Genomic DNA, 144,179 nt, shown 5'->3' with positions numbered 1-144,179 from the left:
TACATTCTTACATTAACTAGAACTAGACATCCTAAATCTTATTCTCATTTTATACCATCATAATGTAGTTACCAATTTGTCCATTATACATCCATATTCAAGGCAACATTACTCATTTCCATTTAATTCATGATCCACTGGCTCGCATTTAACTTACCTGATGTATTACCAATCATGCATAACAAACAAAGCTAACTATATCATCACATCAAAACATAGGACATGGCATGATTAATTAAACTTACAAACCATAATGGATAAGGACCACATCTCATGATCATATACGACAAATCAATGTAGACCGATACGTATGGTCAAAGTCATAATAATAATACATATCACAAACCAACTTCCTATACATGCCACTCACTTGATATTTCTAATATTTGAATTAATTCTCCCAAAAATGATAGCTTAATAGTGTGATTTTTCCTCCGACGATCTCCAACCCCGAGCCGACCTGCCAAAACTGAAGAATTAGAGAGGAGGGGTAAGCTTTACGCTTAGTAAGTCCATATGAAGTTAATAAGCAATTACCCACATGTTTTTTTTAAGGTAAAACATCATAATTGTACAATTTACTCTTGTTCAGGTTAAGTTGTTTTACCAAGTTATAGTTACTAATTCATTTATATCTGGAGCTATGAGACACCAAATTAAGTTTCGTTAATTTTACTTGAAACTAGACTCATATACCTTTCTCCCATAAAATTTCCAGAATTTTTTGTTTAGCAAATTAGCATAGTTTATTCATTAAAGTTTCCCCCATTTTGCTGTCCAACAATTCTAACCTCTCTTCACTAAAAATTAATTTTCTCATAGTACAGAATTTGGATAATGCTCTTATCTATCTTTCTAGATAATAATCTCATTGAGGATTTTAATAATATAAATTACAACCAATAATTATTTTTATACAATTTTAATGATTTTCTCACATCGAAATTGGGGATTACGAATTCATTCAGACTCTATCTCACAACAATTTAAATATTTCATAATATAAATTTCGATTGCATATATCGTTTCTTCTATGTGAAACTAGACTCATTGGGCTTTAACATCATATTTTATTAGCCCTTAATTCAATTTCCACAATTTATGGTGAATTTCCAAAGTTGCACCACTACAGTAACCCAAAACTGCCAAGGCTAAATTTACTCATTCATTACTATTATTCACCAAATCCATACAATATCATTTCATTCATAATGGTAAGAACACATAATTATGCTTCATAAACATAAATCCTTAATCTCAATGTCATCAAGTATCAAGGACTTATTCCAAATCATGTCATTTTCATAATATTCACCAAATAATATATACATCATAGATAATCACATGTCAAGGCATCACACATAAGTTTAGTGTACATACCTGTACAACTTGTAACATAACTCAAAGACATATTCACCAATGTCTTATCTCATTGGGATCATCAATGAATTCTTCAGCAAATTACCTGTTCAACACTCGGAATATAATCGGATACACAGAATCCATGCACATAAGTGCCATGCCCACAGCTAGACAAACTCAATAGCCTTCGGAATATATGTGTAGCCAAGCTACCATGTAACCCACCCATAAGTGAACTCGGACTCAACTCAATGAGCTTGGTTGTGCGCATCCATAAGTGAACTCGGACTCAACTCAACGAGTTTGGTTGCCTAGTTACATCTCACGAACTCGGGCTCAACTCAATGAGTTCGGAACTCAAATATCCTATTGACCTGTCACTTGTATCCTAAACTATTTCTAAGGTTCAAACGGGATTTTCCTCGACCACACATCTTTGTCATCTTCCACAGAATGTTGGAATCGATACTTGGTAGCATTTCATATTTATCAAGTAGCTCACATAATTTGCATATTACTCAATAATAACCACAAAGCATAATAGTTCATGATAATAATCATCATATCATATAAATAACATTAAATTACTTAAAATAATAATTATGTTACCACATTTACACATGAACTTACATCTCATCTAATATCAAGGAAATAACATTAAATTACACATTACATTATTAAAAATCATATGAACGTACCTCGTATGCGAAAATGGCCATTTTTACCATTTTGTCCACAACCTGATATTTTCCGATTTTAGCCCGAATTTTGATTTTTCCTTCATCTATCATTTCAAATATAGCCTAATTAGGACTCACATTTTTCAAATTAACCCAAAATCATATTTTGTCAAAATTATATTTTTCCCCTAGGCTCATAAATTAAACTTCATCCTATTTCCTTATGTTTTATGACATGCTGATCATTTTTCCCTTCTATAGCAACCTCAAATTCGCACTCTAACATGTACTTATGAACATTAGGTATTTTTACCGATTATGCCATTTTACTCGTTTTCACATAAAACCGCTTAGTAAAAGTTGTTTAATACAATTTCAAGCTTTACATTCTACCATAAAACATCAAAATAAACACATTTCACCTATGGGTATTTTTCCAAATATAAACCTTAGGTTAAATTATTGCTAGAATAAGCTTAACCAAGTTATTGGGATTTCAAAAATATAAAGAAATTTAAAAACGGGGCTAGGGAGCACTTACAATCGAGCTTGGGAGTTTGAACAAACCTTAACCATGGATGCTGCTGGTAGAAACAGTTGAATGAAGAAGATGATAGCTAATTTGGCTTATTTCCCTTTTTAATTCTTTTAATTATTAGTTTACCAAAATACCCCTAACTTAAAAATATTTTATTACACCCATTTCATGTCTATTTTTGTCCAGCAATTAACCAATAGTCTAATTACGATTTAAGGACCCTCAATTTAAAATTTCATAACAATTGGACACCTCTAGTATGTAGAACTCAACTTTTGCACTTTTTAGATTTAGTCCTTTTGACTAAATTAAGTGCCCGAATGTCAAAATTTTTGAACGAAATTTTTACAAAATTATTCCATGAAATTGTAGACCATAAAAATATAATAAAAAAAAAATTTTCATCGTCGAATTTGTGGTCCCGAAACCACTATTCTGACTAGGCCCAAAATCAGGCTGTTACACCCATGAAAACGGTCATGGCCATCACATCGACCCCACAGCCATGTTTTGTTACACGGCCTACCACATGGGTGGCCCCACACCCGTGTGGTGTTGACAATCCACTTTTTGGCTTTTCGGCTTTTCAGCTTTTGCCGTTCCACATCTAATGGTAGTGTTACAGACCTTTTGTGAAGTCGTAGCCGAACCACTTCTGAGATCAAGAACTTATGGTCAACCACAACCCCTTATTAGACTAAATCCATCGTTAATCCAAACTACAATATTGAAAAGGATTCGATCGATTCACTGACACTTACCAATCCAACAATCGCAGAACCCCACTGACTTAACACCCACGTACTGCTCCAAAACTTTGACCTTCATAAGAAACATTTGATCGACTGATAAGTATTTAAAATCCAATATGAAATACATCGCACTTAAAGCACTTACCCTAAAAGTGGATAGACCACTTGCAATGAGAAGAGTAATCGACCTAAGCTTCCACAATAGAATCCACACTCCTAGCATGATTTGGCAGATCATAAGTTGTTAGATGAAAAACATACATTTGGACCCAAAGAGAAAGAAAAGGGAAAGTCAAAACTTGATAGAAGAGCCAAAAGAGATTCGACTAGGAAAAGAAATAATAAAGCGATTGTAACACACACTTACCAATAAATCAAATGAATTTTGGCAATAGTCAATCAAGGAGATTTGGCCAAAGTAAGAAGAACAAAAGGATTTGAGAGAGGGAGAGTATGGGTATTCGGTCCAGTAGAGAAAGGAAGAACGAAATCAGAAAATAAGTTTTCGGCTTCAGAGAAGAGGAGAAGAAGAAGAAGGAGGTACTCAATCGGACCAATCGGCCTTCACTAATGTTAGATAATCGGTTTGAAGAAAAGAAAGGATGAAGAGAAAAGGTCACTAAGGTATTCTACCAAAAAGAGAAACCAAGAGATTGAGAACAGTTTACAGGAGTATTTGACTAAAGCAAATAAAACAAAAGAAATGAAGCTGCCAACCCAAGATATTGAGAACGAAGTTGACACTCAGTTAGCTAATACACAAATCGACACCCAAAGCAGAACCAATTTCGGCACCTATTTACTATAGCTGAATTTTTGACCAAACAAACTTATCAAATTTGGTCAACCTTCAACACACTAAACACCTCCCCAGAATTCCTACACAACCGAAACACTAAGTGCCAGAGTTCAAACCTGGCATGAATCTCCTTCAAATTTGAACTTGCTCGATTTTCTTCTTAATTTCCTCCCATCCATCTCCTCAGATTTGGCTAACAACAACTCCATTCAAATCTGCTCAAACTCTTGGTGTTTCGGTCAAACACAACTTCCTCCCATGGCCACTAGTAAAAATAATCTCCATTTGCACAAGAAGGGATTCGAACCTCAAACCACTAGCACACTCCACACGCCACTATCCACTAGACCAGCAGGCCCATTCTGTCATTTTTTTCCAAAATAAACTTATAACCCTACTGGCCAAAGATAGGGGTTTTATCCTTAAAAAGCAAAATTTTTGTGAAAGCCAAGGCTTGAACCCATGACTTCCCAGGCACTTCCAGAGCACACAACCACTAAGCCAGACATATTTTCACATCACAAACTCACAGAAAAAAATTTTATCAAGGATTTAGGGATTTGGGGCGTTACATGTCTGCTGTAACTTAGTTAAACAAGTCAGTGTGTTACATAGCTTAGACATACGGGCGTGTCTACTAGCCGTGTGTGACACATGGGTTGGCACATGGGAGTGTGGTCGGCCGTGTGACCCAAGTCAGTATACCCTCCAGATTTCACACGGCCGTGGCACACGGGCGTATCTCTGATCATGTGATGTAAGTCAATATGTATGCCCTGTTTCCACATGGCTTCTGACACGGGCGTGTCTGGTGACCATGTGAGGCACACGACCTGTTCACATGGGCGTGTGATTCCTGTATGCATGAAAATTTTATAAGTTTCCCATTATTTTCAAATGTTATCGGTTTAGTCCCAAACCTCCTTCAAGCTTGTTTTAAGGTCTCATAGTGCCTTATAAGGGATAATATAATTAATGTTTGATTGATATTTAAGTGATAGTGGATTTATGTTTAAGAAATGTATGTCGTATGTTGTGATTTTATCGATAATGCCTCGTAGCCCTATCCCGGTGACGGATAGGGTTAAAAGCCATTACCTATCAAATCACAACATACAGCATACATTTTTCATCCAAGGATTCATTAATACATAAATGTCAATCCAGTATAGTCATATTGTCCCTTATAAGAATCTACGACACCTTAAAACATGATTGGAAGAGGTTCAGGACTAAATCGGTAACATTTGAAAACTTTGGGAAACTTATAAAATTTTCATGCATACAGGGATCCATGCCCGTGTGACCAGGCCGTGTGCTTCACACAGCCACCAGGCATGCCAGTGTCACAAGCCGTGTGGAAACAGGGCATACATACTGACTTGCATCACACGGCCCGAGACACACCCGTGTGCCACGACCATGTGAAATCAGGAGGGTATACAGACTTGGGTTACACGACTGACTACATGCCCATGTGCCATCCCGTGTGTCACACATGATCGGTAGACATGCTCGTGTGTCTAAGCCGTGTAACTCATTGACTTGTTTAACTAAGTTACAGCAGACACACAGTCGAGTCATACGCCCCTGTGCTCAATTGTGTCGGCCGAAATTAGGCTTGGTTTAAGCCACATTTCTCACCCTCCTCAAGCAAACCAAAACCACATCATTTCATACCATTTCAATACATTTATAGGCAACTAAAACATGATATTTTACATACAATTCATACCATTTAAAATCCATCTATTTCACAACTCAAATCATAATCCAAAACATACTAAAAAAATATGCCATTACCAACAATTTCACCTATCTTCTCTATGCATTTTTCTCATCATCTTATCATCTATTTTAAACCTCAAATCATACCAATTAATCATCACAAAATCCATGACAAACATGCCAAAACCCAAGGCCATTTATATACATCATATTTCATTTACCAAACTCATAAATTAAGCCAACCTAAATGGCCAAATACACACTAACATTGACATCATTTATGAGCCAAATCTCAAGGCTAATATCATATCTCAAAACACATCATCATATCACTAGCCTATACATGCCATTTACCATATTTACAAAGCACCAAAAATACCAACAGGTTAATCGATAGTGTGACGGTGCTCCTGATGATCCCTGAGTCTGAGCTTGCTTCGATTATCTATAAAACAGGGAAAGAACACACAAAGTAAGCTTTAAAAGCTTAGTAAGCCATATACAAATAAAATTACCATATGTATCAACATCATTTCCATCAATAGACAAACTATAAGTATGAACATATAAGTTCACAAACCTTTCCCATTGTACACATATTCAATATCATAAGTGAATTCATCAAATACTTTCCTTTTCAATACTCGTATGAATCTCATACGTACCTGAGCCACTTAACTCATTCACACATTCTTTCTTGACTTGACTTTGCCCGTTGAACCTTTTGGAATTGTTAAGGATACTCGGAAATCACATATAGCTTGTATAATGCCATATCCCATACATGGTCTTACATGTTATCACATATCGATAACGATAGCCCAACTATGGTCTTACACAAAATTAATTAACGATGCCAATGTCCCATACATGGTCTTACACATAATCACATAATGATGCCAATGTCCCAGACATGGTCTTACACATAATCACATCTCATTAATCCTAATGTCATGACATTCGTATCCTATACTATTCTTAAGGTTTGTACGGGACTTTTGGATATTGTAACCCTGTCGATTCTTGCTCGTATTTGATCATTCAACATTCATAGCAGTTTAATGAGAATTAAAAATATATAATTCTTGCCTCGCTCTCAATGCAAACGATAGTAAGGGAGTCCGCGCGGGGGGGGGAGGGGTCATATTGATCCGGCTATATCCACTAGCATTCTTGTCCCGTGGCATGAGGTATGATTGCTCTATTCTCGCCCGCAATCCTGACTATTTCGTAGCCTCTTTCTGTGCCGCGTCGTTCGACTACTTCTCCTATTTAGATTCAACCTCTTCAAATCGCCTTAGCTTAGTAAAAGCGAAGGGTCCAGGAAAGAATGCACCGAGAGGTAGAAGACTCACTATCTGTTGTTTACGTCCTGCGATAATTAAACATCGCCTCTCATAGACATTCGCGTTTGTTAAAGACATTTATTTGCATATGAACTTACCTTGTATCCGGGATAAACGGACCAGATCGACTATTCGATAACCTTTAATTTTCCTCGATCTAAATCTGATTTCTTTCTTTCTTGATCGTATACATTCAAAATTCACTCATTTATTCATCAAATCATTCAATTCAGTCCACAAACACATATTTTGGCATTTTACACTTAGCCCCTAAAGTTCCATATTTTTACAATTTAGTCCTTATTTCACAAATACATAAAATTCATGAAATTTCATTAAACCCAAGCCTAGCCCAATTTCATATAGGTCCCTAGCAGCCCAATACTTTCATTTATTTCACATTTCAACCCCTCAAAATACACTTTTTCACAATTAAACCCCTAATAGGCATTTTTACTCAAAATCACTTAACAAAACTTGTATAACTATCAACAAATATTCATTTTTCATCATAAACTTTCAAAATCTCAAGAATTCATCAATGGAACATCACAAAATCATTAACAACTTCAAAAATTAAGACACGAGATAGCTAGAATACAAAGCAACGATCTCAAAAACATAGAAATCATCAAAAACGGATAAAAAGTCGTACCTTAATTGCTTGAATATGCCTAGCCGAATGAAGCACCCTAGTTTTTCTTCTAAATTTGATTAAAAAGATAATAATGAAGCATGAATTTTACTTTGTTTTATTAATATATCATTTAAATACAAAATACTAATTTTAACCTTAATAAACATTAATAATAACACCAATTGCCATGCCATTATCATCCATTAACTATCAAATGGTTTAAAATCATCATAAGGACCTTTGGTTTAATAAATCATAGCAATTAAACACCTTTAATAAATAAAATGCAACTTTTGCATTTTACGCGATTAAGTCCTTTTTCTCAAATTGACTATTAAATGATAAAATTAGCTCACGAAATTTTCACAGATGCATACAATCATGCTGTAAACACATAAAATAATATTAAAATAATTTTTTTGACCTTAAATTTTTAGTTCTGAAACCACTGTTTCAATTTTGCTAAAATCGAGCTATTACACATAGTAGTGACGTTGAATGACCATACCATGTAAGACCGTAACTTGTGGGTTATGACATCATATGGAAGGAAGCCCATATCATGTAATACCGTAATTGGTGGGTTATTACATCATATGGAAAGAAGACCATATTGTGTAAGAACATAACTGGTGGGTTATTGCATCATATGAAAAGAAGACCATGTCGTGTAAGATTGTAACTAGTGGATTATGGCATCATGTGGGAAAAAAATTAAGGAAGGGTATTATCTAATATGGTTATCTATGTGTCCTAGAATGATTGGGGCAAACTTCACTAACTGTGAGTCTAGGAAAATCCCTATTGCCTAAATCACTAGTAAAAGAAAAGCCTTTGTGGCAATCTTTGTTTAATGACACCTTTGTGGCAAAACTTTGGAAAGGTAAGCCTTTGTGGAAAAGCTATGAAAGGCCAAACTTTGTGCCAAAACTCTAGAAAGGTAAGCCTTTGTGGCGAACTTTTTAAAGAACGCCTTTATGGAAAATCTCTAAAAGGAAAGCCTCTGTGGCAAACTCTAGGCAGGAAAACCTTTGTGGTAATATCCATAAAGGAAGCCTTCGTGACTATATCCAAAAAGGAATACCTAGTGGCACAACCTAAAGACAAGATACCTTGGTGGCAACTCTGTTAAGGAAAACCCTTGTGGTGAATACAAAGGAAGCCTTTGTGGCTATTTAAATGAAAGAATGCATTCATGAAAAATTTTGAATGAAATGCATGTAAGGAATTAGGATAGAATGGCAAGAATGGTCCTCTAAAGGTAAAGTAAATATATGACTCTAAAGGTATGGTAAGTGTAAGAAATAATGTATGGGTCAATTAGAAAGAACTAAGTATAAGTGTAAGAAATAATGTATGGGTCAATTAGAAAGAACTAAGTATCCAACAAACTCTGAAAGAAAGACACCGTGTGTAAATGAATTGGTGAACCCCACATAGTAACAAGAAATGAATAGTGAAGCTAAAGCGTGCCAGAATAGGTGGCGAATCTAGGATATGTGTTATAGGCATGTATAGGTAGTACCCTGAAGTAAGCAACATCTGGGTGAACTTTGTGTATTGTAATGGGTGTAGTCTACCTCGCCCAAAGTGTAACCCCTCAAACCGGGCCTAGACGTTATGACAAAATCTGAGCAATTACATGGGCTATGAAGATGGCCAAAACGTTTTCATAAGAAAAGTCCATTTGTCCTTGAAACATGCCATCTTGAAAATATTATGTTCTTTCAATAAAATTTATTTGTTCCTTTTTATTAAAATACTTGTATTATAACTTAGTTCTGAAAAAACATTTGCATCAGATACTAATCCTTAAAAATGTTTAATGATCATTTAAAATTGAAATCCAACATAAGCAATCCTTGCAATAATTCCAAAATATTTGAAAGGAAAATCCCCATGCAACAATCCATAATTTAAAATAAAGTCCCAAAAAAGTTATTAAAATAAACCCAAATCAAAGTCCATAAAAATCCATAAAATGATATAAACTCCATAATTTATTAAAAAGTTCACATCCGAGAGTATCATTGAAAATCTGCATCTGAGTTCTAATTACGAAGATTACCTGAAACATACACATAAGATGGGTAAGCTTACAAGCCTAGTGTGAGATCATCAAAATATTGTAACATACATAAAAACACATCAATTAAACACATCCATTTCAATATATATATATATCATATGCGTAGAAATCTCAGATCATCACATATACACATACATGACTATATCGAGGCATGCTTATGTAACAATGCACATTATGAAGAATTTCCTTGTGACAGCCTTAAAGTGACCCTAGTCGGAAAGTGGTTTCGGGACCGCTAAACCGAGTGACCAAATTATTTGAATATGATAATTATTGTCTAAAATATGTGAATATGAATGTGTGAAAGTTTTAAGCTTCGATTTAGTTAATTGCATGTGAATTTAGTTAATAGGACTTATGTGTGACACTTTTGAAATGTGATAGGTTAATCTATAAGGATCTATTAGTGCATGTAATCAAAAGGGTGGACTTGCATGTCAATTTCCCCACTTAATTAGTAGTGGCCGGCCATGACAAGGAGGGTGGACAAAATGTGATGGGTAAAACATGTCATAAACATGTTGTGTTAATGCTTTATGTTAGAAATGATAAAATAAGGAGCATGGTAATAAAATAATGAAAAGGAAAATGATGAAGAAAAAAAAAGGAAAAAGTTCTCATGTTGTTGAACTTGGCCGAATAGAAGAAAGAAAAAGAAGGGAAAGAGCTTGGAGAAAATGGGCTATGGTGGTTCACTAGACTAAGGTATGTTGATGTTGTTCAATGAGATTCATGCATATTTTTAGTTGTTAGCTTGAGTTCTACCTAGCCCATGGTTTAAATCTTTGCTATGAGATGGAGATGATATTCGGCCATGGGTGTTGTCTTCTTGGTTGGTGTTTGATGTTGTGGTGATGAGGCATGAAGATGAGCTAAGTTTCGGCTAACGTAGACTTGTGTTGATGTCATTTGCATGCCAAGTGTGAAGCTTTGTAGTGATACATGTGATGGTGATTGATGACTCTTGGATTTTCTTTTTAGCATTTTTGAGTTAGACATTAAGTTCTTTGTTTAACCCATGACCAAAATTGAAATGGTATGGTGTCTTGATGCATTCGGCCATGGTAGGAAGTAGATGAGAATTGGTAGTAAGGTGAAGTGCAAATGTTAGTATTTGATTACTAGTGTATATATGTGTATTAGCCGAGTTTTGAACTTGAAACAAAATGGTAAGTAGTCAATACAAGTAACCATATTTGTAAGAAGTATTAAGCATATAATCGGCCTCAACATAGACATGCATATTCGGCCACATGAGGTAGATTAGTGTTGCATGCATTCGGTTAGAGGCAAGCATATTGATGCTTTTATCTTGGCTTAGATAATTGGCTAAAAGAGAGTGTGGGCTAATATGTTGAGTTGATTCATGATTTCATATATATGTGACTCTAATGTCTAATGTATATATGGGTTAAGTACCTTGAGTTTCTCTTTTGATGTTCAAATGATTAAATCAATTTATTTGTTAAATTAAGCTCAAGAGCAAAGGGGAACTAAATCCGATAAAGGGAAGGAAAAAGTGATCGAATAGCCGTCGAAATCGTTCGACAACATTCGAGGTAAGTTTTCAAGTAATGAAACTTAGTTTACAATTTGATTAAGTCATGACGTATAATCATAACAAATATACGGTGATATAATGACTCTACTTGAATTATATGTTGAGTTAATTAGTCTATACGTATGATGGGTAGCTGTATGTGCATAGAGATCATGTCATAAAGCAAACCAAATCATGCTGTTTGTATGTGACTATTGAGCCGAAAACGGGAATGCTTAATAATTGACTTGTGTTTGAATTCTAGTTATGAAAATGAAATAAAGATGTGGCATGATTTACTGATATGTGCATGAATATTCGGATGATAACCGGGCTAAGTCCCGAAGGCATTTGTGCTAGTGACTAATCCCGGGCTAAGTCCCGAAGGCATTTGTGCGAGTTACTAATTTCGATCTAAGTCCCGAAGGCATTTGTGCGAGTTACTATATCCGGGCTAAGTCCCGAAGGCATTTGTGCGAACTACTATATCCGGGCTAGGTCCCGAAGGCATTTGAGCGAGTAGCTATATCCGGTTAAATCCCGAAGGTACTTGGTTTGGGAATGAGCGATCTTGCTGTAATAATTTCAATTAATATGCTCGTAAAATCCCAACGATGAGGTACGTTTCGTATATGCATTGGATTAGTTGATTCCTTTTAAATAGTATTCGCTCAGTCATTTAATGAGCTTCCGACTTTTGGTTAAGTTGATCTCTTATGTATGAGTATAAGGGTTGGTAATGTGAAGTAGGTATGATTTTGAGAATGTGTGTATATGAAATTATCCGTTTAGTCATATGAATGCTATACTTTGGAAATTCACTATACATTAACCAGAGATAATTAGAGGTCATTCCATATATGTATAGATTCCTTTTTGAGTCTAGTTTCGTTAGAAACAAACAGCATAAGTAATGAAGCCCTGTACAGGAAGATATATAAGTCGTAATGCATGAAGGTCAGAGCAGTCGAACCCTGAAATAGGGGAGACTTTAACTAATAAACTGTACTAATTTGCTCGACCAAAAATTCTAGGAAAACATTTGTAGATGGATATATGAGTCTAGTTCAGGTAAAATTTACGAAACTGGTTTTCGAGTTTTGGAACTCAAGATATGATTTTTAAGGTAACAGTGACGCATTTAGCCAGCTTGTCTGGAAATTTTTAAAATGGACTGTGAAAATAAATGAAATAAGTCCGTAAATACCTCATGTTCGACTCCGGCAACGGTCTCGGGTACGGGGTGTTACAATTTTATTGGTATCAGAGCTACGGTTTAGTCGATTCTAGGACTACCGTAATACGTTTGGGTCTAGCTATACATGCCATTATGCGATTATTTGATAGTGTGGTGATTTCTGACAATCGAAAATGTGTTTATTTATAGTAATGGATCCCGATCCCAACCGAGCGGTAGCTGATGATCTTGAGAGTGTAGCGTCTGCTCCCGCGCAAGGGACAGCACCGGCGGACTCTCAACCTATTGCTAGTAATCCGAACGATGAAGCTAGACAAGCTTTTTATAGCGTGATGAATGATTGGTTCAACCAATACATTCGAACTAATACGGCTGTTCCACAACCTCCATTCCCGACTAATACCACCCCCGCACCTACAATACCTCCGGAAACTGACCAAATAAGGTCAAATAAGCCCCCAGTTGATAGAATCTGAAAACACGGGGCTACTAAATTTAAAGCTACGGACATCGATGATGCCGAGCAAGCTGAATTTTGGTTGGACAACACTATTCGGGTACTCGATGAGCTATCTTGCACACCCGATGAGTGCCTAAAGTGTACTATCTCTTTTCTACGTGATTCTGCCTACTATTGGTGGAATACGTTAACTTCTGTTGTGCCCAGAGAGCAAGTAACTTGGGAGTTTTTCCAAACCGAGTTTCAGAAAAAGTATATCAGTTAGAGATTCATGGATCAAAAACGGAAGGAATTTCTTGAACTTAAACAAGGTTCTATGTCAGTTACCGACTATGAACGAAAGTTTGTAAGGCTTAGCCGGTACGCTCGAGAATGTATTTCTTCAGAAGCCGTGATGTGTAAACGTTTCGAGGATGGGCTGAATGATGATATAAAGCTGTATGTTGGCATTTTGGAAATTCGAGAATTTGTGGTACTTGTCGAGCGAGCTTGCAAAGCCGAGGAGCTCAGTATGGGGAAAAGAAAAGCTGAGGTGGGAGCAAAGGAGTTTCATAAGAGGTCTTCGGGGAAGCCCTTCCAACAGTCATCGAAGAAATTTAGAGATGACTTAGGCCAGTCTAGAGACACTTCGGGTTTTTCTAGACGAGATCGCGATCGACCCCCTGTGAGTGCACGAGTCACTTCGGTCGCCAGTGTTGGAAATGATCGTCGAGACAGAACGGAGTGTCAGTATTGTGGTAAATGGCATTCGGGGAGTTGTAGATTCCATGACCGCTCCTGTTACAAGTGTGGATCAGCTGACCACTTTATTAAAGATTGCCCGAGATTGTCTGAACAAAATGTAAATCAGAGATTGGAAATCTGGTACTACTACTACTCAGGGTAGACCATCTAGGAATACGGGCAATGCTAGTGGCGGTCAGAGAGGATCTAGAGATGCTACAACCAGATCTGAGGTTCGTGCTCCTGCTAGAGCTTACGCTATACGCGCACGCGAGGATGCTTCCTCGCCAGATGTTATTACCGGTACTTTTACTCTCTTTGATACTAATGTGATTGCTTTGATTGACCCTGGTTCTACTCATTCTTATATATGTGAAACCTTAGCATCCAGTAAGACTCTACCTGTTGAGTCTACTGAGTTTGTAATTCGGGTGTCAAATCCCTTGGGTCGTTACGTGCTTGTCGATAAAGTGTGCAAGAAATGTCCCCTAGTAATTCGAGGTTCCTGTTTTTCGGCCGATTTGATGCTTTTACCGTTTGACGAATTTGATGTTATCCTCGGTATGAATTGGTTGACCGTACATGATGCAATTGTAAATTGCAAAAGAAAAACCATCGATTTAAGGTGTGTAAATAACGAGAAAATCCGAGTTGAGTCTACTGACTTGAATAGGTTGCCAGCCGTAATATCATCGATGTTGGCTCAGAAATATGTAAGAAAGGGGTGTGAAGCATACCTCGCGTATGTACTTGATGACAAAGAGTTAGAAAAGAAGCCTGAATCTGTGCCAATGGTTTGTGAATACCCGGATGTTTTTTCAGAAGAATTATCGGGTTTACCACCTGTTCGGGAGGTAGAGTTTGGTATTGAGCTTGTACCTGGGACTACACCGATTTCGATAGCTCTGTATCGTATGGCACCAACCGAGTTAAAAGAGTTGAAAGCTCAGTTGTAAGAGTTGATGAATAGGGGTTTTGCTCGACCAAGTTTCTCACCTTGGGGTGCACCAGTATTGTTTGTGAAAAAGAAGGACGGAACCATGAGGTTGTGCATCAACTATCGTCAGCTGAATAAAGTGACAATAAAGAATAAATATCCGTTACCGCGTATTGATTGTGACAGCCCTAAAGTGACCCTAGTCGAAAAGCGATTTCGGGACCGCTAAACCGAGTCACCAAATTATTTGAATATGATATTTATTGTCCAAAATATGTGAATATGAATGTGTGAAAGTTTTAAGCTTTGATTTAGTAAATTGCATGTGAATTTAGTCAATAGGACTTATGTGTGACACTTTTGAAATGTGATAGGTTAATCTATAAGGATCTATTAGTGCATGTAATCAAAAAAGTGGATTTGCATGTCAATTTTCCCCCCTAATTAGTAGTGGCCGGCCATGAGCATGAGGGTGGACAAAATGTTATGGCTAAAAAACATGTCCTGAACATGTTGGGTTAATGCTTTATGTTAGGAAAAATAAAATAAGGAGTATGGGCAATAAAATAATAATGGGAAGGTAAATGATGATGAAAAAAAAAAGAAAGAAAAAAAGCTCTCATGTTGTTCTTGGCCGAATAGAAGAAAGAAAAAGAAAGAAAAAAAGCTCTGATGTTGTTCTTGGCCGAATAGAAGAAAGAAAAAGAAGGAAAAAGAGCTTTGAGGAAATCGGCTATGGTGGTTTGCTAGACTAAGGTATGTTTGATGATGTTGCATGAGATGCATGCATGTTTTAGTTGTTAGCTTGAGTTCTACCTAGCCCATGGTCTAAATCTTGCTATGTGATGGAGATGACACTCGGCCATGGATGTATCATTCTTGCTTGGTGTTGATGTTGTGTTGATGAGATATCAAGTTATTTTTGTGACCCAAGTTGAGATTTGGATTTTGGAATGAGTAAGGTTTTCGGCTATGGTAATTATAAGGGTGATGGATGTTGTTTCATGCTAAATCTAGATGAACAATGTTAGTGCTTATATCTCGATATTTATGAATTTCTTTCTTGGTTTTACCTCAAACCCATGAAGTATTTTTAATTGGTGTTGTTAGAGGTTTCGGTCATGGGATTATAAGCTTGTTAGTTTTGATGGTGAAATTTATGCCTTGTAAAGGTAAATGGTTCAAAGGAACATTCGGCCATGATGTAAAAATTATGGTGAAGTGCTGTTAAATGCTTTGAATATTGAATATATATATATTGTTATAAGTTGAATTTAAGGTTTGCTAAATTGTCTTTGTCATTGCCGAATGTGTGTATAGTTAAAGAGAATTTGTTTAAGTGCTTAGTTAATTGATATTGAGTTAATGATATGTGTATTCGGTCATAAAGTTGCACATGAGGAAATGTTAGATTAATGGTATTAAATTGCTTAATGTGATTAAAAATGCGTATGACCATTTTGTATTTGAGCTAAAGGTGGCCATATGACCTATCAAATTCATTGTCATATTCGGCCATAAGCTAGCATAATGAGACTTTAATAAGTTAAATTTGTTTGAATTAGCTCAAGAGCTTAGAGGACCAAAGCTGGATAAGGGAAAGGAAAAAGTGATCGAATAGCCGTCGAAATCGTTCAACAACATCCGAGGTAAGTTTCGAGTAATGAAACTTAGATTATGATTCGATTAGATTATGTTATAAGCAAATCAAAATCATGCCCTTTGTATGTAGCTATTGAGCCGAAAATGATAATGCTTGATAAGTGAATTGTGTTTGAATTCTAGTTATGAAAATGAAATATTGATGTGTCATGATTTATTGATATGTGCATGGATATTCGGATTGATAACCGGGCTAAGTCCCGAAGGCATTTGTGCTAGTGACTAATTTCGGGCTAAGTCCAAAGGCATTTGTGCGAGTTACTATATCCGGGCTAAGTCCCGAAGGCATTTGTGCGAGTTACTTTATCCGGGCTAAGTCTCGAAGGCATTTGTGCGAGTTACTATAACCGGGCTAAGTCCCGAAGGCATTTGTGCGAGTTACTATAACCGGGCTAAGTCCCGAAGGCATTTGAGCTAGTAGCTATATCCGGCTAAACTCCGAAGGTACTTGGTTTGGGAATGAGCGATCTTGCTGTAAATTTCAAATTAATACGCTCATAAAATCCAAATGATGAGGTATGTTTCGTATATGCATCAGAAAAGTCGATTCGTTTTAAATAGTATTCGTTCAATTGATTAACGAACTTTCGGCCTTTAGTTAGGTTTGATACCTTGTGAATGAATATATTGATTGAAGCGTGAAGTAAGTATGTTTATGAGAATGTGCATATATGAAGTTATCCATTTCGCCATATGAATGTTATACCTTAGCCGAAACTAATTTCATTATTCAAAACTTACTAAGCATTAAATGCTTACTCCGTTTCTTTGATTCTCTGTTTTATAGATTTTGGTTCGTCAGTTATCGGACTCGGGATTGTCGAAGTCGAAGTCATCCACACTATCAAAGCCCCCTTGGTACACTTTTGATTGAACCCTGAAATGGCATGTATAGGACTACCCTTTTTGTTGTTGGTCATGTACCCTTTGGTTTTGTATAAATTTGGATAGCCATGCAAAAATGGCTTATATACACTTTGAGCATAGCATTATAATCGTCTTGTATGTTGTTTATTGAGAGGTATGGAAATGTTTGGTTACGATTAGCCATTAGGAATGGTTAATTATGATTATTTTGATGCTATGTATGACAAACTCTAGTTGATTCATGGAAAACCATGAAATAGGTAAGGTTTACCTAAAAAAATAGATGCTGATAGCAGCAGTGGTGTGGATTTGAAAAATCACTAAAAATAGTAAAAATGGAATTAAATAGTGAATAAATTATGTAATCGAACCTTGATGAATATACTTTTATATGGAAGAAACGAAACGGTCATATGAGTCGTATTTTAAGAGATATTTAAGTTTTCGTGGGACAGGGTCAGAGCAATTTCTGGATCCCCTGATCTGAGTTTGGAAATTCTTTATAAATTAACCAGAGATAATTAGAAGTCATGCGATATATGTATAGATTCCTTTTTGAGTCTAGTTTCATTAGAAACAAACGGAATAAGTATTGAATCCCTTTACAGGGAGATATATAAGTCGTAATGCATGAAGGTCATAGCAGTCGAACCCTGTAATAGGGGAGACTTTAACTAATAAACTGTACTAATTGGCCCGACCAAAATTCTAGAAAAAAACTTTCAGATTGATATATGAGTCTAGTTACAGGAAAAGTTTACGAAACTGATTTTCGAGTTTTGGAACTCAAGATATGATTTTTAAGGTGATAGTGACGCAGTTAGCAAGCAAGTCTGGAAATTTTTGAAATGGACTGTAAAAATAAGGGAATTAAGTCTGTTAACCCCTCGTGTCCGATTCCTGCAACGGTCTCGGGTACAGGGTGTTACAATTTTATTGGTATCAGAGCTACGGTTTAGTCGATTCTAGGACTCCCGTAATACGTTTGTGTCTAGCCATACATGCCATTTTGTGATTATTTGATAGTGTGGTGATTTCTGACATTTGCAAATGTGTTTATTTATAGTAATGGATCCCGATCCCGACCGACCGGTAGCTGATGATCTTGAGAGTGTAGCGCCTGCTCCCGCACAAGGGACAGCACCGGCGGACTCTCAACCTATTGCTAGCAATCCGAATGATGAGGCTAGGCATGCTTTTTATAGCGTGATGAATGATTGGTTTAACCAATACATTAGAACTAATATGGCTGTTCCACAACCTCCATTCCCGACTAATGCCACCCCCGCACCTACAATACCTTCGGAATCCGACCAAATAAGGTCAAATAAGCCCCTAGTTGACAGAATTTGAAAACACGGGGCTACTGAATTTAAAGTTACGGACAGCGATGATGCCGAGCAAGCTGAATTTTGGTTGGACAACACTATTCGGGTACTCGATGAGCTATCTTGCACACCCGATGAGTGCCTAAAGTGTACTACCTCCTTGCTACGTGATTCTGCCTACTATTGGTGGAATACATTGACTTCTGTTGTGCCCAAAGATCAAGTAACTTGGGAGTTATTCCAAATCGAGTTTCGAAAAAAGTATATCAGTCAGAGATTCATGGATCAAAAATGGAAGGAATTTCTTGAACTTAAACAAGGTTCCATGACGGTTACCGACTATGAACGAAAGTTTGTAAGGCTTAGCCGGTACGCTCGAGAATGCATTTCTTCAGAAGCCGTAATGTGTAAACGTTTCGAGGATGGACTGAATGATGATATAAAGCTGTATGTTGGCATTTTGGAAATCCGAGAATTTGTGGTACTTGTCGAGCGAGCTTGCAAAGCCGAGGAGCTCAGTATGGAGAAAAGAAAAGCTGATATGGGAGAAAAGAAAAGCAAAGGAGTTTCGTAAGAGGTCTTCAGGGAGGCCCTTTCAACAGTCATCGAAGAAATTTAGAGATGATTTGGGCCGATATAGAGACACTTCGGGTTTTTCTAGACGAGATCGTGATCGACCCCCTATGAGTGCACGAGTCACTTCGGTCGCCAGTGTTGGAAATGATCGTCGAAACAGAACGGAGTGTCCGTATTATGGTAAATGGCATTCAGGGAGTTGTAGATTCCATGACCGCTCCTGTTACAAGTGCGGATTAGTTGACCACTTTATTAAGGATTGCCCGAGGTTGTCTGAACAGGATGTAAATCAGAGTGGGAAACCTGGTGCTACTACTGCTCGGGGTAGACCATCTAGGAATACGGGCAATGCTAGTGGCGGTCAGAGAGAATCTAGAGATGCTACAACTAGATCTGAGGCTCGTGCTCCTGCTAGAGCTTATGCTATACGTGCACGCGAGGATGCTTCTTCGCCTGATGTTATTACCGCTACTTTCACTCTCTTTGATACTAATGTGATTGCTTTGACTGACCCTGGTTCTACTCATTCTTATATATGTAAAACCTTAGCAACCAGTAAGACTTTACCAATTGAGTCTACCGACTTGAATGGGTCGCCAGCTGTAATGTCATCGATGTTGGCTCAGAAATATGTAAGAAAGGGGTGCGAAGCATACCTTGCGTATGTACTTGATGACAAAGAGTTAGAAAAGAAGCCTGAATCTGTGCCAGTGGTTTGTGAATACCCGGATGTTTTTCCCGAAGAATTACCGGGTTTACCACCTGTTCGGGAGGTAGAGTTTGGCATCGAGCTTGTACCTGGGACTACACCGATTTCGATAGCTCCGTATCGTATGGCACCAACCGAGTTAAAAGAGTTGAAAGCTCAGTTGCAAGAGTTGACGGATAGAGGTTTCGCTCGACCAAGTTTCTCACCTTGGGGTGCACCAGTATTGTTTGTGAAAAAGAAGGACGGAACCATGAGGTTGTGCATCGATTATCGTCAGCTGAATAAGGTGACAATAAAGAATAAATATCTGATACCGCGTATTGATGATTTTTTTGATCAACTAAAGGGAGCCCCAATGTTTTCAAAGATAGATTTGAGATCGGGTTATTATCAGTTGCGAATTCGAGATTCGGATATACCCAAAACTGCTTTCAGAACGAGATACGGTCACTAAAAATTCTTAGTGATGCCGTTTGGGCTTACTAATGCCCCCGCGGTATTTATGGATTTGATGAATCGGATTTTCAGACCGTATTTGGATCAGTTTGTAGTTGTGTTTATTGATGATATTTTGGTCTATTCGAGAAATGAAACCGATCATGCTGAACACCTGGGATTAGTGTTGCAAATTTTATGGGATAAGCAGTTATATGCTAAGTTCAGTAAATGTGAGTTCTGGTTAAGAGAGGTTAGCTTCTTGGGTCATGTGGTATCTGCATCGGGTATTCGAGTTGATACGAACAAAATTTCGGCCATACTTAACTGGAAGCCTCCGAGAAATATTACTGAGGTTCAGAGCTTTTTGGGACTTGCCGGTTACTACCGACGGTTTGTAAAAGGTTTCTCGATGATAGCCACACCAATAACGAAGCTACTTCAAAAAGATGTTAAGTTCGAATGGACGGAAAAATGTCAGAAAAGTTTTGATCAACTGAAAACTTATTTGACTGAAGCTCCAATTCTAGTGCAGCCCGAATCAGGCAAAGAGTTTGTCATCTATAGTGATGCCTCCCTACTTGGGTTGGGTTGCGTATTGATGCAAGAAGGTCAAGTTGTGGCCTATGCGTCGAGACAATTAAAGCCACATGAGAAAAATTACCCGACCCATGATCTTGAACTAGCTGCCATTGTGTTCGCCTTGAAAATATGGCGACATTACTTATTTGGTGAGAAGTGCCATGTATATTCGGATCACAAAAGTCTCAAATATTTGATGACTCAAAGAGACTTAAATCTGCGACAAAGACGTTGGCTCGAGTTGTTGAAAGATTATGAGCTTGTCATTGACTATCACCCGGGAAAGGCTAATGTGGTTGCGGATGCCTTAAGTCGTAAATCACTGTTTGCTTTACGAGCGATGAATGTACACTAGTCCGTTCTATCCGACAATGTGTTAGTGGCAGAATTAAAGGCCAAACCATTGTTGATCCATCAAATTCGTGAAGCTCAGAAAGTCGATGATGAATTGGTTGCAAAACGGGCTGAATGTGTTCTGAATACGGAATCAGAGTTTCAAATTGATGATGACGATTGTTTGAGGTTCAGAAGTCGTTTGTGTGTTCCAAGAAATTCAGAACTCATTTCGATGATTCTGAACGAAGCTCATTGTAGCCGAATGTCAATTCACCCGGGGAGTACGAAAATGTACAACAATCTGAGACGTCAGTTTTGGTGGCATGGTATGAAATGAGACATTTCCGATTTTGTTTCGAAGGGTTTAATATGTCAGCAAGTGAAGGCGGAACATCAAGTGCCTACGGGTTTACTCCAGCCGATCATGGTACCTGAATGGAAATGGGATCGAGTCACGATGGATTTTGTGTCTGGGTTGCCATTGTCGACAAGTAAGAAAGATGCGATTTGGGTTGTTGTTGATAGACTGACTAAGTCGGCTCATTTTATTCCCGTACGTACGGATTTTTCATTGGATAAACTAGCTGAATTGTATGTTTCTCAGATTGTGAGATTACACGGGGTGCCCATTTCTATTGTGTCGGATAGAGATCCGAGATTCACCTTGCGATATTGGAAGTAATTGCAAGAAGCTTTGGGTACCAAGTTGCATTTTAGCACCGCTTTTCATCCCCAATCCGATGGTCAATCCGAGCGGATAATTCAAATACTCGAGGATATGTTGAGATGCTGCATCCTTGAGTTTAGTGGTTCATGGGAACGGTATCTACCTTTGATTGAGTTCGCTTACAACAATAGTTTTCAGTCAAGCATTAAGATGGCGCCTTACGAGGCTTTGTACAGTCGAAAATGCCGTACACCATTGTTTTGGACCGAGCTCGGTGAAAGAAAAATTTTTGGAGTTGACTTGATTAAAGATGCGGAGCAGAAAGTAAAAATAATTTGTGAAAGTCTGAAGGCAGCATCAGATCGTCAGAAGTCATACGCGGATTTGAAACGAAAGGACATTGAGTATCAGGTGGGAGATAAAGTGTTTCTTAAAGTTTCACCCTGGAAAAAAATACTCAGATTTGGGCGTAAGGGCAAGTTGAGTCCGAGATTCATTGGGCCGTATGAAATCTCCGAACGAGTTGGTCCAGTTGCATATAGGTTGCTTTTACCCCCTGAACTTGAAAGGATCCACAACGTTTTTCATGTTTTGATGCTTCGATGTTACAGATCTGATCCTTCGCACATAATAAGTCCCTCCGAGGTTGAAATTCAAACCGATATGAGTTATGAAGAAGAACCAATTCGTATCCTAGCTCGTGAAGTGAGAGAGTTGCGAAACAAAAAGGTTCCTTTAGTAAAAGTGTTATGGCTCAAACACGGGATGGAAGAAGCTACTTGGGAACCCGAGAACTCTATTAAAGAACGATACCCAAACTTATTTACCGGTAAGATTTTCGGGGACGAAAATTTCTTAAGTGGGGGAGAGTTGTGACAGCCCTAAAGTGACCCTAGTCGGAAAGCGGTTTCGGGACCGCTAAACCGAGTCACCAAATTATTTGAATATGATATTTATTGTCCAAAATATGTGAATATGAATGTGTGAAAGTTTTAAGCTTCGATTTAGCAAATTGCATGTGAATTTAGTCAATAGGACTTATGTGTGACACTTTTGAAATCTGATAGGTTAATCTATAAGGATCTATTAGTGCATGTAATCAAAATGGTGGACTTGCATGTCAATTTTCCCCCCTAATTAGTAGTGGCCGGCCATGAGCATGAGGGTGGACAAAATGTTATGGCTAAAAAACATGTCCTGAACATGTTGGGTTAATGCTTTATGTTAGGAAAAATAAAATAAGGGGTATGGGCAATAAAATAATAATGGGAAGGTAAATGATGATGAAAAAAAAGAAAGAAAGAAAAAAAGCTCTCATGTTGTTCTTGGCCGAATAGAAGAAAGAAAAAGAAAGAAAAAAAGCTCTGATGTTGTTCTTGGCCGAATAGAAGAAAGAAAAAGAAGGAAAAAGAGCTTTGAGGAAATCAGCTATGGTGGTTTGCTAGACTAAGGTATGTTTGATGATGTTCCATGAGATGCATGCATGTTTTAGTTGTTAGCTTGAGTTCTACCTAGCCCATGGTCTAAATCTTGCTATGTGATGGAGATGACACTCGGCCATGGATGTATCATTCTTGCTTGGTGTTGATGTTGTGTTGATGAGATATCAAGTTATTTTTGTGACCCAAGTTGAGATTTGGATTTTGGAATGAGTAAGGTTTTCGGCTATGGTAATTATAAGGGTGATGGATGTTGTTTCATGCTAAATCTAGATGAACAATGTTAGTGCTTATATCTCGATATTTATGAATTTCTTTCTTGGTTTTACCTCAAACCCATGAAGTATTTTTAATTGGTGTTGTTAGAGGTTTCGGTCATGGGATTATAAGCTTGTTAGTTTTGATGGTGAAATTTATGCCTTGTAAAGGTAAATGGTTCAAAGGAACATTCGACCATGATGTAAAAATTATGGTGAAGTGCTGTTAAATGCTTTGAATATTGAATATATATATATTGTTATAAGTTGAATTTAAGGTTTGCTAAATTGTCTTTGTCATTGCCGAATGTGTGTATAGTTAAAGAGAATTTGTTTAAGTGCTTAGTTAATTGATATTGAGTTAATGATATGTGTATTCGGTCATAAAGTTGCACATGAGGAAATGTTAGATTAATGGTATTAAATTGCTTAATGTGATTAAAAATGCGTATGACCATTTTGTATTTGAGCTAAAGGTGGCCATATGACCAATCAAATTCATTGTCATATTCGGCCATAAGCTAGCATAATGAGACTTTAATAAGTTAAATTTGTTTGAATTATCTCAAGAGCTTAGAGGACCAAAGTTGGATAAGGGAAAGGAAAAAGTGATCAAATAGCCGTCGAAATCGTTCGACAACATCCGAGGTAAGTTTTCGAGTAATGAAACTTAGATTATGATTCGATTAGATTATGTTATAAGCAAATCAAAATCAAGCCCTTTGTATGTAGCTATTGAGCCGAAAATGATAATGCTTGATAAGTGAATTGTGTTTGAATTCTAGTTATGAAAATGAAATATTGATGTGTCATGATTTATTGATATGTGCATGGATATTCGGATTGATAACCGGGCTAAGTCCCGAAGGCATTTGTGCTAGTGACTAATTCCGGGCTAAGCCCGAAGGCATTTGTGCAAGTTACTATATCCGGGCTAAGTCCCGAAGGCATTTGTGCGAGTTACTTTATCCGGGCTAAGTTCCGAAGGCATTTGTGCGAGTTACTATAACCGGGCTAAGTCCCGAAGGCATTTGTGTGAGTTACTATAACCGGGCTAAGTCCCGAAGGCATTTGAGCTAGTAGCTATATCCGGCTAAACTCCAAAGGTACTTGGTTTGGGAATGAGCGATCTTGCTGTAAATATCAAATTAATTTGCTCATAAAATCCAAACGATGAGGTATGTTACGTATATGCATTGGAAAAGTCGATTCGTTTTAAATAGTATTCGTTCAATTGATTAATGAACTTTCGGCCTTTAGTTAGGTTTGATACCTTGTGAATGAATATATTGATTGAAGCGTGAAGTAAGTAGGTTTATGAGAATGTGCATATATGAAGTTATCCATTTCGCCATATGAATGTTATACCTTAGCCGAAACTAATTTCATTATTCAAAACTTACTAAGCATTAAATGCTTACTCCGTTTCTTTGATTCTCTGTTTTATAGATTTTGGTTCATCAGCTATCGGACTCGGGATTGTCGAAGTCGAAGTCATCCACACTATCAAAGCCCCCTTGGTACACTTTTGATTGAACCCTGAAATGGCATGTATAGGACTACCCTTTTTGTTGTTGGTCATGTACCCTTTGGTTTTGTATAAATTTTGATAGCCATGCGAAAATGGCTTATATACACTTTGAGCATAGCATTATAATCGTCTTGTATGTTTTTTATTGAGAGGTATGGAAATGTTTGGTAACGATTAGCCATTGGGAATGGTTAATTATGATTATTTTGATGCTATGTATGACAAACTCTAGTTGATTCATGGAAAACCATGAAATAGGTAAGGTTTACCTAAAAAGAACAGATGCTGACCGCAGCAGTGGTGTGGATTTGAAAAATCACTAAAAATAGTAAGAATGGAATTAAATAGTGAATAAATTATGTAATCGAACCTTGATGAATATACTTTCATATGGAAGAAACGAAACGGTCATATGAGTCGTATTTTAAGAGATATTTAAGTTTCCGTGTGGCAGGGTCAGAGCGATTTCTGGATCCCCTGATCTGAGTTTGGAAATTCATTATAAATTAACCAGAGATAATTAGAAGTCATTCCATATATGTATAGATTCCTTTTTGAGTCTAGTTTCATTAGAAACAAACGAAATAATTATTGAAGCCCTGTACAGGGAGATATATAAGTCGTAATGCATGAAGGTCAGAGCAGTCGAACCCTGTAACAGGGGAGACTTTAACTAATAAACTGTACTAATTGGCCTCACCAAAAATTCTAGAAAAAAACTTGTAGATGGATATATGAGTCTAGTTTCAGGGAAAATTTACGAAACTGATTTTCGAGTTTCGGAACTCAAGATATGATTTTTAAGGTGACAGTGACGCAGTTAGACAGCTAGTCTGGAAATTTTTGAAATGGACTGTAAAAATAAGGGAATTAAGTCTGTTAACCCCTCGTGTCTGACTCCGGCAACGGTCTTGGGTACGGGGTGTTACATTGATGATTTGTTTGATCAACTAAAGGGAGCCTCGATGTTTTCAAAGATAGATTTGAGATCGGGTTATTATCAGTTGCGAATTCGAGATTCGGATATACCCAAAACTGCTTTCAGAACGAGATACGGTCACTATGAATTCTTAGTGATGCCGTTTGGGCTCACTAATGCCCCCGCGGTATTTATGGATTTGATGAATCGGATCTTCAGACCGTATTTGGATCGGTTTGTAGTTGTGTTTATCGATGATATTTTGGTCTATTCGAGAAATGAAACCGATCATGCTGAACACTTGGGATTAGTGTTGCAAATTTTACGGGATAAGCAGTTATATGCTAAGTTCAGTAAGTGTGAGTTCTGGTTAAGAGAGGTTAGCTTCTTGGGTCATGTGGTGTCTGCATCGGGTATTCGAGTTGATCCGAACAAAATTTTGGCCATACTTAACTGGAATCCTCCGAGAAATATTACTGAAGTTCGGAGCTTTTTGGGACTTGCCAGTTACTACAGACGTTTTGTAAAGGGTTTCTCGATGATAGCCACACCAAAGACGAAACTACTTCAGAAAGATGTTAAGTTTGAATGGACAGAAAAGTGTCAGAAAAGTTTCGATCAACTAAAAACTTGTTTGACTGAAGCTCCAGTACTAGTGCAGCTCGAATCAGGCAAAGAGTTTGTCATTTATAGTGATGCATCCCTACTTGGGTTGGGTTGCGTATTGATGCAAGAGGGTCGAGTTGTAGCTTATGCGTCGAGACAACTGAAGCCACATGAGAAAAATTATCCGACCCATGATCTTGAACTAGCTGCCATCGTGTTCGCTTTGAAAATATGGTGACATTACTTATTTGGTGAGAAGTGCCATGTATATTCGGATCACAAAAGTCTCAAATATTTGATGACTCAAAGAGACTTGAATCTGCGACAAAGACGTTGGCTTGGGTTGTTAAAAGATTATGAGCTTGTCATTGACTATCACCCGGGAAAGGCTAATGTGGTTGCGGATGCTTTGAGTCGTAAATCACTGTTTGCTTTACGAGCGATGAATGTACATTTGTCTGTTCTATCCGATAATGTGTTAATAGCAGAATTAAAGGCTAGACCATTGTTGATTCATCAAATTCGTGAAGCTCAGAAAGTCGATGATGAATTGGTTGCAAAACGGACTGAATGTGTTTCGCATAGGGAATCAGAGTTTCAAATTGATGACGACGATTGCTTGAGGTTCAGAAGTCATTTGTGTGTTCCAAGAAATTCAGAACTTATTTCGATGATTCTGAACGAAGCTCATAGTAGCCGAATGTCAATTCACCCGGGGAGCACGAAAATGTACAACGATCTGAGACGTCAGTTTTGGTGGCATGGTATGAGACGAGACATTTCTGATTTTGTTTCGAAGTGTTTAATATGCCAACAAGTGAAAGCGGAACATCAAGTGCCTACGGGTTTACTCCAGCCGATCATGATACCTGAATGGAAATGGGATCGAGTCACGATGGATTTTGTGTCTGGGTTACCATTGTCGACAAGTAAGAAAGATGCGATTTGGGTTGTTGTTGATAGACTGACTAAGTCGGCTCATTTTATTCCCGTACGTACGGATTATTCACTGGATAAACTAGCTGAATTGTATGTTTCTCAGACTGTGAGATTACACGGGGTACCCATTTCTATTGTGTCAGATAGAGATCCGAGATTCACCTCGCGATTTTGGAAGAAATTGCAAGAAGCTTTGGGTACCAAGTTGCATTTTAGCACCGCTTTTCATCCACAAACTGATGGTCAATCCGAGCGGATAATTCAGATACTCGAGGATATGTTGAGATGTTGCATCCTTGAGTTTAGTGGTTCATGGGAATAGTATCTACCTTTGATTGAGTTCGCTTACAACAATAGTTTTTAGTCAAGCATTAAGATGGCGCCTTACGAGGCTTTGTACGGTCGAAAATGCCGTATACCATTGTTTTGGACCGAGCTCGGTGAAAGTAAAATTTTCGGAGTTGTTTTGATTAAAGATGCTGAGCAGAAAGTAAAAATAATTCGTGAAAGTCTGAAGGCAGCATCAGATCGTCAGAAGTCGTACGCGGATTTGAAACGAAAAGACATTAAGTATCAGGTGGGAGACAAAGTGTTTCTTAAAGTTTCACCTTGGAAAAAGATACTCAGATTTGGCCGTAAGGGCAAATTGAGTCCGAGATTCATTGGGCCGTATGAAATCTCCGAACGAGTTGGTCCAGTCGCATATAGGTTGCTTTTACCCCCTGAACTTGAAAGGATCCACAACGTTTTTCATGTTTCGATGCTTCGACGTTACAGATCTGATCCCTCGCACATAATAAGTCCCTCCGAGGTTGAAATTCAAGCCGATATGAGTTATGAAGAAGAATCAGTTCGTATCCTAGCTCGTGAAGTGAAAGAGTTGCGAAACAAAAAGATTCCTTTAGTAAAAGTGTTATGGCTCAAACACGGGATGGAAGAAGCTACTTGGGAACCTGAGAACTCTATGAAAGAACGATACCCAAACTTATTTACCGGTAAGATTTTCGGGGACAAAAATTTCTTAAGAGGGGGAGAGTTGTGACAACCCTAAAGTGACCCTAGTCAGAAAGTGGTTTTGGGACCGCTAAACCGAGTCACCAAATTATTTGAATATGATAATTATTGTCTAAAATATGTGAATATGAATGTGTGAAAGTTTTAAGCTTCGATTTAGTTAATTGCATGTGAATTTAGTTAATAGGACTTATGTGTGACACTTTTGAAATGTGATAGGTTAATCTCTAAGGATCTATTAGTGCATGTAATCAAAAGGGTGGACTTGCATGTCAATTTCCCCACTTAATTAGTAGTGGCCGGCCATGACAAGGAGGGTGGACAAAATGTGATGGGTAAAACATGTCATAAACATGTTGTGTTAATGCTTTATGTTAGAAATGATAAAATAAGGAGAATGGTAATAAAATAATGAAAAGGAAAATGATGCAGAAAAAAAAAGGAAAAAGTTCTCATGTTGTTGAACTTGGCCGAATAGAAGAAAGAAAAAGAAGGGAAAGAGCTTGGAGAAAATGGGCTATGGTGGTTCACTAGATTAAGGTATGTTGATTTTGTTCCATGAGATTCATGCATATTTTTAGTTGTTAGCTTGAGTTCTACCTGGCCCATGGTTTAAATCTTTTAAATAGTATTCGCTCAGTCGTTTAATGAGCTTCCGACTTTTGGTTAAGTTGATCTCTTATGTATGAGTATAAGGGTTGGTAATGTGAAGTAGGTATGATTTTGAGAATGTGTGTACATGAAATTATCCGTTTAGTCATATGAATGCTATACTTCAATTGTGCCTAATTTCATTGCTCAAAACTTACTAAGCATTAAATGCTTACTCCGTTTCTTTGATTCTCTATTTTATAGATTTTGGTTCGTCAGCTATCAGACTTGGGATTGTCGAAGTCGAAGTCGTCCACACTATCAAAGCCCTTTTGGTACACTTTTGGTTGAACTCTGAAAATGGCATGTATAGGACTACCCTTTTTGTTGTTGGTCATGTACCCTTTGGTTTTGTATAAATTTGGATAGCCAAGCGAAAATGGCTTATATACTCTTTGAGCATAGCATTATAATCGTTTTGTATGTTGTTCATTGAGAGGTATGGAAATGTTTGGTAACGATTAGCCATTGGAATGGTTAATCATGATCATTTTTGTGCTTTGTATGACAAATTCTAGTTGATTCATGGAAAACCATGAAATAGGTAAAGTTTACCTTAAAAATAGATGCTGACAGCAGTAGTGGTGTGGATTTGAAAAATCACTAAAAATATTAGGAATGGAATTAAATAGTAAATAAATTATGTAATCGAACCTTGATGAATTTACTTTCATATGGAAGAAACGAAACAATCATATGAGTCATATTTTAAGAGATATTTAAGTTTTCGTGGAATAGGGACAGAGCGATTTCTGGATCCCCTGATCTGACTTTGGAAATTCACTATAAATTAACCAGAGATAATTAGAGGTCATGCCATATATGTATAGATTCCTTTTTGAGTCTAGTTTCGTTAGAAACAAACGGAATAAGTAATGAGGCCCTGTACAGGAATATATATAAGTCTTAATGCATGAATGTCAGAGCAGTCGAACCCTGAAACAGGGGAGACTTTAACTAATAAACTGTACTAATTGGCTCAACCAAAAATTCTAGAAAAAAATTTGTAGTTGGATATATGACTCTAGTTTCAGGTAAAAGTTATGAAACTGATTTTCGAGTTTTGGAACTCAAGATATGATTTTTAAGGTAACAGTGATGCATTTAGACAGCTTGTCTGGAAATTTTTAAAATGGACTGTGAAAATAAATGAAATAAGTCCGTAAATACCTCGTGTTCGACTCCGGCAACGGTCTCGGGTATGGGGTGTTACATTCCTACCCATCAATTTCCCCAGAACCCGTCCATCTAATAACACACCATTTGTGGACAAGCCACCACATAATTGCCAATAATGACCACATAGTCGCAGATAAACTGCCACATAACTTCCACTGTTCACAAAACCCACCCTATGCATGTGATATGGCCATTTGTCAAATTTATCACATATAATTCACTTTTTACATTTTTCACGTAATAATGCTCATAATCTCACATAATACATATTTCTCAATTTTACACATATGCATGTAATCATGCCCACATTTTCATATATCACATGATATTTGCTTTTATTCACTTAAGCATACTTTAATATATTTTTCATATTAAATCATGGGTCTCACCACATACACATATATCACACATCTAGATCATCAACATACCAGATAAGCCATGTATCACAAAATATAGAGATGAGATTTACACACTGTCATCATCACATACATCAACACATCACAAAACATGTCTTTCATGAAACTAATAGGTTAGGATCACTTACTTGGGTTTTTTCTTGATGAGTTTTTCAACTTCTTTTTGAGTACTTAATGTACTATCAATTAATTATTTAATATCATATTAGTAAAATGGAAGTGAACATATTACACACAAATTACAGGTTTAAATCCTACATCTTATATTGTAGATCTGATTGCCATAATCCTTTTTAATGATTTCACTCGATCTATCTCGCAAGAAAATCTAACACATAAGTAACGTTTATTAATCAGGATCCTTTGATAATATTTTTGTCACTTAAAAGATCGATTATCAAAAGTCTCATCAACGCTTACCTCACGATTTAAGACTCTCGAAAGGAGGATTTCTAATTACATAGTTAGGGGTCTCCCCTATGAATATCGTTTGGCCTTTCAAAGTCGATATGAAATCATATTAGTAAGATAATAATTAAAGTGACACTATGGCACTATACCATTCGGCCAAGATATGAAACCTCTAAGTGAAGCATTTTACGATCCAAATAATCCACTTACACTTGATTTAATATGAAATGGTTGATGAATCAAGGAAAGAATGAGATCGATGATTTGAGTGATCTAAAATTATTGATAGAGTGAAGAGAAAATGTGACTTTAATCAATTAATGAGTTGAAAAATGAAAGAGGAAAAAATAGGAAGAACCTCGACCATCGACGGCGACAACGATAATGGTCCGATGGTGGCAGTGGTGGTGGCTTGGTGGCGGTCCAATGATGGTGGAGTGGTGGTCTAATGGTGGTATAGTGATGGTGGAGTGGTGGTTCGAAAACGGTGCGATGATGGTGGATTGGCGGTCCAACGGTGGACGGTAATGGGTTTCGATGAAAAAGAGGGGGAGAAAGGAGTAAGAAAAGAAAATAAGGTGGAGGAGGAGAAGGATCCGTGGTGGTTACGGTGGTAGTCGGTATAGAAGTGAGGAGGAGTAAGGAGGGGAAGTGTTTATGGTGGCTAAAAGGTGTGTTGATGTTGGTACAAGGGTTGGTTGTGGTGTAGGAAGAGCAAAGACTAAATAAAATGTGTGGTGGTTATTTTTTTCAAGTTGAGAGAAAATGGAGGTGAAAGAAATGAAAAAAAATATGAATATGGGAGAATAAAGGAGGTAGGGATGGCAATGGGAGTGGTAAGCTTGGTCAACTGTGACCAGGTTCATTGAATCACAAAAAATAAACAAGAAGAGAGGTTTTGGAAAGAAGGGGAGACATGGAGTAAAAAGGGGATCATGTTCTCCAACTTAAGGTAAGTTTGACTCATAAAAAGGGAAGGAAATCAACTTATTTGAGGCAACTAAGGGGGTGGACGGCAAGCTTTAAGTGCATATGGAAAAAGTGTGCAAAATTTTTAAAAAAATATGTAAGGGGATTTGAACTAGAGACCTCATTGAAAACTTAGGAGCTTCCTACCACTTGGCTACACACTTCCTTATTTTTATTTTTGCACTACGAATCAAAGTATGGGATGTGACAAAAAGTTAGTGGTAAAATTAGGACGTATGAACTAAAATGTTAAGTCTGCTAAAAAGATAAGATTTTAAAAAGGGACATAGAAAGTGATGAGATTGTAAGTATAGTACGCTCAAGGGAAAGAAACAATCATTTGAGTTTGGACCCCAAATCTGAAGCTTAGTAGTGTGAAGGCTTAATGAATATGAAATGAAGATAAGTCTTTAAAGAAACCGAGAGGAGGAAAAAGTATAAAATAGAAAAGAGTAATTCCAGTCTATTAAAGGAAATCTTTAGTGAAGTAACTGACAGAAGGAATAATACAAAGTCAAAGAACACATGTAGGACGTGCGAAACATCTACTACTCTTGGATGTGATGAATCAGGTATTTACGGTTTAACTCACTACGTTCTTATGAACTTACGAATGTTATTTCCTATTTTAGGTTGTAAAGGAGTGGCGAATCGGGCTATTATGCATACAAAGGAAGTTAAGTAGCGGGTTTAAGTCTGAGCATAAGTTTATTAAGTAGCATTCCAATATGTATGTAGTAGGCCAAAAGATAAAATAGAAATCGATGAAATTTTATTATCATGAACTATATATGTAATCCATACAATGTATGCCCACAAGAGACTTTGTCGTATTCATAGATAAAACTTATACATAGGCAAAAATTTGAAGTTACATTTGTTATAGGATGTAACACCGAATACTCAGATTTAGTGCATTGAGTCAAGTGGAGGGTGTTACATATTATTCTCGAAAAATACAATTTATACTTAGAAATAAATTCTCACTATTTTCAGGCAAAATAACAATATTTCAAAGTTGTAGATAACTTATTGTGTTTTTAGCCTTATCGATGTGATCTACTTATAGGAAGTGGAAGTGGAGCCCTAATTGAATTAGTAAAATGCATTTAATACCTATTAGTAAAAAAAAAATTCCCCTAATTGAGCTAGGGGAGAGAGGGGCTAACAGGGTGTGCTTCCCCCTATATGTATTATGATAGGGATTTAGACCTCTCCTATATTAGGTCCAATTATACGTGCTTCCTAGACTTTTAATTCAGCACTTTATATTTTAATCCAACCAATACATGTTTTTATATTTCTCAAAAATAGACATTATTTGTTAAATTAATTTTTAATTAAATAATTTTCTCAACCCAATTCAAATTATGTTAAAATCATGAAAATTTTACCATTAAAAAATCTATGTGAAAATATATTTAATTTCTACATTCAACGGATTCCATTGTAATGCCTTAAATCCGGTCCGATAAACCAGACCCAAATATTGGGTGTCACGCCCTAGTACGAATGTAACTTAACTTTTTACTTAAATAAAAAAAAATTATTCATAAGTATTTATATGCTTATGAGAGCTCCGAATTGAATTACCTAAGTATATATACAATATATGATTACAAGTACGAAATATGATAAACTCCCAAATCTAATGTAAGTACCATAAGACGTTGGTTTACAACCATGTATTTAGGTTTGAACACGTTGCCTGACTTGCTCTATATGCATAATAGACCCATCTCACCACTCCTTTGGCATAGTCTTAACGTCATCCCTCATGGCATACTTTCAAATCTAGCTTTCCTGAAACATAAGGCACAAAAGTAAGTTCATGATAACTTAGTGAGAAAACCCATCAATCACCTGATTAGTACTTATAAATCGTGTTTGGAAACTTAATTCTCCATTTCATTGTTCTTATGCTTTAACTCATTATTGGCAAATATCTATCCAGGATGTCTTTCTTTATATCATAAATGTCGTGCCTTACCCGAATACCATACCTTGCCCTCTTCACCTTTGATACATTACTCATGTTCCTCACTTGACCTTTTCATGTTTCCTTAACCATTCCCACTTACAAATTCCATACAAACAGGGCACTATTATTCTTACATACATGTTCTAAGTTATCTATTCCTTAATTATTCATGAAGGTCACGTACATAGATAGAGCTCCCATTCCTCGTATTACTGAACATATCCATTACTGGGATTTTGTCTTTTAAAATTAATTGATTCATTTTCTGAATTTTCCCCATATTCTAGCAAATGCTTTCTTACCTTCCTGTATTTACTCCTTGCTTAGCGGTCTATTCACCCAGAACAATGTCATCTTATCATTCATGACCCCTAGGTCGTCATTTCATTGGAACTCATTAAAATTTACACATAGTTAGTTAATATTCCTTCCAAATACATTGTGTAAATTCTTTTTTGGAATTATGCTTCCATGAGCTATGTGACAGCCCAAAATTGACCCTAGTCGGGAAGTGGTTTCGGGACCGCTAAACCGAGTCACCGAAATGTTTGAATGTGATATTTATTGTCTAGAATATGTAATTATGAATGTGTGAAAATTTCAAGCTTCGATTTAGTCGATTGCATGTGAATTCAGTTAGTAGGATTTGTGTGACACTTTTGAAATGTGATAGGCTAATCTATAAGGATCTAATAGTGCATGTAATAAAAAGGGAGGACTTGCATGTCAAATTTCCCCCCTAATTAGTAGTGGCCGGCCATGCTATGAGTGGAAACATGTCACAAACATGTTATGTTAGTGAGGTATGTTAGGAAAAATAAAATAAGGAGCATGGGTAATAAAGAAATGGAAAAAAAAAGAAAGAATGTGTGTGAGTGTTCCCCCCATTGCCGTGAGTTAAAGAAAAGAAAAAAAAATTTGTTCATCCTTTTTCATTTCTTTTGGCCGAAAATTCTAAGGAAGGAGGAAGGAGTTCTTGCTTCATGTTTGGTTTGGAAGAGGATTAGGAGGAGGTTTGGCCATACTTGTATCTAGATTAAGGTATGCTTGAGGTTGTGCCATGAGATTCATGCATGTTTTTAGTTGCTAGCTTGAGTTCTAATTAGCCCATGGTTCAAATCTTTGCTATGTCATGGGGATGATATTCGGCCTAGGTGGATTTTGTGTTAATGCCATTGCATGCTAAATATGAAGCTTGTTAATGATACATGTGATGGTGGATTGATGACTCTTGGATTTTCTTTTTAGCATTTTTGAGTGAGACATTAAGTTCTTTGTTTAACCATGACCAAAATTGAAATGGTATGGTGTTGTGATGTATTCGGCCATGGTATATCAATAAGTATGATTTATGCTTATTGCATGGTAGGTAAGATTTGTGTTTTGGATTTATGTTCATGTTTAGTTATAATCAACTTTGAGATTCGGCTCTTACACATATATATATGTTTGCACATGATGTATTGGTATGACATATACAATATCTCAAGGTATATATTTACATATGATGGTGTTTCGGTTATGGAGTACATGGTGGATGCGTATTGAGTTATAATATGTAATGCATTAGTTAGTAAAAGGTATGCCATTTGTGTGTGGTATTGAGTATATAATTGGCCTCAACATAGACATGCATAATCGGCCACATGAATGAGTACATAGGTTGATGTGTTGTTCGGCCATAGGTAAGCATATTGAAGGCTTTATCTTGACTTAGAAAATTCGGCTTAGGAGAGTATTAACTAATGTGTTGAGTTTGATTCATGATTCCGTACATATGTGACTTTAATGTCTAATGAATATATGTGGGCCAAGTACCTTGAGTTCCTCTTTTCGATGCTCAAATGATTAAATCAATTTATTTGTTAAATTAAGCTCAAGAGCAAAGGGGAACTAAATCCGATAAAGGGAAGGAAAAAGTGGTCGAATAGCCATCGGAATCGTTCGACAACATCCGAGGTAAGTTTTCGAGTAATGGGACTTAAATTATGATTCGATTAGATTATGTCTTAAGTAAATCAAAATCATGCTCTTATATGTGGCTATTGAGCCGAAATTGTAAATGTGATAAGTGTCTTGTGTTTGAGCTTTGGTAATGAAAATGAAATATGAATGTGTCATGATTTATTGATATATCTGCATGGTTACTCGAATGATATCTGGGCTAAGTCCCGAAGGCTTTTGTGCTAAGCGACTACATCCGGACTAAGATCCGAAGGCATTTGTGCTAGCGACTATATCCGGGCTAAGTCTCGAAGGCATTTATGCTAGTGACCATATCCGGGTTAAGACCCGAAGGCCTTGTGCGAGTGGTTATATCCGGCTAAACCCCGAAGATGCTTGATTTGGGAACGAGCGATCTTGCTGTAAAAATTTAAATTAATACGCTCGTAAAATCCCAGCGATGAGGTATGTTTCGTGTGTGCTTTGAATTAGTTGATCCCTTACAAATCTGTATTCGCTCAGTCGATAAATGAGCTACCGGCCTTTGGCTAAGTTGATCTTTTGTGTATGAACATAAGGGTTGGTAATGTGAAGTAAGTATGATATTGAAAATTTGTGCATATGAAATTATCCGTTTAGCTATATGAATGCTATACTTTTGTTGTGCTGGAATCCCTTGCTCAAAACTTACTAAGCATAAATCGCTTACTCCGTTTCTTTGTTTCTCTGTTTTATAGATTTTGGCTCGTCAGCTATCGGACTCGGGATTTTTGGAAGTCGAAGTCTCCCACACTATCAAAGCCCCCTTTTGGTACAATTTTGGTTGAACTTTGAAATGGCATGTATAGGACTACCCTTTTGTTGTTGGTCATGTACCCTTCGGTTTTGTGTAAATTTGGATAGCCATGCGAAAATGGCTTAAATATACTTTGATCATAGCATTATAATCGTTTTGTATGTTGTCCGTCTAGCCATGGGAAGGGTTATTCTTGATCACTTTTGGAATATGTATGACAAACTCTAGTTGATCCATGGAGGATCATGAAATAGGTAAAGTTTACCTTAAAAAAACAGATGCTGGCAGCAGCAGTGATGTGGATGTGAAAAATCACTAAAAATAGTAGGAATGGAATTAAATAGTGAATAAATTATGTAAACTAACCTTGATGAATCTATTTTCATAGAAAAGTAACGAAACGATCATATGGACAGTATGTTAAGAGATATTCAGGTTCTCGTGAGACAGGGCCAGAACGGTTTCTGGATTCCCTGTTCCGATTTTGGAAATTCATTATAAATTAACCAGAGATAATTAGAAGTCATGCCATATATGCATAGATTCCATTTTGAGTCTAGTTTCTATAGAAACAAACGACATCAGTATTTAATCCCTGTACATGGAGATATCCAAGTCGTAATGCGCAAAGGTCAGTGTAGTCGATCCCTGTAACATGGGAGACTTTGACTAATAAACTGTACTAATTGGCCTGACCAAAAATTCTAGAAAAAAATTTGTAGATGAATATATGAGTCTAGTTTCAGGGAAAAATCACGAAGCTGATTTTCGAGTTGTGAAACTCAAGATATGATTTTTAAGGTGACAGTGACGCAGTTACCCAGCTTGCCTGGAAAATTTAAAATGGATTGTGCAAAGAAGTGATATAAGTCTGCAAACCCCTCGTGTCCGACTCCGGCGACGGACTCGGGTACGGGGTGTTACAAGCTAACTTATGACTTTTCCATCCACAATCAATCTGTTATCCACTACGGACTAAAAGCCATTTCTCTATTTTACTGAAATCCATTGAGATCTTGAGTCATACAATTTATACTCATTACACTTACTGTTCATGTCATATTCCTTTGTTATTGAGCTCACCATATGAAATGTTCCATAAGATTTCACCATACATGCAGTTTCTTTAGATTTCACCTTAAAGGCTTTTCTTCATACCATGCCTTAAAGGCATTTCTCGTCATAATGCACCACAAGGGCTTTTCTTTCAGAGTTCATCATACCTATCATTCCTTAAGAGTTTTCCACACATATTGCCTCTTCAGAGTTCTCCATACATGTTATCCCTTTAGAGTTCATCGTAGATACCATTTCTTTCTTTCAAAGTCTGCCATAGAGATGTTCCCTTCATATGGTTGCCATAATGGCTATTCTTTTGTATGCACTAAAAAAATGTTCTCTTCATCATTTATCACAAAAGCCTTTCCTTTCCTTAGATTTCCATAGAGGCTTCCATGTCATAGTTCTCCACAAAGGCTACCATTTTCATAGATTGCCACAAAAGCTTCCATTTCTCATAGATTGCCACAAAGGCTTCCATGTTATAGACTATCATAAAGGCTTCCATTTTTCTAGTGTGTTCACGATAAGGATTCTCGTAGACTTGCATTATGTGAGGTTTGCCTCTCATCGTCTTGGGTCACGTAGAGAACTTCATTAGGTAATAACCTTCCTTTAGTACTTTCCATTATGATGCCATAGCCCACCAGCTATGGTTTTACATAATATGGTGCCATGGACATTACCTTTCAAAGAATCGTGCTCAAAGTCTTGACGGACCCCTTTTTGACTTCTTCGCGGAGACAGACACATACTCATCCTATATCGACTTACTCTTAACAGACATGAACCCTAACATGCTTTCAAGATATGTATATATATTTCAATCATTCACATATAAGTGATCTTCATCCTTAAGATTCACATCGCATGCTTAGATCAACCGATCTCATACAGACTACACATACAAGGTCCATTAAACATTCATTTCACAACAAGATCATCACACCAAACTTCTCTAGTTTCAGCCTCATAGTATAGTCACCTTACACAGAAGTTTCTGGAATACATGACAAACATACAAGAGTCAGCTTAGGCACTCACCCGACGGAAACACATAGTAGCTTAAGTTCGCAATCCAAGATTCTCTTAGGAATTGCAGCAACCACTACCTCTTAAGACAAAAGAACACCATAAAAACCCATTAATATAACCTTTTCATCATTTTAGACAGATATAATCCATAAACAAAGCCTTACTTCTTTAGGTACTCATGCAAATCTACTTTTTAGAGCCATGAAAACATACCTCGACATGGAGAAATTATTAGTACGATCTAGAATTTCAAATCCAGCTCCAATAAGTGCTTTTGTTTTCCTCAGCCCTAGATTTTAGTATTTTTGGGAAAAAAGGGAAGAAGATAACTCCCCTTAACAAAACCTGAGTACTCTTTTTAACTTAACCCAAATATTTATTAGAACTTAGTAAACATCACATCCATATTGAATTGTCTTATTCAAAATCCACCATTATCAAGAAACCTACTCGATTATCTCCTTAGCTTCTAACTTTTCTGGTTCACGTTTGGTTAGTTCCTAACCAACTAACTTTGTAACTTAACTGGCATGAGACCACAATTTTAGGGTGCACTAGACCACTGACGTAACTTATCTCCTCAAAATCATTTTACTTGTGCTAAAATCTTATTCCATAAATCATAGCAATCTTTTCATACTAGAGTCTGCCCCTTTACATGCCACAATTTCATTTGGGCAGATACTACTTCACTAATCACACTTCTTTAAGACCATTCGCTAGATCTTGTATTCGCCAAAACCGGGGTGTTGTAGGCTTGCTCAAGAAATTCTTATACTTACTCAAATTCCAATACTATAAATATTTAGAACTTACTCTACATGTCTTTCTTTCATAATGACCAATTAATTTAATTCCATTGTTAAACTTCAATTATTTAATTATATAATAAATCAAAAAAATTTACTTAGGTCATTTTCATACTTAGTGAAAAACCACAATCATTTCTGAATGTAACCCATTTCTCTAACTTCATCATTTTTATCCATTTCTATTCATTTGGTTCATTGTGCAATTTATTTCTAGTTTCAATGAGCTAGTGGAGGAACCAATTGGACATATGTAATTAGTGATCGAATGATTTATAGTTAAGTTCCAACTTTTCACCTATTAATTATAAACTCATTTAGTCTCAATGTCATTTAACTATAGTATCATGACTAAGCTCTCCCTAATAACATAACTGTCACACCTGGTTCTCCTAAAAACCTGAACTTAAAGAAGAGTCATGGAACTAATTGTATAGAAATAGAAATTTATGAAATCTACTGAGATATTTCAAAACTTAAGTGGCTGTTTGGGAATGGTTAGATTCCAATCTTGGTCTAGTTAGATTGGAACCAACTAGTTCCATAGTGGGAAACAAAATGATTAGGATTGAGTGGAGGAAGTAACCTATGGAGACCATGCCAATGGAGCATATATATAGGTGTGGAAGGAAACAAAATTCTTCTCAATTTTGTTCATCATTTTTTCCTCTCTCAATGGCATCATCTTCTTCAGACGTTCTTAAGAAGAAGAGGATGTAGTTGAAGGAAGCTTTACATGCCGCAACCGTCATGAGAAATGAAGTTTGGTAGTAGAGAAGTGAAGAACTAGTAAGCTTCCTTACCTCTCTATACTTTTTGATTGAAGAAAGAAATAGAGTAAGAACTCTCAAAGCTTCTGTATAATTATGTATTCTGGGTTTTAAGGTTTGTATGCCTTCAATATATCCAATAAATGGTTGTTATGCTTAGCTACCAGGACAAAGGAGGCTCTCGCATTTGACAAGCTAAGTTGTTAAAAATAAGGAAGCTAAGTTGTACTCCATACCTGGAATGTTGTGTGGCTTGCATCATTCTACGACGATGTATGAACATAGCTGATTGTGAATGATAAGCATGCATAAAATTATTTAACAATATGGTATTTTCCAATGTAGCTCAATATGTATAAAATATTTAGGATTCCATGTTTAAGAAGATAGCGTCCTTCATGATAGTATATAAGTGAAATGCATGCATTACATGATTATAGCAGTGGGGTAAAATAGGGAAATAATGGATGGAACAGATGAAGCCAATACCGAGGACTGAGAATATCTATTAAATACCACCATACGAAGTTGCTGACTGCGAACTGTGATGTTCAAAGCTCCAAGCCTTGTGAAGGGGACATTGCGGTGTTCGAGCATAAATGTTTGGAATGGTGAATTGGAGGAATGAGTAGACAGATAGGAAAGATGGAATTCCGATTAGATACCTTCATACGGTGTTCTTGAGTGCAAACAGTGACGTGTAAAGCTCCAGGCATTATGGAGGGGACATTTCAATGTTTGAGCATCAAGGTTAGACAATAAATAAATCGATATAGATGGCTATCAGGTTCTATAGAGTAGCACAGAGACGGTAGTTAGCAGGATTTATGGGGCGACACTGAAACAGTGATAAGGTCTTACGAGGCAACACCTCGAAAAAGATCTAACGTGTAAGAGCATAGCTTGACTACGTCATCATAAAGAGTCTGCCAGGACAATAAACACTGGGTACTCCGCCAAGAAAGTAATCACGGAGTAGTCTTTTGGGATTGTAAACACGGGGACATCTACAACACGCTCTTAAGAAGAATAAGATGTTATTTAAGAAAGCTTTGCATGTCGCAATCGTCACGAGAAATGAAGTCTGGAAGTAGAAAAGTGAGGAATTGGTAAGCTTCCTTACCTCTCTATATTTGTGGATTGAAGAAAGATGTAGAGTAAGAACTCTCAAAGCTTTTGTATAATTTTGGATTCTAGGTTTAAGGTTTTTATGCCTTCAAGATAACCAATAAGTGGTTTTTATGCTTAGTTTCAAGGACAAAGTAGGCTCTGGAGTTTGGACAAGCTAAGTTGTACTCCATACTTGGAATGTTGTGTGGCTTGCATGATTCTATGATGATGTATCAACACAACTTAATTGTGAATGATAATCATGCATAAAATTGTTTAATATATGGTATCCATCAATGTATCTAAATATGCATAAAGTATTTAGGATTCAATGTTTAAGAAGATTGCGTACTCCATGCTAGCATATAAGTGCAATGCATGTATTGCATGATTATAATGGTGGGGTATGGTGGGAAAAAATAGATGGAATAAACAAAACTAGGACTAAGGACTGGGAATTTCTATTAGATACCTCTTTATGGAGTTGTTGAGTGCAAACCGTGATGTAAGAAGATCTGGGCCTTATTGAGGGGACACTACGATGTTCAACCATCAAGGTTAGGAATAGAGAATTAGAGGAATGGGCGGACATATAGGAAAGATGGAATTCCAGTTAGATACCTCAATACAATGTTGTTGAGTGCAAACCATGATGTAAGAAGCTCCAAGCCTTGCTGATGGGACACTTTGGTGTACGAGATCAAGGTTAGACAATAGATAAATCAAGATTGATGGCTTATAGTAACAAAAACAAGTATATTTCTTTGTCTATATTTAACTAAAGATTCCTTAGAATTTATGTGAAGTAACAGGGATGTGTTAGGTTTGAAACAATTTAATCAAATAAACCTAAAGTTATACAAGGTAATAGTGTTCTCTCGAATTATTACGAACCTTTAATTTATTTTGGGTTGGATATAGATTAAGCATGCACCTTCCAATTATTCTGCCCATTAATCATCATATAATTAGGATTAAGCAACTAATTCTAATGCATCCAAACAAATTTTAATTCATGAATAACATGAATGATTCTAATTGGAAGCATGACCAACTGAAGCATAGAAACAACTGTTGCGTGTGAATTTATAATGTGAATGTGGAAGTGTACATGTTGAATCAATTAATAAAGTGATGAGTGAGTATCGTTTCCACAGGGATTGAAATTGATTTTAAATAATTTGTTATGCTATTACTTATGAATTTACTAACTAAACTGTGCAAAAGAAACAAATGACAAATTGATAAAAAAAAATTAATGAATGGATTAATAAAATCAATTATGAATGAAAAAATGCAAGGCAATTAAAATGCTATGAAAATTCTCAAAGAATATGTAAGGAGGATTTGTACTCTTAAATGATAAATGTTGCAATTACTCAGGCTTTATTCTTATACCAACATAATGCCATGGCAAAATCTTGACCATTCTATTGCTTAGGGATTCACTAATGCAATCTGCTTCTTTCAAAAGCTAAACTTTGAGCTACCATTATGAGTTTCTTTGTATGTCTACAGAACTCAAGAATGATATCAAGACTATTCTTCCTTTCCATGTATAGATCACAACTTCTATGTCTAGAGTGCTGCAAATATTCTTCTAAATAGTTGCCTGTATCAATCGATAAAAATCCAATCTAATTAATATTTTTAGAATTAAATCAAATCTACTAACATATCATACAATCATCTATGTCTAAAGCTTGCATGCATGCATTTAAAATATTCACAAATCGGATGAAACAAAAATATACTCAAAATCAGATCATGGCATTAAAGATAATAAAAATTCACCCAAATAATTCCAACCTAATGAGATTTAGCTCATGGGTTGGACATTCAAATCTAAAACAAAACCATTCAACATCATCATTCAAGTTTTAGAATCACAAATTTCAAATCAGAAAATAAAGGTAGAACTGTAGGAAGCTCTTGCTACTCCAGCTCTCACTGTAATAATGAAATTTGCTTGAAATATAACTCTTTGAAAGAGTTATCACACCCCCAAACCTGAATTATTGCTTGTTCTCAAGCAAAATATGTATGAGTATGCATGAATTTGCCAAAACATATAGTTACCATATATATATTGCTAAACCATCTTTTGTGCGCTTATTTAGCAAATGAAGTGCATAAAATGATTCCTAAAAATAAAAGTCCCTAAATAATTTTGCAATTCTGACTATAGAAGACCTCTCCCAATGTACTTAGGTTCTCTTTACTCAAAATTCAGTTTCTCTATTCTTATTCTGTCATTTCAAAATTTTAATTACAAGTATTATTTATTATATTTTTTTTCTAGAGAATTTATCTTGTCACATGGTTTCTTTACTTGACAGTCTCAATAGAGCGTACAAATGGAGTGTACACTAGATTTCCAGGTAGTATATCATGCCACAATTTGAATGTAATTCACTCATGGAGCTAAGGCTTTTAACTTAGAAGATGGATGGAGCAAACAACTACCTCCTTAGCTACTCAACTTAGAACTACAATGGAGTGTCCATAAATCATTATTGTTAATACAAATATTTTTTTTCTCACTCTTATTCGAACTTGTTTTTTCTGATCAATAATACAATGGAGCAAACAAAGCATTACTGACCTACTCAGCAGTTTCAAACATTGGGGTGTAAAACTATTGCCATGGTATTCCTTATTATTCATAACCAAATTGTTGAATTTAGGTTCAAGAAATTCTAAATGCATTAAAAGAACCCTACTTCAGATTAATTTCAATGATATTTAAGTTGTTCTACTTTTAGGAATAAACTTTCAAAAGCTAAACATGCTTAATCAACTATCACAAATTTTTTAATTAATCGAAGAGTTATTATCCTCATCGACCATCACCGATAATAATATACTCAGCATAGTCTGGCAATTATTTGGCATTTGTACGTATTGGCAAATTGAATGACAAAATGCATGAATATTAAAACATAAATCTACTGCATACTATATTTACAACACAACACACCCCCAAACCTAAAGGATGCATTATCCTTAATACATGAACAATGAAATATAACAAAATGCAATGACAACCAAATATGAATGCATGAAACATATGTTATAAAGTGAAAAAAAATTACAAATAAAAACAAAAGCTTGGAAGAAATTGGATTACTCTAATTGGGTTGGGTTGATTTTCTAGTAGCGTGTTTGTAGCGCGGTTGCCTTTCCACTTCACCAGCATCAACATGAACTAATTTCCCAGCAGCTTGGTTGTAGTGCTTCCTTTCTAGCTAGTTGATTGGCTCATCATCTTCATCATTAGTATCTAACTTTGTGAGATCATCAATCAATTGATGAACCGTACATTCTTGCACTATCATAGGTGCAGTGGAGTTTGGTGTAGTGGTAGTGTTAGCAAGTGCAGCAGTTTAAGTCACATCAACATCATCTTTATCAGACTCAATATGCACAAATTTAGTTTTCTCCTCTTTTCCTTCTTTTTTTGTAGTCTTCTTCTCCGTACTGGCTTCATCATCATCATCATCATCATTATCATCATCGTCTGGTTCCAACAACAATTCTTTAGGAAAAATAGGGAATGTAGGCATAGGTCGGGTAAATTTCTTCTGAAGAGATTTCTTAATGGCCTTATCTCTTCGTCAAACATATCCCTAAAATATAGCCATTTCCTCTTGCGCTCAGCCAAGATCAGTGACTAGCCTTAATTAGTGTTTCTCCATCATTTGAAATTGTTGTTGTAGCATCTCAAGAGTATTAATCATTTTCTATTCAAAGTCATTGTGAGACATTGATGAAGCAGCATCAGATGTCATAGGAGGAGAAGGTGTGGATTTAGAGCCTGCATGTCGTGGCATTTCCTTCCCAGAAAATCTCAGGCATAGTTGCTTTATTATGTCTCCTTTGTTGGGGATTGTGTAGTCATTCACTTGAATAGGGACCTTCACCCTCTGAAAAAGAGCCGTGATAAGGGACGAAAAATTTAAGGTATCATCATTCTTTTGGGAGTAGCGGTGGACTTCTCTAAAGATAATGCTTCCAACATTGATCTTTCTGCCCATCATAATCAAGTGCAATAATAATATATGTTCTTTTGAAATAGTTGAGTTGTGAGTAGAAGAGCTGAGATGAGTTTTAAGGAAATAATACCACACTCTACAGTGAGGCTTCAATGATACACGATCGATGTAGCAATCATTTTGAGAAACTGTCCACTTCGTCCCCTCTACATATAAATATGTCAGGACTTGGTTGAGTCCTTTAGTTGTCACAGTCTTGACAAATTGGGCATGCTCATCAAGACCTTCAGATAACCCGTATTGCACATTGATGGTGTCTTCATCGAACATTACCGAGACACCATGTACATGTAAAAACATGTTTTTCAGTAGTGTCAAAATAGTGCTTTCAGGGCCACCAAATCTTATGAGTAAGCTCGTAAATATTATTATTTAATATTTACAAATCAAACATGGTTTTAAAAAAGTTTTTGATATACTGATTTTTTTTATATAAATTATTTAATAAGTTCAAGTGGTAAGACCCTAAGGTCAAATGGGTTTAGAAAATAAGGTATCAGGATCTCAATTCTATAAACTAACCTGTAAATATTTTTATAAATATTTATGGAGTGTCATTAAGGTGTTATTAAAGTTTCGTTGAAAAATTTTAACATTTTGATAGTTAATTAATTAAAAATGACTAAATCGTAAAAGATGTAAAATTTGATCACTATTTGATTTGAGTGATTAAATGGTTAATTGAATAAAGGAAAAGGGACTTAAATGGTAATTAGACCATTCAAGGTGTTAGTGGACAATAGTGGACATGAATTTGATATTTTATTTAATTATTAACTAAGGTTAAAATGGTAATTTTGTAACATCCCTTACCTGTATTCGACACTGGAATAGGGTACGAGGCATTACCAGACTTATTACACAAACTTTCACATAATTTTGAGTCGTCAATTTGCGTCCAAATTAAAACTTTTGTATTTAATCATACAGTCCCTGATACGAGCCTACGTAGGCCCAAAACATACTTTGGAAATGGTTCGGGCTTAAACCGAGAACTTTAGAAAATTTTACAAAACGTAGGAATTTTTTTCCCTAAACAGGAGTCACACACCCGTTTGGATTTAGGACACGCCCATGTGGTCACACACGCCCGTTTCTCGACCCCGTGTAACTCTTTGTTTGTCACCCAAGAACAAATTGAAAGCACATGGCCAAGTCACATGCCCGTGTGCTAGGCTGTGTGGTCGATTTAAAAATTATGATTTTTCATTAAAATAGGTGTAGGCTTCACACACCTGGAACACACGCCCGTGTCTAAGGTCGTGTCATCCACACGGCAGAGACATACCCGTGTATCTATTCGTGTGCTCAATTTTGAGTATTCTGTTTCTCAAAATTAAGGTGCAAGGGACACAAGGCCTAAGCACAAGCCCATCGGGCAAGCCGTGTGTCACATATGGCCTAGACACACATCCGTGTGTCTACCCGTGTGGACAAAAATAAGGCTATTTTCCAAGCCTTTTTGCCACCCTTTTTATGAACACACCTACGCAATATAACATAGCACCAATTCAAGCATTTGGATACAACCAAATCAGCCACAACCAAGACATCCACACATCAATCACATGCTACCATCTATCATACACAAACATCACATACTCACCAACTCAATTCATGTAAATTCCCACATCCATGAAAGGCATTATCATATAAATTCCTTATACTAATAGTAGCCAATTTCAAATGGTCTTATACAAAATGAACTTTCAACCAATATAAGCCAACACATTTGGTGAAATCAATTATGACACATAACAAAATGACCAAGTTCCCTATACATGCCATAACTCAAAATGCTGAAATCATTGGTACCAAAATAATTGTTGATAATGTGAGTGGATCTCTGACGATCTCTGATCCCTGAGCTAGCTGGGTGACACTATAAGAAAAGGGAAAGGAAGGGGAGTAAGCTATAAAGCTTAGTAAGTTCCTGTGCAAATAATAAGCATCATAACCCCACATTTAACACACAATTAACATGATGAAAATTAGCATGAATGTTATTAAAATCTTATAGTCATAACTTACTCAATCACAACTTTACCAAGGTTTCATCACATATCGAGCTCATTACGTATGAGTTTTACGTACATACCTGTACCAACTCGCAACATAACCATAGTCTTTCACAATTTTGACATTCCCTGTAACATCCTGAATTAAGGTCTAGTCAGAACAGTGGTTTCAAGACCATAAATTCGAAATAGAAATAATTATTATACGATTCTTATGAGGTCTATCATGAGAATGCATGCTTTTGTGAAAGTTTCTTGAAGAAATTCTATGCATAAAATGTCTAATTGCACTTTAGGGACCAAATTGAATAAAATCCAAAACTTGCATTCTAGAAGCTTTTAGCATGAAATTGCTTTAGATTATAAATTAGGAGGTCCTAATTAGCTATTTGACAAATTTCTATAATTTTGGACAAAAATGGGCATGCATAGGAAAATTTTGAAAGAAAGACCCTAAGGGTATTTTGGTCATTTGGTAATTAAAAGAATAAAATCAAAGCAAAATGTGCTCATCTTCTCCAAGTGATAGTTGAATATTTCATTAGTCATAGCTGGGTTTTGTTCAACATTTCAGGCTTGATTGTAAGTGCTCCCTAGCCCTATTTTTAATGTTCTTTTCATTTTTGAAGTCCTTAAAGCATGATCTATCCATTTCTACCTATATTTTGAGCTAGGGTTCATGTATGAAATTTGAACCATGTACAACATGCATGTATTTTGATGATTAATGGAGGAATATGAATGTTTGGTGTGTGATAAACATCTTTTACTAGGTTATTTTGAGTGAAAACACCTAAAAGGGACTTATTTGTAAAAGTGTGAAAGTGGGTAGTAAAAATGTGAAATAAAGGAAATTGTGGGTTGATATGAGCATGGTATATGTTCGTCTAGGCTTGGATAACCAAGAAAATGCATACATTTCATTTTACGAGCTTAGGGACTAAATTATAAATAAGTGAAAATTAGGGGTAAAAAGGTAATTTTACCAAAACATGAATTATGGATTGATTTGAAAATGTGATTGATAAAGAAGTTAAATTTGGCGTTATAGACCAAGAAAAACGTGAACCGGGTCTTGATCAAGGAAAGAATAAAATATACGATGATTAGGCTCCATTATCATCATTTTGTACTGAGGTAAGTACATGTGTAAATAATGTGACAATGTATTATATTTTGATGTGTTGACATTATGTGATGAATGTTTTATCAATATTATGTATGCTATGCCTAATGATAACTTTATAAGTATGAATGATATTAGTCGTTATCCACGACGTTACGAGCAAGTACGATGGATATGCTATGTGAATATGAGGAAAAATTCCGTTTAAACCTTAGGAATAGTTTAGTATACAATGACATGTCACTAGGAATTAAGAAATCTGAACTCATTAAGTTGGTCTGGGTTCGTGATATGTATGCGGTATCCGAGCACGTTGAGTTGGTTCGAGTTCATGATGGATGCGATACATGTGGCATCCGAGCTCGTTGAGTTGGTTTGAGTTCATAATGGATGCGATACATGTAATTGGGTTCCAAGCAATGGTCTTGTGTGTCCTACCAGTGGCTAGGTAATCCTTGAGTAGGTAAGATACCTGAAAGCTTATATGTGCAGTCTGTGTAGTTACACCTTGACTAATAGCTTATATGAGCAAGCCCGTGAGTAGCTCCATTGCAAGCGTTACATGCTTTGAGGTAACTCTAGCTATGTATGTATATGTGGCACTTATGTGCAAGTTTTTCGCGTATCCAATAGTATTCCAAGTGTTCAACGGGTAATGCAATGGATGTGATGAAAGTCCCGAGGAGGGCATGTTAAAGAGGTATAGTTATATGATATACTACGATATGTACAGGTATGTACGCTAAACCCATGAATAATGCCTTGATAAAAAATGATATGTGATGAGAAAGTATATACATGAACACTTGATAAAGGAACCAAAATGAATTGGATGATGAGTAATTCTTGTGATTATGATATTATATCTTTGTATGATTATGGTTTACTATCATTGCATATTATTTGCATGTGGACTTACTAAGCTTTAATGCTTACCCCCTTTCTTTTCCATCATTGGTAGCTCCGTCAAGCTAGCTCGGGGATCGGAAGCTGTCGGAGTATTCGATCACACTATCAAAAGAATAGTGGGTATAGTGAAATTGTTATTTTGAGTATGGCATGTATAGGGACTTGGTTATTTTGTTATATGTGTCATGCTATTTGGCCAAATTGTGAAGGCCTATGATGTTGATAATTTATTTTGTAATAGCCATGTGATACAGCTCATAATTGATTATTGTGTTGTAATGTCTAATTGTTCATGCACGCATGTGTTAATGCCTTGATGATGTGCTATGTGGTTGGCTTGATGGATATGTGATAAGGAATGACTTAATGACTTAAGATGACTATAGACATAAATGTGTAATTTGAGGTTATGGTGACAAATTTGATTGTGCATGAAATTGGTGTGGAATGCTTTCAAATGGTGTGACTAATTGAATGTGTAATAGAACGACCTTATGAAGATGTTAAAGTGCTATGGTGTTGAATAATTGAGTGTTTTAAATAGTTCATGTTGCATGCTATGAAATATGTTTGAGTGTATGAATGATTGAGGGTGACAATTGGCTTGGAAAATAGCCTATGAATGGTCCATATAGGTAGACATACGGTCATGTGTCTAGGCCATGTGTGACACACAATCCGTCCCACGGGCGTGTTGAATAGCTGTGTGTCCCCTGCACCTAAATTTATAAGTCAGAATGCCCAGTAGTGAACATACGGGCTAAGACACGGGTGTGTGTCTTAGCCGTGTGATAGACACGGCCTACCCACATAGGCGTGTACTCTGGCCCTGTGAAGTGTGTACCATTTTATGAAAAATTCATTTATTTTTAATTGACCACACGGTCTGGCCACACGGGCGTGTGATACGGTCGTGTGACCCTAAATTGATGCTAATGTCATAGTTAGAGAGTTACAAGGCCAGAAGACACGGTGTGTCGGGAGCACACGGGCGTGTCCCTTGTCTCGCACGGACGTGTGGCTTTGTGTAATAGTCCAATTTTGACCCTAGTCGGAATAGTGGTTTTGGGACCCAAAATTCGAGGTTTGAAAATTATTTTAATATTATTTTCTATGTTTATAATATGTGAATTAGTATGTGTGAAAGTTTGGTGTATTAATTTTATCGTTTAAGTGGTTAATTTGAGAAAATGACTTAATTGTGTAAAATGCAAAAGCTGTGTGCTAGATGTTAAAGGTGTTTAAATGATATGCATTGTGAAATGTGAGGTCCTTATATTGAAATTTGACCACAGTTAGTGGAGATGGACATAAATAGCCAACCACTAAGTGAATTTTTATTGTATTAATAAGGGGTAAAATGGCAAAACATGAAATAATGTATTAATAATTAAAACAAAGTTCAAAATTGCTTCAAAATTCATGTTTTTCCACCAAAATAAGAAAGAAAAATTACGGCTTGAATCTTTTAAATATTCGGTTCATGCTTGGCTCAATTAAGGTATGAATTTTGTTCAATTTTTGATGATTTCTATGTTTTTGTGATCGTTGTTAGGTGCTCTAGCTAGCCCATGCTTAAATTCATGAAATTGTTGATGATTTGGAAATGTGCCATGGATGAATTCATGGGCTTGGCAATGTTATATGTTGAAATATGAAAGCTTGACGTTGGGTTTACATGTTTTATCTTTGGATTTTTGATGAATTTGAGTAAATTGGGCTAAATCGTAAAAATGTTATTTTGAGGGACTAAAATGTAAAATAAATGAAATGTATGGATTTTTATGAGAGATGAAAATTTGACTAAGCTTGTGTATAAGCAAATTATGGGTATTTTTTGATTTTGTGAATTAGGGACTAAAGTGTCAAAATGTGAAAATGTGATGGCTAGTCTGCAAAATGCCCTAAATATGTGCCTATGGATTGTTTTGAATGATTTGGTGAATAAATGAGTTAATTTTGAATAAATATAGATCAAGAAAAGTGGAATTCGGACTTAGACCGAAGGAAGTCGAAGATTATAAATTAAACAATCCGAGTCGATAAATTCCGAGTACGAGGTAAGTTCGTACGCAAAATATGATGTTGTAAGTATGTTTTGATGCTTTGATTATACATGGATTGTATATATATTTGGTTTGGATTAATACGATAGTAAATCAATGGTATTTGGCACTAAGTATGCGATTTAAACTAGCTTTGGCTAAATGCAGCACTAAGTGTGAGATACCGATATAGTTTCGGTTAATTAAGATGACACTAAGTGTACGGAATTGTTCTAGCTTCGGCTAACCTTTAAAGCACTAAGTGTATGGATGTTTGAAGCAATAGTAATTAACAGAGAGTCTCAAAATATCCGAATGAAAGGTGAGGATAAAAATTAATAAGTACGGAAGTTTCAGGTATGTACGATACCTATGTGGTAGATGATATTATGTATATGAAATTCATTGAATTGGTATGAACATAAGAATTGTGTTGGCATAGAACTGATAGATGATTTGAGGAATTATAAATACTTATGTATTGATGTTTCATATTATATATACTGTTCATGATTTTTAGTACGAGCTTACTAAGCTTTTATAAGCTTACTCTGTGTGTCTTTTAACTGTACTACAAATATCATAGCTACTGGAAGCTCGGGGATCATTGTGGATCATCACTACATAATCGAACTTCATTTGGTACATTTTGGAAATGTAAATATTGGAGTATGGCATGTATAGGCTAGAAGTACTTTGAATATGTTTTGAAATGTGTATATATCTAGCCATGTGATTTGGCTTGATTATGGATATGTTTATGAATGAGTTGTGGTATAAGTTATATGATGAAGTTATGTTCATTACATGTTTTTGTTTGGTCAAAATAAATGGTCAATCTGGTAAGTATTTGGTAAGTTCATTGTATGAGATTGAGTGGTATGTATTAAGGTTTATAAACCATATGTTTTGAGATGTTTTTGTCTTATTTTTTGGCATAAAATAGTAAGGTTATTAAGCATGGAATTAGTTGGCAATGATATAACTTGAATGGTTAAAGTTTTGGTTGTGAATTGGATGTGCATTGGTTAAGAAAGGTTGTGATTTTGGTTGCATGTAGGTTTGATTTAAATGGGTGGCAAATTGGCTTTTCTAGTGGCCTATTTTTGTCTACACAGGCAGAGACACGGGTGTGTGTCTTAGCCGTGTGCAACACACGGTCATGTTGTACAGCTGTGTGTCCTCTGGGGTACCCTACAATTGTAAGTCAGGTTCGAGCACGGCCAAGGCACACGGGGGTGCGGCTAGCCGTGCGGCTCAAGTCAAACTCGACCACGGCCAAGGCAAACGGGCGTGTTTTGTGGCCGTGTCAGCAAGTCAGTATGTATACCCTGTTTTGACACGTCCTAGACACTCGAGCGTGTCTAATGCCGTGTGAGGTACACGGCCTATTCACACGGGAATGTGACCTGTACTTGTTTGAAAAATGTTTAAGTTTTGGAAAAAAAATTTATGTGTTCGTTTGTCTTGACCCTTTTCTAATGCATGTTTATGGTCTCGATGACCTAAATAAGAGACTCTATAGTGATGTTGATCACTGATGCTTTGATATTTATGAAATGAAAGTTAAATGTTTCGATTTGTCTGGTAATGCCTTTAACCCTAGTCTAGCGACGGATACGGGTTAGGGGTGTTACACTCTGTATTAGGGAAGATTTCCCAAACCTTTCCCAAACCTTTCTAAAATTTTTAATTTAGTCTTGAATCTTTTTCGATGGTTGTTTTGGGCCTCGTATGCCCGTATCAAGGACAAATTGTGTATGTATGAATGAAGCTGTTGTGAAGAAAAAAACTTTATAGCCCGGTCTTTGTATAAATGACTGTGTATGTGTCCGATAATGCCTCGCATCCTATCCCGACCTCGGGTACGGGTAAGAGGTGTTACATTTAGTGGTATCAGAGGTACAATTTAGTTGGTCCTCGGACTACATTGCATGTATTTGAGTCTAGCTATACATGCCATACATATATTATGGTAGTGTGACGACTCCTGACAAATTTTAAAACATGTTTTTATATAGCAAATGGATCCCAATAGAGCAGTGGCAGATGATGTAGAAAGTAACGTGCCTACTCCCGTTGAAGGGGCGGTGCCATCCGAGAGTAGACCTGAAACTGTTAGTAGAGGAGGAGAAGGCAGAGAAGCCTTTCTCCACATGATGAATGCATGGTATACGGAGTTCGTACGAACAAACCCAAATGTTCAACCTCCCCCACCTCCCCCAAATCGTCAACCTGTACCCATGATGCCTCAAAGTATGGATTTCATGAGATTCTCTAGAACACCTGTTGATAAAATTCAGAAGCATGGTGCTGAGGAATTTGGGGCAAATGCCAATGATGACCCTTAGAAAGCAAAGTTCTGGTTAGAGAACTCGATACGGGTATTTGATGAATTTTCCTATACGCCTGAGGAGTGCTTAAAATGTGTCATATCTTTGTTGAGAGATGCGGTGTACCACTAGTGGAGAATGTTGATATCTGTAGTACCACCAAAGAAGGTTACTTGGGAATTCTTTCAAGAGGAATTCTGAAAGAAATACATTAGTGAAAGATTCATCGATTAGAAGCGTAAGGAATTTTTGGATTTGAAACAGGGTCGTATGACAGTTAATGAATATGAGAGAGAATTTGTCAAACTCAGTAAGTACGCTCGAGAGTGTGTATCTTCTGAGGCTAAGATGTGTAGAAGATTTGAAGATGGACTTAATGAAGACATTAAGACATTAGTGGGTATTCTTGAGTTGAAAGAATTTGTAGTACTTGTTGAGCGGCCTTGTAAAGCTGAGGAATTGGTCAAAGAAAAGAAGAAAGCCGATTCTGAGGCTAGAGACACAAGAAAGAGATATCTGAGTAAGTCATTTCCATCTCAGTCTAAGACATCTAGAGAGATATACTCTCATTCACATGTATCAGCTAGACATACATACGGGAACCGTAGAAAGTAGAATTCGGGTTTTAGATCTCAGGCTACATCTGTGGCAATGTGGGTAACGCTAAACTTTCCAAACCTGAGTGCCAAAAATGTGGTAGATGTCATTTTGGCACTTGTAGAGTGAGTGAAGGATCTTGTTTCAAGCGTGGTTCTCAAGACCACTATATTAAAGACTACCCCGAGGTGGTAGAGAAAGAAAGATTTCAGAACCCAAGGCCGAGTGGCATAGCTTCTAGGGGAAGACCCTTCAAAAATGTCAGGATTGGGTCCAGTAGTAAGAATGTGACATGGGATACAACAGTAAGGTCTGAAGCTAGAGCTCCGGCTAGAGACTACACCATACGTGCACGTGAAGATGCAACTTCTCCTGATGTGATCATAGGTAATTTTACTCTCTATGATACTACTATTATTGCTTTGATAGACCCTGGCTCTACTCATTCATATGTGTATGTGAAATTGGTATCTAGCATGAATATGCCTATTGAGTCTACAAAATTTATGATTAAGGTGTCAAACCCGTTAGGAAAACATGTGATAGTTGAAAAAGTATGTAAGAAATGCCCTTTGATGATTAGAGGTCATTGTTTTTCGGTCGACTTAATGTTGTTACCATTTGATGAATGTGATGTTATATTGGGTATGGATTGGTTGACACTACATGATGCTATAGTGAATTGTAGACAAAAAGTTATTGAATTGAAATGTGAAAATGGTGAGAGGTTCTTTGGGTTGAATCAGATAATGCAAATAAGTTGCCAATTGTAATTTCTTTGATGTCTACTAAAAAATGCATGAGAAAAGGATACGAAGCTTATTTGGCCTACATATTGACTACAAAGGAATTCGAATTGAAAAGTGAATCAGTACCAGTTGTATGTGAGTATGCGGATGTATTTCCAAAGGAATTGCCAGGTTTGCCCCCAATTAGAGAAGTCAAGTTTGGCATTGAGTTAATGCCAGGGTTTATTGCTCCGTACAGGATGGCCCCGACTGAGCTGAAAGAATTGAAAACACAATTACAAGAGTTGACTGACAAAGGTTTTGCAAGGTCAAGCTTTTCTCCATGGGGTGCTCCCATATTATTCGTGAAAAAGAAGGACGATTCCATGAGATTATGCATTGACTACCGGCAGCTCAATAAGGTGACAATCAAAAATAAGTATCCTCTTCCGAGGATTGATGACTTGTTTGACCAGCTAAAAGGAGTGACATGGTTCTCTAAGATAGACTTGAGGTCTGAATATTATCAATTACGAGTTAAAGAGTCTGATGTACCGAATATTTCAGCTATATTTGGTCAAGTTTGTTGTGGTATTCATCGATGATATTCTGATTTATTCTAGAGATGAGGCAGAGCATACATAGCACTTGAGAATGGTATTGCAGATTTTAAGGGATAAATAGTTGTATGCAAATTTTAGTAAGAGTGATTTTTGGCTTCAAGAAGTCGGATTCTTAGGCCACATTGTTTCAGGAGATGGTATCTGAGTTGATCCAGTAAGATTTCTACTATTATTGAGTGGAAGCCGCCAAGGAATGTAAATGAAGTTAGGAGCTTTTTGGGTTTGGTCGGTTACTACAGAAGGTTTGTGAAAGGATTCTCTATGATAGCCACTGTTATGACGAGATTACTTCAAAAAGATGTCAAGTTCGAATGGTCAAAAAAATGTCAGCAGAGCTTTGAGAAGTTGAAAATGTTATTAACTGAGGCGTCGGTGTTAGTACAACTAGAATCAGGGAAAGAATTTGTGATTTACAGTGATGCATCTTTGAGTGGATTGGGTTGTGTACTTATGCAAGAAGGTAAGGTGGTAGCTTATGCTTCGCGGTAACTGAAGCTCTTAGAGAAGAACTATCCTACGCACAATCTAGAATTAGCCGCCATTGTATTTGCTATGAAGATTTGGTGACATTACCTATTTGGGGAGAAATGCCATGTCTATACAGACCATAAAAGCCTTAAGTATCTGATGACCCAAAAGGACTTGAATTTGAGGCACCGAAGATAGCTTGAATTGTTAAAAGACTATAAGCTTGTAATCAATTATCACCCCGGTAAGCCAAATGTGGTTGCCAATGCCTTGAGCAGAAAGTCTTTATTTGCCTTGAGAGCTATGAATGTACGGTTGACCCTATCTCATGATGGTGCAATCCTAGCAGAGTTGAGAGCTAGATCGACCTTTCTTCAACAAATTTGTAATGCTCAGGAAGCTAATAAAGAGTTGCTAGCTAAGAAAGCTCAGTGTGAGTCAAACAGTGGATTAGATTTTTAGACAGATTTTGATGGTTGTTTAAGGTTCTGTGGAAGGATTTGTGTTCCGAAGGATACTGAGTTGATTCGGAATATTTTGCATGAGGCTCATAACGGAGGTATGTTAGTTCACCCACGTAGTATGAAATTGTACAATGATTTAAAGAAAATGTATTGGTGGAATGGTATGAAAAGAGATATATTCGAGTTTGTATCGAGGTGCTTAATTTGTCAACAAGTAAAGGCCGAACACCAGGTACCTTCAGGTTTACTTTAGCCTATTTTAGTCCCCGAATGGAAATGGGACTGAATTACTATGGATTTCGTGACAGGCTTGCCGTTGACACCAAGAAAGAAAGATGTTTTATGGGTTGTGGTGGATAGATTGACTAAATCAACTCATTTTATACCGGTACGCACTAATTATTCACTTGATAAGTTAGCCAAATTATACATTTCTGAGATTGTGAGACTTCATGGAGTACCTTTATTGATTATTTCGGATAGAGATCTGAGGTTCACTTCACGATTTTGGAAGAAGTTACAAGAAGTTTGGGTACAAAGTTGAATTTTAGTACCGCTTTTCATCCACCTACTGATGGACAGTCCGAGAGAGTAATTCAGACACTTGAAGATATGCTCAAATGTTGTGTTCTTGAATTCCAAGGTAGTTGGGAAAAGTACTTACCTTTGGTTGAATTTGCCTATAACAACAGTTATCAGTCGAGTTTGAAAATGGCACCTTATGAAGCACTATATGGACGTAAATTTCATACACCTTTGTACTGGACTAAACTTAAGGAGAGTAAGATTCATGGAATAGATTTGATTAAGGAAACCGAAGAAAAGGTGAAAGTAATTCGTGATTGTTTGAAAGTGGCATCGGATTGACAAAAGTCATATGCGGATTTGAAAATAAAAGAAATTGAGTATCAAGTCGGTGATAAAGTTTTCTTGAAAGTATTTTCATGGAAGAAGATTTTGAGATTTGGTAGAAAAGGCAAGTTGAGTCCTCGTTTTTTTGGACCATATGAGATTACCGAAATGATAGGGCCTGTTGCTTATCGATTGGCTTTACCGTTTGAGTTAGAAAAGATTCATGATGCATTTTATGTGTCCGTGTTGTACCGATATAGATTTGATCCTTCTTATGTGCTTGCACCGATAAAGGTTGAAATCAAATCGGATATGACTTATGGTGAGGAACCGGTTAAGATCTTGGCTCGGGAAGTCAAGCAATTGAGAAACAAAAGTATTGCTCTTGTGAAAGTTTTATGGCAAAAACATGGGGTTGAAGAGGCTACATGCGAGCCTCAGGAGGCTATAAGGAAACAGTACCCAAACCTTTTTTGCCGATAAGATTTTCAGGGACGAAAATCCCTAAGGGGAGAGAGTTGTAACATCCCAAATTAGGGTCTGGTCAAAACAGTGATTTCGAGACCAAAAATCTGAGATAGAAATAATTATTATATGATTCTTATGAGGTCTATCATGAGAATGCATGCTTATATGAAAGTTTCTTAAAGAAATTCTATGCATAAAATGTCTAATTGCACTTTAGGGACCAAATTGAATAAAATGCAAAACTTGCATTCTAGAAGCTTTTAGCATGAAATTGCTTTAGATTATAAATTTGGAGGTCCTAATTAGAAATTTGACCAATTTTTACAATTTTGGACAAAAATGGGCATGGATAGAAAAAATTTGAAAGAAAGACCCTAAGGGTATTTTGGTCATTTGGTAATTAAAAGAATAAAATCAAAGAAAAATGTGCTCATCTTCTCCAAGTGATAGTTGAATATTTCATTAGTCATAGTTGGGTTTTGTTAAACATTTCAGGCTTGATTGTAAGTGGTCCCTAGCCTTGTTTTTAATGTTCTTTGCATTTTTGAAGTCCTTAAAGCATGATCTATCCATTTCTACCTATATTTTGAGCTAGGGTTCATGTATGAAATTTGAACCATGTACAACATGCATGTATTTTGATGATTAATGGAGGACTATGAATGTTTGGTGTGTGATAAACATCTTTTACTAGGTGATTTTTAGTGAAAACACCTAAAAAGGACTTGTTTGTAAAAGTGTAAAAGTGGGTAGTAAAAATGTGAAATAAAGGAAATTTTGGGCTAATATGAGCATGGTATTGGTTCAGCTAGGCTTGGGTAACCAAGAAAATGCATACATTTCATTTTACGAGCCTAGGGACTAAATTGTAAATAAGTGAAAATTTAGGGGTAAAAAGGTAATTTTACAAAAACATGAATTATGGATTGATTTGAAAATTTTGATTGATAAAGAAGTTAAATTTGGCATTATAAATCAAGAAAAACGTGAACCGGGTCTTAATAAAAAAAATAAAGTATATGGCAATTATGCTCGATTATCATAATTTTGTACCGAGGTAAGTACATGTGTAAATAATGTTTTATCAATATTATGTATGCTATGCCTAATGACAACTATATAAATATGAATGATATTAGTCGTTATCCACGACGTTACGAGCAAGTACGATGGAGATGGTATGGGTATATGAGGAAGAATCATGTTTGAACCTTAAGAGTAGTTTAGGATACAAGAGACATGTCACTAGGAATTAAGAAATCTGAACTCATTGAGTTGGTCTGGTTTCGTGATATGTATACGGCACCCGAGCTCGTTGTGTTGGTTCAAGTTCATGATAGATGTGATACATGTGGCATCCGAGCTCGTTGAGTTGGTCTGAGTTCATAATGGATGCGATACATGTAATTGGGTTCTGGGTAATGGTCTTGTGTTTCCTATCGATGGCTAGGAAATCCTTGAGTGGGTCAAATATCTGGCAGCTTGTGTGAGCAGCCCGTGTAGTTACTCCTTGACCGATAGCTTATATAAGCAAGCTCGTGAGTAGCTCCATTGCGAGCGTTACATGTTATTAGGTAGCTCTGGCTACATATGTATATGTGGCACTTATGTGCAAGTTTTCCACGTATCCAATAGTATTCCGAGAGTTCAATGGGTAATGCAATGGATGTGATGAAAGTCCTGAGGAAGGCACGTTAAAGAGGTATGGTTATATGATATACTACGATATGTACAGGTATGTACGCTAAACCTATGAATAATGCCTTGATAAAGAATGATATGTGATGAGAAAGTATATACATGAACACTTGATAAAGGAGCCAAAATGATTGGATGATGAGTAATTCTTGTGATTATGATATTATATCTTTGTATGATTATGGTTTACTATCATTGCATATTATTTGCATGTAGACTTACTAAGCTTTAATGCTTACCGCTTTTCTTTTCCATCCTTTGCAGTTCTACCAAGCTAATTCAGGGATCAAAAGCTGTCAGAATATTCGATCACACTATCAAAAGAATATTCGGTATAGTGAAATTGTAATTTTGGGTATGGTATGTACAGGGGACTTGGTTATTTTGTGATATGTGTCACGCTATTGGGCCAAATTGTGAAGGCCTACGATGTTTGTGATTATTTTGTAATAGCCATGTGATATGGCTCATAATTGGTTATTGGGTTGTAATGTCTATTTATTCATGCATGCATGTGTTAATTCCTTTATGATGTGCTATGTGGTTGTTTGATGGATATATGATGAGGAATGACTTAATGACTTAAGATGACTATGGACATAAATGTGTAATTTGAGGTTATGGTAACGAATTTGATTATGCATGAAATTTGTGTGGAATGCTTCCAAATGGTGTGACTAATTGAATGTGTAATAGAACGACCTTATGAAGATGTGAAAGTGCTATGGTGTTGAATAATTAAGTGTTTTAAATGGTCATGTTGCATGCTATGAAATATGTTTGAGTGTATGAATGATTGAGGGTGACAATTCGCTTGGAAAATAGCTTATAAATGGTCCACACGGGTAGACATACGGGCATGTGTCTAGGCCATGTGTGACACACGGTCTGCCCCACGGGCGTGTTGAATAGCTGTGTGTCCCCTGCATTTAAATTTTATAAGTCAATATGCCCAGTAGTAAACACACGGGCTAAGACAAGAGTGTGTGTCTTGGTCGTGTGAAAGACACGGCCTACCCTCATGAGTGTGTACTCAGGCCGTGTGAACTTTGCACCATCTTATGAAAAATTCATTTATTTTTAATTGATCACACGGTCTGGCCACACGAGCTTGTGATACGGTCGTGTGACCCTAAATTGGTGCTGACATCATAGTCAGAGAGTTACACGACCGGAAGACACGGGGGTGTCGAGAGCACACGGGTGTGTCCCCAGTCTCACATGGGCGTATGGCTCTTACTTGGGAAGATTTCCCAAACCTTTCTATAATTTTTGATTTAGTCCTGAATATTTTTCAATGGTTGCTTTGGGCCACGTAGGCCTGTATTAGGGACAAATTGTTTATGTATGAATGAAGCTGTTTTGAAGAAAAAATTTTATTGCTCTATTTTGCATGAATGGCTGTGCTGTGTCTGGTAACGCCTCATATCCTATCCTGACCTCGGGTACGAATAAGGGGTGTTACATTCCCGTTGAACACTCGGAATATTAACGGATACTTAGAAATCTTGCACATAAGTGCCATATATGTAGCCAAAGCTACCTCATATTTCATATATATGTAGCCAAAGCTACCTCATATTTCATAATACATATAGACTCGTTTCGAGCTATTCTCGGGCCTTGTCACACAAGCTTTCAATTAGGATGTAGCTACATAGTGCTGCTCACACAAGTTATCAAGTATCCCCAACACATGCCGAACTACCCAGCCACTAGTAGGAAGTACGAGACCAGCACCCAGATCACATTAACACCTGGGTTCTTAGTGACATGTCACTCGTATCCTATTCTATTCCTAAGGCTCAACCAGGAATTCTCGCTTTTCGAAGCTTTGTCGAATACGTCGAAAGAGTCAATCACAATTCATACAATATTAAAGCATTTAATACATAAATATAATGCAACGCCCCAAATTTGTGCCTAGAAGTATTGGGCCTTTTGTATGGGTCCGTAAAGAGGTTGTATATAAGCAATTAATTGTACAAGGAAATGACACAATTAAATGTCTGCTTTGGTGGTAAATGGCCCTGAGAAGTGTTGGAGAAATCTTGGGTTCAAACCTAGGCTTTAGCAAAAATTTTGGTTTTAAGTGAATAAAATCTTGGGTGCTTGGAAGAAGGCCTTTTAAATTATTATGGTAAATAATGACACAAGAAAGCATGTAGTCTAGTGGTTGTGGCGTCATTAAGGTTGCAAGGGAGCCTGGGTTCAAGTCTTGGCTCTTGCAATTTATTTTGGTTTTTCTTTTAAAGGAATCTGGACGTTAGCACATATGCCTTATAATTAATTGAGGATAAAATATGACACTGAAAGAGCTTGTGGTGGAGTGGCAAGGTGGCGTGTTATGTAACTGTGAGGTCTAAGGTTCAAGTCTTAGGATGCGCATGGGGGTATTTATTTTGCTATTTGAGCTGTGTAGGAGGTGGAGTTGGATTGGAACTTTGTAGTTGAAGAGTTCATAAAAAAATAAGGAATTTTTTCTAATGGTTGAAAGTAATCCTACTTCGGGAAGCTAACATGAGAATTGGCAAGAAGCTGGGTTTAAATAGAGCGAACAAGATGAGTTGGTGGGGAAAAAAGTGATTAAGACTCAGTGCAGGATGTGCCAAGGTTAGTGATCGTGGACTTGAGCGCGTTCTCATAAACAGTTGTGTATTTTGCACTACTCTAGCTGTAGAACGGCAAATGCCGGAATGCCAAAATGCCAGTCACACGGCGATGGCTGCCACACGAGCATACGACTGCACATGTGGGAGCTTCGACGTGATGGTTAATGACATCATGAGTGCTCTCGTGGGCTTAGGTTGCTTTGGGCCATGATGGGTCATGTGGGCCTAATGGGCCCATGGGCCCAAGTGGATAAATTGTATGATTGTGTAGTAAATATTGGATTGGACTATGTGAATTTCATATCTGTAGGCTAGTATTACTGAAATGCCCCTGTAGGGTAGAATTACTGAAATGCCCCTATAGGGTAGAATTATTGAAATACCCTTGGTTTACAAAATTACTAAATACTCTTGGTTTACAAAATTACCAAAATACCTTCGATTAGGAAAATTACCAAAATACCCCTAGTTTGTAAAATTACCCAAATACCCTTGGTTTATAAAATTACTAAAATACCCCTAATTTGGGAAATTATTGAAATACCCTCGATTTCTAAAATTACCAACATACCCCTAATTTGGAAAATTACTGAAATACCCTTAATTTGGAAAATTACAAAATTACCATTGACTTTCAAAAATTACAGAAATACCATTGGTTTGCAAAATTACTGAAATACTCTTGGTCTGTAGATTTACCAAAACACCCTTGTAAGGTGAAATGACTAAAATAACTCTAATAGGTAAAAAGACCGTTCTGCCCCTCTAGGGTATATAACTCACTAATAATACAATTTGATTGATTTGGCTATGTTTTCACTGAGAATGTATGATTGTGGTTGGACTGTTGTGACTGTGATTTGTATGATTTTGTATGTCGTGTGTATATTTGCTGCATTCATATAATATTATGTTGCACATGGGTGGGGATTAAGAAACAGAGGAAGAAATTGAGGATCGCATGGTTGCTTGACGACCGTGGATCCAACGATTGAGGATCGCATGGTTGCTTAATGACCGTGGATCCACCAATTAAGGATCGCATGGTTTCTTGACGACCGTGGATCCATCAGTGGCTTTTAAACCCAATATATGATTATTAACGACTCTGTGTCGATCATATTTACCCGAGGCTATGTGCCGACTATATTACCGTCGCTCATGGCTATGTGCCTAACATGATACAACTACCAATGACTTAAAGCCAATTATTCTATTATCAATGGCTTTGTGCCGATCTGTTATCGATGGCTTTGTACCGATATGATATTGATGGCAATGTGCCGATCTGTTATCGATGGCATTGTGCCGATATGATATTGATGGCTATGTGCCGATCTGTTATCGATGGCTTTGTGCCGAGTGTATTATCGTAATAATGGCTTTAAGCCACGCATATTGCTTGCAGTTTTTCTGCGATTTCAATTAGTGCTGCAACCGGTGCTAACATTGTAGGTGTAGGGATGGCGTGGGTGAGTTATTCCCCACAGGTAGTGCAGGGTTGGACGGAGGCAAGTGCAGGGTTGGATGGGATAATATGCATCCATACATTCACACATTATGTTTGGTTATTAGTTTGGGCTAAGCCCAACTGATTCTGTTATGGGCTGTGATCCAAATGTTATTCTAATAGGCTTTGGCCCACGTTTGCTCTGAACTAGACTGTACTGCTTCTGTTAACGGGCTCTAGCCACACTGTTTCTGTTTCTGTTTCGGTATACTGACTGTTACTCTAGTAAGGGGATTACACACTGAGTTTTCATAAACTCACCCCATTTATTAACTGTTCAGGTAATCCCCTGCGTTAGGTGGATCGGTGTCGTAGAGGGACTTAGAGACGACCACATAACTACACATGTTTTTCTATTTCGTTTATTTAGTTAAGCACTTTTGTTTTTGATTTGGGTTGTATTAAGGTCTATTTATTTTCTGAACTTTTCATTTGGGAAATTTATTTAGTATGCTTAATATTTGTTAGAAGTAGGACGCGATTTTCCAAAACAACAATTGGTTTTCAAAATATTATGTTTTCACAACTGTTCAAAATTAAGCTGTCGCAGCAAGTAAGGTTTTAAGGAAATTAACGTTTCACAAGTTTTAAAATGGCCAGAGGTTTTAAATTGTAAGAAGGGTTTTCAATGAGAACACGGTTTTCGAAAAGCACTTCAATGTGACATGCTAGATTCGGGCCTAACTTTTAAGCCGGGTTTGGGGTGTTACATTTAGTGGTATCAGAGTCAAGTTGCAAAACTCGACTGTGGAATGGGTTTTAAAATTGGTTTTCTGAAAGAATTGTTTCAAAAAGGTTTGAAAATATTTGAAGTATTTGAAATGTTTTTTTGAATATTTTCCTGAAAGTGTGGTTACCGAGTCTCCGGCGCCGAATCCATAAGTTTTTTGTTAGACTATACTTAAAGTTAGATTTTATATTTATTCAGTGTATGTTTTGGAAATCAGATTTTTTTTTTAGTTGGCAACAGTACTGTGATGGATTCTGAAGGCAAGCAAGGTCACGAGGAGCTGCCCCTCTCTCAGGAACATGAGATGGTTCAGGAAATTCTAGTGAAGGCAATTCTACCAACTTCGGGTAACACTAACCCGGAGATTGGTACGGAGGCATTGACCCAGTTGGTGAGGGAAGTGCTGGAAGAAGTGTTCGAGGAAAGAGTTAAGGCGTATGGTGAAACACTTCAGGCTAGGCGCTTGGAGTGCAGTAGGAAGAGGGATCACAGTCCTCTGAAGCAGGAGCCTCATTTTGTGAAACGCGTTAAGACGCGCTTGAACTTTGGGCTTGCGAGCGTTACAAAAGGCGCCATCCGAGTGAATGCTGGAAAAAGTCAGGAGCGTGTCTTAGATACGGGTCTAAGGAGCATTGGGTTCGGGATTGTACAGTTCCTTTTAAGTCAAGTCTGTTTTGTTTGAATGTGATATTTGAATATAAAATTGTATGCATGTGTGGTAAATATATGTTTGCTTCTATGGTTAGATATTTGGTTGGGTGTGAGAGGTTTTGAGATTAAGTTAAAAGTGTACTAGTGTAGTTTGGAGCTAGAGTGCTCAGCGGGAGCGTAGTGGTGTATATTGAGCTAAGCACTTGTTCAGATAGTTGGAAATTCAAAGACAAAATTTCTTTAAGAGGGTAGAATTATAGCGCCCCGAATTTGAGACTAGAAGTATTGGGCCTTGTGTATGGGTCTGTAAGGAGGTTGTATATAAACATTTAATTTTACAAGGAAATGACACAATTAAATGTCAACTTTGGTGGTAAATGGCCCTGAGAAGTGTTGGAAAAGTCTTGGGTTCAAACCTGGGCTTTAGCAAAAATTTTGGTTTTAAGTGCATAAAACCTTAGGTGCTTGGGTGAAGGCCTTTTAAATTATTATGGTAAATAATGACACAAGAAAGCATGTGGTCTAGTGGTTGTGGCGTAATTAAGGTTGCAAGGGAGCCTGGGTTCAAGTCTTGGCTCTTGCAATTTATTTTGGTTTTTCTTTTAAAGGAATCTGGACGTTAGCACATATGCCTTATAAGTAATTGAGGATAAAATATGACACTGAAAGAGTCTATGGTGGAGTGGCAAGGTGGCGTGTTGTGTAACTGTGATGTGACAGCCCTAAATTGACCCTAGTCGGAAAGTGGTTTCGGGACCACGAAACTGAGTCTTATAAATAATTAAAGGTTATATTCTGTGTTTATGATGTGCGTAAATGCTTGTGTGATAGTTCCATACTTTAATTTGGTCAGTGTATGTGAAATTTATTAGTAGGGACTTATGTGAGACAATTTAGAAATATGCTAGGCAAGTGTTAAAGAGGCCTATTAATATATGTGGGAAAGTGCTTGTCCTTGCATGTCAAATTAGCCAAATTAAAGCATAGTGGCCAGCCATGCTATGGGTGGAAACATGTCACAAACATGTTATGTTAGTGATGTATGTTAGGAAAAATAAAATAAGGATCATGGTAATAAAATAATGAAAGGGAATATGATGAAAACAAAGAAAAAAAAAAGTGTCCATCCTTTTTCATTTCTTTTGGCCGAAAGTTCTAAGGAAGAAGGAAGGAGCTCTTGCTTCATGTTTGGCTTGGAAGAGGATTAGGAGGAGGTTCGGCCATACTTGTGTCTAGGATAAGGTATGTTTAATGTTGTGCCATGAGACTCATGCATGTTTTTAGTTGTTAGCTTGAGTTCTAACTAGCCCATGGTTCAAATCTTTGCTATGTCATAGAGATGATATTCGGCTAAGGTGGATTGGTGTTGATGTCATTTCCATGCTAAAAGTGAAGCTTTGTAATGATGCATGTGATGGTGGATTGATGACTCTTGAATCTTCTTTTTAGCATTTTTGAGTGAGACATTAAGTTCTTTCTTTAACCATGACCAAAATTGAAATGGTATGGTGTTGTGATGCATTCGGCCATGGTAGGAAGTACAAGAGAAATGTGGTTGTTGTTCACGTTATTTAGATGAGAAATGGTAATAAGGTGAAGTGCAAATGTTAGTGTTTGATTTACTAGTGTGTATATGTGTATTAGCCGAGTTTTGAATTTGAAACAAAATGGTATGTAGTCAATACAAGTAACCATATTTGTAGGAAGTATTAAGCATATACTCGGCCTCAACCTAGACATGTATATTCGGCCACATGAGATAGGTTGGTGTTGCATGTGTTCGGTTAGAGGCAAGCATATTGATGCTTTTATCTTGGCTTAGATAATCGGCTAAAAGAGAGTGGGGGCTAAAATGTTGAGTTTGATTCATGATTTCCATATATATATGTGACTTTAATGCCTAATGTATATATGGGCTAAGTACCTTGAGGTTCTCTTTTGATGTTCAAATGAATTGTGTTAAATTGCTTAATGTGATTAAAAATGCGCATGACCATTGTGTATTTGAGCTAAAAGGTGGCCATATGACCTATCAAGCTCCTTGTCATATTCGACCATAAGCTAGCATAATGAGACTTTAATAAGTTAAATTTGTTTGAATTAGCTCAAGAGCTTAGAGGACCACAGTTGGATAAGGGAAAGGAAAAAGTTATCGAATAGCCGCTGAAAACGTTCGACCACATCCGAGGTAAGTTTTCGAGTAATGGAACTTAGATTATGATTTGATTAGATCATGTTTTAAGCAAACCAAAATCATGCTCTTTGTATGTGGCTATTGAGCCGAAAATGATTATGCTCGATAAGCGACTTGTGATTGAATCCTAGTTATGAAAATGAAATATAGATGTGTCATGATTTATTGATATGTGTATGGATATTCGGATGATAACCGGGCTAAATCCCGAAGGCATTTGTGCGAGTTACCAAATCCGGGCTAAGTCCCGAAGGCATTTGTGCGAGTTACTAATTCCGGGCTAAGTCCCGAAGGCATTTGTGCTAGTTACCAAATCCGGGCTAAGTCCCGAAGGCATTGGTGCGAGTTACTATAACCGGGCTATGTCCCGAAGGCATTTGAGCGAGTAGCTATATCCGGTTAAATTCTGAAGGTACGTGATTTGGGAATGAGCGATCTTGCTGTAATAATTTCAATTAATACGCTCGTAAAATCCCAACAATGAGGTATGTTTCGTATGTGCATTGGAATAGTTGATTTCTTTCGAATATTATTCGCTCAGTCGAGTAATGAGCTTCCGGCCTTTGACTAAGATGACCCCTTATGTATGAATATAGGGGTTGGAATGTGAAGTAGGAATGATTTGAGAAAATGTATATATGGAATTATCCGTTTAGTTATATGAATGCCATACTTCAATTGTGCTTAATTTCATTGCTCAAAACTTACTAAGCATTAAATGCTTACTCCGTTCTATGAATTTCTGTTTTATAGATTTTGGTTCGTCAGCTATCGGACTCGGGATTATTGAATTCGAAGTCTCCCACACTATCAAAGCCCCTTCTGGTACACTTTTGGTTGAACTTTGAAATGGCATGTATAGGACTACCCTTTTTGTTGTTGGTCATGGACCCTTTGGTTTTGTATAAATTTGGATAGCCATGCGAAAATGGCTTATATACACTTTGAGCTTAATATTATAATCATCTTGTATGATGTTCATTAAGAGGTATGGAAATGTTTGGGAACGATTAGTCATTGGAATGGTTAATCATGATCATATTTTGTGCTATATATGCTAAAGGGCTAGTTGAATCATGGAAACTATGTAATAGGTAAAGTTTACCCTAAAGGCTGATGCTGGCAGATGTGGATGTGAAAAAAATCACTAAAAATAGTAGAAATGGAATTAAATATTGAATAAATTATGTAATCGAACCTTGATGAATCTATTTTCATAGGAAAGTAACGGAACGGTCATATGAACAGTATATTATGAGATGTTAAAGTTTTCGTGAAACAGGGCCAGAACGGTTTCTGGATTCCCTGTTCCAACTTTGAAAATTCATTATAAATTAACCAGAGATAATTAGAAGTCATTCCTTATATGTATAGATTCCTTGTTGAGTCTAGTTTCATTAGAAATAAACAGTATCAGTATTGAAGCCCTGTACAGGGATATATCCAAGTCGTAATACGCAAAGGTCATTGTAGTCGAACCCTGAAACAGGGGGAAATTTAACTAATAAACTGTACTAATTGGCTAGACCAAAAATTCTAGAAAAAAATTTGTAGGTGAACATATGAGTCTAGTTTTAGGAAATATTTACGAAACTGGTTTTCGAGTTTTGAAACTCAAGATATGATTTTTAAGGCGACAGTGACGCAGTAACCAGCTTGTCTGGAAAATTTTCAAATGGACTGTGAAAATAAATGTGTTATGTCTGTTAGCGCCTCGTGTTCGACTCCGGCAACGGTCTCGGGTACGGGGTGTTACATGTGAGGTCTAAGGTTCAAGTCTTGGGATGCATAATGGGGTATTTATTTTGCTATTTGAGCTGTGTAGGAGGTGGAGTTGGACTGGAACTCTATGGTTGAAGTGGTCATAAAAAAATATGGAATTTTCCTAATGGTTGAAAGTAATCCCACATCGGGAACCTAACATGAGAATTGGAAAGAAGGTGGGTTTAAATAGATGAACCAGATGAGTTGGAGGGGAAAAAAGTGATTAGGATTCAGTGCAGGATGTGCCAAGGTTAGTGATCGTGGACTTCGGCGCGTTCTCATAAACAGTTGTGTATTTCGCACTACTCTAGCTGTAGAACGGCAAATGCCGGAATGCTGAAATGTCGGTCACATGGCGATGGCAACCACACGAGCGTACGAGCGCACGTGTGGGAGCTTTGACGTGATGGTTAAGGCCATCATGAGTGCTCTCATGGGCTTAGGTTGTTTTGGGCCATGTGGGCCTAATGGGCCCATGGGCCCAAGTAGATAAATTGTATGATTGTGTAGTAAATATTGGATTGGACTATGTGAATTTCATATTTGTGCGCTAGTATTACTGAAATGCCCCTAGAGGGTAGAATTACTGAAATACCCTTGGTTTACAGAATTACTGAATACTCTTGGTTTACAAAATTACCAAAATACCCTTGATTAGGAAAATTAGCAAAATACCCCTAGTTTGTAAAATTACCCAAATACCCCTGGTTTATAAAATTACCAAAATACCCTGATTTGTGAAATTACTGAAATACCCTCGATTTGTAAAATTACCAACATACCCCTAATTTGGAAAATTATCGAAATACCCTTGATTTGGAAAATTACAGAAATACCCTTGATTTACAAAATTACAAAAATATCATTGACTTTCAAAAATTACAAAAATACCATTGGTTTGCAAAATTACCGAAATACTCTTGGTCTGTAGATTTACCAAAACACCATTGTAGGGTGAAATGACTAAAATAACCCTAATAGGTAAAAAGACCGTTCTGCCCCTCTAGGGTATATGACTCACTAATAATACAATTTGATTGATTTGGCTATATTTTGACTGAGAATGTATGACTGTGGTTGGACTGTTGTGACTGTGATTTGTATGATTTTGTCTGCTGTGTGTATATTAGTTGCATTCATAAAATATTATGTTGCACATGAGTGGGGGTTATGAAACGTATAAAGAAATTGAGGATCGCATGGTTGCTTGACGACCGTGGATCCAACGATTGAGGATCTAATGGTTGTTTGATGACTGTGGATCCACCAATTAAAGATCTCATGGTTGCTTGACGACCGTGGATCCATCGGTGGCTTTTAAACCTAATATATGATTATTAATGACTTTGTATTGATCATATTTACCTGAGGCTGTGTGCCAACTATATTACCGTCGCTGATGGTTGTGTGCCTAACATTATACAACTACCGATGGCTTAAAGCCTATTATTCTATTATCAATGGCTTTGTGCCGATCTGTTATCGATGGCTTTGTACCGATATGATATTGATGGCAATGTGCCGATCTGTTATCGATGGCATTGTGCCGATATGATATTGATGGCTATGTGCTGATCTGTTATCGAAGGCTTTGTGCCAAGTGTATTATCGTAATAATGGCTTTAAGCCATGCATATTGCTAGCAATTTTTCTATCAACTAGTGCTACAACCAGTGCTAACATTGCAAGTGTAGGGATGGAGTGGGTGAGTTATTCCCCACAAGTAGTGCAGGGTTGGACGGAGGCAAGTGCAGGGTTGGATGGGATAACATGCATCCTTACATTCACACATTATGTTTTGTTATTAGTTTGGGCTAAGCCCAACTGATTCTATTATGGGCTGTGATCCAAATGTTATTGTAATAGGCTTTGGCCCACGTATGCTTTGAACTGGACTGTACTGCTTCTGTTAACGGACTCTAGCCAGACTGTTTCTGTTTTTGTTTCTGTTTTGGTATACTGACTGTTACTCTAGTAAGGGGATTACACACTGAGTTTTCGTAAACTCACCCCGTTTATTAATTGTGTAGGTAATCCCCAGCGTTAGGTGGATCGGTATCGTAGAGGGACTCAGAGACGACCACATAACTGCACATGTTTTTCTATTTCGTTTATTTAGTTAAGCAATTTGGTTTTTGATTTGGGCTGTATTAAGGCCTATTTATTTTCTTAACTTTTCATTTGGGAAATTTATTTAGTATGCTTAATATTTGTTAGAAGTAGGACGCGATTTTCCAAAACAACAATTGGTTTTCAAAATATCAAGTTTCCGCAACTGTTTAAAATTAAGATTCCGCAGCAAGTAAGGTTTTAAGGCAATTAACATTTCACAAGTTTTAAAATGGCCAGAGGTTTTAAATAGTAAGAAGGGTTTTCAATGAGAACATGATTTTCGAAAAGCACTTCAATGTGACATGCTAGATTCGGGCCTAACTTCTAAGCCGGGTTTGGGGTGTTACATTTAGTGGTATCAGAGTCAAGTTGCAAAACTCAGCTGTGGAATGGGTTTTATAATTGGATTTTTGAAAGAATTATTTTAAAAAGGTTTGAAAATATTTGAAGTATTTGAAATGTTTTTCTGAATATTTTCCTGAAAGTGTGGTTATTGAGTCTCTGGCACCGAATCCGTAAGTTTTTTGTTAGACTGTACTTAAATTTAGATTTTTTATTTATTCAGTGTGTATTTTGGAAATTAGATTGTTCTTTTTTTAGTTAGCAATAGTACTTTACTGTAATGGATTCTGAAGGCAAGCAAGGTCGCGAGGAGTCGCTCGTCTCCCAGGAATGTGAGATGGTTCAGGAAACTGTAGTGAAGGTAATTCCTCCAACTTCTGGTAACACTAAGCCAGAGATTGGTACGGAGGCATTGACCCGGTTGGTGAGGAAAGTGTTGGAAGAAGTGTTCGAGGCAAGAGTTAAGGCGTATGGTGAAACACTTTAGGCTAGGTGCTTGGAGTGCAGCAGGAAGAGAGGTCACAGTCCTCTGAAGCAGGATCTTCATTTTGTGAAACACGTTAAGACGCGTTTGAACTTTCGGCTTGCGAGCGTTACAAAAGGCGCCATCCAAGTGAATGCTGAAAAAAGTCAGAAGCGTATATTAGATACGGGTCTAAGGAGCATTGGGTTCGGGATTGTACAGTTCCTTTTAAGCCAAGTCTATTTTGTTTGGATGTGATGTTTGAATATAGAAATTGTATGCATGTGTGGTAAATATATGTTTGCTTCTGTGGTTAGATATTTGGTTGGGTGTGATAGGTTTTGAGATTAAGTTAAAAGTGTATTAGTGTAGTTTCGAACTAGAGTGCTCAGCGGGAGCGTAGTGGTGTATATTGAGCTAAGCGCTTGTTCAGATAGTTGGAAATTTCAAAGACGAAATTTCTTTAAGAGGGTAGAATTATAGCGCCCCGAATTTGGGACTAGAAGTATTGGGCCTTGTGTATGGGTTCGTAAGGATGTTGTATATAAACATTTAATTACACAAGGAAATGACACAATTAAATGTCTGCTTTGGTGGTAAATGGCCCTGAGAAGTGTTGGAGAAGTCTTGGGTTCAAACTGGGCTTTAGCAAAAATTTTGGTTTTAAGTGAATAAAACCCTAGGTGCTTGGGTGAAGGCCTTTTTAATTATTATGGTAAATAATAACCCAAGAAAGCATGTGGTCTAGTGGTTGTGGTGTCATTAAGGTTGCAAGGGAGCCTGGGTTCAAGTCTTGGCTCTTGCAATTTATTTTGGTTTTTCTTTTAAAGGAATCTGGACATTAGCACATATGCCTTATAAGTAATTGAGGATAAAATATGACACTGAAAGAGCCTGTGGTGGAGTGGCAAGGTGGCGTGTTGTGTAACTGTGAGGTCTAAGGTTCAAGTCTTGGGATGCATAATGGGGTATTTATTTTGCTATTTGAGCTGTGTAGGAGGTGGAGTTGGACTGGAACTCTGTGGTTGAAGTAGTCATAAAAAAATATGGAATTTTCCTCATGGTTGAAAGTAATCCCACATCGGTAACCTAACATGAGAATTGGCAAGAAGGTGGGTTTAAATAGATGAACCAGATGAGTTGGAGGGGAAAAAAGTGATTAGGATTCAGTGCAGTATGTGCCAAGGTTAGTGATCGTGGACTTCGGCGCGTTCTCATAAACTGTTGTGTATTTCGCACTACTCTAGCTGTAGAACGGCAAATGCCGGAATGCTGAAATTTCGGTCACACGGCGATGGCAACCACACGAGAGTACGAGCGCACGTGTGGGAGCTTTGACGTGATGGTTAAGGCAATCATGAGTGCTCTCATGGGCTTAGGTTGCTTTAGGCCATGTGGGCCTAATAGGCCCATGGGCCCAAGTAGATAAATTGTATGATTGTGTAGTAAATATTGGATTAGGCTATGTGAATTTCATATCTGTACGCTAGTATTACTGAAATACCCCTATAGGGTAGAATTATTGAAATACCCTTGGTTTACAGAATTACTGAATACTCTTGGTTTACAAAATTACCAAAATACCCTTGATTTGGAAAATTAGCAAAATACCCCCAGTTTGTAAAATTACCCAAATACCCCTAGTTTATAAAATTACCAAAATACCCCTGATTTGTGAAATTACTGAAATACCCTCGATTTGTAAAATTACCAACATACCCCTAATTTGGAAAATTATCGAAATACCCTTGATTTGGAAAATTATAGAAATACCCTTGATTTACAAAATTACAGAAATACCATTGACTTTCAAAAATTACAAAAATACAATTGGTTTGCAAAATTATCGAAATACTCTTGGTCTGTAGATTTACCAAAACACCATTGTAGGGTGAAATGACTAAAATAACCCTAATAGGTAAAAAGACCGTTCTGCCCCTCTAGGGTATATGACTCACTAATAATACAATTTGATTGATTTGGCTATATTTTGACTGAGAATGTATGACTGTGGTTGGACTGTTGTGACTGTGATTTGTATGATTTTTTATGCCGTGTGTATATTTGTTGCATTCATATAATATTATGTTGCACATGGGTGAGGATTATGAAACGGATGAAGAAATTGAGGATCGCAAGGTTGCTTGACGATCCTGGATCCAACGATTGAGGATCGCATGGTTGTTTGATGACCGTGGATCCACCAGTTAAAGATCGCATGGTTACTTGACGACCGTGGATCCATCGGTGGCTTTTAAACCTAATATATGATTATTAACGACTCTATGTCGATCATATTTACCCGAGGCTGTGTGCCAACTATATTACTGTCGCTGATGGCTGTGTGCCTAACATGATACAACTACCTATGGCTTAAAGCCAATTATTCTATTATCAATGGCTTTGTGCCGATCTGTTATCGATGGCTTTGTACCGATATTGATGGCAATGTGTCGATCTGTTATCGATGGCATTGTGCCGATATGATATTGATGGCTATGTGCCGATCTGTTATCGATGCCTTTGTACCGAGCGTATTATCGTAATAATGGCATTAAGCCACGCATATTGCTAGCAGTTTTTCTGCAATATCAGTTAGTGCTGCAACCGGTGCTAACATTGCAAGTGTAGGGATGGCGTCGATGAGTTATTCCCCACAGGTAGTGCAGGGTTGGACGGAGGCAAGTGCAGGGTTGTATGGGATAACATGCATCCATACATTCACACATTATGTTTTGTTATTAGTTTGGGCTAAGCCCAACTGATTGTGTTATGCGCTGTGATCCAAATGTTATTGTAATAGGCTTTGGTTCACGTATGCTCTGAACTGGACTGTACTGCTTCTGTTAACGAACTCTAGCCAGACTGTTTCTATTTCTGTTTCGGTATACTGATTGTTACTCTAGTAAGGGGATTACACATTGAGTTTTCGTAAACTCACCCTGTTTATTAACTGTGTAGGTAATCCCCAACGTTAGGTGGATCGGTGTCGCAGAGGGACTCAGAGATGACCACATAACTGCACATGTTTTTCTATTTTGTTTATTTAGTTAAGCAAATTGGTTTTTGATTTGGGTTGTATTAAGGCCTATTTATTTTCTTAACTTTTCATTTGGGAAATTTATTTAGTATGCTTTATATTTGTTAGAAGTAGGACGCGATTTTCCAAAACAACAATTAGTTTTCAAAATATCACGTTTCCGTAACTTTTTAAAATTAAGCTTCCGTAGCAAGTAAGGTTTTAAGGGAATTAACATTTCAGAAGTTTTAAAATGGCCAGAGGTTTTAAATAGTAAGAAGGGTTTTCAATGAGAATAATGGTTTTCGAAAACCACTTCAATGTGACATGCTAGATTTGGGCCTAACTTCTAAGCTGGGCTTGGGGTGTTACATTTAGTGGTATCAGAGTCAAGTTGCAAAACTCGGCTGTGGAATGGGTTTTAAAATTGGATTTCTAAAAGAATTGTTTTAAAAAGGTTTGAAAATATTTAAAGTATTTGAAATGTTTTTCTGAATATTTTCCTGAAAGTGTGGTTATTGAGTCTCCAGCGCCGAATCCGTAAGTTTTCTGTTAGACTGTACTTAAATTTAGATTTTGTATTTATTCAGTGTATATTTTGGAAATTAGATTTTTCTTCTTTTAGTTAGCAACAGTACTGCAATGGATTCTAAAGGCAAGCAAGGTCGCGAGGAGTCGCTCGTCTCCCAAGAACGTGAGACGGTTCAGGAAACTGTAGTGAAGGTAATTCCTCCAACTTTTGGTAACACTAAGCCGGAGATTGGTACGGAGGCATTGACCCTGTTGGTGAGGGAAGTGTTGGATGAAGTGTTCGAGGCAAGAGTTAAGGCGTATGGTGAAACACTTCAGGCTAGGCACTTGGAGTGCAGAAGGAAGAAGGATCACAGTCTTCTGAAGCAGGAGCCTCATTTTGTGAAACGCGTTAAGATGCGTCTTAACTTTTGGCTTGCGAGTGTTACAAAAGGCGCCATCCAAGTGAATGCTGAAGAAAGTCAGGAACGTGTCTCAGATACGGGTCTAAGGACCATCGGATTCTGGATTGCACAGTTCCTTTTAAGTCAGGAGTGTTTTGTTTGGATGTGATGTTTGAATATAGAAATTGTTTGCATGTGTGGTAAATATATGTTTGCTTCTGTGGTTAGATATTTGGTTGGGTGTGAGAGGTTTTGAGATTAAGTTAAAAGTGTATTAGTGTAGTTTGGAACTAGAGTGCCCAGCGAGAGCGTAGTGGTGTATATTGAGCTAAGCGCTTGTTCAGATAGTTGGAAATTTCATAGACGAAATTTCTTTAAGAGAGTAGAATTGTAGCGCCCTGAATTTGGGACTGAAAGTATTGGGCCTTGTGTATGGATCCGTAAGGAGGTTGTATATAAACATTTAATTGTACAAGGAAATGACACAATTAAATGTCTGCTTTGGTGGTAAATGGCCCTGAGAAGTGTTGGAGAAATCTTGGGTTCAAACCTGGGCTTTAGCAAAAATTTTGGTTTTAAGTGAATAAAACCCTGGGTGCTTGGGTGAAGGCCTTTTAAATTGTTGTGGTAAATAATGACACAATAAAGAATGTGGTCTAGTGGTTGTGGCGTCATTAAGGTTGCAAGGGAGCCTGAGTTCATGTCTTGGCTCTTGCAATTTATTTTGGTTTTTCTTTTAAAGGAATCTGAACGTTAGCACATATGCCTTATATGTAATTGAGGATAAAATATGACACAGAAAGAGCCTGTGGTGGAGTGGCAAGGTGGCGTGTTGTGTAACTGTAAGGTCTAAGGTTCAAGTCTTGGGATACGCAATGGGGTATTTATTTTTCTATTTGAGCTGTGTAGGAGGTGGAGTTGGACTGGAACTCTGTAGTTGAAGTGGTCATAAAAAAATAAGGAATTTTCCTAATGGTTGAAAGTAATCCCACATCGGGAACCTAACATAAGAATTGGCAAGAAGCTGGCTTTAAATAGAGCAAACCAGATGAGTTGGAGGGGGAAAAAGTGATTAAGACTCAGTTTAGGATGTGCCAAGGTTAGTGATCGTGGACTTCGGCTCGTTCTCATAACCAAGTGTGTATTTCGCACTACTTTAGCTGTAGAACGGCAAATGCCGGAATGCCGAAATGCCGGTCACACAGTGATGGCAGCTACATGAGTGTGCGAGCACACGTGTGGGAGCTTTGACGTGATGGTTGAGGCCATCATGAGTGCTCTCGTGGTCTTAGGTTGCTTTGGGCCACAATGGGCCAGAATGGGCCATGTGGGCCCAATCGACCCATAGGTCCAAGTGGATAAATTGTATGATTGTGTAGTAAATATTGGATTGGACTATGTGAATCTCATATCTGTAGGCTAGTATTACTAAAATATCCCTGTAGGGTAGAATTACTGAAATACCCCTATAGGATAGAATTACTAAAATGCCCCTATAGGGTAAAATTACTGAATACCTATAGTTTACAAAATTACCAAAATAATCCTGGTTTGTAAGATTACCTAAATACCCTTGATTTTTGAAATTACCAAAATGTCTCGATTTGTAAAATTACCAAAATACCCCTGATTTGGAAAATTACCGAAATACCTTTGATTTGAAAAATTACAGAAATACCCTTAATTTACAAAATTATAGAAATACCCTTGACTTTCAAAAATTACAGAAATACCTTTGGTTTGCAAAATTACCGAAATACCTTTGGTTTGTAGATTTACCAAAACACCCTTGTAGGGTAAAGTGACTAAAATACCCCTAATAGGTAAAAAGATCGTTCTACCCCTCTATGGTATATGACTTATGATATACAATTTGATTGATTTGACTAGGTTTTGACTGAGAACGTATGACTGTGATTGGATTGTTGTGACTGTGATTTGTATGATTTTGTATGTCATGTGTATGTTTGCTGCATTCATATAATATTATGTTGCACATGGGTGGAGATTATGAAACGGATGAAGAAATTGAGGATCGCATGGTTGCTTGATGACCGTGGATCCACCGGTGACTTTTAATCCCAATATATGATTATTGACGACTCTGTGTCGATCATATTTACCCGAGGCTGTGTGCCGACTATATTACCGTCGCTGATGGCTATGTGCCTAATATGATACAACTACCAATGGCTTAAAGCAAATTATTCTGTTATCAATGGCTTTGTGCCGATATGATATTGATGGCTATGTGCCGATCTGTTATCGATGGCTTTGTGCCAATATGATATTGATGGCTATGTGCCGATCTGTTATCGATGGCTTTATGCCGATATGATATTGATGGCTATGTGTCGATCTGTTATCGATGGCTTTGTGCCGATATGATATTGATGACTATGTATCGATCTGTTATCGATGGCTTTGTGCCGATCGTATTATCGTAATAATGTCTTTTAGCTATGTATATTGCTAGTAGTTTTGCTTTGATTTTGGTTAGTGCTGCAACCGGTGCTAACATTGTAAGTGTAGGGATGGCGTGAGTTAGTTATTCCCCATAGGTAGTACAGGGTTGGACGGAGGCAAGTGCAGGGTTGGATGGTATAACATGCATCCATACATTCACACATTATGTTTTGTTATTAGTTTGGGCTAGGCCCAACTGATTCTGTTATCGGCTGTGATCCAAATGTTATTGTAATAGGCTTTGGCCCACGTATGCTCTGAACTGGACTGTACTGCTTCTGTTAACAGGCTCTAGCCAGACTGTTTCTGTTTCTGTTTTAGTATACTGACTGTTACTCTAGTAAAGGGATTACACACTGAGTTTTTGTAAACTCACCCCGTTTATTAACTGTGCAGGTAATCCTCAGCGTTAGGTGGATCGGTGTCACAGAGGGACTCGGAGACGACCACACAACTGCACATGTTTTTCTATTTTGTTTATTTAGTTAAGCACTTTGGTTTTTGATTTGGGTTGTATTATGGACTTTTTATTTTCTTAACTTTTCATTTGGGAAATTTATTTAGTATGCTTAATATTTGTTAGAAGTAGGATGCGGTTTTCCAAAACAACAATTGGTTTTCAAAATATCACGTTTCCGCAATTGTTTAAAATTAAGCTTCCGCAGCAAGTAAGGTTTTAATGGAATTAACGTTTCACAAGTTTTAAAATGGCTAGAGGTTTTAAATAGTAAGAAGGGTTTTCAATAAGAATATGGTTTTCGAAAAACACTTCAATGTGACGTGCCAGATTCGAGCCTAACTTCTAGGCCGGGTTTGGGGTATTACATATAATAATGCATTATTTACATATGAACTTTCCTCGGTACAGAAATAGTAGAATTTGACCTAACCGTCAAACACTTTGTTTTTCCCCCGATCTAGGTCCGAACCTCATTTTTCTTGATCTATAATGACAAATTTAACTCATTCAATATTCAAATTGTTCAATTCAATCCAAAAATCATATTATGGTAGAATTACATTTTGTCCTTAATGTTTCACATTTTTACAATTTAGTCCCTAGGCTCGTAAAAAGAAATGTATTCAATTTATTCGAAACCCAAGCCAAGCAGAACCATTTTCATACTTATACCAGCCCACATTTTCCACTTAATCATACTTTTACTACTTATTTTATAACTTTTACTACATATGTCCTTTTTGACATTTCCATAAAAAATCACCTAGTAAAAGTTGTTTATCTTACATCTAACATACATTTTGTACCATTAGGCATCAAAATACACAATTATCTATCATGGGTAAAAATTTAGACTCTGATTATTTCTTAAATTAGTGGTAGAAATATATAGATCGGGTCACAATGACTTCAAAAATGTAAAGAGCATTAAAAACGGGGCAAGAACGGACTTACAATCGAGCTTGGAAGATGAAAAAACCCTAGCTATGTTTCCTTAAGGATATTTGGCCTTGGGAGAAGAATATGAGCAAAAATTGGCTTTTATTTTGCTTATTAATTCATTTAATTACTAAATGACCAAAATGCCCTTTTCTTAAAACACTAAAATTTCTCTTACTCCATGTCCATTTTTGTCCACCAAATTTTGAAATGGTTTAATTACCATCTAAGGACCTATAATTTAAAATTTCATAGCAATTAGACACCTCTATCTTCTAGGACTCAAGTTTTTCACTTTTTGCAATTTAGTCCTTTTTGCTAAATTGAGTGCTCAAACGTCAAAATTTTCAAATGAAATTTTCACATAATCATTCCATAAAATTGTAGACCACAAAAATATAAGAAAAATAAATTTTTCTATGTCGGATTTTTGGTCCTAAAACCACTGTTTTGACTAGACCCAAAATCAAGTTGTTACAACTCACTCCATTTAGGAATTTTCGTCCCTAAAAATCTTACCGGAAAATAAGTTTGGGTACTGTTTTCTAACAACTTCCTCGGGTTCCCTCATAGCCTCTTCGACCCCATGTTGTTGCCATAAAATTTTCACTAGGGCTATACTTTTATTTCTCAATTGTTTGACTTCCCGAGCTAATATATTGACTGGTTCTTCACCATACGTCATATCAGGTCGAATCTTAACTTCTGTCAGAGAAATCACATGTGAGAGATCAGAACAGTATCATCGCAACATTGACACATGAAACACATTATGAATCCTTTCTAACTCAGTCGGTAAAGCTAATCGATATGCCACTGGCCCTATTCTTTCAGTAATCTCATATATCCCAATGAAATGTGAACTTAACTTGCCTTTATGGCCAAATCTTAGAATCTTCTTCCACTGAGATACTTTCAGAAATACTATATCAACAATCTGAAATTCAATCTCTTTTCTTTTCAAATCTGTGTACGAATTTTGTCTATCTGAAGCGGCTTTCAAGCAATCACGGATTACCTTTAATTTTTCTTCGGTTTCTCTAACCAAATCAACCCCATGCATCTGTTTCTCACTAAGTTCTTTCCAATACAATGGAGTTCGAGACTTTTGGCCATACAATGCTTCAGATGGTGCAATCTTTATACTTGACCAAAAGCTGTTGTTATAAGCAAATTCGACCAATGGTAGATATTTCTCCCAACTACCTTCGAATTCTATAACACAACATCGGAGCATATCTTCAAGAATCTGAATTACTCTTCTAGATTGACCATCAGTTTCAGGATGAAATGCTATACTAAAATTCAATTTGGTGCCCAAAGCCTCTTGCAACTTTTTCCAAAATCTCGAAGTAAATCTCGGATCTCTATTTGAAGTAAATCTCAGAAATGTACAATTCAGCTAACTTATCAAGTGAGTAGTCAGTGCGTACTAGAATAAAATGAGTCAATTTTGTCAATCGTTCGACAACAACCTACACAACATCTTTCCTTTTCAGAGTCAAAGGCAAACCTATCACGAAGTCCATTGTAATCCTATCCCATTTCCACTCGGGTACTATCACTGGTTGAAGAAAACTCTAAGGCACTTGGTGTTTGACTTTTACTTGTTGACAAATCAAACATCTCAAAACAAACTTCAAAATATCTCGTTTCATACCTGACCACCAATACAATTTCTTCAAATCGTTATACATTTTCGTACCACCTGGATGAACTAATAAACAACCACTGTGTGCCTTGTGTAGAATTTTCTGAATAAGTTCATCATTTTTTGGTACACATTCTCTATCTCAGAACATCAAACAATCATCTGAATCGATTGGAAAGTCTGTATCATTACTTGATTCACACTGAGCTCTTTTGGCTTGCAATTCACTATCATTTTTTTGAGCTTTACAAATTTGCTGAATAAACACTGGTCTAGCTCTCAACTCGGGAAAAATTGAACCATTATTAGATAAAGTCAATCTCATATTCATAGCTCTCAAAGTAAACAAAATTTTCTGCTCAAAGCATCTACGACTACATTCACCTTTCCCGGATGATAGTCAATCACTAGTTCATAATCCTTTAGTAACTCGAGCTATCTCTGTTGTTGCAAGTTCAGATCTTTCTGAGTCATCAAATATTTTAAACCCTTATCATCAGTAAAGATATGGCATTTCTCACCGTACAAATGATGATGTCAAATTTTCAACGCAAACACGATGGTGGCCAATTCCAAATCGTGTGTCAGAAAATTCTTTTTATGCAGTTTTAACTATCTCGAGGCGTAAGCTACCACTTTTCCCTCTTGCAACAACACACAACCCAAACCACTCAATGAAGCGTCACTATATATTTCAAATTCTTTTCCCGACTTCGGTTGTACTAAAACCGGTGCCTCAGTCAGTAATGCTTTCAATTTCTCAAAACTTTGCTTACATTTTTCGGACCATTCAAATTTAACATCTTCTTGCAACAACTTGGTCATAGGAGTAGCAATCATCAAAAATCCTTTGACAAAATGTTGGTGATAACCGACTAAACCTAAAAAGATTCTGACTTCAAAAACATTCCTTTGCGATTTCCAATCTATAATTGCCAAAATCTTACTTGGAGCAACCCGAATACCATCACCTGAAACAATATGTCCCAAAAATTGACTTCTCGGAGCCAAAACTCACTTTTACTAAATTTAGCAAACCATTTCTTGTCTCTCAACGTCTACAATACAGTTCTCAAATGCCTAACATGATCAAACTCGTCTCCAGAATAAATTAGGATGTCATCGATGAACACAACCACTAACTTATCTAAATACAGTCAGAAAATTCGATTCATCAAGTCCATAAAAACTACAGGAGCATTAGTTAGTCTGGAACGCATAATAAGAAATTCATAATGCCCTTACCTTGTTCTGAAAGTAGTTTTCGGCACATCCGAATCTTTAACCCTTAACTGATAGTAGCTAGATCTCAAATCAATATTCGAGAATACTGTTGCTCCTTCCAGTTGATCAAACAAGTCATTAATCCTCAGTAATGGATAATTGTTCTTTATCGTAACCTTGTTGAGTTGACGATAATCGGTACAAAGTCTCATGGATCCATTTTTCTTCTTGACAAATAATATCAGAGGACCCCAGGGAGAAAAACTCGGTCTCGGTCTCACAAAACCTTTATCTGTCAACTCTTGTAATTGAGCTTTCATGTAACAGCCTGAATTTAGGGCTTGTCAGAACAGTGGTTTTGAGACCACAAATCTAACATAGAAAATTTTATTTTTATTACATTTTAATGGTCTACAATTTCTTGAAAATTTTGTTCAAAAATTTTGATGTTTAGGCACTCAATTTAGTAAAAAGGACTAAATTGTAAAAAGTGTAAAAGTTGGGTTCTACATGCTAGAGGTGTCCAATTGCTATGGGATTTAACTTAGAGGTCCTTATATGATAATTAAACCATTTTTTAAGTTAATGGATGGACATGGTGAGATAAAATTTTAAAGTTTGGCAAAAAGGGCATTTTGGTTATTTGGTTAATAAAAGAATAAAAATGAAAAATAAAGCCAAAATTTGTCAATCTTCTCCAACCCTTGGCTAAAAATTTGGAGACACCATAGCTAGGGTTTTATTCAACTTTGAAGCTTGATTGTAGTACATCCTAGCCCCGTTTTTAATGCTTTTACGTTTTTAAAGTCGTATTCACCCGATCTTTCCATTTCTACCATTGTTTTCAAGTAGGGTTCATGTTTAAAAATTTACCCATGTGTGACATACATGTATTTTGATGTTTTATGGAAGATATTGTATGTTTAAGGTGTGATAAACAACTTTTACTAAGTGATTTTTGGTGAAAATGTATAAAAAGGACCTATTTGTAAAAAGTTGTAAAATGGGTAGTAAAAATTTGATTTGATGAAAAATGTGGGCTGATATGAGCATGTTTATGGTTCGGCTAGGCTTAGGTAACAAAGAGGTTGAATGCATTTCATTTTATGAACCTAAGGACAAAAATGTAAATATGTCAAAGTTTGGGGGCAAAGGTGTAATTTTTTCCATAATAGGATTTTTGGGCTGATTTGAGTAATATGAATATTAAATAAGCTAAATTTTCTATTATAGATTAAGAAAAATGAAGTTCGAACCTTGATCAACAAAGAATAAGGTGTTTGACGATTAGATCATTTTCTACTATTTTTGCACTGAGGTAAGTTCGTATGTAAATAATGCATCATTTTAAATATGTTTCAAATGATTTATTATCGTATGAATTGTGATTGAACCTCGAACGTATGCAATGAAGTTACAACAAGCATGAAATCCCAGTTGAACTTGAGGAATAGATAGGATATAAATGTCATGACATTAGGGTTAGTTGAAATTACGTGTAAGACCATATCTGGATATGGCATCGATATGAGACTTCGTGTAAGACCATAGCTGGGCTATTGGCATCGATATGAGATCCCATGTAAGACCTTATCTGGGATATGACATTGGCATGGTATTATGTGTGTGAGATTTCTTGAGTATCATTTAGTATTCCAAGTGGTTCAACAGAAAACTTAACAGCAAAGTTTAAGTTGTGAAAGACTATGGTATGTTGTGAAAGATTATGGTAAGTTGCAAGTTTGGTATAGGTATGTACATGAAACTTATGCGTAATGAGCTCGATATGTGATGAACCTACGGTATGGTTTGATTGAGTAAGTTATGATGTTAAGGTATTAATAACATCTATGCTAAGCTTGATTATGAAATTTAAAATAACATTTATGCTAATTTACTTCATGTTAAGTATATGTTAATGTGTGTTTATAATGCCTATTTTTTGCATAGGAACTTACTAAGCTTTAAAGCTTACTCCTCTTTCTTTTTCCCTTGTCTTATAGTGTTACCAAGCCAACTTGGGGATCGAAGATGGTCAGAGATCCATTCATGCTATCAAATTATCATTTAGGGTACTTATGATTACATCATTTTGAGTTATGGCATGTATAGGGACTTGGTCATTTTGTTATGTGTCATATTCGATTTGGCCAAATGTCTTGGCTTATAATGATTGATGGTTCATTTTGTAAATGGCCATTGAAATTGGCTACTATTGGTTAAGTATAGTGAATATGAAGATGTTTTTCATGAATGTGGATTTTGCATGGTTTAAGATGATAAGTATGGGATGTTGTATGTGATATGAAATAACATGCAATTGATGTATGGATGACTTGATTGTGGCTTAATTGGTTGTATGTATATACTTGGATTTGTGTTGCTTGTTGTTCAGTAGGTTGGTGCAAGTAAGGGTGGCAAAATGACTTGGTAAATAGCCTTATTTTTTTCCACAAGAGTAGACACGCGGGCATGTGTCTAGGCTATGTGTGACACATGGCTTACCCTATGGGTGTGTGATCCGGCTGTGTGGCCGCTGCATCTTAAATTTTAGTTTTAAATTTTCCACATGGACAAAGACACGACCGTGTGTCTCAACCGTGTGAAGGGCACGGCCCAAGGACATGGACGTGTGCCCAAGGCGTGTGAAGTCTTAATCTATTTTCTGAAAATTTATGAAAATTAAATCGCCTACACGGCCTAAGCACACGGGCGTGTGACTTCAGTGTGTTGATGACGTTATAAACAAAGAGTTACACGAGTTAGGGACATGAGCGTGTGTGATCACACGGCCTACCGACACGGGCGTGTCCCAAGCCACAGGGGCGTGAGACCCCTGTTTTGGTGAAAAAAATTTCTAAGTATGGGGAAATTTTCTAAAGTTCTCAGATAAGTCTTAAACCACTCCTAATGCATTTTTTGGGACTCATAGGCTCGTTTAAGGGATGATATGAATATTTTTGAAAAGTTTTAAATCTGAGTGGAAATTTATGTCTCTATTTTGAATGTTTGTTTGAGTTTAAGTGCGGTAATGCCTCACACCCTATTCCAGCCTCAAATACGAGTAAGGGGTGTTACATTTAGTGGTATCAGAGCTACAGTTTAGTCGATTCTCAAACTAAACGTAGCATGTGTAAGTGTCTAGCTATACATGCCATAAATGAATTATGATAGTGTAATGACTCTTGACAATTGTAAAATGTGATTTCATATAGTAATGGATCCTAATTGAGCTGAGGCTGATAGTAGACCCCCTACGATTAGTCAAGTAGAAGGAGATAGGGAAGCCTTTCTCCATATGATGAATGAGTGGTATAGAAAATTTGTTTGAACAAATCCAAATGCCCAACCTCCTCCACCCCCACCTATTTCTCGATTGGTTCCCGTAGCTTCACATGGTATGGACTTTGTAAGAATGAATAAGTCGCAGGTTGATAAGATCCAAAAGCATGCGGTGTAACACCCCAAACACGTATTCATCGTCAAAATAGGGTTAAAGGCGTTACCGGATAATCAAAAAATGTTTTACAAACAATTCACATACATTATCCACCATCATAATCAAACATGATCATAATGTCCCTTATATAGGTCATTGAGACCTTAAACATGCATTAGGGACTAAACCAAGCTCATACCAAATTTTTTGAAACATAAATAATTTTTTTCAAAGTTTCACAAGTCACACGCCCGTCTGAGCAGGCCGTGCGCAACACACGGCTTTAGACACGCTCGTGTGTCTATGCGGTGTCAAAACAGGGCATACATACTGACTTGTCCACACGGCCACACAACACGCCTGTGTGCCAGGCCATGTGAAAATTAGGGAAGCTACTGACTTGGATCACACGGCCAGTCACATGCCCGTGTGGCTAGCTCGTGGTCGAAATTGGCTTGGCCACACAGCCTAGCACATGCCCGTGTGTGCAACCATGTGGTCTGCCAGGCTTATTTCAAAATGGCCCTCAAGCAACATGGTTGAGACATACACCCATGTCCCTGCCCGTGTGGACAAAAAATAGGCCATTTACAATGCCAATTTGCCACCCATTAAGGGTCCTCCCTATAGTCAACAAAACCAGAACATTTTATGCCAAATTCTCAACCATTTCACAACCAAAATATACATCATTTGTACCAAATCATTATCAACATATTTCATGCTTGAAATACATACCAAATCATATCATTCCATAAGCCAAAAACATACCAAATTATATGATTTATAACCTTGATATTCACATTCAATTTCACACCAGATTTTTACTAATTCCACAATTAAGCACATACCAAAACCTACCAAACTTACCATTTCTATTGGCCATTTATGAACACATCAAACATACCACAATTGTATCACATATCATATACCAAAACTCATACATATACAGCACCAAAACCAAGCCAAATCACATGGCTAGATATATACACTTCACAAAACATATTCAAATACTTCTAGCCTATACATGCCATACTCTTATATTTACACTTTCAAAATGTACCAAAATAGAGTTGGATAGTGTGGTGATGATCCTCGACAATCACCGAGCTCCCGGTAGCTGCGATATATATAAAATAGTTTAGAAACACACAAAGTAAGCTTTCAAAAGCTTAGTAAGCCATACACAAATAAACTTATGAAATAAAACATATAAACATCATCTAAATACATATACTCTATAGTCAAATACTATCACAAACCACATAACTCGTGTACATTTCCAATATACTCATTTCATTTGCACAAATAACATACTTTCTCATACTTATATCACATATCATCACTTGGACATATACTTACCTTTGTTCTCAAACAAAGTAATTCAAATGTACCTGAATGGGATACACATCTCACATATATTCATTCATTTCTCAGAACGCCCGTTGAACCATTCGAAATCATAAGGATACGCGAATAGCTCAAAAATCTCGTACAACGCCAACGTCCTAGATGTGGTCTTACACATAAATCATAAGTCGATGCCAACATCCCAGACATGGTCTTACACGATAACATATATTGGGTCCTATGTCATGACATATGTATCCTAACTATTCCTAAGGTTCGTATTGGCTTTTTAGACGTCAAAACTTTGTCGATACTTTCTTGGATATCTCATTCTCAACACATATATTCATTCAACATTGTTCAAAATCTTATAATCAATAATAATTCAATTCAAAATACATTTTTTTGCATATCGACTTACCTCGTACGAATTCGAATAAACAGAATCGGCTACTCGATGACTTTTGACTTTCCCCGATCTAATTCCATTTTCTTTGGTTCTTGATCTATATAAAATCAAATTTAACTCTTTTATTCACCAAATCATTCAAATCAATCAAAAAACACATATTTAGGCCATTTTACAAATTAGCCCTCATATTTTCACATTTTGACAATTTAGTCCCTAGTTCATAAAATCACACAATCAACAAATTTCTTTAAACAATGCTTGCCCGAATATTCCTATAGCTTATACAAGCCCACATATTTTATTTATTTCACATTTTAGACCCTCAAAAACTCATTTTCACAATTTAGTCTATTTTACTCAAATTCATCAAAAATTCAAAGACAAAATATACTAACCCAAAACATATCTTTCATTTTCCATCAAGTAACTTCACAAAGCTTAGAAAATAAAAAATGGCATAACTCAAAATCATCACAAAAATCAGAAATTAAGACATGGGCTTGATAATATACTAAGCAACGATTACAAAAAACGTAGAAATTATCAAAAACAAATCAAAACACATACCTCAATCAAAGAAAGCTTTGGCCAAACCCTAGATATTCTTTTTCCTTTTATTTTCTTTGATTTTCGATTGAAGAACACTTAAAATGAACTAATTTTAACATTTTTTATTTAACACATACTAATATACCATTTACCATTATACCCTTAGTTAATTAACATTTAAAACATTAATATCAAGGCTATTAATGTCCACTCATATGTTCAATGTTCAAATAACAACATAAGAACCTATCTTTTATAAAGACAAATCAATTAAGCACTTTAACAAACAACAGGCAACTTTTACAATTTACGCGATTAGGTTCTTTTTTTTTATAAAATTGAATACACAAACGATCGAATTTTCATATGAAACTTTCACACATGTCAATTAACATATTATAAGCACTGAAAATATATTTAAAATATTTTTCTAACTCAGATTTGTAGTCTTGAAACCACTATTCTGACTAGGGTCTAAACCGAACGGTTACAATTCTCCCCCTTAGGGATTTTCATCCCCGAAAATCTTACCGTCGAATATGTTCCAATATTGCTGTCCCATAGAATCTTTAGGCTCCCACGTAGCCTCTTCAACACAATACTTTTACTAACAAAATTATCTTATTTCACAATTCTTTAACCACACGAGCTAAGATATGGATCAGTTCTTCATTGTAGGTCATATCAGACTGAATCTCAATCTCAAATGGAGGAATTACATGCGAAGGATCAGATCTATATCGTCTAAGCATCGATACGTGAAATACATTGTGAATCTTTTCTATCTCAGGTGGCAACAACAATCTATAACCAACCGGCCCGATACGCTCAATAATCTTATACGGCCCGATGAACCTCGGGCTCAATTTGCCTTTTCTACCAAACCGAAGTACTTTTTCCATAGGGATACTTTCAAAAAAACTTTGTCACCGATCTCAAATTCAATATCTTTTCGTTTCAAATCTGCATAAGATTTTTGACGATCAGAAGCTACTTTCAAACTATTTCGGATCACTTTTACTTTCTGTTCAGTCTTTTTTATCAAGTCAACCCCGTGAATCTTCTTCTCACTAAGCTCAGTCCAATACAAAGGTGTATGGCATTTGCAACCATATAAGGCTTCGTATGGTGACATTTTAATGCTCGATTGAAAACTATTATTGTAGGCGAATTCAATCAAGGCAAATACTATTCCCACGTACCTTCAAACTCAAGAATGCAACATCTCAACAGATCCTCAAGAATCTAAATAATCCATTTGGATTGACCATCTGTTTGTGGGTGGAAAGCAGTACTGAAGTGCAATTTCGTACCTAAAGCATCTTGCAGTTTCTTCCAAAATCGCGATGTGAATGGATCTCTGTCTGACACAATAGATAATGACACACTATGGAATCTCACAATATCATAAATGTATAACTCAGCTAACTTATCAAGTGAGTAATCAGATCGTACCAGAATAAAATGGGCTAATTTCGTCAATTTATAAACAACTACCCAGATTGCATCTTTCTTTCCAAGAGATAGGGGCAAACCCGAAACAAAATCCATCGTTACTTTATCCTATTTGCACTCAAGAATCATAATCGGTTGTAACAAACCAGATGGCACTTGATGTTTAGCTTTAACTTGCTGACAAATTAAGTATTTCACAAGAAATTCAGAGATATCTCGTTTCATGCCATGCCACCAATAGAGCTGTTTCAAGTCATTATACATTTTCGTACTACCCGGATAAACAGATAAACGATTGTTGTGAGCTTCATTCAAAATCATCTGAATTAACTCTGGATTTCTCGAAACACAAATTCGATCTCGGAATCTTAGACAATCATCTTTATCAACTCTGAATTTTGAATCAGAATCTAAATCACACTGAGCTCATTTTATTAAAATCTCATTATCAACCTTCTAAGCTTCGATAATCTGTTGAATAAATAATGGCCTTGCTTTTAATTCGGCTAAAACCGAACCATCATTGGACCAAACCAAATGAGCATTCATCGTACGCAATACAAACAATAATTTTTGACTCAAAGCATCAGCAACAACATTTGCCTTTCCTGGATGATAATCAATAACAAGCTCATAGTCTTTTAGCAATTCTAACCATCTTTTCTGTCACAGATTCAAATATTTCCGAGTCATTAGATATTTCAAACTCTTATGATTAGAATATACTTGACATTTCTCACCAAACAGATAGTGGTGCCAAATTTCAAAGCAAATATGATCGCAGCTAACTCAAGGCCATGCGTCGAATAGTTCTTTTTGTGCGGCTTTAACTATCTCGAAGCATAAGAAATGATTTTACCCTCCTGCATCAAAACACATCCTAGACCGTTCAACGAAGCATCACTGTAGATCACAAATTCTTTACCCAATTCGGGGTTACTAACACTGGAGCTTCAGTCAACAAAGTTTTCAACTGATCAAAGCTTTTTTGACACTTTTCAGACCAATCAAATTTCACATCTTTCTAAAGCAATTTTGATAATGGAGTTGCAATCATAGAAAAGGCTTTTACAAACCGTCTATAGTAACTGGCAAGTCTAAGAAAACTGTAGACTCCGGAGACATTCCTCAGAGGCTTCTAATCCAAAATAGCTAAAATTTTGCTCGGATCATTTCGAATACCTGATGATGATACAATATAACCCAGAAAACCAACTTTTCGTAACCAGAATTCACATTTACTGAACTTCGCATACAATTTCTTATCTCGCAAAGTCTGTAGCATTATTCTCAGATGTTTGGCATGCTCAAATTCATCACGCAAATAAATCAATATGTCATCAATGATTACGACAACAAATAAATCTAAATATGGTCTAAAAATTCTATTCATCAAATCCATAAAGATAGCAGGAGCATATGTTAATCCGAAAGGCATAACTAAGAATCATAGTGGCCGTACATTGATCTGAATGCAGTTTTCGGAATGTCTAAGTCTTTTACTTGCAACTGATAATAGCCTGATCTCAAATCTATCTTCGAAAACACAGTAGCTCCTTTTAATTGATCAAATAAATCATCAATTCGAGGTAGAGGATACTTATTCTTAATAGTCACTTTATTCAACTGACGATAATCTATGCACATTCTCATCGTACAATCTTTCTTTTTCAGTGATAGAACGGAGCACCCCAAAGTGAAAAGCTCGATCTAAAAAACCCTTTATCGGTCAACTCTTGCACCTGAGACTTTAATTCTTTTAGTTCGGTCAGAGCCATTTTATACGGAGCTATCGAAATTAGAGTAGTTCCAGGTACTAACTCAATGCCAAATTCAACTTCTCGGATTGGAGGTAATCTTGAAAGTTTTTCAGGAAACACATCAAGGAATTCACAGACAACAGACACTGATTCAACTTTGTTTTCTGACACTTTCGAATCAATCACATAGGCAAAGTAAGCTTTACAACCTTTTCTCACAATACTCAGAGCTTTCATTGAAGATATCATAGTCGGTAACCCATTTAAGTCACTAGATTCAATTCGGACTATTTCATCATTCTTGCATCTCAAATCAATAGTTTTTCGTTTGCAATTCACAATAGCATCGTGCAAAGTTAACCAATCCATACCCAAAATTATATCAAACTCATCAAAAGGTAATAACATTAGATCAGCCGGACTCGAAACATCAACGGACAAATCTTACACAACTTGTCAACTAAGACACTTTTACCTAGGGGGTTCGATACTTTAATAATGAATTCAGTAGACTCTACAAGAAAAGCCTTACTGGATACTAAATTCATGCATATATATGAATGCATTGATCCAGGATCTATCAAAGCAATCACAAAAGTATCATAAAGAGTGAAAGTACCAGTTATCACATCAGAGGATGAAGCTTCCTCACGAGCTCAAATGGCGTAAGCCCTGGCATGTGCTCTAGCCTCGGATAGAACAGCGGTGTCTTTTGTTCCCCTCTGACTACCACTCACATTACCCGAATTTCTAGGAGGTCTACCACGAGATACATTGCCACTTGGCCTCGGATTTTGCACAATCTCTTACTGGACAGACTCAACGCAATCACGGATGAAATGGTCTAAAGACCACATTTGAAGCAACCTCGATCATATAATCTACAGTTGCCGGAATGTCTTTTACCACAGTATTTACACTCGGGTCGATCAGATCAAACATTTCCAGCACTGGCAAAGATGTATATGGAGCTTTGAAGCTCGAATGTGATCTAGCACGATCTCTATTCGAATGTTCCACATTGGCATTTGAATGGCTATAATCATCTCAGAATTTCTTTGACATGGACTAAAATGGCTTGCTCGATGATCTCTTTCGCACTTCTCTAGCTTCTGAATCAACTTTTCTTTTCTCTTTTCCAAGTTCTTTAGCTTTACATGCTCGTTCAACAAGCACTACAAATTCTTTGATCTCAAGACAAATGGATATCCTCGTTCAAACCATCCTCGAATCTCTTGCACATTATAGCTTTAGTTGAAACACATTCTCTAGCATATTGAGTCAGTCTTACAAATTCTCAATTGTATTCTGTAACAGACATGCAGCCTTGCTTCAATTCAAGAAACTCTTTACGTTTCTGATCTATGAATTTCTGACTGATGTATTTCTTTCAAAATTTAGCTTGAAAGAAATCCCAGGTGACTCGCTCTATCGAAACCACGAATATCAAAGTCTTCCACCAGTGATACGCCGTATCTCTCAGAAGTGAAACGACACATTTTATGCATTCATCCGGAGTCAGAGACAATTCATTAAGTTCCCTTATCATATTCTCTAACCAGAACTCGACTCTTTCAGCATCATCACTAGTTGTAGCACGAAACTCTTTGCCCCCATATTTTCTAATTTTATCAACTGGAGGCTTATTCAACTGATTCAGATTAACTTGTGACATAGTAGGGACTTGTGGAGGATTAGCCGGGGTTGGGGGTTGTTGAATACCCGGATTAGTTCTAATGTGTTGACTGAACCAATCATTCATCATTTGATAAAAGGCTTGTCTAGCCTCTCTATCATGGCTACTTGTAGCTGGTTCAGAATCAAATGGCGTTGTCCCTTGCGCGGGAGCAGGTGCATTGCTCTCGACATAGTTAGCTACGGCTTGTTCGGGATCCATATGCTATATAAAAACACATTTTCATTGTCAAAATTCATCACACTATGGTAGTTCATAAATATATAGCTAGACTCACATATGCTACATTAGTCCTAGAATTGACAAACCGTAGCTCTGATACCAACCAAATGTAACACCCCTAACCCGTATCCGTTGCTGGATTAAGGTTAAAGGCATTACCAGACAATTAAAAATATTTTACAAACAATTCACATACATTATCCACCATCATAATCAAACATGATCATAATGTCCCTTATATAGGACATCGAGACCTTAAACATGCATTAGAAAGAGATCGAGACTAAATCGAGCTCATACCAAAATTTTCAAAATTTAAACAATTTTTTTAAAAGTTCACAGGTCACACGTCTGTGTGAACAGGCTGTGTGCCTCACACAGCTTTAGACACGCCAGTGTGTCTAAGCCGTGTCAAAACAGGGCATACATACTAACTTGTCCACACGGCCACAAGACACGCCTGTGTGCCAGGCTGTCTGAAAATTAGGGAGGCTACTGACTTGGATCACATGTCCAGTCACACGTCTGTGTGTCTAGCCCATGGTCGAAACTATCTTGGCCACACGGCCTAGCACACGACCGTGTGTACGACCGTGTGATCTACCCGGGTTCATTTCGAAGTGGCCCTCAAGCAACACGGCTGAGGCACAAGCCCGTGTCCCTGCCTGTATAGGCAAAAATAAGCCATTTACAAGGCCAATTTGCCACCCATTAAGGGTCCTCTCTACAATCATTAAAACCAAAACATTTTATGCCAAATTCTCAACCATTTCACAACCAAAACATACATCATTTATACCAAATCATTATCAACATATTTCATGCTTGAAATACATACCAAATCATATCATTCCATAAGCCAAAAACATACCAAGTTATATGATTTATAACCTTGATATTCACATTCAATTTCACACCACATTTTACTAATTCCATAATTAAGCACATACGAAAACCTACCAAACTTACCATTTCTCTTGGCCATTTATGAACACATCAAACATACCACAATTGTATCACATATCATATACCAAAACTCATACATATACAGCACCAATAGAAGGCCAAATCACATGGCTAGATATATACACTTCACAAAACATATCCAAATACTTTTAGCCTATACATGCCATACTCCCATATTTACACTTTCAAAATGTACCAAAATAGAGTTGGATAGTGTGGTGACGATCCTCGACGATCCCCGAGCTCCTGGTAGCTACGATATCTATAAAACAGTTGAGAAACACATAAAGTAAGCTTTCAAAAGCTTAGTAAGCCATATACAAATAGACTTATCAAATAAAACATATAAACATCATCAAATACATATACTGCATAGTCAAATACTATCACGAACCACATAACTCATGTATATTTTCCATATACTCATTTCATTTGCACAAATAACATACTTTCTCATACTTATGTCAAATATCATCACTTGTACATATACTTACCTTTGTTCTTAAAAAAAGTATACATTTCAAACGTACTTGAATCGGATACACATCTCACATAAATTCATTCGTTTCTCAGAATGCCCTTTGAACCATTCAGAATCATAAGGATACGCGGATAGCTCAAAAATCTCATACAATGGCAACATCCCAGACGTAGTCTTACTTGTAATCAAATATCGATGCCTCTGTCCCAGACAGAGTCTTACACGAAATCAAATATGATGCCAACATCCCAAACATGGTCTCATACGTAAATCATAAGTCGATGTCAACGTCCCAGATGTGGTCTTACATGATAACACATATTGGATCCTATGTCATGACATATGTATCCTAACTATTCCTAAGGTTCTTACGGGCTTTTCAGACGTCGGAACTTTGTCGATACTTTCTTGGATATCTCATTCTCAACACATATATTCATTCAACATTGTTTAAAATCATATAATCAATAAAAATTCAATTCAAAATACATTTATTAGTATATCGCCTTACCTCGTACAGATTCGAATAAACAAAATCGGCTACTCGATGGCTTTCGATTTTCTTCGATCTAATTTCATTTTCTTTGGTTCTTGATCTATATAAATTTAAATTTAACTCTTTTACTCACCAAGTAATTCAAATCAATCCAAAAACACATATTTAGAACATTTTTCAAATTAACCCTCATATTTTCACATTTTGACAATTTAGTCCCTAATTCATAAAATCACAAAGTACACTAAATTTCTTTAAACATATGCTTGGCTGAATATTCCTATAGCCCATACAAGCCTTAATATTTCATTTATTTCACATTTTAGACCCTCAAAAACTCATTTTCACAATTTAATCTATTTTACTCAAATTCATCAAAAATTAAAAGATAAAATATACTAACCCAAAACATATCTTTCTTTTTCCATCAACTAACTTCAGAAAGCTTAGAAAATAAAAAATGGCATAACTCAAAATCATCATCAAAATCAGAAATTAAGACATGGGCTTGATAATATACTAAGCAACGATTACAAAAATGTAGAAATTATCAAAAACGAATCAAAACACATACCTTAATCAAAGAAAGCTTTGGTTGAACCCTAGATATTCTTTTTCCTTTTCTTTTTCTTTGATTTTTGGTTGAAGAACACTTAAAATGAGCTAATTTTAACATTTCTTTTATTTAACACATTAATATACCATTTACCATTATACCCTTAGTTAATTAACATTTAAAACATTAATATCAAGGCTATTAATGTCCACTCATATGTTCAGTGGTCAAATAACAACATAAGGACCTCTTTTCTAAAAAGATAGATCAATTAAGCATTTTAACAAACAGCAGACAACTTTTACAATTTATGCAATTAGGTCTTTTTGTTAAATTGAACACACAAACGATTGAATTTTCATACGAAACATTCACACATGTCAATTCGCATATTATAACCACTGAAAATATATTTAAAATATTTTTCTGACTCAAATTTGTTGTCTCAAAACCGCTATTCCGACTAGGGTCTGAACTAGACTATTACATGGGGCTGAAGATTTTCGAGCTAATATGGATGATGATCCCGAGAGACCTGAGTTTTGACTCGAAAACTCCATCAGGGTATTTAATGGGTTGTCCTGCACACCAGATGAGTGTTTAAAGTGTGCTATCTCGCTTCTGAGAGATTTTGCATACCATTGGTGGTATACATTTGTATCGGTAGTTCTGAGAGAAAATGTTACATGGGACTTCTTTCAGGAGGAGTTTCGTAAGAAGTATATTAGCCAACGGTTAATCAATCAGAAACATAAGGAATTTCTTGAGCTAAAATAGGGTCGTATGACCGTAACAGAGTATGAGTGAGAATTTGTCAAACTAAATAAGTATGCTTGGGAGTGTGTTTCCACCGAGGCCATCATGTGCAAGAGATTTGAGGATGGATTGAATGAAGACATTCGTGTGTTAGCCAGGATCTTAGAGTTGAAAGAGTTTGTGGTGTTGGTTGAACGGGCTTGTAAGGTCGAAGAATTGAACAAAGAGAAGAGGAAAGATGATCTTGTAGCTAAAGACTCGAGGAAGAGACCGATGAGTAAGTCATTTCCATCTTAGTCCAAGAAGTCTAAAGAAATGTATTCCTGATCAAATTTTTCAGTGGGGAATTCATGCAGAGATCGTGAGAAGAAACATTTGAGCTTTAAATCTCAAACCACCTCAATGGCGAGTGTGGGCAATGTAAAGTCTAACAGATCTGAATGTCAGTAGTGTGGAAGACGTCATCTCAGTGAATGTAGAATAACTGGGCCTGTTTTAAGTGTCGTTCTCAAGATCATTTTCAAAGTGCAAGGCCTAGTAATATTGCTTCTAAAGGAAGGCCCTCGAGGATTACTAGGAATGGAGCTAGTAGTAAAAGTGTGACTAAAGATACAGCCATGAGATCGTAAGCGAGAGCACCAGCTAGAGCCTATGCCATCCATGCTCGCGAAGAAGCGACGTATCTCGATGTTATTACTGGTACTTTTTCTCTTTATGATACTGATGTTATTGCATTGAAAGACCTTGGATCTACTCATTCGTATGTTTGTATGAATTTGGTAATTTAATAAGAAATTGCCTGTTGAGTTTACCAAATTTGTGATTATGGTGTCAAACCATTTAGGCAATCATGTTTTAATTGACAATGTAAGAAATGTTCTTTGATGATTAGAGGTTACTGTTTTCCGGCTAAACCATTTAAAGATGCATTACTATAAATAACAAATTCTTTACCCGATTCTGGCTGAACTAGCATTGGAGCTTCGATCAAAAGGGCTTTCAACTGGTCAAAACTTTTCTGGCACTTTTCTGACCACTCAGACTTAACATCTTTTTGAAGTAACTTTTTCATCGGGGTTGCAATCATAGAGAAACCTTTCACGAACTGTCTATAGTAACCAACAAGTCCCAAAAAACTTCGAACTTCAGAAACATTTATCGGAGGTTTCCAATCAAGTATAGCCGAAATCTTACTCGGATCAAACTGAATACCTGATGCTGATACGACATGGCCTAGGAAATTGACTTCACATAACCAGAACTCACATTTACTGAACTTCGCATATAATTTTTTATCTTGCAAAGTCTGTAACACAAGTCTCAGATGTTCAGCATGCTCAGTTTCATCACGGGAGTAGATCAAAATGTCATCTATGAACACAACCACAAATTGATCCAGATACTGTATGAAGATTCGGTTCATCAAATCCATGAAAATAGCAGGTGCATTAGTAAGTCCAAAAGGAATAACCAAAAACTTAAAGTGTCCGTACCTCATTCAGAAAGTAGTCTTTGGCACATCGGAGTCTTTAACTCACAACTAATAGTAGCCTGATCTCTAATCTATATTTGAAAAAACTGTAGCCCCTTTCAGCTGATCGAACAGATCATCAATCCATGGCAATGGATAATTATTCTTTATAGTCACCTTATTGATATGTCTATAATTGATACACATTCTCATAGTTTCGTCTTTCATTTTCACAAACAAAATTGGTGCACCCCAAGGAGAGATACTTGGTCGCGCAAAACCTCTATCTATCAACTCTTGCAACTGAGCTTTCAATTCTTTTAATTCAGTAGGTGCCATTCTGTACAGAGCTATCGATATTGGAGTCATCCCCAGTACTAACTCAATACCAAACTCTACCTCTCGAATAGGTGGCAAACCTGGCAATTCTTCAAGAAACACATCCAGATACTCGCACACAATTGGTACTAATTTAATCTTCTTCTTTCGGTCACTTTAAAGTCAAGCACATAAGCAAAATAAGCTTCGCAACCTTTTCTTACATATTTCTGAGCTAACATCAAAGAAATCACTGCCAGTAAACCATTCAGATCATTATATTCAATCTAAATAATCTCATCATTCTGGCACCGTAAATCAATAGTCTTTCTTTTGCAATTTACAACAGTATCATGCAAAGTCAACCAGTCCATACCTAGAATTATGTCGAACTAATCAAATGACAACAACATCAAATTAGCCGGAAAGCACGAATCTTGATTCATCAAGGGATAATTCTTACACACTTTATCAACCATAACACACCATCCCAAGGGGTTCGATACTTTAATCACAAACTCAGTAGACTCAACAGGCAAAGTCTTACTGAATACTAAATTCTCAGACACATAAGAATGAGTCGAACCAGGATCAATCAATGCAATTACACTAGTATCATAGGGAGTGAATGTACCAGTAATAACATCTGGGGATGAAGATTCCTCACGTGCGTGTATAGCATAAGCTCTAGCAGGTGCATGAGCCTCAGACCTAAATGCTGTGTACAACCCCTTACCCATATCCAAGGCCGAAACAGGGTACGAGGCATTACCAGACTTAACCATACACATAGACGAAAACTGAGCCATAAAATTTCATTTAATTCAAAACTTTTCGAACACATGCATAGACCATATTTAAAGACATATAACGTGGCATAAATGAGCACTTACACATCCATAATCATGCAATAACATGTCATTCACTTTAAACATATTTGCTTACCATCCTGTATTAATATACATTCTTATATTAACTAGAACTAGACATGCCAAATCTTATTCTCATTTTATACCATCATAATGTAGTTACCAATTTGTCCATTAAACATACATATTCAAGGCAACATTACTTATTTCCATTTAATTCATGATCCACTGGCCTGCATTTAACTTACCTGATATATTACGAATCATGCATAATAAACAAAGTTAACTATCATCACATCGAAACATAGGACATGACATGATTAATTAAACGTATAAACCATAATGGATAAGACCACATCTCATGATCATATACGATAACTCAATGCAGACTGATACGTATGGTCAAAGTCATAATAATAATACATATCACAAACCAACTTCCTATACATGCCACTCACTTGATATTTCTAATATTTGAATTAATTCTCCCAAAAATGATAGTTTGATAGTGTGATTTTGCCTTCGACAATCTCCAACCCCAAGCTGACCTGCCAATACTAAAGAAATGGAGAGGATGGGTAAGCTTTACGCTTAGTAAGTCCATATGAAATTAATAAGCAAAAACTAACATGCTTTTCTAGATAAAACACTATAATTGTACAATTACACATGTTCAGGTTAAGCTGTTTTATCGAGTTATAGTTACTAAATCATTCATATCTGGAGCTAAAAAACTCAAAATATAGTTTCGTTAATTTTCCTTGAAACTAGACTCATATACCTTTCTTCCATAAAGTTTCCAGAATTTTTGGTTTAACCAATTAGTACAGTTTATTCATTAAAATTTCCCCTGTTTCACTATCCATGTTTCTTTTATATTAGACTCATTAATATTTAATTGCATAATTTTTTTTAAATTTAATTCAACTTACACAATTTTTGGTGAATTTTCAAAGTCACGCAACTGCTGCTGTCCAACACTGTTTTACTACTAAAATTCACTCTTACATAATTTCACTTAATCCATTTTGTCTTATCGAAGTTCACTCAAATATCGAGCACATTGCTCATAATTTTCATAAACATATACGTGCACTTATTCATCATATAATTATGTTCACATGTATTTTTATTTAATTGATTTTCCCATTGAACTCTTCGAAATAATAACTGATACTCAGTTGCCTGTACATATTTTCACACTTGTAGACAAGGCTATCTGGTACGCATAGTAGCCTGCACTTAGTACTACACATGTGACCAATTATCTGGTACACGTAGTAGCCTGCACTTAGTATTACACACGTGATCGAAGTTATCGAGTACGCGTAGTAGCCTGCACTTAGTACTACACATGCGACCAATTATCCGGTACACGTAGTAGCCTGCACTTAGTACTACACACCTGACCTCACAATAGATCATTTCGTTTCTATTCCTAAGGCTCAACTGGGAAATTCCTCACTTTATAACATGTTACAAATTTATTCATAATCCTTTTTCAATTTGCAATTTACAACAAATAATCATTCTATAGGCAGCCACATTTCATATGATGGCAAAATATAATAAAATAAAAAGAATCGATAAATTATTTACGTACAAACTTGTCGAAATCTCATTAGGTACAACCCATGTAATAGTAATTTAACATTCAATTCATGTAACAATAATTTGCCATTCAATTTCACATGACACAACAAGCATCACATTTTCCATATTATACACACCATCCATAAACTTCTCCTAAACATATTAAATTATACAATTTATGCCATAACAATAGAAAATTACAATTCAAGAATGGTATTGCATTATTATTAACACGCGAACTAACCTCATGTAACATCCCGAAATAGGGCTTAGTCAGAATAGTGGTTTCGAGACCACAAATCTGACATCAAAATATTTATTTTATGATTATTATGAGGCCTAGAATATGAATATATGCGTGTATTAAAGTTTCATGAAGAAATTCTAAGTATAAGATGTCTAATTGGAAATTAGGGACTAAATTGAATAAATTGTAAAACTTGATTTCTAGAATAAATTTGTAAGAAATTACTTTAGATTATGAATTAGAAGGTCTTGGAGAGCAATTTGCCCAAATTCTAAATTTTTGGACAAAAATGGGCTTGCATGGATGAAATTTTAAAAAAAGGGCATAAGGGCATTTTGGTCATTTGTCATTTTAATGAATTAAAATGGGAAAAATCAAGCCAAAATCAGCCATTTTCTCCTTCATCGAGCCAAAAATTTGGAGTTCTCCATAGCTAGGGTTTCAAGCTTTCCAAGCACAATAGTAAGTGCTCCCTAGCCTCGTTTTTCATGCTATTTGTATTTTTGAAATCCCGGTAGCTAGCTCTCTCCATTTCTACCCATATTTCATGCTAGGGTTCATGTTTAAAAATTTACCCATGCATGAGTTGCTTGTGTTTTGATGGATTATGGAGGAATATGAAAGATGAATGTGTATTAAACATCTTTTCCTAGTTGATTTTCATGTAAAACCTTTATAGGGACTATTTTGCAAAATATGTAAATGTGTGGTAGAAATGAGAAAATAATGGATAATGTGGGCTACTGTAAGAAGGAAAAGTGTTCAGCTAGGCTTGGGTAAGATAAAAAGTGCATGTGTTTCATTATACGAGCCTAGGGACTAAATCGTAAAAATGTGAAGGGTTAGGGGCAAAATGGTCATTTGGACCAGGGGTAGATATTAAACTTGAAATGTATAATGTGGGGTTTTAATGAGTTAATTTTGCTATTATAAACCCCGAGGAAAAAATTTCGGAGGTCGATCGTGGTAAACGCAAGGTTTTAGAATAACTGAAACATATCTCTGAAACGAATACCAGGTAAGTTCGAATAACTTAAAGTAAACCCCTAATATGCATAATTGTATGAATTATGAATACATGATGAATGCATTTATTATTGGTATGAAATATCATAGAAATGCATATTTAATGATAGCATGTGAAAAATGTCTCGGTTGAGGTTAAAAAGGGAATTCGATGGATAAACCATGATTTACAAGCGAATTGAGATCCTGCATGTGTGTGACAGCCCTAAATTGACCCTAGTCGGAAAGCGGTTTCGGGACCGCTAAACCGAATCACCGAAGTATTTGAATATGATATTTATTGTCTAAAATGTGTGAATATGAATGTGTGAAAGTTTTAAGCTTCGATTTAGTCGATTGCATGTGAATTCAGCTAATAGGACTTATGTGTGACACTTTTAAAATGTGACAGGTTAATCTATAAGGATCAATTAATGCATGTTATAGGAATGATGGGTTTGCATGTCAAATTTCCAATTATAATGAGTAGTGGCCGGCCATGGATGGGTCATTGATGATAATATGAATTTTCTATTAGCATTATTAGTTTAGAAAATAAAATAGTGAATTAAGAATGATAAAACATGAGGTGAGTGGGAGGAGAAACCAAAGTTGTCTCACCCTTACCCCCCATTGCCGTGACTAGAGAAAGAGGAGGAAGAAAAATCTTTAGGGAAGAAATTCGGCCAAGGTGGATAGCAAGAGGAAAGTAAGTTCAATGCCATTCTTGAAAAAAAAACTTATGCACCATTTGGATGATTAGTTAAATTCTACCTATTTTATGGTTTGAAGATAGGTTTTGTATGAGTTAAGTTTCGGCTAAGGTGGATTTGTGTTGATGTCATTAGCATGCTAAGTGTGAAGCTTTGTAATGATACATGTGATGGTGGATTGATGATTCTTGGATTTCTTTTTAGAATTTGTGAGTTAGTCATTAAGTTCTTTGCTTAACCCATGGCAAAATTTGAAACGGTGTGGTAGCTAGAGCATTCGGCCATGGTAGAAAATGGAAGAGATATATGGTTGTTGTTTCGTGTTAAATTTTGATGAACGATGGTAGATGAGTGTTTGAACTATACAAATAATCATATGTGAGCATTGGGTGCTAAGGGTAAAGAATCGGCTACCTTATTATGTGCCAAGACCGAATGTGAATTTGGTTATGTTTGAGTAATTTATGTGCTTAAAATTGATGTAGTATAAATTATCATGTCCTTGCCGAATATATATTTGATCAAAGAGGAGTTTGTTATTGAATATTGGTTCGGCTACTAAGCTAGGAAATAATTGTTGGAAACATGGTATCTAAGCACTTATGTAGATATATATATATGGCACTTTAAGTAAAACTGTTCATTTGATAAAGTTGGCTAATAGTTCAAGTAAGGATTACTCTATTTGAGAATGTACATGAATTGAGGGTTGATGTTTAAGTGAGGTAAGTATAGGTATATTCGGCTTGTAGTTTTATAAATGTGATATGAGTGTTTTGTTTTGTAAATGAGTAGTATGTTAAGAATGGTTCTAAAATATATATGGATGCCATGTGATTGTGTTTGATTGGGAAGCAAATTGTTTGATTTAGCTCAAGAGCTTAGAGGATCAAAGTTCGATAAGGGAAAGGAAAAAGTGATCGAATAGTCGTTGAAGTCGCTCGACAACATCCGAGGTAAGTTTTCGAGTAATGGAACTTAGATTATGATTCGATTAGATCATTTTATATAGCGAATCAAAACCATGCTCTTTGTATGTGGCTATTGAGCCGAAAATGGTAATGGTAGATAAGTGCCTTGTGTTTGAGTCCTAGTAATGGAAACGAAATAAAAATGTGTTATGATTTGTGGACATATGCGCATGATTATTTGGATGATAACCGACTAAGATCCGAAGGCATTCATGCGAGTTGCTATATCCGGGCTATGTCCCGAAGGCATTTATGCTAGTGATTATATCCGGGCTAAGACCCGAAGGCATTTGTGCGAGTTGCTATATTCGGGCTAAGACCCGAAGGCATTTGTGCGAGTTGTTATATCCGGCTAAATCCCGAAGATACTTGGGTTTGGAAGTGAGCGATCTTGCTGTAATAATTTCAATTAATACGCTCATAAAATTCCAAACGATAAGGTATGTTTCGTATATGCATCGGAAAGTTTGATTCGTTTTAAATAGTATTCGTTCAATTAATTAACGAATTTTTGGCCTTTAGTTAGGTTTGATACCTTGTGTATGAATATATTGATTGAAGCGTGAAGTAAGTATAATTATGAGAATGTGCATTTATGAAGTTATTCATTTAGCCATATGAATGTTATACCTTAGCCGAATTAATTTCATTATTCAAAACTTACTAAGCATTAAATGCTTATTCCGTTTCTTTGATTCTCTATTTTATAGATTTTGGTTCGTCAGCTATCGGACTCGGGATTGTCAAATTCGAAGTCGTCCACACTATCAAAGCCCTTTTGGTACTCTTTTAGTTGAACTCTGAAAATGGCATGTATAGGACTGCCCTTTTGTTGTTGGTCATGTACCTTTTGGTATTGTATAAATTTGGATAGCCATGCGAAAATGGCTTATATATCTTGAGCATAGCATTATAACCATTTTGTATATTGTTCATTGAGTGGTATGGAAATGCTTGGTAACGATTAGCCATTGGAATGGTTAATCACGATCATTTTAGTGCCATGTACGACAAATGGCTAGTTGATCCATGGAAAATCATGAAATAGGTATAGTCTACCTTAAAAACAAATGCTGATAGCAGCAGTGATGTGAATTTCAAAAATCACTAAAAATAGTAGAAATGGAATTAAATAGCGAATAAATTATGTAATCGAACCTTGATTAGTCTACTTTCATATGGAAGAAACGAAATGATCATATGAGCCATATTTTAGGGGATGTTTAAGTTTTCGTGAAACAGGGCCAGAGCGATTTTCAGATCCCCTTTTCTGACTTTGGAAATTCACTATAAATTAACCAGAGATAATTAGAAGTCATTCCTTATATGTACAAATTTCTACTCGAGTCTAGTTTCATTAGAAACAAATGGCATAAGTATTGAAGCCCTGTACAAGGAGATATCTAAGTCACAATGCATGAAGTTCAGAGTAGTCGAACCCTGTAACAGGGGAGATTTTAACTAATAAACTGTACTAATTGGCCTGACAAAAAATTCTAGAAAAGAATTTGTAGACGGATATATGAGTCTAGTTTTATGGAAAATTTATGGAATTAGTTTTTGAGTTTTGTAACTCGAGATATGATTTTTAAAGTGACTGTGATGTAGTTAACCAGCTTGTCTGGAAATTTTAAAATGAACTGTGTATAAATAAGTGAATTAAGTCTGTTAACACCTCGTGTTCGACTCCGGCAACGGTCTCGGGTACGGGGTGTTACAATGTGTTACAGAAAGGATTTAGCCCGGATGGGTAACCCATGATCTCAATTATGAAAAGGATCTAGCTCGGACGGGTGTTCCATGAATGATCAAGCCTCTCGAAGAATATATGTTCATTACGGATTTAGCTCATACGGGTAATCCGATTAGGGTATGAATTTAGCCTGGACTGGTAATTCAGATTCAAACTCATTAAGGGTGTTTGTCTCTATAAGGGATTTAGCCTGGATTGGTAATCTCGACATCATCCTATGAGTTCATGATATGTAGGATTTAGCCTGGACTGGAAATCCTGCCATGAGATGTGAGGTTCACGGGAGTGCAATATGTGAAATGATCATTCATAAGAATTGACGGATAATGGGTATTCCATTGGGATTTCCTAGAAACTCAACGGGATTAATATGATGTATGTCAATAAGATGATGAATGATGAGCTCAACTCCATAAATTACATGATGCTTTGTTATGTGACTAACTCAATAATTGAGTGCATGTGATAGGAAATCACTTCATAACTGATGATTTCATGATTTAAGTGTGGAGGTATGCTAACTACTCGGTAAGTTTACTTTCTAGTTATTCGAGGTTACTAAGCATGAAAATGCTTACCCCCTCTCTTTTCCCTATTTTACAGAGCTCGAGGACTCATAAGGATTGGAAGACGGTTAGAGAAGCAACACACTATCAACTAGTCAAGCTTTCGTATAAAGACACTTCTATTTTGTTAATGGCATGTATAGGGCTTTGAGTATTTTGTCATATGTTTCATTTAATTTCCAAATGAAGGCATGTAAAGATGTATTCATCTTTTTGTATAAGGCCATGGAAATGGGCATATTTGGAAGTAGGCTATGACCTGCCTTTATATAAATGTTTATGTTCTTATATGATGGGTTGCTACAATTAGCAATGAGTTCAAAAACGAGCCAAAATTTGAATGTGCTACAATAACATAAGAACTCATAAATACTAGATGGGAAATAACCTTTTTGTATGAAACCAATGATATGAGGTTTCCATACAACTAACTTCATCAAGATCATTTACAAGTGTATAATCATGTTTTACTTTGAATTTGGTATCTATTAAGAAGAAGAAGTAGAAAAGGGTGACTAAAGGCTTGGAAAATAGCCTATTAAGGTCCACATGGTTAGAGACACGGACGTGTGTCTAGGCCGTGTGTGACACATAGCCCATCCCCATGGGCATGTGGTATGACCGTGTGTCCCCTGCACTTAAAACTTTAAGTAAAATTAGCACACGGGTAGGACACACGGGTGTGTGTCTGGGCCGTGTTAATTTAACAGAATGCTCAAGTTTTGGACATAGGGTGAGCCCACAGGCGTGTGCCTTGGCCGTACCTAAAAGTCAATGTTGCCCACGGGTTAAAGGCATGGACGTGCCCTAGACCACACGAGCATGGATGACCACATGGCCCATCATACACGGGCGTGTGACACTTCTAAATAAGGAAATTTTCTAAAGTTATTAAATGTTCCCAGTCCTATCCTAAACTAAACCTGGTGAGTCGATTCAGTATGTTTTAAATGTAAAGGTTTAGTAATACCTCGAATCCTATCCTGATAACTGATACGGGTGAAGGGTGTTACATTTATTGGTATCAGAGCTACGGTTTAGTTAGTTCTAGGACTACCGTAGAGGATGTTAAAGTTCGCTATACATGCCATTATTTGAATGTTGATAGTGTGAAGTCTCCTAATTGCTTAAATTGTTTTGAATATAGTAAATGTCTTCCAATCAAGCACAAGATGAGTCCGAGGGAGCCGAGAGCCATGCTCCAGCTTCTGTACAACGAGCTGTATCTAGTAGTAGTAGAAGGCTGATGTCAGAAGGCCGAGAAGAGGCCTGACCTGCCTTCTTTAATATGATGGATGAATGGTTTGGGGATTATCTGAGAAATCGCCTCAATATACCAAGACCTCCCTCGCCCCATAACCAACCTGATGAGGATGTGCCACGAGGTATGGCACCAGTGACAATCGGTAAAGCCTTAGTAGATAAGCGTAGAAAGTATGAGGTTGAGGAATTCAGAGCGAAAGCTGATGATGACACTGAAAGAGCTGAGTTTTGGCTCGAGAACACTACATAGGTGCTAGATGATTTGTCATGCACACCCGAGGAATGTTTGAAGTGTGATGTGTCCCTTTTGAAGGACACTGCATACAATTGGTGGAAGACCGTATCCTCAGTAGTGCCGAAGGAAAATATTACTTGGGATTTCTTCCAAGTAGAGTTTAGGAAGAAATATATTAGCCAACGGTTTTTGGACTCGAAGCGAAAGGAGTTCTTGGAACTCAAACAAGGGAACAAGACTGTAGCGGACTACGAGAAAGAGTTCGTACGATTAAGTCAGTACGCAACTGAATAGGTCCAAACTGAATCAGAAATGTGTAAACGCTTCGAGGAAGGCCTAAATGAGGACATCAAATTGTTGATTGGGATCTTAAAAATACGGGAGTTTGCCACATTGGCTGATCGAGCCAAGAAGGCCGAGAAACTTAATAATGAAAGAAAACAAGCTAAGAGAGAGGCTCGAGTTGCGAGCAAGAGGTCTAGCGGTAAAACACTCTCGTTCTCCACGAAGAAAGTCAAGAGCCAACATGAACACTCCACTTCGTCAGTGGGTATTCTGGTAGATCAAGAAGCTCTAAGCGACGATGTCAAAAATCTTCCTCTCCGATGGTGACTAGTGTGGGGAGTGTAGATGATCAAAAATTGAAGGGTAAGAGCTGCAACAAATTTCACTTCAGAGAGTGTCGAATGAAAAGTGGTGCATTTTTTAGATGTGGTTCTCTTGATCATTTTCTCAGAGACTACCCAGAATGAACAAAAAAAGAAGTGGAAATAGCCCCGAAGTCGAGTGCTCCCATTCCACGGGATAGACCTCCGAGATACCCTGGGAGTGCTAGTGGCAGTCGAGTTGTGACTAAAGATGTTGCAGAATTAGAAGTTCGAGCCCCAGTAAGAACGTATGCGATACGTGCTCGAGAGGATGCCTCTGCTCCCGATGTTATTATGGGTACTTTTTCTCTTTTTAATACAAGTGTTGTTGCTTTAATTGACCCGGGGTCAACGCATTCATATATCTGTATGAGATTTGTGTCTAGTATGAACATACCTGTTGAACCTACAGAATTCATCATTAGAGTGTCGAACCCACTAGGCAGATCTATCCTAGTTGATAAAGTTTGTAAGAATTGTCCTTTGACGATTCAAGGTCATTGTTTTTCGGCTAACCTTATGTTGTTACTATTTGATGAATTTGATGTAATACTTCATATGGATTGGTTAGCCTTTCATGATGTAACTGTGAATTGTGGTAGCAAGTATATTAAGTTAAAATGCCTAGATAGTAAGATTCTACGGGTCAAATCAAGAGAATTGGGTTCGTCGCCAGTTGTAATTACGACAATGGTTGCTTAGAGATATATGAGGAAAGGATACGAAGCTTACCTTGCATTTTTGATGAATGCTAAGGAAACTGAATTGAAGATTGTGTCTGTACCGATAGTTTGTGAGTACCCAGATGTGTTTCCAAAGAAATTACCTGGGTTACCTCCTGAAAGAGAGATAGAGTTTGGTATTGAATTGGTGCCAGATACGACTTCCATTTCTATTGCCCCATACAGAATGGCACTTACCGAGATGAAGGAGTTAAAAGCACAGTTGCAAGAGTTGACGGATAAAGGATCTGCTGGGCCAAGTTTTTTACCTTGGGGTGCCCCTATGTTGTTCGTAAAGAAGAAAGATGGTTCGATGAGCCTATGTATCGACTATCGGCAACTGAACAAGGTGACTATCAAGAATAAGTATCCTTTGCCAAGGATCGATGATTTGTTTGACCAGTTGAGAGGAGCCACTGTATTCTCTAAGATAGACTTGAGGTCTGGCTATTATCAGCTGCAAGTTAAAGACTCGGATGTACCCAAGATAGCTTTCAGAATGAGGTATGGCCATTATGAATTTCTTGTCATGCCATTTGGGTTGACGAATGCACCAGCTATGTTCATGGATATAATCAATATGATCTTTCGGCCATATTTGGATAAGTTTGTCATTGTGTTTATTAGCGACATTTTGATTTACTCTAAAGATAAAACAGAGCATGCGAAACATTTGAGAATTGTGTTGCAGACCTTTCGGGAAAAGCAACTGTATGCTAAGTTTAGCAAGAGTGAGTTTTGGCTCTAGGAAGTTAGATTTTTGGGTCATATAGTTTTGGGTGAAGGCATCCGAGTTGATCCAAGTAAGATTTCTGCAATTGTTGAATGGAAATTGCTTAAGAATGTAATTGAGGTTAGAAGCTTTTTGGGCTCAGTTGATTACTATCGATGGTTTGTAAAAGGATTTTCTATGATAGCGACTTCGATGATGAAGCTGCTACAGAAAGATGTTAAGTTTGATTAGACAGAGAGGTGTCAGCGAAGTTTTGAGAAGTTAATGACATTGCTGACCAAAGCTCCTGTTTTAGTGCTACCTGAACCGGGAAAGGAATTTGTGGTCTACAGTGATGCATCCTTAAATAGATTGGGTTGTGTGCTTATGCAAGATGGCAAGGTGATAGCCTATGCTTCTCGGCAATTGAAGCCCCATGAGAAGAATTTTTTGACCCATGACCTAGAGCTAGCTGCTATTGTTTTCGCCTTAAAAATTTGGAGGCATTATTTGTATGGCGAGACTTGCCGTATATTCACAGACCACAAGAATTAACTTTGAGACAAAGGAGATGGTTAGAATTAATTAAGGATTATGATCTGAATATCGACTATCACCCAAGAAAGGCGAACATGGTCGTCGATGCATTGAGTAGAAAATCCTTGTATGCCTTGAGAGCTATGGATGCTCGTTTGACATTGCTTGCTGATGGTTCAGTTTTGGCTGAGCTGGAGGCTAGGCTAACATTTTTGTAGGAAATTCATGATGTTCAGTTTAATAATGATGACTTGCAAGCAAAAGGAGCTCAATGTGAGTCTGGTGTTGAGTCAGATTTTTGAATAAGTCCTGACGGATGTTTGATGTTCAGATATAAGGTTTGTGTACCCAAAGACAATGAACTTATTCGAAAGATTTTGGTAGAAGCACATAACAGTCGTTTGTCTGTTCACCTAGGAAGTACTAAGATGTACAAAGATTTAAAGAAGATGTACTGATGGAGCGGTATGAAAATAGATGTTTCCGAATTTGTATCGAAATGCCTAGTATGTCAGCAAATTAAAGCTGAACATCAAGTGCATTCAAGTTTGTTACAGCCTGTAATGGTCCCCAAATGGAAGCAGGACAAAGTTACTAAGGATTTTGTGACAGGATTGCCATTAACTCCGAAAAAGAAAGATGCCATATGGGTTGTAGTGGATAAGTCAACGAAGTCAGCTCACTTTCTCCCGGTAAGGACAGATTATTCCCTTGATAGATTGGTTGATTTGTACATTTCTGAGATTGTAAGATTACACGGAGTACCACTGTCGATTATATCGGATAGAGATCCAAGGTTCACTTCGAGATTTTGGAAGAAGTTGCAAGGAGCCTTGGGTACAAAGTTGAGCTTTAGCACAGCTTTTCACCCTCAGACCGATGGTCAGTTTGAGTGGATGATTTAGATTCTCAAGGACATGTTACGTTGTTGCATCCTCGAATTTCAGGGTAGCTGGGAAAAATTCCTACCATTGGTAGAATTTGCCTACAACAATAATTTCCAAACAAGTTTGAAGATGGCGCCTTATGACGCCTTGTATGGTAGGAAGTGTCGAACTCCATTGTACTGGATAGAACTCAAAGAAAATCAGATTCATGGAGTTGATCTGATTAAAGAAACTGAAGAAAAAGTTAAAGTGATAAGGGGTTGTTTAAAAGCGGCATCAGATAGGAAAAAGTCTTATGCTGATCTGAAAAGAAAGGAAATTAAATTTCAATTTGGAGATAGAGTAGTCTTGAAAGTACCTCCATGGAAAAAGGTATTGAGATTTGGTCGAAAAGGTAAACTAAGTCCACGATTTATCGGACCGTACAAAATTACCGAAAGAGTTGGACCGTTAGCCTATTGTTTGGTATTGCCACCCGAAATGGAAAAGATTCATGACGTGCTCCATGTATCCATGTTAAGGAGATACCAACCAGACCCCTCTCATGTAATTTTGCTGACTGAGATTGAAATTTGACCAGACATGACTTATGGAGAGGAATCGGTTAATATATTGGCTCGCGAGGTTAAACAGTTGAGAAATAAAGATGTGGCTCTTGTAAAAGTTTTATGGCATCGACATGGTGTTGAAGAAGCTACATGGGAGTCGGAAGAAACCATGAGAAGCCAATATCCGAATATATTTTTTGGTAAGACTTTCGAGGATGAAAGTCCCTAAAGGGGAGAAATGTAACATCTCGAAATAGGGCTTAGTCGGAATAGTGGTTTCGGGACCAAAATCCCGACATCAAAATATTTATTTTATGATTATTATGAGGCCTAGAATATGAATATATTCATGTGTTAAAGTTTCATGAAGAAATTCTAAGTATAAGATGTCCAATTGGAAATTAGGGACTAAATTGAATAAATTGCAAAACTTGATTTCTAGAAGCAATTTGTATGAAATTGCTTTAGATTATGAATTATATGGTCTTGGAGAGCAATTTTCCCAAATTCTAAATTTTTGGACAAAAATGGGCTTGCATGGATGAAATTTTAAAGAAAGGGCATAAGGGCATTTTGGTCATTTGTCATTTTAATGAATTAAAATGGGAAAAATCAAGCCAAAATCAGCCATTTTCTCCTTCATCGAGCCAAAAATTTGGGGTTCTCCATAGCTAGGGTTTCAAGCTTTCCAAGGTCAATAGTAAGTGCTCCCAAGCCTCGTTTTTCATGCTATTTGTATTTTTGAAATCCCGATAGCTTGCTTTCTCCATTTCTACCCATATTTCATGCTAGGGTTCATGTTTAAAAATTTACCCATGCATGAGTTGCTTGTATTTTGATGGATTATGGAGGAATATGAAAGATGAATGTGTATTAAACATATTTTCCTAGTTGATTTTCATGAAAAACCTTTATAGGGACTATTTTGCAAAAGATGTAAATGTGCGGTAGAAATGAGAAAATAATGGATAATGTGGGCTACTGTAAGAAGGAAAAGTGTTCAGCTAGGCTTGGGTAAGATAAAAAGTGCATGTGTTTCATTATACGAGCCTAGGGACTAAATCGTAAAAATGTGAAGGGTTAGGGGCAAAATGGTCATTTGGACCAGGGGTAGATATTAAACTTGAAATGTATAATGTGGGGTATTAATGAGTTAATTTTTTCTATTATAGACCCCAAGGAACAAATTTCGGAGGTCGATCGTGGTAAACGCAAGGTTTCGGAATAACCGAAACATATCTCTAAAACGAATACCAGGTAAGTTCGGATAACTTAATGTAAACCCCTAATATGCATAATTGTATGAATTATGAATGCATGATGATTGCATTTTATTATTGGTATGAAATATCATAGAAATGCATATTTAATGATAGCATGTGAAAAATGTCTCGGTTGAGGTTAAAAAGGAATTCGATGGATAAACCATGTTTTACAAGTGAATTGAGATCTTGCATGTGTTGCAAAAAAGATTTAGCTCGGACGGGTAATCCGTGATCTCAATTATGAAAAGGATCTAGCTCGGAGGGGTGTTCCTTGAATGATCAAGCCTCCCGAAGAATATGTGTGCATTATGGATTTAGCTTGGACGGGTAATCCGATTAGGGTCTGAATTTAGCCTGGACTGGTAATTCAGATCCGAGCTCATTAAGGGTGTTTGTCGCTATAAGGGATTTAGCCTGGATTGGTAACCCCGACATCATCCTACGAGTTCATAATATGGGGGATTTAGCCTGGACTGGTAATCCTGCCATGAGATGTGAGGTTCGCGGGAGTGCATATATGTGAAATGATCATTCGTAAGAATTAACAGATAATGGGTATTCCATCGAGATTTCCTAGAAACTCAACGGGATTAATATGATGTATGTCAATAAGATGATGAATGATGAGCTCATCTATATACATTACATGATGCTTTGTTATGTGACTAACTCATTAATTGAGTGCATGTGATAGGAAATCACTTCATAATTGATGATTTCATGATTTAAGTGTGGATGTATGCTAATTACTCTGTAAGTTTACTTTCCGGTTATTCGAGCTTACTAAACATGAAACTACTTACCCCCTCTCCTTTCCCTATTTTACAAAGCTCGAGGACTCATAAGGATTGGGAGACGGTTGGAGAAGCAACACACTATCAACTAGTCAAGCTTTGGTATAAAGACACTTCTATTTTGTTAATGGCATGTATAGGGCTTTGAGTATTTTGTCATATGTGTCATTGAATTGCCAAATGAAGGCATGTAAAGATGAATTCATCTTTTCATATTTGGAAGTAGGCTATGACCTGCCTTTATATACATGTTTATGTTCTTATATGATGGGTTGCTACAATTGGCAATGAGTTCAAAAACGAGCCAAATTTTGAATGTGCTACAATAACATAAGAACCCATAAATACTAGATGGGAAATAACCTTTTTGTATGAAACCAATGATATGAGGTTTCCATACAACTAACTTCATCAAGATCATTTACAAGTGTATAATCATGTTTTACTTTGAATTTGGTACCTATTAAGAAGAAGAAGTAGAAAAGGGTGACTAAAGGCTTGGAAAATAGCCTATTAAGGTCCACATGGTTAGACACACGGCCCATCCCCATGGACGTATGGTGTGACCGTGTGTCCGCTGCACCTAAAACTTTAAGTCAAATTAGCACACGAGTAGGACACACAGGCGTGTGTCTGGGCCGTGTTAATTTAACAAAATGCTCAAGTTTTGGACACGGGGTGAGCCCATGGGCGTGTGCCTTGGCCGTACCTAAAAGTCAATGTTGCCCATGGGTTAAAGGCATGGACGTGCCCTAGGCCACACGGGCGTGGATGACCACACGGACCATCATACACGGGCGTGTGACACTTCTAAATAAGGAAATTTTCTAATGTTATTAAATGTTCCCGGTCCTATCCCGAACTATCTTTATGTATATTTAGGGCCTTGAAGTCCCATTTAAGGGACAGGATGTGAATGTCTGAAAGTTTCAAATCTGAGCTAGACCTGGTGAGTCGATTCAGTATGTTTTAAATGTAAAGTTCCGGTAATACCTTGAATCCTATCCTGATAACGGATACGGGTGAAGGGTGTTACATCTCGTATAAGAAAATGGCCATTTTTACCATTTTGTCCACAACTTGGTATTTTACCGATTTTAGCCCAAATTTCAATTTTCCTTTCTCTATCATTACAAACATAGCCTAATTAGGACTCACATTATTCAAATTGACCCAAAATCATATTTTGGAAAAATTACAATTTTGCCCCTAAACTTTGTCAAAATTACATTTTTGCCCCTAGTCTCGTAAATTAAACTTCATCCTATTTTCTTATGTTTTATGACATGCTGGTCATTTTTCCCTTCTATAGCAACCTAAAATTCACACTCTAACATGTACTTATGAACATTAGGTATTTTTACCGATTATGTCGTTTTACTCGTTTTCACGTAAAATTGCTTCGTAAAAGTTGTTTAACACAATTTCAAGCTTCATATTATACCATAAAACATCAAAATAAACACATTTCACCTATGGTTATTTTTCCAAATATAAACTGTAGGTTAAATTATTGCTAGAATAAGGTTAACCAAGTTACCGGGATTTCAAAAATGTAAAGAACTTTAAAAACGAGGCTAAGGAGCAGTTACAATCGAGCTTGGGAGTTTGAAGAAACCTTAAGCATGGCTATTTCTGGTAGAAATGGTTGAATGAAGAAGATGGTAGCTAATTTGGCTTATTTCCCTTTTTAATTCTTTTAATTATTAGTTTACCAAAATACCCCTAATTTAAAAATATTTTATTACACCCATTTCATGTCTATTTTTGTCCAAAAATTAAAAAATGGTCTAATTACCATTTAAGGATCCTCAATTTAAAATTTCATAACAATTGGACACCTCTAGTATGTAGAACTCAACTTTTGCACCTTTTACGATTTAGTCCTTTTAACTAAATTAAGTGCCCGAATGTCAAAATTTTCGAAAGAAATTTTCATGAAATTATTTTGTGAAATTATAGACCATAAAAATATAATAAAAAAAATTCATTTTTGAATTTTTGGTCCCGAAACCACTGATCCGAATAGGCCCAAAATCAGGGTGTTACATGCTGTATCTGTAGTCCCTCTCTGACTGCTACTCATAGTACCCATATTTTTGGGTGGTCTACCTCGAGCTGCAGTGTTACTCGATCTTGTACTCTATATTGGATTTTGTTCAGCTAACTCAGGGCATTCATGAACAAAATGATCCGTTGATCCACATATAAAATAGGCCCGATCATGCAATCTACAACTGCCAGGATGTCATTTACCACAATGTTTACACTCGGGTTGATTTGATCTAACATTACCAACACTAGCTACTAAGGTAGCTCTCGAGCTCACAAGTGGTCCATCTCGATCTCGTCTAGAATAACCAGGTGTAGCCTTAGAATGGCTAAAATCATCTTGAAACTTCTTTGATGCCGACTGAAATGACTTATTCGACGGTCTCTTATGTGAATCTCTAGCTTCAAAGTTAGTTTTTATTTTCTCTTTCCCGAGTCTTCGGCTTTGCAGGCTCGCTCAACTAGGCCTACAAACTCTTTTATTTCGAGTATGCCAACCAGCAGTTTAGTGTCTTCATTCAACCCATCTTCAAATCTTTTACACATTATGGCATCGGTCGAAGCATACTCTCGGGCATACCGAATATGTCTCTTGAATTTCCATTCATATTCTATCACGATCAGCCGACCCTATTTCAACTCTAGAAATTCTTTGTGCTTCTGATCAGTAAATCTCTGGCTGATGCATTTCTTACAGAACTCATTCTGAAAGAAGTTCGAAGTCACCCGTTCCTTCAGAACCACTGATACTAGTGTATTCCACCAGTGATATGCGGTGTCTCATAACAAATATATTGCACATTTAAAACACTCTTCATGTGTACAAGATAGTTTATCAAACATGCGGATAGTATTATCAAGCCAGAATTTAGCTCGCTCAGCATCATCATCATCAGTAGCTCTGAATTCTTCAGCCTTGTGTTTTATGATTTTATCAACATGAGGCTTATGTAATCTCAACGGATCACTCATTTGAGGCATAGCAGGTATCGGAGAAGGATTAATCGGGGGTGGAGGTTGTTGTACAGCCAGATTCGTCCGGATATACTGAGTAAACTAGTCTTACATCATTTGATAAAAGACTTTCTTAGCCTCTCCCTCTTGATTACTTGAGGTTAGTTGAGAAACAACCGGGCTGTCCCTTGCGCGGGAGCAGGCACTATACTCTCGACATCAACAGCTACAGCTCTGTAGGGATCCATTTACTATATGAAAACACATTTTCAAATGTCAGAAGTCATCACACTATTGGAGTATATAATATGCCATGTATAGTTATCCTAGAATTGACTAAACCGTAGCTCTGATACCAATCAAATGTAACACCCCCTAACCCGTATCCATCACCAGAGTGGGGTTATGAGGCATTACCAAACCGTACACAGCTGAAGTAAGATAATACAATTTCAATTATACAAATCAAATGTGTTTTTCCTTTAACATCCAAATAATTAAAAATTATAAAATCGATTATTATATGATAATTTCAGGCACATATCTTAAGACATTAGATACATATATCAAATACACGTTAACATACCACTTTAAATTAATAAATAACAAAGATATTTTTAATACAATATATAATTCACATTTTAGTATACCACTATGAACCATTAAGTAAACATAAAATACAAACCATAATACCCCCCATTCACATACTAATTTCGTACATAATTAACATGCATATAACCAAATATACATTCTCATATCATTGATGAATATTCTTAGTTTTACTTATGGCCATTCGATTATAGTATTAACTTTACATTTCTTTTTACTTTTCAAGTGGTCATAATTTAAATCACCAAATATATATATACACAAGAATCATACCAATCCATCTCATAAAATATGCCATAAAAACACATCAAAATATTTAATAACATAACTGAATATACATTATAACTAACATAACTTCTTTATCGAATTATATAACAAACATATCAAACACGCGGATAGTATTATCAAGCCAGAATTTAGCTCGCTCAGCATCATCATCATCAGTAGCTCTGAATTCTTTAGCCCCGTGTTTTCTGATTTTATCAACATGAGGCTTATGTAATCTCAACAGATCACTCATTTGAGGCATAGCAGGTATCGGAAAAGGATTAATCAGGGGTGGAGGTTGTTGTACAGCCAGATTCGTTCGGATATACTGAGTAAACTAGTCGTACATCATTTGATAAAAGGCTTGCTTAGCCTCTCCCTCTTGATTACTTGAGGTCAGTTGAGAAACAACTGGGGCTGTCCCTTGCGCGGGAGCAGGCGCTATACTCTTGACATCATCAGCTACAGCTCTGTAGGGATCCATTTACTATACGAAAACAAATTTTCAAATGTCGGAAGTCATCACACTATCGCAGTATATAATATGCCATGTATAGTTATCCTAGAATTGACTAAACCGTAGCTTGATACCAATCAACTGTAACACTCCCTAACCTGTATCTGTCACCAGAGTGGGGTTATGAGGCATTACCAAACAGTACACAGCTTAAGTAAGATAATACAATTTCAATTATACAAATCAAATGTGCTTTTCCTTTAACATCCAAATAATTAAAAATTATAAAATCGATTATTATATGATAATTTCAGGCACATATCTTAAGACATTAGATACATATATCAAATACACGTTAACATACCACTTTAAATTAATAAATAACAAACATATTTTTAATACAATATATAATACACATTTTATTATACCACTATGAACCATTAATTAAACATAAAATACAACCCATAATACACCCCATTCAAATGCTAATTTCACACATAATTAACACTCATATAACCAAATATACATTCACATATCATTGATGAATATATTTAATTTTACTTATGGCCATTCGAATATAAGATTAACTTTACATTTCTTTTTAATATTCAAGTGGTCATAATTTAAATCACCAAATATATATATACATAAGAATCATACCAATCCATCTCATAAAATATGCCATAAAAACACATCAAAATATTTAATAACATAACTGAATATGCATTATAACTAACATAACTTCTTTATCGAATTATATAACAAATATATGAAACACATATGTTATTTGTATTGAGTTCATTAACTTGAACTACTTATAATGCAAATCATATCTTCCCAATACATCAATATAAAACCACAACCAAATTATTTTTGTCTCATATAATCATCATTTAGCTCACTACCAAAACACATGACCAATCCCCTCAATATATATATACTTTGAAATAATGTATATGTTAAACTAATGCATCATATGCAAGAATGTAAATATATATACAAATGTCGAACTATTAATCAAATATATTCATTATCTCATTTCAACATTTATTCAAATATACTCATCAACTAATTTTAAACTATTACTAACACATATAAAACATAATCAAAACATATTAACCAAAGGTAACATAACAAACATAATTCATACTATTATATATATCTTAGCTGATTCACTCAAACCATATCCAAAATCATCAACCAACTTCAATGCACAAAACACATATCACAAATACCATTTATCCATGGCACATAGCATTAGAACCAAAATGAACTTAAAACATAATCAAACATAACCAAATTCAAGCATAGAAGTTCAGCAATTTTCGCATGGCTTAAATTATACATAAACCAAAATCCAACATTTCAAAAGTATAATCCAGCCTATACATGCCATAGATTTGAAAGTTCACTTATAAAAATACCGAAAATAGTCGATAATGAGATAGACTTTGCTGATGATCCCCGAGCTCGTAACTTGAATCCAAAATCTATAAAACAAAGGTAAACAAGAACACACAGAGTAAGCTATTTAAGCTTAATAAGTCATAAGCAAATAAATAACTAATTGACATAATCAATTCATTTAAACTAAACTAAATTATACTATCATACTCACTTTAAATCTTAAGCTTACAATTTCATGTATTATATATACTTTCACATATAAATTATTCACGGCCGAATGAAATATATATATACATTAACAAACTACCATTGAATTTCCAAGCCAAAATATCATTATCATAACAAGTACATATACACTTATATGCATATATTCATAAATCAGAGTATAACAATCACAAACATATTTATATTTTATGGCCGAATATACCACCAATTGCACATATGTTTACATTAGTAACTTGTATTATTTCAACCACATATTAAATGGCCAACTTACCTTATTTTCAGATAGCTAATTAACTAACTCATACCTGATCGTTTTAGCTTGATTTACACCTTCATTCACAATTTATGATTGCCCGTTGAACCATTCGAAATTGAATAGCATACTCGGATAATCACATATACCATACAATGCCAATATCCCAAACGTGGTGTTACATGCTATCTCATATCGATACCACTGTCCCAGATAGGGTCTTACATGAATCGAATATGATGCCGATGTCCTAGACATGGTCTTACACGCAACCACAAATATCGATGCCAACGTCCCAGATGTGGTCTTACACAAAATCACATATCGAAATCCTATGGTTCGTTTGGGGCTTTCGGACGTCATAACTCATTTGAAACAAATTCATAAATATAGTTGCCAAGCTTGTACACATTCAGCTAACTCATATATATATTCACATATTTCATTCAGCGTATATAGCTTACATTTAATTAAAATTAACAATGTCTATTTTCTTATAAACTTACCTCAGATGATGAAAAATGGAACGAGACGACTAGTCGACAACTTTAGTTTTTCCCCGATCCAAATTCGATTTCTTTGGTTCTCGATCTAAACATATTCAAATTAAACTCATTCAAACATATTTTCATTCAATTTAGTTCAAAAACACATAAATTGGAAAATTCCCATTTTACCCCTGACATTTTACACTTTTTACAATTTAGTCCAAATTGTATAAAACACAAAACATGCAAAATTTGCACACACCATGCTTAGGCTGAATGTTCCTAGTGTTCATACAAGTTCATATATTTAACTTATTTCACATTTTAGTCTGTCAATTTATTATTTTTACAATTTAGTCCTAATTACTCAAAAACATCAAATATTCCAATACAAAACATGTTAATCTATCACATATCTTTTATTTTCCATCATCAAACAACAAAAATCACAAGCTTTCAACAATGGAATAACTTAAAATATTCATCAAAATCAAAAATTCGAGCATGGGCTTTGTAGATAACATAGCAACGATCTTAAAAACGTAAAATTTATCAATAACCGAGCTAGAACTCACCTTGAATCAAGCTTGAGAATGGCCGAATACCTAAAGCTTTTATTCTTTTCTTTTCTTTTTATTATTCGATCAAAGAAAAAGTATGAACAATGGCTTTTTAATTATGTGATATTATAACATATATTAACATATTAGTTAATTTACATAATTAGCCTTTATTATAAAACAATAGGTTACAACCGTCCATCCCATATATTAATGGTCTAATTGTATTTTAAATACGTCAACATATAAAGTCACATTCATTTCAGCCCTTTTTCAATTAACCATCAAATTTTTATTTTATGCGATTAAGCCCTTTTATTTAATCGAGAAATCAAATGACAAAATTTAATCACGAAAATTTCACACATATAAATTCACACATAATAAACACAGAAAATAAGTTTTAAATATTTTTTGACTTAGATTCTTACTCCCAAAACCATCCGAATAGGGTCTAAATCGGGTCGTTACAACTCTCCCCCTTAGGAATTTTCGTCCCCGAAAATCTTACCGATGAATAGATTCGGATAATGCTCTTTCATTGCATCCTATGGCTCCCACGTTGCTTCCTCAACTCTATGTTTATGCCACAGTACTTTAACTAATAAAATTTTCTTATTTCGCAATTCTTTAATCTCGTAAGACAGAATGCGAATTGATTTTTCCTCATATGTCATATCGGGCTTAATCTCAATCTCTGATGGACTAATCACATGTGAGGGATCAGATTGATATCTACGAAGCATTGAAACATGGAATACATTGTTGATCTCTTCTAGTTCAGGTGGCAACAGTAGTCTATAAGCAACCAACCCAATACGCTCTACAATCTCATACGGCCCAATAAATCTCGGACTTAATTTGCCTTTTCGACCGAATCTGAGTTTTTTCTTCCACGGTAAGACTTTCAAAAAGACACTATTTCTGATCTAAAACTCTATATCTTTTCGTTCCAAGTCCGCATATGATTTCTAATGATCTGACGCTGTTTTCAAACTTTCTCAGATTACTTTCACTTTCTGTTTAGTCTTTTTGATCAAATCGACCCTATGTATCTTGTTTTCACTGAGCTCAGTCCAATACAGTGGTGTATGACATTTAAAACAGTACAAAGTATCATAAGCTGCCATTTTGATACTCGATTGAAAGCTATTATTGTACGTAAATTCAATCAGAGGCAAGTATCGTTCCCACGTACCTTCGAACTCGAGAATGCAACATCTCAACATATCCTCAAGTATCTAAATGATTCGTTCAGACTGACCATCTATTTGCGGATGGAAAGCAGTGCTAAAATCTAATTTCATACGAAGAACATTTTGCAGTTTCTTCCAAAACCGCGATGTAAACCTCGGATCTCTATTCGAAACAATAGAAATAGGCAAACCGTGTAATCTCACAATCTGAGAAACATACAATTTAGCTAGCTTATCAAGCAAATAATTTGTATGAACTTGAACAAAATGAGCTGATTTAGTCAATCTATCCATAATAACCCAGATTGCATCTTTCTTGCTCGGTGTCAATGGTAAATCGGATACAAAATCCATTGTGACTTTGTCCCATTTCCACTCAGGTATCATGATTGGCTGAAGCAATCCAGAAGGTACCTAATGCTTGGGTTTTACTTGCTGACAGATTAAACATTTTGAAACAAAGTCAGAAATGTCTCATTCCATACCATGCCACTAGTAAAGCTATTTCAGATCATTATACACTTCGTACTAGGTGAACAGATAATCCACTGCTGTGAGCTTTGTTCAAAATCATCTGAATCAACTTTGAATTTCTGGGGACACATATTTAGTTTCTGAACCTGAAACAACCCTCAACATCAACTCTAAACTTTGAATCAACATTTGAATTACATTGAGCTCGCTTTGCTAACAAATCATCATCTACCTTCTGAGCATCACAAATCTGTTGAACAAATAATGGTCTTGCTTTTAATTCAGCTATTATTGAACCATCATCGGACATAGCCATATGTGCATTCATTGCATGCAAAGAAAATAGTGATTTTCGGCTTAGACCATTAGCAACAACATTAGCCTTTCCCGAATGGTAGTCAATCACAAGCTCGTAATCTTTTAGCAGCTCTAACCATCAACGTTGTCTCAAATTCAGATCTTTATGAGTCATCAACTATTTTAGACTTTTGTGATCAGAATAAACATGGCATTTCTCACCGAACAGATAGTGATGCCATATTTTAAATGCAAACACAATAGCTGCCAATTCTAGATCATGTGTCGGATAGTTCTTTTCATGCAGCTTTAACTGTCTCGAGGCATAAGCTATAACTTTGCCTTCCTGCATTAAAACATAGCCTACACCATTTAAAGATGCATACTATAAATAACAAATTCTTTACCCGATTCTAGCTTAACTAGCATTGGAGCTTTGGTCAAAAGGGCTTTCAACTGATCAAAACTTTTCTAGTACCTTTCAGACCACTCGAACTTAACATCTTTCTGAAGTAGCTTTGTCATCAGGGTTGCAATCATAGAGAAACCTTTCACGAATCATCTATAGTAACCAGCAAGTCCTAGAAAGCTTCAGACCTCACAAACATTTCTCAGAGGTTTCCAATCAAGTATAGCCAAAATCTTACTTGGTCAACTCGAATACCCGATGCTGATATGACATGACCCAAAAAATTGACTTCACGTAACTAGAACTCACATTTATTGAACTTTGCATATAACTGTTTATCTCGTAAAGTCTGTAACACAAGTCTTATATGTTCAGCTTGCTCAGTTTCATCACGGGAGTAGATCAAAATATCATCTATGAACACAACCACAAATCAATCCAGATACTATCTAAAGATCCGAATCATCAAATCCATGAAAACAACAGGTGCATTAGTAAGTCCAAAAGGCATAACCAAAAACTCATAGTGTCCGTACCTTGTTCAAAAAGTAGTCTTTGGCACATCGAAGTCTTTAACTAGCAACTGATAGTAGCCTGATCTCAAATCTATCTTCGAAAACACTGTAGCCCCTTTCAGCTGATCGAATAGATCGTCAATCCATGGCAACAGATACTTATTCTTTATAGTCACCTTATTGATCTGTCTATAATTGATACACATTTTTATAGTTCCATCTTTCTTTTTCACAAGCAAAATTGGTGCACCCCAAGGAGAGAAACTCAGTCGCATGAAACCTCTATCTATCAACTCTTGCAACTGAGCTTTCGATTCTTTTAATTCAGTAGGTGCCATTCTGTATGGAGCTATCGATATCGGAGTCATTCCCGGTACTAACTGAATACCAAACTCTACATCTCGAATAGGTGACAAACCCGGCAATTCTTCAGGAAACATATCCGGATACTCGCACAGAACAAGTATTGATTCAATCTTCTTCTTTCGGACACGTTAGAGTCAAGCACATAAGCAAAATAAGCTTCGTAACCTTTTCTTACATATTTCTGAGCTAACATCGAAGAAATCACTGTTGATAAACCATTCAGATCATTATATTCAATCCGAATAATCTCATCATTCTGGCACCGTAAATCAATAGTCTTTCTTTTGTAGTTTACAATAGCATCATGCAAAGTCAACCAGTCCATACCTAGAATTATGTCGAACTCATCAATTTGAAACAACATCAAATTATCCAAATCACGAATCTCAAATCATCAAGGGACTATTCTTACACACTTTATCAACCATAACACACAGGCCCAAGGAGATCGGTACTTTAATCACAAACTTAGTAGACTCAACAGGCAAAGTCTTACTGAATACTAAAGTCTCACACACATAAGAATGAGTCGAACCAGGATCAATCAATGCAATTACAATAGTATCATAGAGAGTGAATGTACCAGTAACAACGCTTGGGGATGAAGTCTCCTCGCGTGCATGTATAGCATAAGCTCTGGCAGGTGCACGAGCCTCGGATCTAACTACTCTATCTCTAGTCCCTCTCTGACAGCTTGTAACACCCCGAACCCGAGACCGACACCGGAGTCGGACACGAGATGTTAACAAACTTTGAAAAATTTTTCCAGACACTGCCCAGTCTGAGTACTAGTCGCTTCAAAAATCATATCTTGAGTTTCACAACTCAAAAATCAGTTTTGTTATTTTTCCCTGAAACTAGACTCATGTCCCCACCTATGGATTTTTTTCTAGAATTTTTGGTCGGGCCAACTAGTACAGTTTATTAGTCAAAGTCTCCCATGTTACAGGGGTCGACTACACTGACCTTTTCCCATTACGACTGGGATATCTCTCTGCACAGAGCTTCAATACTGATGCCGTTTGTTTCTATGGAAACTAGACTCAGAGAGGAATCCATACATTTATGGTATGACCCCTAATTATCTCTGGTCAATTTATAGTGAATTTCCAAAGGCGGAACAGTGAATCCAGAAACTGTTCTGGCCCTGTTCCACAAGAACCCGAATATCTCTTTCTGTACTGTTCCTATAATTGTTTCGTTACTTCCATATGAAAGTAGATTCATCAAGGTTCGATTACATAATTTATTCACTATTTAATTCCACTCCTACGAATTCTTGTGATTTTTCCAATCCACACCACTGCTGCTATCAGCTTCTGTTTTCAAAGTGAACCTTACCTAATTTGGGGTTTCATGGACCAACTAGGGCCTTGTCATACATAAACCCACATATGATCATACTTAGCCATTCTAGTGGCTGATCATTTGCTCAACACTTCCATTCCAACATAGTTACATCATGAAACCATCTATACATTCATAAATACGAATGGTCTAATGCCATACTCCACTTCTACAAGCCATCTTCGCATGGCTGTACACTTATACATTTCATAAAGTACTCGAAAGACAACAATGGGTAGTCCTATACATGCCATAACAAAATTCAACCAAAATAGTACCCAAAAGAGCCTTTGATAGTGTGGGCGACTTCGACTTCAAGATCCCGAGTCCGATAGCTGGGGAACCAAAAATCTATAAAACAGAGGAGCAATGTAACGAGTAAGCAATTTATGCTTAGTAAGTTTGAGCAAGGAATTCCAGCATGCACAAAGAATAGCACACATTTAGCTAAACGGAATATTTCATAATACGCAATTTACCGATATCAAACTTGCTTCACAACATTAACAACCCTTATGTACATACACAATAAACTAACTTGGCCGAAGGCCGGTAGCTCGTTTATCAACTGAGCGAACATTTATTTGTAAGAGCTTGATTAAATTCAACACATACGTAACATATCCCCATATTGGGATGTTTTTCGAGTATTCGCTGGAATTTTACAGCAAGCTCATTCATTACCAAATCACGTACCTTCGGGATTTAACCGGATATAGCTCCTCGTTCAAATGCCTTCGGGACATAGCCCGATTTTAGTAACTCACACAATGCCTTCGGGACATAACCCGGATTTAACAACTCGCACGAATGCCTTCGGGACTTAACCCGGATTTAATAACTCGCACGAATGCCTTCGGGACTTAACCCGGATTTAATAACTCGCACGAATGCCTTCGGGACTTAACCCGGATTTAGTATCTCGCACCAAGGCCTTCGGATCTTAATCCGGATATATTCACTTAGCACAAAGCCTTCGGGACTTAGCCCGGACAGCATTCAATTAATCATGCACATCTAACAATAATTCATAGCACATTCATATTTCATTTTCGTTTACGAAACTCAAACACAAGGCACATATTGTCCTTGCACATTCGGCTCAATAGCCACACATAGAGCATGATTTAATCACATCGAAATTTAAGATCTCTTACTCAAGAACTTACCTCGGGTGTTGTCGAACGATTCCGCTAGCTATTCAACCACTTTTTCCTTCCCTTTATCGGTTTTATTTCCCCTTTGCTCTTGAGCTTAGCCTAGCTACATGCATGGCCGAATCTCTTCACCTTTCTTCTTCTTTCCTCCTTAAACTTTTGGCCAAGGATGAACCAAAGGATGAGAAAATTTTTCTTTGTTTTTCTTTCTAGTTTTTGGCAAGCATGAAGATGAGAAAAGGATGAACAAAATTCCCCCTTTCTCTTGTTTAGCTCACGGCAATGGGGGGAACAAACACCACACACACATTTTTTTTTCTTTTGTTTTCCATTTCTTTATCACCCATACTCCTTATTTTATTCTTCCACTAACAAAACATGTTTCATGACATGTTTTGCCCATCCTTCCTTGTCATGGCCGGCCACTACTCATTAGGGGGGGGGAATTTGACATGCAAGTCCCCCCTTTGTCCACATGCACTAGTAGGTCCTCACACATTGACCTATCACATTTTAGAATTTTCTCACATAAGTCCTATTGACTAAATTCACATGAAATCAACCAAATTGAAGCTTGAAATTTTTACACATTCATAATTACATATTCTACACAATAAGTATCACATTCAAACATTTCGGTGACTCGGTTTAGCGGTCCCGAAACCACTTCCCGACTAGGGTCAACTTTGGGCTGTCACAACTCTCCCCCACTTAAGAATTTTCGTCCCCGAAAATCTTACCGGTAAATAGGTTTGGGTATCGTTCTTTCATCGAGCTCTCGGTCTCCCAAGTAGCTTCCTCGATCCCGAGTTTGAGCCATAACACCTTTACTAGCGGAACTCTTTTGTTTCGCAACTCCTTCACTTCACGAGCTAGGATACGCATCGGTTCTTCTTCATAGCTCATGTCGACTTGAATTTCAACCTCCGATGGGCTAATTATGTGCGATGGATCAGATCGATAGCGTCGAAGCATCGAAACATGAAAGACGTCATGAATCTTTTCAAGCTCCGGGGGCAAAATCAATCTATACGCAACCGGACCAACTCGTTCAGAGATTTCGTACGGCCCAATGAATCTTGGGCTCAACTTGCCCTTACGGCCGAACCTGAGTATCTTTTTCCAAAGTGAAACCTTAAGGAACACTTTGTCTCCCACCTGATACTCGATGTCTTTTCGTTTCAAATCTGCGTACGATTTCTAACGATCCGTGGATACCTTCAGACTTTCACGGATTACCTTTACTTTCTGTTCAGCATCTCTAATCAAATCAACTCCGAAAATTTTGCTTTCACCGAGCTCGGTCCAAAACAATGGTGTACGGCATTTACGACCGTACAAAGCCTCATAAGGTGCCATCTTAATACTTGATTGAAAACTATTGTTGTAAGCGAATTCAATCAAAGGTAAATACCGTTCCCATGAACTACTGAACTCGAGGATGCAACATCTCAACATATCCTCAAGTATCTGAATTATCCGCTCGGATTGACCATCGGTTTGGGGGTGAAAAGCAGTGCTAAAATGCAGCTTAGTACCCAGAGCTTCTTGCAATTTCTTCCAAAATCGTGAGGTGAATCTCGGATCTCTATCCGACACGATAGAAACAGGTACCCCGTGTAATCTCACAATTTGATAAACGTACAATTCAGCTAGTTTATCCAATGAAAAATCCGTACGTACGGGGATGAAATGAGCCGACTTAGTCAGTCTATCAACAATAACCCATATCGCAACCTTCTTACTTGCTGACAAGGGCAGTCCGGACACAAAGTCCATTGTGACTCGATCCCATTTCCACTCGGGTATCATGATCGGCTGGAGTAATCCTGAAAGCACTTGATGTTCCGCTTTCACTTGTTGACATATTAAACATCTCGAAACAAAGTCGGAGATGTCCCGTTTCATACCATGCCACCAAAATTGACGTTTCAAATCGTTGTACATTTTCGTACTCCCCGGGTGAATTGACATTCGGCTACAATGGGCTTCGTTCAGAATCATCGAAATGAGTTCCGAATTCCTTGGAACACACAAACGATTTCTGATCCTCAAACAATCATCATCATCAATTTGAAACTCCGATTCCTCGTTCGGAAAACACTTAGCCCGTTTTGCAACCAATTCATCATTGACTTTCTGAGCTTCACGAATTTGGTGAGTCAATAATGGTTTAGCTTTTAATTCAGCTACTAACACACTGTCTGGTAGAACAGACAAATGCACGTTCATCGCTCGTAAAGCAAACAATGACTTCCGGCTTAAGGCGTCCGCAACCACGTTAGCCTTTCCCGGGTGGTAATCAATGACAAGCTCGTAATCTTTCAACAACTCAAGCCAACGTCTTTGTCGCAGATTCAAGTCTCGTTGAGTCATCAAATATTTGAGACTTTTGTGATCCGAAAATACATGGCACTTCTCACCAAACAGATAGTGTCGCCCTATTTTTAAAGCAAACACGATGGCAGCTAGTTCGAGATCATGGGTCGGATAATTCCTCTCGTGTGGCTTCAATTGTCTCGACACATAGGCCACGACTCGACCTTCTTGCATCAATACGCAACCCAACCCAAGTAGGGATGCGTCACTATAAATGACAAACTCTTTACCTGATTCGGGTTGCACCAAAATTGGAGCTTCAGTCAAATGAGTTTTCAGTTGGTTGAAACTTTTCTGACATTTCTCCGTCCACTCGAACTTAACATCCTTTTGAAGTAGCTTCGTCATTGGTGTGGCTATCATCGAGAAACCTTTCACAAATCGTCGGTAATAACCGACGAGCCCCAAAAAGCTCCGAACTTCAGTAATATTTCTCGGAGGTTTCCAGTCAAGTATGGCTGAAATTTTGTTCGGGTCAACTCAAATACCCGACGCGGATACCACATGACCCAAGAAGCTAACCTCTCTTAATCAGAACTCACACTTACTGAACTTAGCATATAACTGCTTATCCCGCAAAATTTGCAGCACTAGCCTCAGATGCCCAGCATGTTCTGTCTCATCTCTTGAATAGACCAAAATGTCATCAATGAACACAACTACGAACTGATCCAAATACGGTCTGAAGATCCGATTCATCAAATCCATAAATACCGCAGGGGCATTAGTGAGCCCAAACGGCATCACTAAGAATTCGTAGTGACCATATCTCGTTCTGAAGGCAGTTTTGGGAATATCTGGATCTCGAATTCGCAACTGATAATAGCCCGATCTCAAATCTATTTTTGAGAACACGGAGGCTCCCTTCAGTTGGTCGAACAAATCATCGATGCACGGCAACGGATATTTGTTCTTTATCGTCACTTTATTCAGCTGACGATAGTCAATGCACAACCTCATGGTTCCGTCCTTCTTTTTCACGAACAATACTGGTGCACCCCAAGGTGAGAAACTTGGTCGAGCGAAACCTCTATCCGTCAGTTCTTGCAACTGAGCTTTCAACTCCTTTAACTCAGTTGGTGCCATACGATACGGAGTTATCGAAATCGGCGTAGTCCCAGGTACAAGCTCAATACCAAACTCTACCTCCCGAACAGGTGGTAAACCCGGTAATTCTTCCGGAAAAACATCCAGGTATTCACAAACCACCGGCACAGATTCGGGTTTCTTTTCTAATTCTTTGTCATCAAGCACATATGCAAGGTATGCTTCGCACCCTTTTCTTACATATTTCTGTGCCAACATTGCTGATATTACAGCTGGCATCCCCTCCAAGTCCGCAGACTCAATTCGGACTACTTCGTTATTTGCGCACCTCAAATCAATAGTCTTGCTCTTGCAATTCACAATCGCATCATGCGCGGTCAACCAATCCAACCCAAGGATAACATCAAATTCATCAAACGGCAAAAGCATCAAGTCTGCTGGAAAACAGGAACCTCGAATTTCCAGGGGACATTTCTTACACACTTTGTCGACAAGCACGTAACGACCCAAGGGATTTGACACCCGAATTACGAACTCAGTAGACTCAATAGGTAAAGTCTTACTGGATGCTAAGGTTTCACATATGTAAGAATGAGTAGAACCGGGGTCAATCAAAGCAATTACATTAGTATCAAAGAGGGTGAATGTACCGGTAATAACATCAAGCGAAGAAGCATCCTCGCGGGCACGTATAGCATAAGCTCTAGCAGGCGCACGGGCTTCGGATCTGGTTATATCATCTCTTGATCCTCTCTGACCACCACCAGCATTGCCCATATTTCCAGATGGTCTACCTCGAGCAGTGGTAGCACCCGGTCTCCCACTCTGATTTGCATTCTGTCCCGACAACCTCGGGCAATCTTTAATGAAGTGGTCCACTGATCCGCATTTGTAACAGGAGCGGTCAGGAAATCTACAACTCCCCGAATGCCATTTACCGCAATATCGGCATTTCGTCCTGTCTCGACGTTCATTCCCAACACTGGCGACCGAAGTGCCTCGTGTACCCACAGGGGGTCGATCACGATCTCGTCCAAAAAGGCCCGAAGTGCCTCTAAACTGGCCCGCATCATCTCGAAATCTCTTCGATGTCTGTTGAAGAGACCTCCCCGAGGATGTTTTACGAAACTCTCCAGTTCCCTCATCAACTCTTTGCTTTTCTTTTCTAAGCTCTTCGGCTTTACAAGCTCGTTCAACAAGTACCACGAACTCTTGTATTTCAAGAACGCCAACGAACATTTTTATATCTTCATTTAGCCCATCCTCGAAGCGTTTACACATAACAGCTTCGGACGAAACACATTCCCGAGCGTATTTGCTAAGTCTAACAAATTTTCGCTCGTAATTAGTAACCGACATGGAGCCTTGCTTAAGCTCAAGAAATTCCTTCCATTTTTGATCAACAAATCTCTGACTGATATACTTTTTCCGAAACTCAGTTTGGAAAAACTCCCAAGTTACTTGCTCTCGGGGCACAATAGAAGTCAGAGTACTCCACCAATAGTAGGCAGAATCACGTAGCAAGGAGATAGCACACTTTAGGCATTCATCGGGTGTACAAGATAGCTCATCGAGTACCCGGATAGTGTTGTCCAGCCAAAATTCAGCTTGCTCGGCATCATCGCTTTCCATAGCCTTAAATTCAGTAGCCCCATGTTTTCGGATTCTGTCAACTGGGGCTTATGTGACCTTATTTGGTCCGTTACCGGCAGTATTGTAGGTGCGGGGGTAGTATTTGTTCGGGAATGGAGGTTGTGGAACAGCCATATTAGTTCGAATGTATTGGTTAAACCAATCATTCATCACGCTATAGAATGCTTGTCTAGCTTCATCATTCTGATTACTAGCATTAGGTTGAGAGTTTGCCGGCACTGTCCCTTGTGCGGGAGCAGGCGCTACACTCTCAAGATCATCAGCTACCTCTCGGTCACGATCGGGATCCATTACTATAAATAAACACATTTACAATTGTCGGAAATCACCACGCTATCAAGTAATCACATAAAATGGCATGTATAGCTAGACCCAAAACATTACGGTTTTCCTAGAATCGACTAAACCGTAGCTCTGATACCAATAAAATGTAACACCCCGAACCCGAGACCGACACCGGAGTCGGACACGAGATGTTAACAAACTTTGAAAAATTTTCCAGACACTGCCCAGTCTGAGTACTAGTCGCTTCAAAAATCATATCTTGAGTTTCACAACTCAAAAATCAGTTTTGTGATTTTCCCTGAAACTAGACTCATGTCCCCACCTATGGATTTTTTCTAGAATTTTTGGTCGGGCCAACTAGTACAGTTTATTAGTCAAAGTCTCCCATGTTACAGGGGTCGACTACACTGACCTTTTCCAATTACGACTGGGATATCTCTCTGCACAGAGCTTCAATACTGATGCCGTTTGTTTCTATGGAAACTAGACTCAGAGAGGAATCCATACATATATGGTATGACCCCTAATTATCTCTGGTCAATTTATAGTGAATTTCCAAAGGCGGAACAGTGAATCCAGAAACTGTTCTAGCCCTGTTCCACAAGAACCCGAATATCTCTTTCTGTACTGTTCCTATAATTTTTTCGTTACTTCCATATGAAAGTAGATTCATCAAGGTTCGATTACATAATTTATTCACTATTTAATTCCACTCCTACGAATTCTTGTGATTTTTCCAATGCACACCACTGCTGCTATCAGCTTCTGTTTTCAAAGTGAACCTTACCTAATTTGGGGTTTCATGGACCAACTAGGGCCTTGTCATACATAAGCCCACATATGATCATTCTTAGCCATTCTAGTGGCTGATCATTTGCTCAACACTTCCATTCCAACATAGTTACATCATGAAACCATCTATACATTCATAAATACGAATGGTCTAATGCCATACTCCACTTCTACAAGCCATCTTCGCATGGCTGTACACTTATACATTTCATAAAGTACTCGAAAGACAACAATGGGTAGTCCTATACATGCCATAACAAAATTCAACCAAAATAGTACCCAAAAGAGCCTTTGATAGTGTGGGCGACTTCGACTTCAAGATCCCGAGTCCGATAGCTGGGGAACCAAAAATCTATAAAACAGAGGAGCAATGTAACGAGTAAGCAATTTATGCTTAGTAAGTTTGAGCAAGGAATTCCAGCATGCACAAAGAATAGCACACATTTAGCTAAACGGAATATTTCATAATACGCAATTTACCGATATCAAACTTGCTTCACAACATTAACAACCCTTATGTACATACACAATAAACTAACTTGGCCGAAGGCCGGTAGCTCGTTTATCAACTGAGCGAACATTTATTTGTAAGAGCTTGATTAAATTCAACACATACGTAACATATCCCCATATTGGGATGTTTTTCGAGTATTCGCTGGAATTTTACAGCAAGCTCATTCATTACCGAATCACGTACCTTCGGGATTTAACCGGATATAGCTCCTCGTTCAAATGCCTTCGGGACATAGCCCGGTTTTAGTAACTCACACAATGCCTTCGGGACATAACCCGGATTTAACAACTCGCACGAATGCCTTCGGGACTTAACCCGGATTTAATAACTCGCACGAATGCCTTCGGGACTTAACCCGGATTTAATAACTCGCACGAATGCCTTCGGGACTTAACCCGGATTTAGTATCTCGCACCAAGGCCTTCGGATCTTAATCCGGATATATTCACTTAGCACAAAGCCTTCGGGACTTAGCCCGGACAGCATTCAATTAATCATGCACATCTAACAATAATTCATAGCACATTCATATTTCATTTTCGTTTACGAAACTCAAACACAAGGCACATATTGTCCTTGCACATTCGGCTCAATAGCCACACATAGAGCATGATTTAATCACATCGAAATTTAAGATCTCTTACTCAAGAACTTACCTCGGGTGTTGTCGAACGATTCCGCTAGCTATTCAACCACTTTTTCCTTCCCTTTATCGGTTTTATTTCCCCTTTGCTCTTGAGCTTAGCCTAGCTACATGCATGGCCGAATCTCTTCACCTTTCTTCTTCTTTCCTCCTTAAAATTTTTGGCCAAGGATGAACCAAAGGATGAGAAAATTTTTCTTTGTTTTTCTTTCTAGTTTTTGGCAAGCATGAAGATGAGAAAAGGATGAACAAAATTCCCCCTTTCTCTTGTTTAGCTCACGGCAATGGGGGGAACAAACACCACACACACATTTTTTTTTCTTTTGTTTTCCATTTCTTTATCACCCATACTCCTTATTTATTCTTCCACTAACAAAACATGTTTCATGACATGTTTTGCCCATCCTTCCTTGTCATGGCCGGCCACTACTCATTAGGGGGGGGGAATTTGACATGCAAGTCCCCCCTTTGTCCACATGCACTAGTAGGTCCTCACACATTGACCTATCACATTTTAGAATTTTCTCACATAAGTCCTATTGACTAAATTCACATGAAATCAACCAAATTGAAGCTTGAAATTTTTACACATTCATAATTACATATTCTACACAATAAGTATCACATTCAAACATTTCGGTGACTCGGTTTAGCGGTCCCGAAACCACTTCCCGACTAGGGTCAACTTTGGGCTGTCACACAGCTACTCATATTACCCATATTTATGGGTGGTCTACCTCGAGCTCTAGTGTTACTCGATCTCGTATTCTATATTGGATTTTGTTCAACTAACTTAGGGCATTCACAAACAAAATGATCGGTCAATCTGTATTTAAAACAGGCCCGATCATGCAATCTACAACTGCCAGGATGTCTTTACCACAATGTTCACACTCGGGTTGATTTGATCTAACATTACCAACACTAGCTACTGAGGTAGCTTTCGAGCTCAAAGGTGGTCTATCCTGATCTCGTCTAGAATAACCAAGTGTAGTCTTAGAACTGCTAAAATCATCTCAAAACTTCTTTGATGCTGAGTAAAATGACTTATTCGGCAATCTCTTACGTGAATCTCTAGCTTCAAAGTCAGCTTTTCTTTTCTCTTTCCCAAGTCTTCGATTTTGCAGGCTCGCTCAAATAGGACTACAAACTCTTTTATTTCCAGTATGCCAGCCAGCAGTTTAATGCCTTCATTCAATCCGTCTTCAAGTCTTCTACACATTATGGCTTCGGTCGAAACACACTCTCGGGCATACTGACTAAGTCTCATGAATTTCCATTCATATTCTGTCACGATCATCTGACCCTATTTCAACTCCAGAAATTCTTTTTGCTTCTGATCAATAAATCCCTGGCTGATGTATTTCTTACAGAACTGAGTCTGAAAAAACTCCCAAATCACCCGTTCATTCGGAACCACCGATACTAGTGTATTCCACCAGTGATATACGGTGTCTCGTAACAGAGATATTGCATATTTTAAACACTCCTCATGGGTACAACATAGCTCATCAAACAGGCAGATAGTATTATCAAGCTAGAATTCAGCTCGCTTAGCATCATCATCATCAGTAGCTCTGAATTCTTCAGCCCCGTGTTTTCTGATTTTATCAACAGTAGGCTTATGTAATCTTAACGGATCACTCACTTGAGGCATAACAGGTATCGTAGAAGGATTAATCAGTGGTAGAGGTTGCTGTACAACCGGATTCATCTGGATATACTGAGTAAACCAGTCATTAATCATTTGATAAAAGGCTTGCTTAGCCTCTCCCTCTTGATTACTTGAGGTCAGTTGAGAAACAACCGGGGCTGTCCCTTGCGCGGGAGCAGGCGTTATACTCTCGACATCATCAGCTACAGCTCTGTAGGGATCCATTTGCTATACGAAAACACATTTTCAAATGTCAGAAGTCATTACACTATTGTAGTATATAATATGCCATGTATAGTTATCCTAGAATTGACTAAACTTAGCTCTAATACCAATCAAATGTAACACCCCCTAACCCGTATCTGTCACCAGAGTGGGGTTATGAGGCATTACCAAACCGTACACAGCTTAAGTAAGTTAAACATTACTATTCATGTTTGGGATAATACAATTTCAATTATACAAATCAAATGTCCTTTTCTTTAACATCCAAATAATTTGAAATTATAAAATCGATTATTATATGATAATTTCAGGCACATATCTTAAGACATTAGATACATATATCAAATACACGTTAACATACCACTTTAAATTAATAAATAGCAAACATATTTTTAATACAACATATAATACACATTTTAGTATACCGCTATGAACCATTAAGTAAACATAAAATACAACACATAATACACCCCATTCACATGCTAATTTCGTACATAATTAACACTCATATAACCAAATATACATTCTCATATCATTGATGAATATTCTTAGTTTTACTTATGGCCATTCGATTATAGTATTAACTTTACATTTCTTTTTACATTTCAAGTGGTCATAATTTACATCACCAAATATATATACGCAAGAATCATACCAATCCATCTCATAAAATATTCCATAAAAACACATCAAAATATTTAATAACATAACCGACTATACATTATAACTAACATAACTTATTTATCGAATTATATAACAAACATATCAAACACGCGGATAGTATTATCAAGCCAGAATTTAGCTCGCTCAGCATCATCATCATCAGTAGCTCTGAATTATTTAGCCCCGTGTTTTCTAATTTTATCAACATGAGGCTTATGTAATCTCAACGGATCACTCATTTGAGGCATAGCAGGTATCGAAGAAGGATTAATCGAGGGTGGAGGTTTTTGTACAGCCAGATTTGTCCAGATATACTGAGTAAACTAGTCGTACATCATTTGATAAAAGGCTTGCTTAGCCTCTCCCTCTTGATTACTAGAGGTCAGTTGAGAAACAACCGGGGCTGTCCCTTGCACGGGAGCAGGCGCTATACTCTTGACATCATCTGCTACAGCTTTGTAGGGATCCATTTACTATACGAAAACACATTTTCAAATGTCAGAAGTCATCACACTATTGCAGTATATAATATGCCATGTATAGTTATCTTAAAATTGACTAAATCGTAGCTCTGATACCAATCAAATGTAACACCCCCTAACCCGTATCCGTCACTAGAGTGGGGTTGTGAGGCATTACCAAACTGTACACAGCTTAAGTAAGATAATACAATTTCAATTATACAAATCAAATGTGCTTTTCCTTTAACATCCAAATAATTAAAAATTATAAAATCGATTATTATATGATAATTTCAGGCACATATCTTAAGACATTAAATACATATATCAAATACACGCTAACATACCACTTTAAATTAATAAATAGTAAACATATTTTTAATACAATATATAATAAAGATTTTATTATACCACTATGAACCATTAATTAAACATAAAATACAACCCATAATACACCCCATTCACATGCTAATTTCACACATAATTAACACTCATATAACCAAATACACATTCACATATCATTGATGAATATATTTAATTTTACTTATGGCCATTCGATTTGTAACACCCCAAACCCGGCCTGGACGTTATGACCGGATCTGATGCGCCACATCGAAGCGTTCAAAACATTCCGTATTACTTAGTTTGGAAAAACTTAGTTGGTGTTGTAAAAGACACTTTTAAAAGTAGGTTAAAGTGAATGGAAGCTGTGCACCAGGTAGGAAACCAGGAAGGAGAGGAGGTGAGTCCGTCGGACTGCTTAAGTACCAAGCTCCCTTCGGATCCAATCCTAGACATGCACACCGCCATTGCCACACTCTAACATCTCGTATAATTTGGAGAAAACCGTTTGGTTATGTCCATCTTAAGAAAATGATTAAGGTTGAAAACATTTGCTTAGCGGAAGTCTTACTTGTATTCGTGTTATTTTGAAATCACTTAATGTTTTTGAAAACACGTCCTAGAGCTAATCCATTTCGTTAGTTATCAAAGTTTTACCATAATAGAATTAAATAATAAAGAAACAACCCAAACCATAAAAATAATTAAGCGGCCTTATTAAAAAAAACCCAAAACCATAAACGAAAATATGGAAAATCTAGTTCACCAGAAGAAAACAAATTTGCAGAAAACGTGTGGCCACTCCGAATCCCGCCCAGCTCCAAGTCCACCAACTAGGGCTCACCTGCAAGGATGGAAGAAAAAGGGGTGAGTTTGGGAAAACTCAATGGATACAGAAACCCATCCAAAGCCCAAATCAGCTCGAGCCCATTGGGCCTAAGCCCTATTTAGATAACAGTACATAGTGGACCGAAGCCCTTTTCAGAATACAGTAGCAAGGCCTTAGCCCCTTTTTACATAACAGTGTGGCCCATAGGCCCATTTCAGTAACATATGTAACAATAGTAGTAATGAATTCAAGCCCAACTGGGGAGACTACTCAACCCACCAACCACTACACTACCCCGTACCAGCCCTACACTCCATGTGGGGAATATCTCAACCCACCCAACCCTACACTCCACAGTTGCAGCAACGCTGCTCAAATATCAGTGAGTTGAGGCAAAGCCTCCAGTACGTGGATAAACCACTTTCAATACTTCCTCCATCAATACCCCAATCCCATGCAACAGATGTTAATAAAAGCATATCATGCAAAATACAGTATCAATCAGTCATGTAGTTTAGCCAATTTAAACCCTAGGGGTATTTCGATAATTATGCTCTTTAGGGGTAATTTCGTAACTTATGCAACTACACAAGCTACTTCAGTAATTTTAGCAATTTATGCAATTTGGTTCCACCATCTAACTAACAGGCTACTTTGCCCGTCTCTTACCCATATTGGTCCGTAAGCCCATTGGGCCCAGTTTTGGCCCATCGAGGCCCTCTTTTTTCGAAGTACGTTAAATGTCACACGAACTTACTTACCACTTTTGCGGTGCTAGATCTAACAATTACTCTATGTCTTGAGAGCATTCGCATACTCACAAGCCTAAGAAATGCCAGAATTTCGGCATTTCGGCTTTTGCCGAATTGAACTAAGGAAGGGTGTTCGGTACACACCTGATTCGCGACGACTGCTACCGAGATCCCTTTCGATGTCCTACAATTTATTAGTACAGTTCTTATTTACAAACCATAATCACTAAACCCAAAACTTGCTTAACCAAAGTCGAACCATGTTCCTAAAAATCCTTTGAACCCTTACCTTTTTGCCAGAATCGATAGCTAGCTCCAAATCCGATTGTTCCAATGATTCACGCTTTTGATCCAACGCTTAAGAAGACTCTAATCACTGAAAGAAAACATCAGTTACAAACCCTTAAAGCCTTATGCTCAAATCGACAGCCTCCCTAATTTTTAGGGACTTCGGCTTTTCCTAACATCGTAAAATAAGAATAGATCTGAGATGATAAGTACGTACCCCTTACTCCTACTTAATTTCCACGCAATCCGGTGTAGATTTATCCTTAGAACAATGGTAAAACCCGAATCCAAGGGTTGAAGAAGTTTCGGCTATAAGCCCCTAAACCAATGGTACTTTCGGCTTTTGGGTGGTGAAGGAGATGACGATATGAGGCTATGACCTTGAAGTAGAATTGTCGTCAGGTATCTAGGATTAAGAAAAGATAATCGCAGATTTAATAAAAACAAAAGAACATAGAAGGACCTGGCTTTGAAGAAATCGGCACAAGCAGTGGTCACAGGATTTTGGCTTTTATGGATTCGGCAAAAGTATTGATGAACAGCAAAATTGATGAATGGTTTTGAAGAAGAAAAATAAAAAAAGAAGAATAGGGGAGGTGGTAGTTTCGGCTAGAGAGGAAGAAGAGGGAAAAGAAAACCTTGTGATGTCTGAGCAAAAAAGAACGGCACCACTCAATTCCCTAGGTGTCAAAATACTAACCTCATAACCCTCTGCCAATTTTTCCCCCTTCAATTCCCAAAATTCGGCCAACTCCTAACCTCTCTCCTAATCCCTTAAATCTCTCCCCTTATCACTCCTTAATCCAAGCGTTTGGACTGATCCAAACTCTCCTTTAGCAAAATCCACCTGGACTCCAACACTTACCCCTCCAGCACTTAAAAATAAATGCATCTATTTGTCAACACTGGGAATCGATCCCATGCCTCCCTCAAAGCTCCACACGCCACCTTTTTAGGAGCCTAGTGGCGTCACCCTGGCCACTTTACTAAGGCTCTTTTTGTGATGCAATTTACCCATCACTCCACTTAAGGGCCACTTAGCCGGAACCCCTAACTCCTAAGTCCAAAAAAATTCAAAAATTCAACCGGGTTTTGGCCAACACATGGGCCTTCCATAAGCACATTTACCTACTCAAAATATTAATTCCACATCCAAATACAAAATTTTAAAAACTTTACAAAATATTGAAAACCGCGAGTGTAACGCCCCCACGCCCGAGACCGTCGCCGGAGTCGAGTATGAGGTGTTAGTAAGCTTAGTTTAACATTTTTAGAAATTTGGATTATTTGTTTCTACATTCACAGCTTTTAAGCTACTTGCGTCACAGTCACAAGAAAAACCATATCTTGAGTTACGAAACTCGAAATTAAGATCCGTAAATTTTCCTTGAATCTAGACTCATATACCTATCTACTAATGTTTTTTATAAAATTTTTGGTTGGGCCAATTAGTACAGTTTATTAGTTAGAGTTACCCCTGTTTCAGGACTTGACTGGTCTGACCTCTGTTTACTACGAACCACATTTCTCTCTGTACAAAATTCATATGACTATGAGGTTTGTTTCTACTAAAAATAGACTCAATGGATTCTGAGGATATAAAATACACCACCTAATTAAATCTTTACAATTTTTGGTGAATTTCTAAAGTAGGAACAGGGGATTCAGAAACCGCTATGACCCTGTTTCACTAAAATTCAAATATCTTCTAACATATAATTCCTTTACCTGTTTAATTTGTTTCATGTGAAACTAGACATAATAATCTTCAATTTGATATGTAATCCATCACCAAATTCAATTGCTATGATTTTTAGTAAATTTTCAAACTCGCATCAGTGTTGCTGCAGTATTCTGTTTATGGCAAATTTCATCCCTCTTATGAGTTTTTATGCACTAAGTATCTTAATAATTTTCCTTAACATCAAACATAATCTAAACTTACCATTTTCATAATTTATCATTATCAAATATTTTCTCAACCATTCTGTCACCATATCATAAGATCATTTACACAAAATAAGTATATTGCTATACATGCCATACTTAAATTTACAAGCCATTTACCAAAAATCTTCCGGATAGTGTGACTGAGCCTTCGACCTATCCCGACTCCTGAACTGGCTTGTCCAAAACTACAATGAGTAAGAAGGAAGGAGTAAGCATAAATGCTTAGTAAGTTCATATGTAAATAATAAATAACATAACAAACAATCAAACTAATCAACATTAGCATATATCATCAACACACTTATCACATTTTTTTAATCATTTTTCATCATCTTATTACCTTATCGTGGTTGTAATCAACACTCAACCCGAGGGTTAAATACATACCTATCCAAAATATCCATTTCTCATCACTTACCAATACGTCTCTTTTCATCTCGAGTATTCCTCCATTTGAGTAAAACTTTACCTATTGAACACATCGGAATATAATTTGGATACATGGATAATTTGCATATAAGTGCCACATATTCAATCAAGAAATCATGTAACCCGCCCATAAGCGAACTCGTACTCAACTCAACGAGCTCGGGCGTTCGCATCCATAAGTGAACTCGAACTCAACTCAACGAGTTTGGATGCCTAGTTACATCTCACGAACTCGGACTCAACTCAACGAGTTCGGACATTCGCATCCATAAGTGAACTCGGACTCAACTCAACGAGTTCGGATGCTCAACCATCCTAGTGACATGTCAGTTGTATCCTAATCTATTCCTAAGGTTCAAACGGGATTTTTCTCGAACACTTATCCTTGCTGTCTTCCGTAGAATGCCGAAATCAAACTCGGTAACAATTATATTTAACAAGTAGCTCACATAATTTACATATTATTTGAAATTAACCACAAAGCATACATTTCATAATGAAATTCAGCATAACACATAATTAATATCAATAACTTAAAAATAACAATTATGCTACATTATTTACACATGAACTTACCTTGGTACCAAAATACAATGATTTTGCAATTTAGTCCATAATCTTTTCTTTTCCTCGATTGAGGTCGATTCCACGTCTTTCTTGATCTAAAATAACACATTTAGCTCATTTAATACTCACATTATCAAATTAATCCTTAACTCAAATTTTGGCAAAATTACAATTTTTCCCCAAAACTTTTGCATATTTACATTTTTGGCCCTAGGTTCGGGATTAAAATTTATTCCTTATTCTTATGTTTTACAACATGCTGATCACTTTTCTCTTCTATGGCAACATCAAATTCTCACTCTAACATGTACTTGTGACTATTAGGTATTTTTACCGATTAAGCCTTTTACTCGTTTTTGCTTAAAATTGAGTAGTACAAGTTGTCTATCATAATTTAAAACCCCATATTCTATCATAAAACATCAAAATACACAAATTTCACCTATGGGTATTTTTCCAAATATAAACCCTAGGTTGAATTATTGCTAACATAAGCTTAATCGAGCTACGGGGATTCCAAAAACGTAAAGAACATTAAAAACGGGGCTTGGAATCACTTACTATGGAGCTTGGAAGCTTGAAACAAACCCTAGTTATTGAGAACCCTTGAAATTTCAGCCTAATGAAGAAGATGGACGAAAATTGGCTTTTAATTTTGTTTTTAATTCATTTTAATAACTAAATGACCAAAATACCCTTACTACTAAACTTTCTGAAAATTCCTTCCATGTCCTAATTTTGTCCATGAACTTAAAATTGGTCAAATTTCTATTTAAGACCTCCTCATTAATATTCCAAAACAATTTCATACTAAAAACTTCTAGAATGCAAGTTTTGCAACTTATTCGATTTAGTCCCTACTTTCAATTTAAGCACTTTAGGCATAGAATTTCATCACGAAATTTTCACACAATCATGCAATCATATCATAATCATCAAAATAATTATAAAATAATTATTTCTATCTCAGATTTGTGGTCACGAAACCACTATTCCGATTAGGCCCTAATTCGGGATATTACAACTTTCCCCCCTTTTAAGGATTTTCGTCCTCGAAAATCTTACCGGTAAACAGGTGTGGATATTGGTTTCTCATAGTTTCTTCAGGTTCCCATGTAGTCTCTTCTACCCCATGCTTTTGCCATAACACCTTCACAAGTGCAACATTTTTATTCCTTAGTTGTTTGACCTCTCGAGC

This window comes from Gossypium hirsutum, chromosome A09, assembly GCF_007990345.1.
Source record: "Gossypium hirsutum isolate 1008001.06 chromosome A09, Gossypium_hirsutum_v2.1, whole genome shotgun sequence".
NCBI classification, from domain to species: Eukaryota; Viridiplantae; Streptophyta; class Magnoliopsida; order Malvales; family Malvaceae; genus Gossypium; species Gossypium hirsutum.
Note: the sequence above shows the minus strand (reverse complement) of the source record.